This window comes from Fundulus heteroclitus, chromosome 23, assembly GCF_011125445.2.
Source record: "Fundulus heteroclitus isolate FHET01 chromosome 23, MU-UCD_Fhet_4.1, whole genome shotgun sequence".
Lineage (NCBI taxonomy): Eukaryota > Metazoa > Chordata > Actinopteri > Cyprinodontiformes > Fundulidae > Fundulus > Fundulus heteroclitus.
This window is the reverse complement of record NC_046383.1, coordinates 26,680,908-26,825,086: the sequence shown is the minus strand read 5'-3', so window position 1 is coordinate 26,825,086 and position 144,179 is coordinate 26,680,908. Positions and strand designations below refer to the sequence as shown.

At 40.4% G+C, this 144,179-nt stretch overlaps 2 protein-coding genes across 2 annotated transcripts; one reads left to right on the top strand and one right to left on the bottom strand.

Moving 5' to 3' along the window:
- Window positions 1–42,328: 42,328 nt before the first annotated feature.
- On the bottom strand, window positions 42,329–126,289 carry ctnna1 (catenin (cadherin-associated protein), alpha 1). The gene is made up of 18 exons (XM_012867916.3): window positions 126,015–126,289; window positions 121,901–122,016; window positions 121,487–121,682; window positions 112,553–112,719; window positions 110,682–110,801; window positions 109,383–109,652; window positions 104,222–104,425; window positions 84,661–84,741; window positions 84,349–84,501; window positions 78,844–78,936; window positions 77,329–77,485; window positions 76,568–76,768; window positions 74,981–75,132; window positions 69,858–69,968; window positions 67,646–67,827; window positions 60,729–60,834; window positions 44,995–45,129; window positions 42,329–44,046 (listed from the first exon to the last, which is right to left on the bottom strand). Exons 2-18 carry the CDS (start codon window positions 122,003–122,005, stop codon window positions 43,756–43,758), a joined length of 2,724 nt encoding a protein of 907 aa, XP_012723370.1. The 5' UTR covers window positions 122,006–122,016; window positions 126,015–126,289; the 3' UTR covers window positions 42,329–43,755.
- On the top strand, window positions 88,823–92,307 carry lrrtm2 (leucine rich repeat transmembrane neuronal 2). The gene is made up of 2 exons (XM_012868029.3): window positions 88,823–89,593; window positions 90,185–92,307. Exons 1-2 carry the CDS (start codon window positions 89,590–89,592, stop codon window positions 91,819–91,821), a joined length of 1,641 nt encoding a protein of 546 aa, XP_012723483.2. The 5' UTR covers window positions 88,823–89,589; the 3' UTR covers window positions 91,822–92,307.
- Window positions 126,290–144,179: the final 17,890 nt, after the last annotated feature.

The window sequence follows — 144,179 nt, the reverse complement described above, 5'->3', positions numbered from 1 at the left end:
ATAGAGATCTTAATTTGAGTTAAATAGAAAGTGAGTCAGTCCATTTGTGTTGTGACAAACACAAGACTGGAAGCCAAAATATTCATAAAATCATTCGGGTTTTTTTCTCTTCATGTGTGTTTAAGATATCACGTTTCATTAGAAAGGACACAAATCCTGACAACAAAGCCACATACTTAGAAATGGCTTTTGTCAAGAGACGCTGCAGTGAAAGGAAAGATTAAAGTGTAATATCAGCTCCTCTGTGTCATATACACATGCTTTTTTAGGATTGTGACCAAATTAAAAGTCCCCCACAGAGGAAATAACCATGTGGTATTCCACTCCTGCCAGGTGCTTTAAAAAAGGCGCACAGTGGCTGCTGTGACACAGAAATTGTGCAACCTTGCTGAGCAGCCATGTCAGTTCTTCCTTTCTTAATGAGAAGTGGTGCCTGGGTATGAGGAAAAACACATTCCACCATCATATAATGTCTCATTTCCAGAGGAAGCCTGACAACTCCTTGAGTGGGAACACGTCATGACTGACAGCATTTCCACTTGCAGTTTTTTGCAGCATGCTTGCAATTTGACAACCAAATTCATGGGAGGCAACAGCCTTTTTGGCATTTTTATACAGTTGAGAACACAAAGTGGAGAGATTTGGGTTTCCAACTTAGACTTTATCTGTTGTTATGTTTCTGGCTCAGTGTCCATCCTCAGGGGAGCCCCGGCGATCCCCTCCGAGTCTCTCCAGAGACCAGAGGAGAAAAATGTGCAACAGAACGGAAATTTCAACACTTACAGCCCTCCCTGAATTCTACTGAAAGCATCTACAGTACGCTGGGTAAGAGACGCAACCAAGCATAGATAATGAGAGAGCGGCTGACATGGAAAGTGTTATTTAAGCAATATATTCAGCAAATACAAGACCGGAAAATCACACTTATTGTTATTTGCCCTTCTAGAGGAGACTCATTCCACACACAAACACTCACTATATATATATATATATATATATATATATATATATATATATATATATATATATATATATATATATGTGTGTGTGTGTGTGTGTGTGTGTGTGTGTGTGTGTGTGTGTGTGTGTGTTTAATAGAGATCGCTATTATTTGCAGAAAATTGCAACAGGTGTACACGTCACTTGGAGAAATCCACCACTTGGTAAAGAGTATTTTATACATCAATGAGTGTAATGATGACTTGCAACTATTTGCACTACAAAATCTACAATGACACATTGAAAATCTTAATATTGACATTGGAAAAGGTGAGAGAATCATTGTGCGTGGAGACAACATGTAAATATTTAAAGTGTATTTTTTTCTCGGGGCTGCAGAGTTGGTAACACTGCTGTCTTGCAAGAGGGTCCTGGATTTGAACCCTGGTTTCAACCTGGGATTTTTCTGCATGGGGTTTGCAAGTTCTCCCTGTGCATGCATGGGTTCTCTCCAGGTACTCCGGCTCCCTCCCACAGGAAGAAATCTGACTGTTACTCTCAATTTGCCCTTAGGTGTGAGTGTGTGTGTCCATGGCTGTTTGTCCTGTATGACACTGTGTTGCCTGCTCAGGATGTACCCCGCTTCTCGCCTTTATACCACTGGAGATAGGCACCAGCCCCCTTGTGACCCTGCATGGATGAGTGGGTATGAAAAATGGATGGATGGTTGTTTCTGATGGATGGTTGGATGGTAAGAATCTTATTTTAGATATCCTCTGTGTTGGTTCTAGATAGAAAGAATAGGCTACTATAGATGCCTGGAGCAAGAAGTCCGAGAAGCATGAATGGGTAAATAAACACTATTTTTATGGAAACAATCATACAATCTTATATACTAATGAATCTAAATTTCTGAAAGGTTCTTTTTGTACCCCGAATAGGTATATTGTGGAAATCTGCATTACATATATGGTGATAAATTTTTAAAACAGCAGTGGGACTGTAGTTTTAGATATTTGCAATTCCATCTCTGACTGATGGAAATGGTATTTTAACTGTGAGGGATTATAACACCAGCTTTTCAAACAAAGTGATTAAATATGGAGGGTTGTTTTATTAGGTTAGCATATCTAAAATCAGCTGTATTTACAAACAATCAAATTGAAAGGAATCTGTGGTAATATGTTTTAGTATCTGTGAGAAAGAATATTAAATATGTCATTGTGTAGAACATTCATCTGTGCTTTTTTATGACAAACTGTCCCGGATCAGACAAGACACTTCACAAAGAAGAGTCATTATGGCCCACTATGTAGTCTAATATATAAAATGAGAAAAGATTTTGCAGCACTTGCAGGTGGCATCAGAGAAAATTATAACAATAACATCTCTGCCTCGGGTAATTTTATTTCCATTGAAATAAAATTAACAACCCAAAACAAGAAAGGTGAAGAAAGAAAATGCAAATGCAGCAGCTGTCACCTGTCTGTTAGAAACTCCAAGTCATCTAAAATTCACACTTCCTCTATTTTGTTATCACATCTCTCAAAGCTGATCCTAATGGGGGCATCATATTATCCAGAAATATTTCAAAAGCCACAACCTGTCATAACACAGTTACACTTTGTATTTGCACACATTGAGCCAGCTGAAGCCATTTTGGTTCCCACTTTGAGATAAAGATTTGGCCCCCACCTCACTAAATGTTAACTTACAACAGCTATATGTATTAAATGTCTAATTATTTGGAAAAGCTGCTCCAGCATCAGTATGTCCTTTAGAAAACGTGTATACAATTTGATGCAGTCTATGTCCCCTAAATAAACTGTTTATCAACAAATATACATATTTCATTGTGCAGTTTTTTTTTTTCATAAAAGTGTGTAAGATAGTTTTTAATAATAATTTGTATAATTTTAAAAAATTAAAGGGGTCAAAATTGTATTAAAATGAAAATCCGAATTCAATTCAATTCAATTCAATTTTATTTATATAGCGCCAATTCATGAAACATGTCATCTCAAGGCACTTTACAAAGTCAAATTCAATCATATTATACAGATTGGGTCAGATTATACAGAATCAGTGTCAAAACTATAATGATGTAGCTGTAGTCACTTTGAAAGGTTAACAAATTGAATAGTTAAGCCTTTTTATTGGCCAAGTAAGAATATACTTTTAGATCCTGCATGTGTGGTTAAATGAAGAACATAGTTTCTCAAAGCAGCTGTCCATGTAAGATGTAGATTAGATTTACCTTTTGTTGTACAGATGAAGCAGAACATGTAGCTGCAGCAGACATGATTCCAGACGTGTTCCACATAACCAATTAACCAGTTGCAATTAAGGAATCATAAGATTAAAAAGGCTGCATTAAACTTATATAGTTACACTGCAGGAGCGATATCTACAATCCAATAATTAGGCAACATGCAGTTAGGCTTTATTTAATTAAGCTGGCCAAAAATCAATAAATCAGACCCATAACAGAAAACAGGAGCAACATGTATCACATCCAAAGAACACAAATAACTTAAGACGGAGGTAGATGTTCAAGCAACATTTTAGAGCATCTCTGTTCATCACCAGAAAAAAAGACATGGTTCAATAGTTTGATTGGCAAATATTTTCTTGAGAACATTTAAATAGGCCAGTTTGCTGTTACTATAGACAGATAATCTAAAGTACGTGTAAATGGTGCATTTGCATATAAGCCAATTAATTAAGAACAGTGTGTCATGCCGTACACTACAACCTACTGAGCAAACGGTGCAAAGAAGAACTTTTTTTGGATTGCAGAGCATTATCTTAGCAGTCCTTTACAGGTACAAAATATTAGTAACTGTCAAGGTTTGCGATGACAAGGGACCAAAGTGGCAACAGGACATCCGCATGTGCGCTGTGGTTGGATACATTTTAATGAAAAATAATTACAGCCACGAAGGGAGAACATAAATTTGGGGATGACATCAGAAAACCACTCAGTGAGGGAACGGAAAACACAGGCTGAAATACAACGGAGATGAATCAGAAATCAAGTGGGCGCAATTAATGGAAACACAAACAAGTGAAGTTCATTACATTATCCCTCCCTCAAGGTTGGATACCAGACACCCCGGATGACAAAATTATTTTGTTGATGTGACAATAACGAGACGATTACGAGATAAACATGGCTCATTGATGACTAAAAAAATGACAGGACGTGTGAGTTTTTTTTTTTTGACGAGATGAGACTACATGGAAATGTGAATGGGTGGTCTGTCAGATGCTCAAAATGCATAACCTTCCTCCCTGTGGTGCATGGACAGTCAGTCAGTAGCAATACTGCTCCATACTATCCTTGCTTGGTCACACCCACCCTTAGTTTACTAATTCATTGATGGACCATGACGGCTCAGGTTAGATCTACAAATGAGCTTGGTGGTTGTTAATTACGAAAGGACCTATGGGAATACTTCAAACATGATCCAGCCGAAAGAACATTCAAGTGCATTGTAAAGGGAATGCGGGCACAAATTAAATGGGAAACTACCGTAAAACACGAGCAGCACCTGAAGATTCACCACCCTGACATTCTCTCAAAGTTAAGTTACTATAAATCCTGTTAAGATAGAAAATACAAACAATGTTACTCTACAATCAGGCTTGTGATAAATTTCATAGTAGGTTTTCCATAACTCCTGGCACTGATGGTCGGCTAACTCCATGCAAACGGTTGCTTAGTAGAGCTTAAAGTGCTCTATCACACAAATAATATGATGTTTGGGGGGGGATTGGAATTTGAGTCTGGATGAATAGAATGATAAATGGCCATCAAGATCTAGTAGAGCAAGATATAATGAGATTATCTGTAATTTTATGGTGTTGAATATTCTGACTGATGTTTGGAGAAATGTAAATCCTGGTAGAAGAGTACACGTGGTTTAAACCAAATGGTAATATTAAATCTAGATTTGATTACTGGCTGGTTAGTTGTGAAACATCCCAGCTTGTTTCTACTGTATCCATTTTTAAAGCACCATTCTCAGACCATTGCTGAATAACCTTAGCACTAAAACCCTCTACAAGAACATACAATAACAAGACGAACTGGACATTTAATGCAAGTCTTTTGGTTAATGATGACTACTGTTCAAATGTGAGGGAAATTATCTATAGTATTGAAAGGGATCAGACAATAGAAAATTATATAAATAAATGGGAATATATCAAATTTAAAACCAGAGAGTTCCCCATTTATTTTAGCAAAGAACTACAGAGAAAAAGAAAAGAGTATGAAAGTAACATACTGGATGATATTTTCCAATGCTGTAGCTCATCAGAAGAGAATGACCAGGATGAGAACAGGGTAATTCAATTCCAAAATCAACTAGATAAACTTTATTTGGAAAAAGCAAAAGGCACCTTTATAAGATCAAAAGCCAAATGGTTAGAGGAGGGGGGAAAATTCTGCATCTTTTTGTACTCTAGAAAAAAGTAGACAGCAGAAAACTTCTGTATCTTGTCTCCTGACCAATGGAACAGAATGTAAAGATCCGAAAATCATTGGAAAAAGAGATTTATCAGTTTTACTCCACCCTCTACAACCCTAGTTTTAATTTAAATGGTGATGCTTCCACATTGGATCAAATCAAAGAATTTACTCCACAAATTGATAGTTACTTAAAAAATCCATGTGAATCAGACTTCAGGATCGATGAACTACAGTTTGGCAGAATGTCCCTGAATAAAAGCCCAGGAACAGATGGCCTCACAACCAATTTTTACCAACATTTCTGGGCTGATATAAAGGGAAATTCTTTTTTAAAGTCATTCAAGAGTGTCTGGTAAAAGGTGAACTGACAGCAAGTATGAAGCAGTGGCTAATATCTTTAATTCCTAAATCTGGTAAAGATCAAATAACTTTGCTTCACGTTACAATTAAAATATTCTCAGGAGCTATATAGCCGCTAGACTTAAAAAAGGCCTCTCAGCTGTTATTAGCAAATCACAATCCGTTTTTTTAAGGGTCGATCCATTCACAATAATATAAGACTAGTATTAGACTTAGTAGAGAATAGAGAGCTGGTACAAGAAGAGACTTTTTTCTTTTTAGACTTTTATAAAGTATTTGATTCTTTGGAACATGCCATCATGCTGAAAACGCTCTAAAATTTTGGTTTTGGTGAGAAATTTATAAAGGCAGTTGCAATTTTATATAAAGGAATAAATAGCTCAGTTACTTTTCGAAGGGGCACTCGCCGTAGGTTTGAGATTAAAAGAGGCATACGTCAAGGATATGGATGCTCTCTGATATTGTTTATAATGGTTGCAGAAATCTCATTCAGAAGAGTGATATAGAAGATATTTCAGTGCTTAATAAACAAATAGAAATTAGCCAATTAGCTGATGATGCCACACTGTTTTTAAGACATGAAGAACAAATTCCACTAGCTTTCAGGTTTAACATTAAACTTAAGCAAGTGTGAACTATTACCATTACATAATCCAACATTGCAATCCCTATATAATATAAATATTAAGTCAGAGGTCAATTATTTAGGTGTAGATCTCTGCAAAGGTAAGATGTTAAATGAGAATTTTAATTTTGGTAAGAAAATGGAACATCCCTACAGCAATGTGTTTTTGCAATGAAAAACTCAGACGTTTTGTTTCTCTCATTTGACTTAGGTACATAACTAATTGTTGATAATTGTTGTTAAGCTGTAAAGTGGCCACGTCCGGACAGCATTGTAATTTCATTATTAAATGAGAGCTAATACAATTCAAATTAAATCAATGAGTCAAAGCCGCTATCATGTAGGTAACAAAAAATGTCAGAGAGTTAGACAAGACATGACAGCAAAATGCTCACTCACTGTCTGGTTATTGAAAAACCATACATGCCCCAAAAGAGGCTGTTGTGATTTAATTAATAGCCATCAAGTATGAGGAGATTCAAGAAGCGAGATGCCTGGGAGAATGAGTGGGTTGAATCAAAATGCACAATCATCTTCCACTGAGACGGCACTGAAAACAGGACAGAGGAGAGGGAAAAGCAGAGTGGAGTCCATAAAACAGTTTTTCATATAGAGGCATTGCAAACCCTGCAAGGCTGACTGCCTCCACAACGCTGGTACAAGAGGTGTTGCAGAGGGAGTACACTCCGCAGATGACTGCATTATTTATAGATGAAAGAGGATCTTAAACAGAGCGATCAATGCACAGATGAGACCGGGCGACCAGATGACTGCAACCTGGTCTGCAGAATGAGATGTGAGCGCTGCAAGGTGGGCAGGTGTATCCGCTATTTGGACCCTAAAACAAATCTGCTGTTTAATGGCCACTTCTATCACTCTGACTGTAGAGGAGGAAAAAATTTCACTGTTCTCTGCATTTGCCAGAACCACTAAGCGAGCCAGCATGGCCGCTGAGGAGTTACGACCATTTGGGCAGATCCATCAGGGCGGTTTGCTGCCATGTTTCCACATTTGAACACATTCCTGCACACAAGCACCCTCACAAATCTTGCGTTATCACCAAAGTGGGGACGGTGAAATTAGCACTCGGTCTGTGATACGGACCACTCGTGATAGCCACAGAGGTGCATGGAGATCGAAAGTGGGACCTTGGGGAGTGCATTAACCCACGCTGATCTGCCAAATACAGCAGCAATTTCATGCCTGAGTGGATAAAAACATGACCATCTGTTTGAGCCGGTGACAGGTAAAACATCTGAGCCCGAATAAAACCATCAGGTATAAGACAAGCGCTCCCCATTATTTAAGAGCGTCCGAGGTAATTGTCTACCCAATCAGTTAGTTGGGTTTTCAATTTCATCGGTAAGCTAAACCATTTAGGACGGTCACATGGCATTACGTGACAAACAAACGTATTCATACCTTTTCATGTGTTGTCATTGTGCGATTTCACAACGACAAATTCCATTGAATCTTATAGAGATTTTTATGTGATAGGATTACAGAAAGCAGTGCGAGACTGGGTGGAAAATACGTTTTTAAGTGGCATTCAAAAAATATGTCCTATACTATGATACGCCTGAATAAAGTCCTGTAACTTTAGAAGTCATCAACAACATACTGTTTTCTGACAGAAAGTGTTGGACAAGTTTAAAGCGAGGCAGGATTGCAAAATAATCTCTCAAGCTTTAAACATCTCACAGAGCACCTTTCAGTGGCCAGAAATCTGAAAGCCCATTGCACTGCTACAAACCTACCGAGACATGGCAATCCACTTACTCTGACAGGTCAGGTAAGGACAGCACTGGTCAGCGAAGCAGCAGAGAGGCCTGTGGTTACTCCAGAGGAGCTACCGAGATCCATAGCTCAGGTGGGAGAGTCTGTTGAACAGACAACTCATAAAGTAAGAGTTTGTCCTGGCCTTCGTGGAAGACAGGCAAGAAGAGAATTGCTGTTGTAAAACAAAATGCCACAAGAAGTGCATTTTAAAGTTTACGACGACCCGTATTGAGGAAACAGCCAACACTGTACTTGGAAAAAGGTGCTCAGATGAGATGTGAGACGGGAACCGTGAAGCAGAGAACTAGCTCTTCTCATCCCCCTTGAACAAACCATTCCCCGCAGAGAAACATGGTGGTGTCAGCGTCATGCTGTGGGGTTGCTTTTCTTCAGCCAGGATAGCTGAACTGGTTAGAGCTGAAAGAACAACAACCCTAAACATACAGGCAGCCCTACAAAGGAACTGTGTCTATCAAACAGGGATGGAGGACCCGGGACTGGTCTCTAGACCAGCTTTTTTTTTCCGGTCTTGGGTTTAGCCACGTTTGGCCCTTTGATCTTTGCTGCAAATGCACATCACAAGAAAAAAGCAACAAACTGAATGGATATGCCCCCCCCCCCCCCAGATTCATAGCGACCCTGATCCGTACCCAACACTGTGCATACATAAGAGAATCAACATCGCCCGCAAAACCAATCATTAATGCTCCGTTAGACTAATTTACATTGCAGCGTGCACTGATTGCAGCGCAGTCAACTGGATCCTCTCCTACTGCTGTTGTGACACATGGGATACAAATACTGTTGGGGATAACTTTGGCATGACACCTGAGCGCAGGGAGAACTGACTCCCGCCTCTCCAACTCAGAAAGTTGGATTTATCTCACCAGCCCGACATAGATTCATGATGTCTGCTTCTCACGTAGGATTCGTGTTTATGTACATTTGTAAAGCTGAGAAGCGCTGGGAGCACTCAGCTTTGAGGTTGTGTTGTGCTGAGCTCTGTAGATTCAAGCTTATGTGTAAAAAGAAAAAAAAAAGTGAAAAACATGATGAGTTACTCCCCAGGGATCTAAAGAGCAACTCATTGCTGAGCTTGTGTTCATTGGCGGGGGAGGGGAGGGGGGGAGTTTTAATCAATAGATGAAGAAAATGAAGATATAAACTCAGGGGGTTGTTCAAACTTTTCAGCCTTTTCAGCTGGAGCTGCTGTGGTCGGTTTTACAGCTGCTGTTCCGGACACAGCTCGAGCCAGAAGGCTCTGAATCAGCTCTGGGTTTTTACAGGGTAGACTTCTACTGTATCCTAGACAGAGTAGATGCACAAATTACTGAGCGATTTATGCAACCACGCATTCAGACAATAAAAGAACTGGAAAACTCCCCCCTGACCCTCATTACAAATGTTGCAACAGTTTTACAGATATCCTTACTTTATTCTGATGATTATTTAATACTCATAAGTAGTTTTAGTTGAATAATTAATCTGTTTCATTCTGCATTTTGTGCAGTAAATTATAATTTTTTTCTGTTTTTTTTTTATAAAAAAATGAAATAAAGATAGACATTCTCCAATAGATTAAGAGCTGTTATTACATCAAAAAGGTGTTTCTACAAAGTGTTAAATCAAGGGGATTGAATAAAATGCACCCTACATTTAGTACGTGTTATTTTGTAAAATAATTTTAAAATTGTGTGGCTTTATTTTTTCATTCACTTCATAAATGCCTATTTTTTTGTGTTGGTCTAGCACATACAGTCATGTTCAATAAATTAGAATATGAGGGACATTACGTCCGTTTAAAAGTACCTTTTGAAAATAATGGCCGTTAAGCAGATATTAAGCATACTTTTCATCAAGCCAACATTGCTTTTTCTTAAAATGCTTCGTTTCTTTGCATGATGTAAGATTCTGATCTTAAAAAACTGCAAGCAAGTCTAAGTTAACATAGTTTTTGTAGGTGTTTCCTTTGCGTTTTAATGATTTTATCTGTTTTAAATTATATTATTTTATTATTTTTTTATTGTTTTTATCAACTATTGTCCAGCACTGTCCAGCTTGGTTTGAAAAGGTTTCATACATAATAATAAGAAGAATAAACAATAATATTATTATTAATAATAATAATAATAATAATAATAATAATAATAATAATAATAATAATAATAATAATAATAATGATATTACAGATCTAGAAATAAAATGCTAGATTGTATTCATCAGGCAGCTAAAAAGTCAAATAACTTTACGTGATGACTGTGTATGCTAACTTTCCTTATTGTTATCCAGGAGTTTTGGTGATGCTGTACCATCTAAACATGCTGCTGAGCAACAATATTCGCTTTAAGTGAAAGGGAAAAACTCGTGTCTGTGAGAGTAAAGGGCACGTGTCAAGTCGCATTGAAATAATGAGCAGCACGATTGTTTTTCCTCACAGAGAAGCCCTAAACTACATACTTTTAAATGGCACCATTTAAAAACTTTCTCCTCCAATAAAAATGTGTGTAATAACTCGAGGCAACTGTTTCTTTTTTTTTCTTTTTTTTTGTGTTGCATGGAACCACTTCCCTGCAGCCAATACAGTGGGTGTGTTGAATATGAAAGTTTTTAGAAGCAACCTCAAAGGGCTGACAGATTGAATGCTGTGTACAGTGGGCTACAAACACCAAGTTGGCCGAGTCCAATTTGTTGTTCCCTGTTTTTCCTTTTCTTCGTTTTTTTTTTTTTTTTTTTTTTTTGCATGTGAGAGGCTTATCTGAACGTAAGCAGTGTGAACCTCAAGTTGACACTGCAGTGGAAGAGTTTTCAGATCCTTTGATGTGTGATTTCTAGTGAACAAGGGTGAATGTGATGTACATGCCAGAAAAGACACCAATTAAGGAAGGCCCCAGAATCCCAGGGAAGTCACACCATTATTTCTTTTTAAGACCCTCTCAAACTTTGACAAAGGGCATGAATCAAACAAGACCCTCAGGCAAGGGCAAGAAAGAAAAAAAAAAAGCACGTCTGTCTGTGTATTCATGTGTGCTTGTAAACTGTGTGTGTGTGTGTGTGTGTGTGTGTGTGTGTGTGTGTGTGTGTGTGTGTGCTCTGAAACTGGGCAGCAACAAACAAGATAAGACAGCCGGTGAAGCAGGAGAAGGGGGAACTTCCAGAGATCTTTGACAAGAGGAGGCTCCCGAGGCGAACAAGGTGGTACTCTAATCCAGAGGTCATCGCCAACATTTGCTCAAGGACTGGATTTCTTTCCCAGGCCGACAGAGCAGAGAACAAACTGCTATTAGCCGTGTTCCCATAAGACTCCCTGTTTTATTCATTTCAGACTTTATTGTTAGATATAGAAAGGTGTTGGCCCTTTTATTTTCTTTTTAAATGTGGCAAAGATAATTTTTTGTTTTCTTTTACCTTAGAAGATAAGGACCCTGCAAAGATCTTTTTCAGATCTGCTTACAATCTTGGGCCTGTGTCTTCTCAACCAGCAGTACCACTGTGGGGATGGGGGGGGATGGGGGGTGGGGGGGGGGGGGGGGGGTACAGTATGTCAGCACACTCTCCACCAGATCTCTGTCAGAACACGGGTAGGAAAAGATGTCCGTGTCCCCAGAAACTGTAGACTCCGCTGGGCGCATCTCATTATGCCAGTGGTGACCTTAAACCAAGTTAGGTCATCAGAGATCCGCACCCCGAGGAACATATTGCTTTCCGCTCTTTTTCCTGTGTAGTTGCCGTTGCTGAGGCGTGTATGCTCAGGTCATGACCTCCAAAAGTTGATGATCATCTCTTTTGAACCAGGTTGTTGTCTCTGCACCAGCCCTCTAGCTGTTTGACTTCCTCTTGATCCCTGTTCATTCCCCCTCAGTAGGCTGTGCACAGTTTATCATTTCTGTATAATGTAATAATCTGATGCCTGGATGGGATGTTTATTTATTTTTTGTGTGTTTTTTTATAACATATATAGTATGCAGACAGCCAGTTGACAGTCACTCTTGTTTTTCTTTTTCTCTAAAGTGGTTCTACTGTTACAACCAGGTCTTGACTGGTTTTATAAATACAATAAAAAAACTAGTGGTGCCCATCGGCGGTAATTTAGCAAGAGGCGGAGTACACCCACACATGCTCAGAAAGACCAAATGCCAGGAATTTGAACCCAGTATCTGTATTTTTAAGTAAATATTTTGTGTGTGGATAAAATTCAGCATCAAGAAATAGCTGTTGTGTTCAAAATCACTGATCCTACAATCACTGGCATCCCTGACGATTGATAAATGTTAAATAAATGCATAGGAAGCCTTTTTTTTTCTACATAATACTTTTTAATCAGTGTGTCTAGGAACTTTTAATCAGTAATCCGTAACATCCTGTTTCCTTGGGGTATAAAGATGGTGTGACACAGAGACCCATTTCTCTTAGCCGCTCATCAAAATGAGAAAGATAAAAGAGAATGGCTTTGAGAAAAATAACTACTCACCATAACTCGCTAATTTAAAATGCACAACAAATCTCCAAAGCTCCCTATTAGAGAACTACAACAAAGGAGTTACATCGTTCAATCATTTAGTGTAAGACTTCTCATCGTTACCAAAGGAGCCAATAAGTGCAGAGAAGCGTGGCAAATAATGTCAGTAGAGGTTGTGTCCACTAAAGCAGCCCTCAAACTACGTCTGAGATTTATTAAAAGCCGCATCAACATGATTACCTTGAAAGTGACTGTGACTGAAAATAAGCTTTTCAGAGCTTGATTTTTCACAACAGAAACTCATGCTCTGTAAATGAGCTTTATTGTAAAGATGGGTACACTAAAATACAGCATCTGAGCACAAGAAACAAGAGCAAATCAAGCAGAATGTAAATAAAAAGCCAACGATCAGATTGTAAAGATCTGTGTCTGAAGATATTTCATTTGTCAATCTGGCTCGAACACAACTCAACAACTCTCTGCTAGAAGCCTTTACCACAGGAAGTCTGTATAAATGATTGCATTACTGACTTTAATGTGAATTAATTTTTGCCATTTTAGGTAAACTATGAACATAACTAATTCAGTTTTATTCTGTCCGAGCAAAAGCTTAATTACATTCCCTCCTAGATGACTGCTTTTATGACGGCGTGGCTCAATCATCACGGACCGTGCTCCCAGGCTTTTTATCACCTAGCTGTTCCCAGAGTCACAACTGAACTGGGTAGGAGAGCTTTTAAATATGCCGCCCCCTCTGCCTGGCAGAGACAGTTTACCTCCCTGTAATTGTTTTTGAGTAGGTGCCTTGATCTTGTGCTCCCAGATCGGTTAAGAAGACCTATGTGATGTATGACTGTATTTTGTTTTATCTTTTCTTTTATGCTTGGTTGAAATATGTTGCAGGGCACAGGTACAAAAAAAAAAACAGTGATGGAATTAAAAAAAATAACAAGATTATTGTAAGGTTTAAACAATTTTTATTTAAAAATCTTGATAAACCATGAGATTTTCTGCATTCCATAAATATGAGCTCAGCCTTATTGCCTCATTCACTCAGGGGAAAGCAACTATTTTTAACAAAAAAAAATAAATAATAATAATACAGCATAAAATTCGATACTTCTGAAATTGTTTCAATATTGCCCCAATAATATTAAAACACATCCCCAACGGTGCTTTAAATATTGCTCCAGATATCCGAGGGAAGTTATGTCTGTTTCAAATATTATGTTACAGTATATTAAACTTCGGCATACCTTCAAAATGTAAACGGAGGTTCGCCAAGAACATTGAGGAAAGAAGAGCAAATGAAATACACTTGATTTTGCAAATGATCCATAAAGTTTTCTGTCAAAACTCCAATTACAGAAACATATGTAGCTCTGTGCCAAGACAGTGACACATGCAGACAGCTGCATAACAAGGCCTTGTGTTAATGGTAAAAAAAACTCACATCTGAGCCATGTCTGAATAAAAACGTCACTGTATGCATACGCAGCCTGTCTTCTAACTCCATGTGTGTATGTGTGTGTGTGTGAGAAAGTAGAAAACCCATAAGCTGAGAGAGAGAGAGAGCGAGGGAGAGTGTTGCAAGTTGTAGCAGAGCCCAGACCTCATATTGAGTTTTCTCTGGAGGATGTTGTACAGGAACGACAGCAGACACCCTGCATAAGTCACTAATTAAACTTTAATGGCCAACATCTTTATGAATGCAATTTACTTGCTGTATATTGCATGAAGTTAGACGTCGTTCAAGTCAATTTTAATGACCCGACGTCCCTCCCCCCCCCAAAGACCTTGAGTCAGCGAATCACAAAAGAGGCTTTTATAGGTTAGGGTTCAGAGAGAGGTAGCAGGTAGGGATCTATCGCAGGAACATTCTGCTTCACACTTTACTGACCTTCAAACAAATAAACTAAGAAATAATGACATTTTCCTAAAGCGCTCAAACGGAAGAGGTTTAGCAATTGCTAAGTCGCGGTTGCTATGGCACGGAGTGATTAGAGTGCGCGCACGAGGGTGTGACTCAGCACTATCAGTGTACGGATAGGACCCAGTGAATAAACATTAGGAGGATGTGAAATAAAGCATTGTTTATGCAGCTGCTGGCTCCGTGGAGTAGGTGGCCTTTGCCAGCAACTCAATTCTATTCCTGTTCTTCAAGACTGTCCAAGGAAGAAGGAAGCAAAAAGGAGCAGAAACCAGCTTTTATGGCTGCTTATATAAATGCAGATGAGCGGTCCAGAGTCTTTTAAATGTGTGGAGGGGGAAAAAAAAAAAAAAAAAAAAAAGTGAGTAAACCCAGCAGATGAGAGGCAGGGGTTTGTGCTTTCAGCTGTGAGAACGCGGCGCTGCTCTCGGCTCGGAGTCCGTATATTTAGCCGAGATTAAAACCGTGTGATGCAACAGCAACACAAATGGTTGAAAGATGCTCTTTGTGTTTAATGATACTGTAAGCCTCTGCCTGTAATTCTTTGAAAGGAGGACACGATGGTTTCACATGGCGGCGGGTAAAATAAAAAATTTTTTAAAAAAAGGACTCGTTCAGCACTGATTTGGCAAAGCGTTTCCTGAATCTTGCTGCTCTCCTGCCGGACTCGTCCGTATTGGCGTTACAGTCAGGAGACGTGTCATTTATATGAAGACAGACAATCATTTCTTGAGCTACATCCTCTTTAACACACCCTTTTCATTTTTGGATGAATATCCGCTATAACATTACATTTCACTTAATGGTAGGGGAGAATTTATGTCCCCGAGGATTCTTTCCAACTAGGGCTGTGTAATAACCACGCAGTGAAATTGCAGCTCCACACATCCATCATCGTCTGCGCCGCCATGATCCAGTTTAAACACTACTGGGCTTTGGCAGCGGAGCCGCAATAAAAGCAACTTGACATTGTGCACTGTCGCATGATTCCCGGCCAGCAGAACTCGCTCTGTGTGCTCTGCGGCAGCGGCGTAAATCTCACTAAGCAGTTGCAAAGATTTTAAAGTTTTGCTGCCATTTTTTTTTTCTCTCCCCCCTTTCCTCTTGGCTTGTAAACAGCATTAGCAGTGTTGTTTGAGGTGGTTTTGTCCATATCTATAAGGCCTTGGGGGCATCATCAAGAGAAGCACCGAGTACTTTAGCTGAGGCAAATGGAGATCCACTGGTGCATGACCTGATCGATAAGAGAGACACGGACTCTGTGTCAGAGTGTTACTGGGTTTATTTTTTTTATTTATCTATCTAATTCTGCCAGCAGCTACCAGTGTGTCAATCTCCGTTTGCTGCTGGACGGCTAAAAACGAGCACGATTCAGCCAGTTCCAGGTCACACGGGGTGACGCGCTGGACTTCAAAACTATCTGAGCCGTGCAAAAGAAAACTGCTGGAGGCAGTGCGGTGCAAGGGCTCTGATTACATCCTGGTAGAGAAGCAAATGGGACAGTCATGTACAGCGCTGGGAAAAAGTATCTGCGCCTTTACACACACACACACACACACACACACACCTAAACGTTTCTGAAAATCAAACTTTTTATTGATTTATTTTGAGACAAATGTATTCTGATTAGGTTACAAAGGTTTTCAGGTCAGCCTGAATCAATGGGACAATATTAAAGAATTGAGCCCAACAACAATCAAGCCTTTGTGAAAACTTGCAATGACTTTACTCTACTGTAGAGGAATGTTGGCCCACTCTTCACTACAGGATTGTTTAAATACAGCCATAGGATTTTTACGGGATTATGGGCAGGGAGTCAGGTTTTATGTCCAGACTTTGACTAGGCCTCTCCAAAACCTTTTTTCGTGCCATCAGAGATGGACTTGCTGGTGTGCTTCGGATCATTCTCATGCTTCTATTAATTACAGCAATTCGCCGGGTGTTGAAGCAGCAAAGCGGCCCCAGGCCTTTACACCATTATCTCTATATGTGACTGTCAGTATGATATTCTTTTTTGAGACATACTCTGTTAGTTTTATCCCAAATGTTAAGATATGCACATTTGCCCTTTTGTCTCACAAGTCCACAGATTATTTCCCTAAACATGCTGCAAATCATAGCTGTGTTTTTTGGGCAAATACTATGAGATGGGTGTTTGTGTTCCTTTTTGTCAGCGGTGGTTTTTCGCTTTGTAACTTTCCCATGGTTATCATCGTTGCCCAGTCTATTACTTATCTTTGAATGCTTAACAGTGACCTGAACTAAGTGAGGTCTGCAATGTTCTAGATGTTTTTTTGGGAGATCTTTGTGACCTTCTGGACGAGTCATCAGTGGAGGTCATTTTGGTAGGCTGGCCACTCTTCCATAGGTTCATCATTGTTTCACGTTTTCTCCATTTGTAGATAGAGGCTCTCACTAATGGATGCCAGGAATACACTTCCTCATTTGTTTTTCGTTTATTTCAAAAAAAGGCACAAATGTGTTCATTTTTGAGATCTTTTCGTCAGCTTCTGTTCTTTCTAAAAGTCTGAGTGTGACTAGTAGAACTGAGCTCTGCTTTCCAAAAACAATGGTAAATTAATGATTTACCAAGACAGCCAATGACTTTTTTACATAGGGTGGTTTTAATAGGGTTTTTAATTCCTCAGTGAATTAAATAAAAGAAAATTGAATTAATTTGAAAACAGGTAATGGTATTTAAGTTTAAATACGTTATTTTTGGCTTATATTAAAATATATTTTATGAACTGAAATACTTAGGTGTGAGAAAATTGCAGAAACAGAAGAAATCTGAAAATGTTCGTATACTTTTTCATAGCACTTTACTCGGTAAAGTCTAAACAGTTTATTTAACTCCTTTATTTGAAAGGGTTGCTTGTTTCTGTTATCTGCAACAACAACAAAAAAATAAATAAATCCAAATGTAAAAAAAGAAAAGATTAATGGTTCCTATTTAAACTAGGCTTGTTTCCAACGGTATGAAATTAAGATGCAATGTTTGCTTCTGCAGTAGTCTAACCTAACCCTTTATGCTGGATGCTGCACGGCCCATGAAACAAGACACACACAAGAACAGATTAAAGTGTAAGTGATGAGTCCTGCGGGAAATTTAAATTAGCCAATTCTTTTACAATACTGCTGTGATGAGCTGGGACCACCAATCCTCGGGATAGTGAGACATTTTAACAAGCAGCTCTGCTCCAACTTATAAAACGGTGGTTCTCGGTGCTCCACAGCTGCCATGCCAACCAGCCGTACTCAAAGGAATCCATTCGTTTCATTTTTCTGGCAAATACTTACAAATCAACAACCTTCTGGGGATTATTAACATTACAATATGTGTTGTCCATTCTTTTTTTCCCCAATTATTTTTATTTGCAGTACAGAAAAGGTTTGATTTGGACAACAGCTCCGCGTCTTTACAGAGCCTTTCAAAGCATTTGCCTCCTTTAAGTCTTCCTTATTTTGTCACTTTACAACCTGAGACTTGAAAGTAGTTTGTTTGGATTTTATGCGATAGATCAACACAAAGCAGTGCAACCTTAAAAATAAAATTACATGTGGAATTCAGATTTCTTTTTTTTTTTAATTAAACGCTGAAAGATGCAGCGCAGAGAACAGTAAAAAGCCAGCCTGCGCAAAAAACAAACAACTTGAACAGGCAGGATGCATGACAGGGACACGGAAACATGGTGGTGGCCGCATCATGCTGTGTGGATCTTCTTTGTTCAGACGGGAAAGGGCAAAGGGTCAGAATTGAAGAATTCAATTCCCAATAAAGCAATTAAAATGTGTGGATGTAACCTGACAAGGTGACAATATTCCAGAGGTACGAGCACCTTTTACACAGGGACTTCAGGTGCAATGCAACCCATCTTTTTAGAATGACTTCTGGAAAAGTTAAAGATTGAGCTTCAGGTCATTTAAATCCTGACCTTTTTTTTTATTTATTTTTATTTTTGGCTTTCATGAACATTAAGTAGTGCACAAATTCACCTCTCAATCTGGAGCAGCTGTTACTCTGAGCGACACCAGTGTGGTTCAGGTGGCCACTCCGCTGGCCATGGCTGACTGCTACAAAACGTGCCATTTAACGGCCTAAAAGATCATTCGAAACAGATAAAACCAGATGGCATGAAAGTAAATGTGTTCAAAGATTAACTCGACCATTTGTTCGTCTGCACACCCTGTCATGAGGGTGTCCTCAATAAAGCACATGCTCATGCAAATGCTTGCTGCCTGAAATGTTTAGGGTCAAATCGATGCCAGTTTTTTTTTTATCGTGTATTCATAGGCCCACTCAGCATGCTATAAAGTATTTACAGTAAAGTCTTTTGTAAAGCATGCTCCATACTGGAGTTCTTCAACTTAGTTGCACAGCCTGAGGCGAGAGCTGAAGCAGCAGGCCTCTGCAGATGCCACGCGCTCACAGACCTCCATAAACCCAGAGTCCAAATACGACCAAAAACAAAATCACTCCTGCCTCTGGAAGCTGCATGCACTCTTCATTTTGCCCCGCGCCTATTCTGTTGCACTCTGTCTGAGCAGAATCCATAGGGCAACTGAAATTACCCACACGCAGATGTTTCAGTGTTTCCCTGAAGTGTTTAAGGCATGATGTATGCCATTATAAAAGCAGTGTGACGGCAGCTGCGGTGTCAGCACTCTGCTGTGCTGCTGGCTGATTGGAGACTGGGGGCTGATTGAGAGCTGGCAGACCGAGGACATGACAAGATAAAGAATATTAAATTACACACTCCCAACAATAATTACATTTTGAATTAGGCGGCATATTAAGGGATATTGGTTCATTTTAATGATTCTCAAGAGACGACTTCTCTTATTTGACACGGTAATTACAACTTCTCTAAATATTAAATGTTTTACAGGCTTTTTTTGATATCGATGCCTAAAATGAAAAATAATTCAGATTTCCCAAAGGACAGGTGCTGTCAGGGGAAACCTGCAGAACATGCAGGCATGTAAGACAATTACGGCACCTCTGGTATTGTCTACATGCGCAAAAATATATACATATAACATTATAAACAAATTCTTCTTTAAATGTTGCAGCATAGGTTCGAGCTGAAAATGGTGCCCCACTTGTAATACCTAGCGGCACCCCTGCTTTTAATACTTTACACAACCTACCTGTTTTCCGGTAGGAAAGCACTTGTTCTTCTCCTGCACCGTTTCATAAGATCAGAGGATACAGAGAGCATTTATTTAGTTCTAACAATTGAGGTGTCTTTTAAAGCAGCTGAACTCTGCATCCATTTCTTTGTTAATTTTCAGTTTAGTTTAGCGGCGTGCTGAAAACTCAGGACACTTCATTTCTAGAGGTCAGAACTGTAATAAGGTCCGAGGAATCCTGGAATAGAAACAGGCCCACAGCATTACAGATCCTCCCTCATACTTACCAGTCAAGTCAAGTTTATTTGTACACATCTGAAACATGCAGGACACAAGTCAAGTTTCAAGTTTATTTGAATAGCAGATTTCAGCAGCATGTAATTTCAAAGTGCTTTACATAAATACATCAAAAACACATTGAAAGGGTCACCGGTTGTGAGAACTGTAACAAACATTAAATTGTATTAAGTGAAAAAGATTAATAATCATCAAATATATTGGTCAATGGTCCTGTTATTAAGGCCAAATGTAACTCTAAACAGGTGGGTTTTCAGTCTTGATTTAAAGGAACTCTTTTCTGGGAGTTTTTTCCAGATTTGTGGAGCATAGGAACTAAATACTGCTTGTTCATATTTGGTTCTGGGAATGCAAGCTAGACTATATCCAGAAGATGTAGGTATTTCTCAGGGACCCAGAGTGGCAGTCTGTGGGAGTTGAACTCAGAACCTCAAGGACCCAAGCGCAATGCTCTAACCACTAGGCCAGACACCGTGAAGACAGTACTGCAGTAATCAATACGACTAAAGATAAACACATGGATGAGTTTCTCCATATCTCATTGGGACATCAGTCCTTTATTCCTGGAAACGTTATTCAGGTTATAGAAGCCTGACTTTGTGTCTTTATGCATCCTTGAAGGTTCAGGTCTGTACCGGCGGGGCGTACCGGGGGGACATGGTGCTTTTCCACATGCTCCTCCTCCGAAACACAACATTTTGGCTTACAAATTAGAATTTTATCATACGGGTATTACAAACAATTTTAATGTGAAGTCTTGTATTATTTTAACTGCTCAACAATGTACTAAACTCAACATTTATTAAAACAAACAATGTAGTTGATTTCTGTAGGAAATGTATCTGTAGATCCAGAATGTAAAAAGTTTCCTTGGCTCTTTTCAAATAAAGGCATACAAAAAAAATTTGGTGAGTTGTCTGACTTTGTTTTGGGTACTAATTTTTTTATTTTTTTATTTTTTCTGAATGTTTGTGGGCTTCTTTACTGTGAAATAACAACTAAGGCAACAAATGTGCTTCATAAAAGAACAATACTTTGTGGTATGCATAACATTTAAATTGTAAAGAGGCTTTTAATTTGTCTGTACCTAAATAGTTGTCAGATGGTCAAACCAAACTTGTACAATTCTCGAATAGTTATCTTAAGCTGCATACGATAATCCTGAGGGCCACAAAATGGCCCATGGGTGGCAATTCAGACAGCCCTGTTTCAGAGACTCTGATAAATCTAAAAAGTAGCTGATAAACGTTTTTTGTTACATTTAATTTAGATGGATTGTCAGGAGTACTGGTCATTTTGCCGACAGTGATTTAGTTAGAAAATGAATATTATTTCTTAACATGGGATTCAGTGGGGAAAGCCACTGAATAAATGTACTCAAATTAAGGGTTGGATTTTTTTTTCCTGTGTAAGATTATACCTCTGTAATAACAGATTAATTTATCTCTATGCTTTTTATACACCTTCACTAGTCTTGAAAGAAAGTTAACCATGTTTTTACCTCAAATATCCTCCTGGTTGCCATTAAATACTTGTCAGATTGCACAAAGGTCTAAAACCCCCACTTATTTCTGTCGTATTTAAAGTGAAAAGGCCCTTTTCAAAGTTAGATCGTTTAAAGTGGACTCGATTGATCTGTCATAGGATTTTGTGAAGATCTTTAACATACTTTCTTTGGACTTTAGCTGATTTATCCTCTTACTTTCCGACCAGTTCTTGTGCTCGATCTTGACCACTTATTGTGAAGTGTGTCATTAGAAATAAATCAGTTAATCCTCTTCTGTATGGCAGGTTTTCTTAAGAGATCCCCCTGTGGGGCAGAGGCCTTGTTTTTACGTTTAGGTCTTTTTCTTTGTCTTCGTTAGTCTGCGAACGATAATGCTCCAGAACATTCACTTTAAAACAGTTTGTTTGCTCAGTCAACACAACACCGTTTTTTTTCTTAAGATTAAACAACACTTTTTTAACCTGGCTTGTCTAGAGGTCACAATGTAGATGCTCAGCAAGCCTTAAGCGTAATGAACTGTTGAGAACAACACTGGAATTAAGTGAAAAGTCCAAACAATTAAAAGAAAAACTTTAAAATCTCTTCAGATACCTAAAGAAATTGTTTCCTCCTCAACCGTTTACTTGCAAGAAGCTCCTGCTGACATATTCATAGGCATCCATGATCTATGATTATAGATGTTATGATATAGATTATAGACGTGCTCACTCTAACTAGCTGCCACAAATGCATTTGACACATCATTATTAAAAACGGTTATTTTCGTCAGAACAGTCTTATTGCTGTAACAGATATCCATTTGGGAACTTACAAAGGTTTTGTCATTGTCCATATATGGTAGCGTCTTCCTGTCTAAGAGGGCATGACTCAAAAGTTTCCTTGAACATAGAATGCTGTAAAATTACTTATTCGCGTTGTAAAAACAATGCAGAGGCTGATTATTATTTATCTACTTTTCATATTTTATACATGTTTAGTATTCTTCTTAAATGTGTTTATAAGCACTTTAAAGGTGTCTGAACACATCCTAACGAGGCTGAGCGAGTTTGTTACAAATGATTTCATCCTACGCTCTGTTCTGTGGAATATAGCCGGTTTCAAAGAAAAACAGGACTGAATTGTCTGTGCGTTTCTTCACCACAGCTCGACAAGTTCAGTCAACCCATGGACAAATTTAATGCAACTCCCACTCCCCGCTACATGTACGACAGCCATCCACACCACACAAGTTCCAGAAACCTGGAGCAATCAGTGTGAGAATGCAGACGCTCCGGAGGCACTGTTCCAAAACACTGCTTCATTCGTGAGCAGCTCCCAGCCCTGCCTGCATCACCAGATATACGTGCAATCCCTGCGAGTCACTGACCAAGGTTAGCGCCGCAAGAGGTGACAGTTTCACATCCAAACTTCTTGTTAGAGCTGATCTTCCCGGGCGATGTCTCTTTCTAGCAAATAACAGCTTCTCGAGTGTGCATGATGGCTGAAATCAAGCGTGGAGAGGAGCACCAGGTCGTGCTGTGAGGCTGAGCCAAAGTTCATGGCACCATCACCACAGAGAAATAATTTAGCATCACATTTAATTAAATCAGCTCACAGAGCAGCTCGTTACAATGGAAGCTTGATTTACTCAATGTACTTCAGACTCAGTTCAGTTCAGTGGCAGCATTTATGCCTGTTTCCACTCAAGCTTAACTCGGCCCCCCACACCTCACCCCACACCCCCACCCTCAGCAGTGTCACTGCAGGCTTACAAACAATACAGCATACATGACAGCAGCAATATGGGAGCTGACAGCAGAACAAGAGGAGCTCTGGTCTTTGAGATGCATTAGTCTGAATGACCTCTAAAGAGATAGTCTTGCTCGTGCATACATTTTTTTTTTCCTCCCTTGTGAAGGTTAAACCTGCCCTTCATGGAATAATTCATTCTTAATGCACCAGCCGCTTCCTCTGAGATGTGGTTGAATAAGCTTGATGCAACACACAACAAGTGAGGAGCTTTTTGCAACATGAAAGGATTCTTGCTGAGCTAAATATGAGACCTAATGTGCCAAACAAGGCTGTTTTGGACCAAAATAACAGTCTGCATATGTTCTTCTCTCCAGCTTCACAATTTGGATTCAGCAGATAAAAAAAACCCTAGAGCAAGTTTGAAGTTATCTATAAGGCATTGCAAATATTCTTTTCCCAGGATTTTTTTTATTATACAGCTACAAAAATCTATTTATTTTAGTTCAGTGTAATTTCTTTAATTTTTACATTAATTTCAGGGTTCCTAAATTTTTCCTGTCAAAACTCTAGAGCTTCCCAGATTTCAAAGTGCACACCCACAGAAGCAGTCCAGTGTTTGCCCATTTTTAAAGTATTAGCACAAAAAGTCACTGGAAAAAAACAAAAAACTCACACTGTAAGGAACTGGATGGAAGATGGGAATTAACAGGTGGATGGATAAACAGAGGCCTCTATCTTTTCCAGCCAGTGTTCGGACCAAATGACAGCAACGCTGCTGGGTCTGATGATTTGGAGCTCTGCAAGCAGCCAGAAATCGGTAGCCTCGGCATCGTTGACAAGCACAAGGACAACTTTAGACATGCTGTCATGACGAACGATGAAGTTATTGAATTAGAGATAAACACTTATGACCAAAACCTCAATGAAAAATGGGCATACATAGAGAAAGAAATTGGAATGGCTTCCAATTTGGGCAGAATAATGAAACACAAGGCTGATGTTATAAAAAAAAAAAAAACGTATTACAATTATGCTAAACCCAGTACATTTTACAGTACCAGCAAGGGGATATGGTTCATCTAGTGAAAAGATCTGCAGAAATAGGTGCAGACAACAATCTGGACAACGTGCTCATGATTAAGGACCAGTTGTTAATTCTTAATGTCCTTTTAGTGCTGCATCTCATGATGGAAAACTATGTGACCATGGCAATGTTTAGATCCAATACTCGTTTCCAACCATAGATATGAACTTTGGAAGGAAATGGAAGATTTCTTCTTGGAAAGTGATGGTTAAAAAATATTGATCTTAAAATAAATCATCCATACCGGTGTCAAGTGCAGGGATAGTTACTCATTACCGGTGTTTTACCCCTGCCACCGGACAAGATCTGACGATAATAAGAGCATATCCTCACACAGACACCATGGGGGAAAAAATACTATCAAAAATATTTACAGCAACTTCCATGTGCAACAATAAAGGGTAGAAAACTCTCACCCTGCTGTTGAAGCCTGAACAACAGCATCACAAGTTCCTTGCTGTGAGGGGTGGTCTGCGTTGTTTTCTGTCTGGTTGTTTGCACTGCAAAGAGAAAGGGATGTTTTGTTTTACTTGTTTGGTTTTTTGTTTGCTTTGTTTTTTGCATAAACCATCGTCTTAACCAGTGGCATGTATGAATTATTATTTGGTTTCATGTGCATAATTTATGTATCAAAAAATACATTAATATATATTTATAAGCTGTTTATATACCTTGTCATGTCTTTTAGCGTGTTTCTTAATTTTGGCATGGAGGGGCTCAGACAAAGGGCCTCGGGCTCGTCGCAGCCTGGCTGGTTTGTACGTTTTTGTGGTGGTGAGATCAGCAGAAACAGGATCTGGGAATCTGTCTGTTGGCTTGCCTTCAGGTGAAGGCTGAAAAATTAACAGTAGAATAAATAGGTGCCCACATATCATTTAAAAATACATTAGCGACTTAAAATAGTTTCTGCAGACTGCAGAAGTTTTCATGCAGCCATTGAGTTATCCATGGCAAGAATTTACAGTGAAATTATGTATTAGGAGCGCACATTTACACTAGTAAATTACACTAGTGCAAAATCTGAGTCATGTCGACTGATCATATTACCGTATTACTGTTTTGCACTTTGCTTTTGCTCTATTTGTTAGCAAAAGAAAAAGCACTTTTGTGTGTATTTACCATAACAAGACAACGTGACCGACTGTACGTGTGCGCAATGAGTAAATGAGGAGAAGCAATGTTGTCCACTGACGTATATGCAACGTTATAACAATAATACAGCTATAATGAATAAATACAATCGTAAGGATATGTTCATTATTGCCTGTGAAAGGTAAAGGCAGTATATTTGGTCTGTGCCGTGAATCGGCACATGAATGAGAAATCTTCTCTGAATCGCCCCATTTACACTACCCTTTTTTAACCAATCCATGCCGAGTCCGGACCGAGCTTGGATCAGTTAACCGTGCCGAGCTTGGTTCTTACGACCGTTTACACATCTTGCTAGCACGGTTCCTCGCCTCCTAGTGACGATCTACGGTACTACTGCTCTCTAGGAGGATTTCTAGGATGAAGGAGGGACTCAAGCAAATAAAAATGGCGGCGCCCGTAACATTCAGGAAGTTATGTTTGGATATAATTGTGATATTTCGTTGTTTGCAGAGAGTCAGACGAAGAAGGCAACTGTTGGTAAATTTACTTGACAGAGTCGGCTTTTGGGAAGTGGATTGTGTCTGGCACGGTGCAGTTCAGTTTGCGATCCATTTACACTCAATAGTTATCTCAGTAAACGAGCTCGGACCGTTCTCGGTACGGTTAAAAAAGGGTAGTGTAAATTGGGCTTAAGTTACGTCCAATATGGCGGCGACGTTGACGTGGGATTCAGCGCTCAACGAGGTGTCTAAATTTGTATGCCTGTGAAGGAGCCGAGCGTCAGCAATGTCCAGTGGAGGGGCGAAAACAAAGAGGTTAAGTAATCCTAACTCTGTAGACCGGGTTGGTCTTCGACCACACTGAGCTGTCTCTTTACTGCGAGGCATTGCAGGACGGTCTGCTTGCTTTCTGATAGGTCAGTGGTACTGCTGGCAGATGACGCAACAATGCGTATGTCTGCTGATCGTGTCCGGTGCAAAGTTCTTTTGACGCTCAAAAAGGAATAAGAAAACATAATCAGGACGACGTTTGGTGTACATTGTTTTATTTGAAGATGAATATGATTTTTTTTGTTTTCTTTCTATGGTCAAAATACGTGACTAGGCCCCTTTAAGCAATCTTAAAAATATTTGCACAGTTCTAATAACATAATGTTATAGATTAATTGTAACTGCTTTTTGACAAGTATAAAACATATCTTTATTTTTCATTGAAGAATTAAAACATTACAAATTAAAACCGACAAAAATTTTACATTTTGCTGCAGTACAGACGAAGATGCGATAGTTCCCCATCTATCACCTATCAGCTGCTCATGAGGTCGGCTGCATGCCTTTATCCACCTTTTCCATTTTTCTAGACTCCTTTTAGATTGTGGGAGAGGAATAAACTGTATTTCATCCTCTAAATGTTTGGGATAACATCTGTCTGGAAAAAAATGGTTAAATGTTGTAAGTTTGTTCAGTGAAATTCAATGTTTTTGAACAAAATCCCTCTGACTGCAAAGTGTTGGTAACGGAAAATCCCAACAATGTTGTCGGAGGTGAAGGGCCCACAGCTTCACTGCAGGACATTCTGATTCATCAGTTACTGACAATATTCCCAGATTGATTGACAGAAAGAGTCATGTCAATTATAGCTCCAAGCCTGCAGGGTATGCTCCTACCCATTTAACACATCTACAGGCTGAACATTTCCATGTTCCTTGTCAAATAGCCGCAGCTTACAGTATGTGTGACATCTGTGATCAAGACTGGATATTCCACAAATCACCTTCATGTCACCACACTTAGACCCAGGAAACAGGAAACAAGACAGCAGATTAAGGTACACATCATCTTAAAGGTTTTTAGGCCCTGTCTACATTGAATCAGAGATAAAATAAGTAATCGTGGTATTTTTTTTTTTAAAAGGAAAGAAAAGTCCTTTATAAACTGGTCATTTCCGAAAATGTGATCATCCATACAAAAATAATCCCCCATCCTAAATGTAGTAAAATAAAGCATGTCAGTGAAGTACAGCAGCAACAAAGATGTGGTACATTCACCTAAAGCTTGCTGTTAAATTTGGGACGTTTTCAGATATTTGCCTACTAGTTATCTAAATAAAAAAGTTACAAGAAATTAGAATGACTTTTTGTAATTTGGATTTGCACATCTTTGGAAAAGTGTAAACTTTATTAAAAACAAACTTTTTAGGAGCTCCAAAACTTCAGGGTTTTTGGGCCCTTACTAGAGTTTGCTCAGGGTCTTGCCATAACAAAGAGGCCTTAAAAGCAAAAGCAATGTATAATGCTTGTATACATTGTGAAGAACATCACCTCTGCATTGTGCCTCAGCTGATAAAGTGATCTTCTTATGCCCCTAGACACATGGAAGTTTAAATTTTGGATATTTTGTATACGTTTCTTTTATAATTTAACACTTTTTTTCTCAATTTAAATAATAATATTGGCTATTGGTATTAATTTGAGAAGATGATGATTATTGCGTAATGCGCCGCTGACACAACGGACATCAAGAAACTCCATTCACAAGTTTAACAATAATTCACAAGGGGAATTAGCAAAGTGAATTATGAGCTTTAAACCCACTAAATTGACCTTTACCTTGCAGAGCAGGATTTCACATTGTGTTGGTAGAATAAAACCCTAATGAGAAACATGACTTTATGGTTAAAAAAAGGGCTACAATGTTTCTCATTTGTTTTAATCACCACTTACCAGAACTTATCCTGTAGAGATTTACATTGCTCTTCTTGTTCACCTTTCTGGTGTTACCATCTTTTACATTTTGCCTTAGCGACCCACCTGAGAGCTGCGTTAACCACTTGCATTTGTATAAAGATAATTTAGCCTGACACGCAGAAAGCTCTGTGGTTGGGAATGCGGGGGGGAAAAAATCCAAATGAAGCAATGGGACAGCCGGGAAGGGTCCGGTTGTACCGCAGATAAAGCTGGGAACTAGAGAGCGGATTAATATGTGAAAAATGAGTTGCACGCTTGCCTGTGGTACTTAACATGCAGCACCAGGAATGCTCGTCAGCGTCACACGTAAAGCGCTGATTAGTTACTTATATGTTGATATCACACCCTATCATGCCTAATTCTGACTCCATCACAACACCCCTAAACTAATAAATTGGACTTTATGCATATTCCTGGATGAAAGTCACAACTTCCACAGGTAACCATGGTGACAGAGGCAACTGCTCGTCTGGTAAATCATCTCTTTCTGAGGGAGATCACAATGCTGCATTTCCTCCCAGTAATAACAACCCCGCTCCTTTCATCTGCGCTGTGTCTCAGATCGTCTGAAAACTGGCAAGGAGGCAGAAAGGGAAGCCCTGCTGTGAACCCTTTGTTTCTCCATCGGGGCAACACGCTACTACCCCCCCCCCCCCCCCTCTCAACCGCACCCAAGCAAACACAGACTTTTGTGGTGTAACTGGCTCTCGCTCTAATTAGCCACAGATCGCAGAGTGCGTTAGAGAGTCGTCACTAACCTTACCGATAAACAATGCCAGTAAAAAATGAGCAGCTCTTCGATTATTGCCGTTAGAGCCCCTATGTAGAGTGGAGCAGCAGACTACATTAAGTGATTGTAGTGGATTTCTATTGGCTTTCTGCGATGATGAAGACTGAACTAACACGCACGCAGGCAGATAAAACCCTCTGACCTTAAACTGTGAGCCACGAGGACCAAGATCTCTCTCCTAAATCACTGCGTCATCCAGCGCTGAGCCTTTTGTCTCTGCAAAAACAACTCCAGCCATCGTTTCCGTCGTCTTCTCCTCTTTTCAAGGTCCAGAAAGACTTCGGTAAAAGAAACAGTTTTGCTGTTCAAAATGAGAATGTTTTACTAATGAGCTTCAGAACGGCAGAGAGGCAACACGCATAAGCTTGTCAGCACTCTCACGCAAGCAAGAAACAAAACGATGTTAGCATATAGGGGTGTTAAAGTACCTGCCTTCTTACAGGTTTACTTTACTTTTGCTTTTTTTGTCAAGCTTACACGTCTGATGTTGTCAAACAACCTTTAAGATCAGACGGAAACAGGTTTTTTAAATGATGAAGTTATTTATTATGGGAAAAAGCTGTTCATTCCAACCCTGTGAAAATGTAATTTTCACACGAGACCAGGTTGGCTAAAAAGAAAAAAAAAAGGCAATCATCATTTCATCTGATGTTAACATTTGCTTGATGATTTTGAAAAGAAAAAAAAAAGGAAACACAAAATGGAAAATACGTTTTCACACTTCCACTATCAATAAGTCACGAGCGCGTTCCCCCAGTGTATGAATCCAATTATCATTCAGTCCACCTGCTTTGTAGAACCCCTGGATTCCTCCTGGCCCCTCAGACGTGCGTACTGTAACCTGCCTGAGCTGCTTCGTAGCCTGTTAGCACACGGGAAGACATGTAGGACACATTCCCTCAGCCTCCAAATGCAGAGAATCTGTCTGGCTATTTGATTAATGTCGCAGCTAGAAGCAACATCTAATTGCAGGAGCAGGATAAACACTTACTCAGAGAAAGGAAACGGTGCAAATCAGACCACTCCCCAGAGTATTGAGGAAGGAAATTGGTTTAAGGATGAGACGCGGGCTTGCGTACCAATGCTGGGAGCCTGTCAACCTTCTTTCTCTCTCTCTCTCTCTACTCTTCACTCCTGCTGCGGCACCTTTGATTCAACTTTTCACTGGAAATTGGGGAAGTGACACAGATCCCTTTTTTTTTTCCCCCCTTGCTCTTTAGCAACGCTCAACCAGCGAGCACAAAGTCCAATCCTTGGATCCGATGACTTGAGGAGATATAAATCACACTTGAATTGCAGCCCTGAGATGTCAGCCATTAAAATACTGTGCTGTCTCAAGCGGGGAGCCCAGAATGCATATGAAATGATTGGTAGTCGTCCCCGCTGCGCGATACAGCCGGATTACCTTATGCAAAGGTGTTCGACTGTATATTTAATACGGGGCTCTGTTTAAATAGCTGTCAGCATGCGTTTTAAATAAAAGTATCCAGACAAGACAGAGCAGCAGAGCTTACATTTTAAGACACTATATTTGCCCGTTTACAAATAAAGCACATGGTAAAAGAAATCAGTAACTTAATTAGATTTAGGTCCCAACTTTGACTGCACTGTTCTAAAACAGCAATGTGGTTTGATCTAAATGTTTCCCTCGCAGCTCTACTGCAGGGTGCGCCTTTCCCCAAAGGTCTCAGCTCCTGCACCCTCTCCCTGCTCTTCTTTCAGGGTTCGTCTTGTATTTAGCTCCATCCGTCTCCCCATCCACTCTGACCAGCTTCCACCTCCCTGAGTCACCTCCTCAACATGATGCTGTCACCTCCATGCTTTACAGTAGGGGTTGTTTTTCACTTAAAATGGAAAACAAAAATGTGGCTGTGGTCGGACCAGAGCCATTTCTTGCTCATGTTCTGCATGGCTTGCAGCAAGCCGCTAATCTTATTTCTCTTGTCCAACAATGGTTTTATTCAAACCTCTGAGGCATTCACAGGACAGCTGAGCCATACTGAAATGAAAACACAACCTGGTTGACTTTATCGATTAAGGGGATTCTGAAGGCAATTGGTTGCACTGGATTTGAATATGACTATGAATGCATATCTCACTTTCTAGACTTTAATCTGTGAAGGCAAAGATTAAAGGTTGGCATCCCTCTCTCTTTACCTCTCTGGGGCTAGCTTACCAGTGTAGATGGTAATGTGCCCCCCGTACGTTGGTCGGTCTGAGTTCTGGCTGCCGCGGTGAGTTGGTGCCTGCTGGTGTTTTAGGGGCTCTGGGGGAGGATTTCCTCTGCCTGCTGCTTGCTGGTCTTGCTGCCAAGGGTTGTTTCAGGCTCCAGGCCGCCAGATGGACTTGGTCCTGAGATTGGCCTGTGTGGCTGTAGATGGTAGTGTGCCTGTGCTGGGGAGGGGGGCTTGGTACCCTGTACCTCACCCTGTTGCCCTGTTGGCCTGCTTGTCCTGTGCTTCATCGATTAACTATCTCTGCGCAGGGCGTATGGCTGCCCTGTCTACCTGGGGCTGCTGCCGGGTCCACCTGACCTTTGCTGCTCCGGTGAAAAACCCAATCACCAACTGAACCAACACAAACACGCTCAATACTACACATACGTTCACCCCCCACACACAAATAAAAACTGCTAAAGGACACACAAACACAATAAGACACTGTAATCCACAGGTGTCAAACTCAAGGCCCGCGGGCCAAATCCGGCCCGTCAAGGTAAGTTATCCGGCCCTCAAGAGCCAAAAAAAAAAGCATATCATGTCATAAAGTAGAGGCATATATCTTTTCAAAGTGTATAAAGTGGCTAAAACTGTACCTCCTGTAAGTGTAACTCACCCCAATATCAACTTTTTTTGCAGATAAACTGTATAAACTGGGCCTAAGGTTGCTACTTTTATGTTACTGTGCATTTTTTATACTTCTATCTGAACTGGAATGAAATTATGAAATGAAAATTATCGTCTATACACGTGCAACCGGCCCTTTTAATGACTTCATGACGCCAAAGTGGCCCCATATAGAAATGAGTTTGACACCCCTGCTGTAATCCATTGGCCTTTACAGAAAGCAGGGCCGTGCCGCGAGGAAGGATCTGAAAACCACAAATCACTCCACCCAAAAGACAATTAAAGAGCGAGCAAAAAAACATTTTGTTTCTAATTACATCACACAAATTATCCCAGACAGCACACACTGCTCACCACAGCCATTTATTCCCAACACACCGACAGCAGCCCTTCGCTGCTCAACTTGCAGTGTTTTCTCTCTCTGAAGCTTTTTTTTATTGTGAAAGGAGTTTTTAACATAATTACCTTCGCCTGTCCCACTGCTGATTCTATTACTTCCCCTTTTTTTCCCTTTTGCTTTTTGTCATTCCTTAAGAGCTGATTATGGAAGTGAATTAAAAATGAAAAGATTGTGCTCTTTCTAATGCTGCCAACATTTCACTGGATTACATGACGTCGAGCTCCTCTGCGTGTTATGGGAAAATAAATACCCTGAGCTGCACTCACAATATAAGAGATCTAATTTCAGGATGTTCGTTTTATGGATCTGATTCGAGGAGCAATTTTATCCAAAGGTTAAGGTATGAAAGAGGGTTTAGTGGGATCACCAACCAATGTGGCTGATCTTCATAATGAGAATGGCAAAGAATTTCAATGCCATTTCCTTTTTACAAATAAAGCGTGTCTTCACTGTGAATGTCAACCTGGAATCAGCGTATGAGCTTTATTCATTACAAAAATGTGCTCTCACCAGTGCAAGTCTAAAAACAAGAATATTTGTTTCACTCTACAGAGGAGGAACACAGAACATTTGGCTCATTGTCAGCAGAGCTGTATAAAATAAACTAACACACACACAAAAAGTACATTTATCTCAGTAATTCAACTGAAAAAAGTAATATGCTATAGATTTATTACATACAGACTAATATAAATCAAACATATATACATATATATATATATATATATATATATATATATATATATATATATATATATATATATATATATATATGGCTTTTAGCTGACGAAAACCCAACTTTTGATTCTTGAAAATTTTGAATATTGCACCCCAAAAAAAAAAAACTTGTTGGCCTACTAAAAATTATGTCTATATCACCTCAGTGTGCAATAGAGGTGACCCGCTTGTGGGCTGCTAAGGTGTTAAGGATGCCCAGGTTGCTTTCATAGAGGCCTTTAGCTCGTTCTTCATCATTCCTCCTCTTTAAATCACTTTTTAAAACCCTCTGCCTATGAAGCACAGTGTGACCACAGTCATTCTACGGCCTTTTGTCATCTTTGGCAGTGTGGGCAGGTGCCAGGCAGATCCTGCTGGAGACTGAAATCAGCATCTCCAAAAGATTAGTAAGCAGGCGGAAACATGAAGAGCTTGAAATCTGCTGAGAGATGGCGATGCTGAATGTGGACTTGATAAAACAAAGTGGACCGACACCAGCAGATGACACGGCACCCAAAATCACCGACTGTGGAAACCTCCCACTGGACGTCAAGCAACGTGGATTCTACTCTTCTACCAGACTCTGGGACACCACGGATGCTTTAGCTGCAGCCCATGTCCATGTCCTCCAGATTCAGTCCATTGCTTGGCATTTCACCCCAAACTTCTTTGCTTCACCATCCTGTTAAGGTTGAGCTTATCGGACATTATCCCTGTTGCTGGTGCACCTTTTCCAACCACACTTTTTACTTCCACTCGACTTCCCATTCTTCTGCTTGGACACAGCGCTCTGTGAACAGGCCGCTTCTCGAGCAATTACCATTTGAGACTCACCCTCCTTGTCGAGGGTGTCATTGTCTGTCTGGACAACTGTCAAGTCAGCTGTCTTCCTCATGATAGTTTTTTTTTATTTTCTTTTTATTAGGGTTTTGTAGCATTAGATCTTTTTCTTTCAAGAAACTGATTTACAAGTTAACTTTAGCGATGAGCCATCACCATAAAAATTTACAGTAATGCTAGAAATCTGTTACTCTGTGTGTAATGTTTCTTTATAATATGTGAGTGTTTATGTTTCCCCAGCTAATCTGCTTTTGCTGAGTTTTTCCCCTTTCAGCCGCGGACTTTGGCATTAGAGGACATCTGTAACAAATTCCTGTTCAAACGGCTTCCTGCAGATAAAATTGTTATTAATGCGTCTGTTTTTGAATATTGGCGTCCTATAAAGGTTAAACTAATGAATACGGGACAATGTTTGGAAGACCTTGAAACTAGATTAAACACATTCCATACCTCTAAGTTTTGACTTTGCTCTGTAATTATCCTCTAATAACTCGAATGGAAAGCTTCTCTTGTCTGACGGCTTCGCTACAAACGTACAAATGCACTGAATAACAGAGCCTCCCTGTGTGTTCGGAGAGTATCAGATGTCCCAAATAACTGACAGCCTATTCTCTGTGTCCTGCTGCTCTCTCAGATCCTGTGAGAAGCTGCTGACATTTTAGTGAGGGCTACTTTATTTGACGTGATTGCTCTCTGGGATCTGTGCGGTGTGGGTTTAACGGTCCTTTCAGATAGTTGTACCTGCTATTTTTACACTCCGCATAACCGAGCTCAGTCTGAAAACAGCCAAGCGACAGAAGGATGCTGTAGAAACTCAGCTCTCTCCTGTTTACATCAAGAAATAACCCCTTCTGAAGCCCCTGCACTCTGATTATGGATGGCGTAGCTGTGCAGTTCTGAGTTCAGCCCTGTTTTCTCCCGGTTTTAAAAATAACGCGCATCCCTGGGACCTGGGAGAACTTACCCTATTGATTAAACTGTCATACTTAACCACTGTGATTGATAAAACTTCATTCAAACATGTCATACAATGACAGCGTTTTGACTGATGCAGCACAACAAAAATAGAGCAGAGGGGAGGGTGTGGGTGGGGGAGACCAGCAGCTGGGTCTGCGACACGAGGAGCTGCTCGGTATTGTCGGCTCGGTGTCATATTTATATTCAGAAAGCTCGCACAAAGAACACAGCATTGTCTCTCCCTTCGGGCCCTCGGCTGATTCAGGTCCCCCGGTTCAGAGCATCAGAGGGGAATCCATCCTGTTATTATCTGAGTCTCCTGTGGGAGAACCTTATTTACAGAGAAGCGTGGCCCTCGGGGCAGCTGCGGTGGGGGTCATGCTGTCTGCAGACAGTGGGATGAAACAGCAAACGAGGCTTGGATTGAAAGACGTGCCATCTCTTGCGCAAATGTTTCACATCAAATGAAGAACTTTAGCATTATTTGCTATGATATTTATCACCCTGACACAATGCCCTGATAACGTTATTCACTCTTCACAAAAGGATTCCACCAAAAAGCCCTCTGAGGGTTTTATAAATATATTCCAAGGCATGCAGAAGTCTTAATAGCTACATTTATCACCTTGACAGTGTTGCAGAATTGAAAACAGAGCTTTGTCATGTGTGGAGAGCACTGTGAAGTGCTCTACTTGAATCTGAGCCATCATCGTTCCCAGCGCGTATAGAGGGGAGTCCCTTGCATAAAAGGACAGGAAATGCAAGCCGGGTGAAAACAGGGAAAGAAGAAAAGTGAATGTAGAAAAACTAAAAATGTAAAGTAACTAATGTAACTAAATTTCATTTAAACAACACGAGGTACTGGTTGTCTGTTCCACTTCCACAAACGCTTTATATGGAGAAGTGTTTCATATTCGCGCAGCAGGAGAACCCTGGCAGCATAACGTTACAAGCACCTGCCTGAGACTGCGCTGGTTGCATTTTTGCTGCCTAAACAGCCCCGATGGGGCCTTGTCTGTCCTGCACATTATATAGACGTTAAATTAGACTTAGATCTGCGGAGTTTGGAGGCCAAGTCAACTCATTGAACTCATTGTTGTGCTCTTCAGGGTGCATTATCCTGCTGAAATAGGGCACAGCCCGAAGGGAATAGTCTTTCCAAAAGGGTGTGCATGGTCAGCAACAATATGTAGAAATGTGGTGCCTGTCAAAATAACATGCACGTGGATGGCAGGACCAAGGTTTCCTCAGGAAAACACTGCCCAAAGCATCAATCTGGTTTTGTTAACTTGCCTTCATCCCATAATGCATTACGGTGCAACGTGTTCCCCAGCCAAGCAATGCACATAACCCGGGCCATCTACGTGTTGTAAAGAGATTTTTGTTATTTTTTAATGTATTTTACTGTGAAGCACTATGTGACTGCTGCCTGAGAAAGATGCTTTATAAATAAAGTGCAATTACTTGTTAAGGCGCAGTGTTGGAAAAACCTTTATGACCAATTGTTAGTCAAATTAAATCAACATTCTCAACAAATAATTACAAATAATTACAAATGATTACATGCAAACTACAGCCCCAGTTTTTATTTTTAAGTGAAGACTGATTTCAGCTGTATTGCTTTATATCCCTCTCCTCTAACAACCCTTTTGCTTTTATGGTAAGTTACGAAAATATATAAGGTTTTATGCTACTACTTACTTTATACAATTACTGTAGACTTGCTATGTCCTTCAGTCACCACAAAGGGGCGGTAGTGCCAGAACTGCTCTAGTGTAGTTTGGAGGTTTTGTAAGTCTATTAGTAAGATGTCTCTAGTTAACTATGAAATAAGTTGTGTTGAATTGAGAACGCAAAAATGATAAACCAAGGACAGTATCAAGTCAAAGTCTTTTTTATCCTTGGGAGAAATGTGTTGTGAAGTTAGACAGCACAGTCAAAATGGAGGTCAGTGTCACTGTGAAGGCTACTGGCCTAAATGGGGTTGGCCACCCAAAATAAATTGTGCTTAGGACCTTGTACAACCTTGACCAGGCTTCAGCTCTTTTCTTTATTGTCATTTTAGGTTTATTTTTCTTTCCAGACTCAGCTTTCTTAGCCTTGGTTGTGTACACAATCAAGAAATTTGACTTTGGTTACAGTGCTCGAAGCATACAGATATTGAGTATAAATACAGACATTGGGTATAAAAATCTACAAGTGTGTGTTTTTTATTTAGTTTTTCTTAACAAGTAAATACAAAGGGAGATTGTGATATACTTATTTTGTTTTGAAACAGTGTAGCTCAATATTATGGCTGTAAATTGTTCATTGTGTTCATCAGAGTGACGTTGTGGGGGGGTGGGGGGGTGGGGGGACTGTCTTGTAAATAGGGCTCTATAGTGCTGACCTGAAGGTAAGTCTAAACAGTTTGGTGCAGGGTGTGTGGGGTCTGCAGAGATGTTAGCTGCCCTTTTCCTGACCCATAACTGTACAAGTCCTAAATGAAGGGCAGTTCAGCCCTGATGAGTCTCTCTGCAGACCTAATTGTTTGTTGCAGTCTGGACCTGTCCTGTTTTGTGGATGAGCTAACCCACACAGTGATGGACGAAAACACATCAGGCTAAGTAAAGGCAGTTTAGAAGATGACCAGCAGAAAAACAGAAGGGTTACTAGGAACAGAAAGTGATCCACACTAGACATAGATTTTCGTGAGGAAGGTGAGGATATCTAAACACCAGTCACTTAAAGGATTTCATGATCACACACTGTGGTGGTGCATTGGGGACTGGGATGATGATGGTGTGTTTAAAGCAGAGGGGAACCTTACAGCTCCTGCGGCTTGTTGAAGATCTGAGTGAAGATTGGAGCCAATTGGTCAGTGCAGGTTTTTTGGAAGAAGGGGGGAATATCGTCAGGTTCTGGAGCTTTGCCAGTCTTCTGACCTGAGAGACCCTAATTACATCTTTCTCAATGATCTTTGGTGCAGGACAGGTAGGGGGTCAGCTGGGAGAGGGGAGGAGGTTGTAGAGTTGTTGATGTGGGTGCAGATAGTCATTTTGTGTGGAAGAGAGATGTGAATACCTAGTTTTCACACTGACAGAAGCAGCTTTTGAGGTCACCAGCCAGTGAAGGCATCATCACAGCATGTGGGGACAGATTCCTGAGGATTGCCATTGTCTTCAAGGTTCTACAAGCTGTAGCAGGGTTACCACCTTCTGGCTGTAGCTTATTTTAACTGCCTGATCTCCTTTCCCTTTTTTTGCCATTATCTTGCCCGCTTGTGCAGAGCACGGTCCACACTGCTGTAAGCCTCTTCTGTGGTCCAGCGTAACTTCCTCTATGTAGATAAAAACTATTGTTTATTGTGGCTGCATGTACAAAAGTACTTTCCTACAAAAAAAAAAAAAAAAATGTATAATGTCACAGCATCATTAAATGCTTTCAGGTTGGTGGATGAAGCTTTGAAAACACACCAATCCATGCAGTCAAAGCAGGGCTGGAATATCTGCTTTGACTTATCAATCCACTTCTTAACGATCGGCCCAGAGGTTTTTTAGTTTCTGCCTGTAACTTGGAATGAGTTGAAGCTGGAACTGTGTAGCATGCTCTTTTTTTAAAGACTGCAGCAATAAATGGTCTAGATCAGAGGTCTTCAATGAGGGGATCACAACTCCTGGGGGTTTGTGGAGATACTGCAAGGGGGATCATGAGATTAAGTCCGGCCCCCACCCCTTTAGGCTGCTAAAATTCCCAAGAACAATGATGAGAGTATGTGGATTTTTTTTTTGTCCATGTCTGGTATCAGTCAAGCAAGCTGTTTTTCAGCCTCTGATGTGTAGACTTGTTGTGGGATGTAAACATCGGCCAGAACAACGAGTACTCCCTCTGTGATAAAAAGGTTTACAGAAAATAACTCCAGGTGAGGACTGCAACACTTTGACATCAGAACACCAAATTTCATTTAGTTAAAAGCAAATTCTACCCCCCTTGTGGTCCGCTCAAACAGCTGGAAGCCCGGCATCAAGTGTTCACGTTTTGGGATGTGTTTGCCGTGCCACATTTTGGTGAAGCTAAGGGCAGTAGATGTGCAGAAGTCCATGTTTCTTGTACTGAAAAGGAGCAGCTTGTCCGTTTTGTTCACACTTTCCCCGCATTCGGAGCTTGACAAGCGCGCCTGCAAGTTTCCCATGTCTGGTAAATCCCACGAAGAGCTGCTGTGCTTCCAACTATGATCCAAGAAAAACTCTCTATCAATGAAAACCAGAGAAAAACTGCCCAGAGAGGACCACCTGATGCTTAGTGGTTGCTTACTGGTGAAAGGGAATGCACTAAAGCAGCAAATACACAGATCTGGTTCTGATCTTTGGATGATTTTCATTACTCCCTGCATTGTATGAATCAATCTGCATAATATTTACTGCCTCTGATTACAAGACCTCCACAAAGAGCCAAAACCTCCATCTGCTGGGTGAGAGTAAAGGGGTTTCTGCATGTGGAAAAATTAGCATCCTGTGCTGTACAAGTCTCTGATTGTTTACACCAACAAATAATTTAAATAGAAACAAGTTAGTGCAAAAAACACAGTGAAATTGACTTATTTTACACATTTGCTTCACACAGAAGCAAACAGAGAAGGGTCATGAGTGATGTTAGCCACATATTATCATAGTTAACTGTCCCCACTAACAATGATAAAGTCAGACTTTGTTACCCCTAGTCATTTCCATTGCCTATTCATACTTTGATTCAAAACATGCAAAACACAATTGTTGTCCCAGTATCCTGGAGTGCAAGAAAGCAGTAACAAAATCATTGGCTTGATTAGTTTGCTGGAAAAGACAAAAAAGAAATTAAGTGAATGAATATATGTTCCCTGACAATCAGCTGATTGTGACCAGTGTGGACCTGGATGAAGAAAAACAAGCTGCTGTCTCGGGGCAGTGATCAGCACCACATGAGACTGGACAGCTCCACCTGGGGCAAAGTGAGGTATAAAATCAGCCCCCAGTGGACCAGGAGTGGAAGTATCATGTAAAGCAGCTGCAGTCCAGCGCCTTCTGCTTCCACTCATACTGTATGGTCTGAGTCCTCTGTGACACGAGTAACTTGGAAATTTAATAAAGTTTAGTCACTGCTAAAGAATTTTACTTCTTACTGTTTTCGATTTATTTCATGAAAGAAATGCGAGTGAAGCGAGTAGACTTGGGTAGAACAGACCATGATGTTAAATTTTCTACAGGCATTAAATTTCTATCACCTTATTAGGTTGCCTTTGATCCAATTGTTTGTTCTTGTCTGTAATATTTTCTTCATGAATTGCAGCTTGATTGGCCATATGTTACATCAGCACAGGATTCTAAGTTTAAACTTTAAGCCTTTATTCCTCCTTCTTCCAAAAACGGATTCATTCAAACCAGCACAAAGCATACTGTTGTACAGTGCTAATTTAAGTGGGACATATAATTGTTTATATTGACCCTTTAAACATAATATCTATCTAATCTTTCCAGAGAGCTTGTCTGCAATACCTGAACCCAAAGCGACAACACTGTCTAACATTTAAACACATTATGAAAAAAAAAAAACAATATGTACAATAAACCCTAAGATATACAAAAAATTCTGTGATTTCACCAAAAAACTTAATGAATTTTAACATTAACAATTAACCAATGGGAAGATAGATCTTGTATTTATCTAGCTTCCATAGCCTCTACAAGGCAGCTAATCTGACTACAGTTACCCTCTAGGTCTTGGTTTGTCAGATCGGATATACTAATTAGATGGCTTCCTTACAAAAATCATCTTATATGGTTTCATTAGAGTGTTATTTCACATATTGTGTCACTCCAGTCTATCTTTTAATACTTATTTTTGGCTTGTTGTACAGTTTCAATGCCAATGTTTTGGGGCGGCTGTCGCGCGTGTCCAGGCTTTATCTAGATGTTAAGAGGTGGCATGACGTATGTCCCATTTGCCAGGAAAATATTAGAAGACTTCAACATAAAAAAGGTGTTTGCAGGTTTTGTGTGCTCCATAATGAACATGGCTCACTGGGAAACCCATTCAAACAGAACCGTTGTTAGCGTTACTGAGTCACACTGTGATTCTTCTGCTTTGAGGTCAAAAGCTTTAACACAGCTCTCTGCAGTGGCTGTTTATTCCATGCAAAAAATGCAGTGAGTAATGACTCATTTAGCTGCGTGGTCCTGTATTCATGCAGTATGCAGTGTATCCCATTTCAGCTTACGTTACTGTTTTCTAAATTTTATGTCCCATAATATACCCTCAGGGGAGTATTAACTATTACCCAAGATATGAAAGGTTTTAAAAATCATTTATGAGCTCTGGGAAGTTGTATACTCACCCTGCATTTATTTTAGTGCTTAATCCACCTTTGTGTCCCCCCCATGACTATTCATTTCTGAGCATTCCAACCTGCATATATACCACAATGCCTTTTCTGAGTACATGTGCCACATAAAAATTTAAATATAAGAAAAAGTTCAATATCTTTTGTCACACTAAAAAAAACTAGGGTAGATTTATTCAAAAATGGAATGAATTATTTAAAGCCTTTTATTTTGAGGATCAGCCTATAGATAATGAAAATGACAAATTAAGTGCCTCACAAAATTATATTGAATAAGATCAATAAAATAAAAAAACTAAGGTTCCAAACTGCCATCGCAGTATCAGTGTGCAATATTGCTATTGCAAAGTGATACATAGAGCAGTATTTTAAAGAATATATTTCAAGTCAGGAGACCGCACGCTACACATCCACAATATATCTGGCCAGTTCGATGGACTCCAACTTGGATTTTATACAATATAATCTTTGGAGAAAATGAATCCCCAATTTTCATATTGCTGTAACTCCTAAGAATTACTGGAAATATATCACAAGCAGGTTTTGCTGATGGAAACTAAATTTCCGTTTTAAAGTTTAATTAATCTTTTAGTGAAATCCTAATTTCCCTAATGCACCTTTACATTAAGGTTTGTGGTTGTAATGTGACAAACCGTAAAAGTGTGAGGAGTTTGCATACTTAGCGTCTTAGTTTTGAATTCTTGAATGTTGGAAATTTAAACAAGTTGGGATATTTTTTTCACCAGTAAATAAAGCTGAAAAACTTGATGCTAAAAGAAACCCGGAGTCTGAAGAGGTGAAGCCGTCTACTCTGAGCCCCTTCAATTATGCTGCTGCCGCACATCAAGGAGACATTTTGTTCCAAATTTTAGGATGCAGCCGTCTGACTCAGAGCAAAACTTTCTCAGACGAAGCGGCGCAACACTAAACGAGCCGTTTAACGTTGAAAGGGGCGCGTTTTTATGGGAAAATTAACCGCAGCACTAGAGCATCCCAATTACATGTTGAAACGGCATACTGTAGACTGCCCCCAAGTCAGCAACAAAGACTACAGGGAGATATGCATATATAATTCATTGTTATGAAACAGTGCATTGTTAAAAGGGGGAGGAGGGGGGTTACTTTGAAGGGCTTTTAGTTTTCAGATAAAATGCAAAACAATAATAAAATCTAGAAAAATGGCAACACACTGCATGATTTTAGAGCACTGAGGGAGAAGAAAGGGACAAACAGAAGAGATTGCAGTAGACAAAGAATGCAAAGCAGAATGGATTGAAGTTGTTTATTTAAGATATAAATCAGGCACATTAATATAAGAAATGTATGCGCTAATAAGTAAATTCTCAATTATAATAAACAAAATCCACAGCAAAGTAGTTTAATTTCACTCAAGATTCAAACCAAAACAATAGAGCAAAAGATTAGGAAACAATCCACTGACATTTTCTGTTTCTGAGACCACCTTTAAAAAGAAAATCCGTCCAATAACCTTCCACGTCACTCCTGCTAGAGTTCAGATGTTATCAGGAAAGCAAAGGTTTGTCTCCAAGACGAAAGCAGCAGGATCTCAAAAGTGTTGCTGTGGACAAACGTACTGCTCTAAAGCAAAGACCGGCATGACTCTCTGCACCTTACAGCTCCATCCCACTGGGTCCAGTTGGATAAACAAAAATACATTACACATTTTAAAAAGGCATTTCATTTTAAAGCTCTACCATGTGGAAAAAATACAGTTTACCGTTTTATAAAGATTCTGATATAAAATCTTAGTGTTCAAGCTCAAGGACAAGAAATACAAAGTTTAAAGGCAAACTCTAGACTGAAGAGAATATATTGATCCCCTTGAATTAAATGCGTTCAGAATGTGGAGATGCTTGGTCTCACGGTAGCAAATGAAGCTCAGTGGCTTTGGAAAGTACCGACGCACACTCGGCTCAACCTGTAGCCCCTCTGGGCTCTACCAAACGCCCAGGAGTTGGGGGATCTTTAAAAGCGGGACTACAGCGAATGGATGTTTGTTCCTTATGTATCAAAAGTAGCTGTCATGGAATAAAACAGGAAGAGTGGTTGACAAACTTGATTTGAGATGAGAAACTGAATTGAACTACTAAAATGCTAAAGCAGAGACACAAAACGGATAAGTTGGAAGTTATTAGTTGTTTAAAGTGGCTTCAGAACAATATTTTAAGATTCAAAGCGGCGAGCGCATACAGAAACTGCCTGAAGTTGGTTCTTTAAGGACGAAGCAGGACTGAATATCTCACTAATAAAGTTACTTTACTGCTTAAAATAAAAAGGGGAAGCAAATTTTGCATAGTTGATATTTGCAGTCTGCACAAAAAACATAATGAACCCTCCAAATGTTTTACATAAAAAATGTTAGAAAAACAAAATTAGCCCCCCCAAAAAAAACCAAACAAACTTGGAATCACTTTCTGTATCCACTTTTTCCTCTCATATGCATGAAAGGAAATAAGTCCACCCAGCTGGTTTCCCTTCTGACAGTACGCTCTACAGAAGAGCCGGTAATGCTACGAATTAAAGCAAACGTGAGTGGTAGGAATGAGGCAGTGGAGGAGTACAACAGGTCAACCAAAGAAGCTGCACAAACACAGGACAGCTGTGATTCGACTCGATAAAAGGCTCTATCTATCCTAAACTTATGGTTACATAGTCTCCTCCTGGGGGGGGGTTCTAGATGCTATCCATGGCTTTGAACTCGCTCAGAGCCTGCACAGGGTTAACATGCTTCTTGTGGGAGGATCTCTTGACTCGGTTGGTCTGCCCGTCGTCCTGCTTCTCCCTCTTCACCAGCGGCTTCTTCTCGGGAGCTTTCATTCTCCAGGCGACCGCTGGCATGTTGGGGGCCTCTACGTTTTTGTTCTTTTGGTACTTGGTGGAGGCGACGTAGGAGGCCTTGACAGTAGACACCACGGCGTTCATCAGGTTCTTGGCTGCCTGAATGAGGGACATGGCGCTGTCCAACTGAGCAGAGAAGAGAAGGGAGAATCTTGTTAGCCTCAAGTGAATGCAGAAAAACAAAGGATGCCATTTTGATTTTGCACTATTTGAATTCCTGTGAAGTGAAAAGCGAATGGCCATCTCTCTTAATGTCTTCTGCTTTTTGGCAACAACAACAACGAATAAAAAACAAACACGTAAAATTCAGACGTATGCAGCGGGGGATCCCTGTCTGGCGAGGTTCAGAATATTTAAAAAGGTCACACTAATTTAATCTGCTGGCTGGACAGCTCCAGAGACACTAGTGAAGCTCAGATAGTGTTGGAGGGTTAGTCTCGCCTCTGTTCCTTCAAGAAGAAGGGCAAAAATGCTGATATCCTGCTCACTCAGGTACAGTGCTGTAATCATTTTAAACGGTTAAGTGGTTAATTGCTGCTTTAAGGCATGCGAGCGCCAGCTTTGAACGTCGCTAACTTAGAAGGTGGAAAGGTTGGCAAATGTTAGCTCTACACAGGCTGGCACGTTTCAGACATTTATTCAGCTTCCTGATTAATTTCAAACAGGACATTACACATCACTGAAGAAAAAAAAAAAAAAAAAAATCAGGTTTGACCGCCAACAGCCAGCGTTCATCAGGTTTAAATACATGTAATGTATTTCGGAAAGAAAAACAATTAAGAGTTTAGAAATTAAATAGTGCATTCAAATTATTTGTTTTTTTTTTAAATAAATGTAAAAAAAAAAAAAAAAAAAAAAATCTCCATTTACACCACACATAAAGTGTGTGACCATGAAGCTTGAGGAAAATGCTGACTGCAATGTGCTACAGAAAGTTTTCACTCTCTGCTCTTTTTAAACTGGCCAACATCTGTACCAGCATCTGAATTCATCTGATTTCTTTAACCTATTCCCAATATTCTTTCAGCAGTTAACCAAAGAGATGATTGGTTTAAAAGAAGAAGCTGGACTCACCCCAGACACAACCAGCTCTCCTCCCAGGTTCTGAACTTCAGCCTTGACTTTACTGCAGATGTTGAGCTGGTGGCAGTACAAGGCGATGCGCTGCAGGTAGGCCAGCAGGTCCTGCTTACAGGAGGAGTCGGGACACTATGGGAGACAAAAACAACACGAGATGGTTAAATAACGTGTAAAAACATGTCTGCACATCTGAGCTGGTAGTAAAAAAAAAAAATGATTGTCTTTGTTGCTTTTGTCACAGACGCACTAATGTGCATATCTGTGTATTTCTTCATTCATCTCACTCTTTATCAGGATAAGATAGTAGCAGTGTGACAGGTAGACGCCCACACTATGAACACACTCGCAGCCAAAATGACAAACACACGCCCACAACCTGCTGTCTTGTCTTCACAAGGTTACAGTGTGATCACTTAACGCACAATGCAGATTGTGCTGCCGGGCAAATAGCGCTGTCAATCAGCTGCTGTGGGGGGTATTTCACCAAAGTCTTTGTTACAGTAGACAGGAAATTGGATGTTTGTTTGGAGACAGAAATGCAGTTTTGTGAAGGCATGAAGGAAGCTTCTCGTCAAACTGGGGTTCTCTTTACCTCAATGTTTAAATTTGGGGGGGAAATAAGTCTTTAATGAGATTACCATTACTTTAATTCCTTCAGTTTGGAAATGTACAGCAGGAGAAAAGTGTAGGGCTCAACAAAATCTCTTTCACCAAATTGATTTCCATTTATATATTTTTTTTTAAATCAACTCTTTTACAATGTAACAGGGTCTAATATGATTTATACACGATTTCAACAGTTCAAAAGCATGTTTTCATTAAATCAGGACCTTCACCGGTTGTGTGATGAGCTAAATGGCAGTTTTATATTTAATTCAAAGGCAGTCCTTTTATAAAATGAGTATATATCAGTACGCTACCTCCAGTAGCGTGGCTTGTGTCCTATACAGACTCACCAATGACTTTCAGGCATCACAGATGTTCATTATGGTCATTTTTCTTTTGACAGCAGTTTTGTTTCGTCACTAGAGTTCATGCAGATCAGTCTTCTCTGCTCCATCAGAGTTAAAAGGGTCTCAGAAAGCTGATCTATTGTTCTCACGCTTTGCTTCAAAACACACTGGCACATACATGCCTCCTCTCTGAAGTTATGACTGATGTTGATTCATGTTTTCTGGTTCACGCTTAACTGAGTGCAAATAAAACGTAGAAGAAGCCGTCACCACAGCTTCTTAAACATTTTTACTTTCTTAAACATCTTAGTTGTTAAGAACTAGTGTTTCAGCTGCTCTCTGCTCAGACCTTTCCTTCAGGTGAGAAGGGGAATGACGCCTCAGCTGAGCGGCTCCATCTTTCACTGTGAACCTCATTGGAAAAGTTTAAAACCTTACTGTATCAGTGACATTAAATTCCTCAATATGTGCATTTTGTGCATTAAGGAAGTCATTCAGGAAACAAAATAAGGAAAAGTAATTTCGTTTGTTGATTTTTACTTGGTCATATGGAGCCAAAAATCTAAATTTGATGAATTGCACCATCCTAGCCTCATTTGCTGTAAAATGCAGATCTTGATTGGAGGGAAGTATTGGCAGAAAAAAAGCAAAGACCCAGACCTCAATTAAATCTGTGAGTAAGAGGGCCAGCATGGAGGATCAAGCTGCACCAGACAATGATTTTAACACTGCTGGTCTGCTAAACAGCAGTAGCATTATTACAGCATTTGTTTTGGGGTCTTTATTTGGGGAGGGGTTGCACAGGCTTGGATAAGCATTTGTGAATAAAAATGAACGGGCTAAAAAGTTCTGGCAAAATAACTTAGACTCCTTGTAAGTTTAACCCTAAGCTTAAAAAAAAGCCTCTGATTTCAGCTTCAGAGAAGACAAACTGTCAAAAGACCGCTAGGTACACTACAGTCACTAAATTGCAGCCAGGACCCCCCCTCATCAACTTCAAGAAATACATTATCATAAAATCCACTTTAAAGTGGCAGCATGTGAAGAACCCCATAAATGCATCTCATTTAGCACTGGCAATCTCTTTGAATCATTTTATCTCAACGTAATTAGACTTGGGCTCCACCGTTTCCAATCCCTTTCCTGGTTAGCTAAACAAGCCCCCTGCCAGCACAGTAATTAGGCCACAGTACTCTTCTTAGCTGCTCATCAAGTGAAGGATGTAAACACTTTGATGGGGGCCCTGACGCTTTAAATCAGATCAGAATGACCTGAGTCACAAATGGTTTATCAGTAATGATCAACAGACTGACTTTGGTACAGATCACAGCCTGCCAGCTTTTCGCATCATCTACTAAACACACCGCATATTGCAAAAAGATCATGGCTGACAACGCGAGGGAGCAGGCCAAAAGAAAATACTGACTCAAACGCCAGGGTTTCAAGGAACTTGGCTGCCGCACGGGGACATTCTTTAAAAGTATCCAATTCTAACGTGCTGGGAGAAGGTGAACTTAACAGCAGCCCATCTTTTAATTTACTACATTTATTTAAAAAAAAAAACAGAAGCTAAGCTTTTTTTTTTTTTTTTTAAACTAAATTATGGTCAAAAACCAGCATGAGCCTGTAGACAGCATAGGGGCATTTTCTTCCAGGGTTGCCCCATATTCAGCTACATTCATTTTAACACATACCTGCCTAGTCTCTGCTGAAGGGGGGAAAGCAGTGCTGCCCCTCCCCCACATGTTGCTGGACTCTGCCAGTCAGCTGGCTGAAAGAAGGCTACTAAGCAGCTGTTTGAGAATATGCTGGCGGTGAAAAAGATGGACAGGCATGATGTGGAAATGCCGAGTGTCGCTATGATAAAAAGGTATTAGGGTGACAAAACTACAGCTGCAAAGCCAAGAGCTGCAGTTGTGTTAATCAGTCAACTGCAGGCTCTACCAAGCAGATAGCCCAGCTAATTAACCAGCTTATTTCAGGGTGTCATGCCTGTGCTGCTTTATAAAGAGCTGATATATGCAATGAGCGCTTCAAAATATTTAATTTGTGGATATTTATTCTATATTTTTGCTTAAGGGTATGTATAAAAATAAGCGCTGTGGATAGCATTTTAACGGTCCAACATGCTAAATTGCGTTTGCAACCGTGTGAATAATTTCTCCCTTTCACTTTTGAATCAGAGCCATCAGATCGCTTGCAGTTCATTTGTCTAAACCTTCGTGTAGAACACCGAGTACCTTCAGTACGAACACCAGTTTCACAAAATGTGAGAATCTTACGCAGACCTGTTTCCACTCAGGACAGCAGAATATTTACAGTCCTTACAACCACACAAGCAAAGCAACATTAAAGGTTTTTTTAATGCAAAGGGGGAAAAGGGAAACAGGAGGAATCATGTTTTTCGGACACTTCAAACAGACTGACTTGTGACGCATCTAGCCCTGCTGAGCACGTCGGTATTCCTACCGGGGGTCTGGAGTGCTCCGCTGAATCTTGCACTCGCTACCAGATAGAAACCCAAGCATGCATGGACGTATTAACAAATTACCCTGGCCAGCACAAGCCCTCATTCACACACATCTGAAATCAGAGCATTAGAAAACATTATTGATCACTGTACGTGCATAATTATCACCATCATGAGTGCTGAATAATACCTGGGCGAGCTAAGGAGTGAGAGAGACGAAAGACTTTGTCATTTTATCGCAGAAGCCTATGTAAAAGAAGATGATGGGAAACAGAGCTGGAGGGGATGATCATCTTACAGGAAAGGACCAAAACACGGCCACTGAACTGGTGAAAAGGGAAGGGGGTGGGGGTGGGGGGGGAGTTACAAACGGCAAGAAAGAACCAGAGAAAAATCAGGAGAAAAGACAAGGATGAAGAGTCAGCCAGAGGGGAAACAGTGTGGAGGAGTAAATAAGGGAGAAATCCGACTGGGGAGAAAAAGAACAAGAGGATTCAACTAAAGTTGGGAGGGGCATTAAAGTCAGAGTGAGACAGCCAGCGCGCAAAAGTGTGCATGCACAGAGGCACACATGCAAATGCAGAGACCTGCGATGAGGCTGAATGCAGCAGCCATGCTAATGAAGGCTGGGGGAAGTATTCAGACGGCAGAGAGCAGGGCACTGTGAAAGCATCACTTGTGCTCATACTCGGTTCAGCTGCTGGCTTCCCTCAGCACTCAGGAAACTGTGGAGCGCTGCGCCGACTGTCACATGTGAATACTTAAATTGTACCGAGCGGGCAGAAGGAAATTGTTTTTGTGAAGCAAATGGGACGTAGGCTTTTGATCAGTGGGGCGGCGGTCGTTCCAGATCCAGATTAAACGACCTTAACTCAGCTATATTCAAGTAACTAGACTTACTTCAGAAATATGAAACTCTTGGGCATACTGACTCAGCTTATGTGCACGATTTCTGCTGTTTGTTCCACATGCTAAAACACTGCTGTGTCCTTTCAGTCATACCCATAGAAAACACCTAATGACATTAACAACGATCATCATTGTTCAGTCCGAGTCCTACTAAAAAGAGTCCTTTAGGCCTTACGTCGAGTGTGTTTGTGTCCAGTTGTAGAAAGAGATGGGAAAGCAGGAGGTGGAGGAGAGACTTCAGCACATAATTCTTCTCAAGGCAAACTAATAGAAAAGGTGAGTCACCACCTTTAAAAAAAGGAAAAGGAGCCAGCAGTGCAGGCTGAAATGTCAATGATTCCTGTATGGTTGTTGTCCTCTCACTGCTTGCTTTTTAAAACATGAAAAGGTGGATTCAGGCCAATATGTAGCTGAATAACACTTCAGATTTGTCAAATAAATCTGATACATTAATGACTTCATAGTTAAAAGGGCTTCATTTAAATTTATGTTGCCTTTCCCCTACATGCAGAAAACGCTTTAAGCAAAATGTGAAAAAAAACAACCTTAAAATGTTTCATTAACCCAAACGTCCAGACAGTGTGCAGCATGTGGTAGAAAGCCCCATCCCAGCGCTGTGTATAAAGTAACAACCTCTGATGTAAATGATGAACAGGACGGTCAGGTCTCATCAATGGAAATGCCACGCAGTTCCACTGGATTCCATTACACAGGCCTGAGACGCGCAGAGCGCCTGAGCCGCCGCCAACCAGCGCTGACCTTTCTGGACGCATCACCCAAAGGAAATGCCAGTTTGCAATATTTACTGACAAGGCCGCATCCTAATGTGTCACTGCCAGCAACCCGGTGGGGAGGGCCGCGGGTACTGAACCCAAAAAGTGTTTTCCCAGGTCGGCTCATCACCTTTCACGTGCAGCGAGAACATGTGAACTGTTGCTAGGAGATCTAAGTAGGTGAAGCTTTTCCTTTACAGCGTTTAGAGGAAAATAACTTTACCTTGAAGGTAGAGATGAACATTGGATTTTTTTCAAGCATCTCAAAAAACTATCAATAAAATAAATAGCAAAACATCTTTTTCCACCGATTTATTCAGTTTAATTTATCCTCCAATACACGTTGATACAACTCACAAGAAGCTGATCTACACAAGTTTTTACCACCTTAGGAGAGCACCTAAAGTTTTACCAGGTAAAGAAGCACAAGAAATAATAATACCTCCATCAGACAAATTATTTATTATTTAACATCCCTGCTGGTTTGTTATTCGTTTGAAGTGAAAGGAAATAATTATAGCCCCTGCAGCAAAAGGCATTATAGAAATGCTGATGCCCCATTCCTGTTCATCTCAAAATGAATTAGAACAACTCGCACTAGGTTTCTGCCAACAAGTCAAGTTGCAGTTTATGTCCAGGTCTGCCCAGAAATAACACAACCCTTGGCAAAAAATATGTAATCACACCTCTAAGAAAGAATGTTAATTCAGCTGTTCCCCCCCTGGCAAGAGAAAGGTACAGCAAGTTATATTTCAAACCTAAATATTTTGACTTTGTAAAGAAAAAAAAAATGGCGGAGCAGAATTAAACACATTTAATGCCTTTCATATAAAGACGTATTCAGATCAAGGAGATGCAAAACTATAAAACTGCATTGTAATTTGCATTTTTAGAGCATATGACGACACAAGTGTAAATATGCAAATGAGGCCGCAGTTAAGAGTCCTCGTGGATCTCAAAGAGCTGTTGCAGCGTTCTGATTGAAAGAAAACAATCGTGACATGAGAGCTCTCAGCTGAAACTATGGAAAGCATTATGAAAGGCCTCCGAGAAGACGATTTAGCTTCTGTGGTTGTGCAACATTTTGTCTGCACTTTGAAGTATCGGATGGTTGTAAAAGGGAAACAAGCAGGCAGACAATAGCACCCAGCCAGGCATCAAGACCAAGGAGGGCCCAACATGTTTCACGTGTGCTCCTGCTCCAAGACATCAGATTAGTTAGTTTGGGTGCAATTCAACAGAGATGGCTGCCTGCAGACAAGCACATTTGTGGACAGTGTGACAAGGGCCTGATGAGATGCAGTCATTGCTTCATCAGTAAACACACAGGTGCACATTGACATCTTAGGCAACGCTCATCCCATCAATCAAAAGGAGGCTTGACAATGATATTTTTCAGGATGATTAAGTGAACCATCGTGCTGAGGGATGAAAAGTACATTAAAAGAAGAGCAGAACTCAACATAGCCTGAATCTGTCTGAATCCCATTTTGACTGGAGATTTATCGTGCAAACTGAAGGACATTGTCAATAGCGAGAAACCATGCAGCAAAAGCAATTTAACAACAGTTATACCACAAAGTTGGAAACTGATGAATTAAGAATAAAACTTAGTAGCCAAGGTCATGTTCCAGGAAACGCAGTGCCATAAAGCTTTGATATGCAGTAATAAGTACTAATTGGGATTTGTTGCCCTTTTTGTGGTTAAGCTTTCAGATGAAGGACCAACTATTTTATCAATTTTCACACTTATTCGGCTAAAATAATCCAAGCAGGAGACACTTTTTATTTAAAGAAAAAAAAAGGAAAAAAACATCCTAAATGTAGCAATTCCCTATATTTAGTTGAGAGATGTGCATGCCGTGTTTGACAGAAGTGAACATAAGCTGCTTTACAGAAACAGCTGTTCAACATGTTTCACAAAAGGATTAAAATCAATCAGCAGTTTTTTTAAGGCCAAGCGCCAACATTAGTCACTGCGCTGTATAATGGCTTCTTTCTTTTTAAGAGAAAAAAGAAACAGTGGAGCTGATTTCTGGTGCTAAAATGTGACGGGTCTGAAAAAAAAATGCAGAGGTCATAGATGTCCTTATAGCCAGTGGAAATGACAGATTGAAATCAAAGACAAAGTTTGAAAAGATAAGGAAGCAACCCACTGAAGAGGCCATTTTATTTCTCTAGGTAAGAACTATGATTCAAGATACGGCTAAGCAGTGACAGGAGATGATCAATCCCAGCAGTGGCCTGAAGACACTTCCAGATAAATACACAGTTTCATGAAAAATGAAACACTAACTGGAATTTAAAAGCTGTAAAAGTTGAGCCAGTATAAACAGTGTATTGGTAGAATATAGAAGAGAGGAAAGAGCTCTGATGATATTGAAAAGCTAAATACAATTATTTCAATGTATTTTCTGTCTACAGGTGTATCTTAAAAACTATCGAAAAGTTACATTTCAAAAAGTAAAACAGATCAACACCAAGTGATGATTTCATTTTCCAGCATCATTTGGCTCCATCCAGCACTACCAAAAGAACCAGAATCTGCTTTAAAGCACCACGGTATGACTGTTTGATTGGCCAAAGAAGTACCCCGACCAAAACCCCAAAACAGATCTATGGAGCGCTATCGAGAGGAAGACGAGACACCAGAGCCAACAATGCAGGTGATGAAGGCCGCTATTAAAGCAACCTGGGCGACCTTAACAGCTCAGCAGTACCACAGGCTGATAACCTCCATGCCACACTGAAATATTTCATGCCCTACTATTTAATGTCTGCACTGTATAGTTCATCAACATACTTTTAAGCATGCCAACATGTCTGTGCATAAAATGTTTCATATATTTGTTATAAGTAATGCCAAATTTTTTGAGTCCCTGAATTTTGTGTCTTCGTTTGGTATATAACATAATCATCAAAATTAAAACAAATGCATGAAGATAGTCTGTATGATTCTGTAAAATGCACGGTTTCACATGTATATTTGGGAATAAACAAAACATTTTGTAACTTTGTATTTTTCATTTATTAAATAAAAAAGAAAAGGTAAAAAAATAAATCCACCACGAGCCAGAATCAATGGCAACTGTGCTCAGCCTAAGTGTTGCTATAATCATCAAATGCAATCACCAAATGCTTGGTTTTTGGACTGAGCCATTTCTACTGCATTTGCAACTGGCAACATGACTGACAGCCAGGCAGAAAGGGAAACTGGTCTGACTAAAAATCAAGGATTATTAAACCCAAAACAAAATAATTACTCCTCTGCTGTGGTTTAAAACCTTTATCCAAAGGGGAGCAAAACACCTTCCTCTAATTATTCAAAATCAAGAATGATGCAATAACTCACGCCCCCCCCCCTCCCACAATTAAAAATAACTTTGTTTTTACCAAGAATCGACAAGCGGAGAAAAGAAAAGCTGCACTAGATTAGGATAACATGCTGTTAGCCCACGACTGACCCTTGATCTGCTGAGCTGAGAATTTGTGGACTCTCTTGGCGATTTTACTTCTTTGCTGCAGGAGGTAATTTACAAGCTGTCTGCTGCAGAGCGTCTGGGGCCAGACCTGGGATTAGACTGTGACCAGCAACAGAGCCTATGGATCACCATAAATCTCCACTGATTGAATGCAAATTGGAAAAGTACACTGTGTTGTCGTTATACATCGTGAGAATGAGACTCCCACAGCACACACAAAAAGCAGCAAGAGCATGCCGATTCTATGAATATGCGAGCCCCTTCCCACTTGTGCTTCTTTGCGTGTATTAAAGCGTTTATATGAGGGGAAGGCAAACTGACAGAATTTATAGGCGACACACTGGATAACACTTTTGTATTATAAATCTCAATTACACAGCATCATTTGTTTACCAGCCAACTCAGATGAAATCCTCATAAGGTCCCCTGCAGAGTAGGGTCATAAATTCTTAATAAACTGCAGTGCAGACCTTTGTACAGCAATGACCTAAATCCTGCAGCTCATATCTACACTACACTCATTGCTTTAATTTTTAATAAGGCTCCATTACACATATTTAACAGTCTTACAAAAATAAAAATAAAACGCACACTGTACACCCGCACATTTACGATGAACAATATTCTTGGACCGTATCGACATGGACGGGTTAGGGGGGGAAAAAAAACAAACTAAAGGTGATGTGAGATGCAGCTCCATCAGTCTGGGACCATCTGCCAATGTGTTTTATATGAGGAGCAAACCCTCACAGGCCCTGCAGGCCAGAGGCACACAACGCAAGTGATTAATATGCCTAGGTTAATGAGCAGTCCCAGCATTGCATTTGCTCCTCTGACTGTCAGTATGTGTGCATCCCAGCAGTGATTCACTTAGTTACTGCTGCTAGAATATGTCCACCCTCCCCATGTGCCATGCATTGCTGCAAGTGGGCCTGTGGCCTCTCCTGCTTTGTTAGAGGTATGGCCCTAGATATAAACCACCAGCATTAGTAAAAAAAAAAGTGGAAGAAAAAAGGAGAGAAAAAAAATCTGCCACCTGGCAATTATGCTGCTAATTAAAAGGCGAAGCGCTGTTAATGGATTCATCTCTCAAGAGGGTTGTACCTCTCTCCACAAAAATGCACTGCCCCCTTCTTTCTACCTTTCCAGTCTGAAACCTGCTCTTTTCCCTCCACCCCATGACAATCTCCAGGCGTCCTTGTTGACGTGTCGGGGCCAAGAGTCACCTGGTCTGTTGGTGTTTTGGTCTGTGCCAAGATAGAAAGGCTAAGAGGGACAGCTGGATGGGTTCAGAGGCTGAAGGGGTCCTTACACTTGGCTCCGACATCTGTTTCAACAGCCAAAGCTCTTCATTTATTTATACTTTGAGTGCTTCAAACCCAAAAATCTTTTAAAAGGATGTCTGTACACACACACACACACGCCCCAACTGCAGATCTACATAAAAGACAGAAACAAGTTTCTACAAATAGCAGAGGATAAAAGGGTAAATTACTCCTCTAAAGCAGACACATCTATGCATATGTGCCTGCAGAGAGCCAATGCCAGTCAACAGAAGCGTCTCATGCAGACATGCACAGACCAACATACAGACACACACACCTGCACAACTGCCCATCTGTTTTCTTTAGGGGATAACACTGGTTTCATTAAAGCAAATGCGCATCTTCAAAAGCTGCAGCGAGGCATAGAAAAGTGACTTTCCGGGGTAGCGTATTCCCTATTCAGATGATTCAAATGCAATTAGGTCGGCACAGGTAAGACTGTTACTTTGTGATGGACGGGGTTCTCTAATATTAAAGATCTGAGGACACCTTAAATAAAATATCAGATGTGCCGGGTTCTAGGAGGCCGGCAGCTCATTATGTCTGACAATGAGGGAGGGAAGTCGGCTGCAGCGTAAAAGCAGATGGTTCCAGTTAGTGAAGGAATCCGTGAATACTATGCTTGGACACTAACTAGAAAGCAGGAAAGGCTTTACTGAATCTGGAGTGGAAAACCTAACCCTGCATGAAGGAGGTATAGAGGTAATAAGCACTGCTACTTCAAAAGCAAACCTTATCTATTTGGTGTCGGTGAACCTGACAAAAAAAAAGGAGCTTTTCTTTTCTTCAGTCTTTCACATCACAGGGCGGCGTGAGGATGAGATCTTTTGGGTCATTCTTTACATTGTTGCAATTTGTTGTGGTTTGTGGAGATCATTTTGTGCACAGCTCTCCTAAGTTCTCATAAGTACATTTCAATCTGTTTTGCGTTTGGACTTAGAATGGCCCAAATGCAATACTCTGATTTTCCTCTTTTTCGGCCATTAGCTTTTAGATTTGCGCCACGTTTCGGGTCACTGCATGACCCAATTTGATCTTCAGCAGTCAGTCAGAACGCCTCTCATCTTCAGAATACTTTGGCATACGAAGGTGTTCATGGTTGACTGCAGGGAGCCCAATGTCTGTGGTTGTAAAACAAGCCCAAATCACCACTAATCCACCACCATGATCGCCATCTGCAATGAACTTTATGCTGTGCTTGGCTTTCAGTAAACAGGGAGTACAAATATTTCTGCCTTGATATCATCCGTCCAAAGGTTCATTCATTCAGATGACCCTTGGTTATGCTGCCATCTGCTTTTAGCCAGAAGAGAGCTTCAACCCTCCCCAACGGATGTTTTTCAGCGTTTTTCTGTTTACACAGTCGTGGACTTTAACAAGCATGGCCTCTAGAGAGGACAATGAGGCAATTCTTGACAAATGTCTTAAATGTTTGGCAGCTGTGAATAATCTTTCTCGCTGTAGGATGGTGAAGTTCAGGACGTTTGGAAAATGACTTGAACCCTTCTTAGATTGATGGGCTTTAATATCAGCTGCTTTAAGGTCAGTAGTGATGCATGTTGCCCCTGCCTTTGGGTTAACACACAACAGAACGCACTATAGTAGAGAACGGCCAACAGACTGGTTTTTATAGTGGTAGCTACACTGGCTAACGATCTGGTAATCAAGAACATTTGATTGGCAGAACCAGTTTTTTTAACTTTCCCCTCTTAAATCCTGAATAATCCCTGGGAATCTTGCCTCCTCCACAAAGCATTTCGTCTTGGCTGAAAAAAGAAGACAGTGTTGAATTTGTTGTGTTTTTACCACACCTAGATATAAATATTTAAGCACATGACAAAGGCCAGGTGATTTCTATTTTGTCCTGCTATGTAAAACCTTAGAATTGAAGGAAACTGTCCTTTTACCATGGCGGTACCTATTCCACAATAGACAGCCTTTATGGTGCTAGTTTTCGCCAACATGTCATCTGTTGTCATCAAACCAGAGTAAGAGAGCCTGGCAGAGCCAACTGTTATCTGAGCAGAAATCTGTGACATCTGAAGACTGTGTCCTTTCAAAGGAAACAGCATTCTTGAGCAAAAGTGGCTTTAGCAAAAGCCACAGCTGGTGCACCTCTCCGACAGAAGCAAACAATATCCTTTCAACACAGGAGCTCTATGTGACAATAGTGTTTTGTGGAAAATGTCAAAACTGAAGTTTTCCATGTTTTGCAATGAAATCTATGCATCTCTCCCTACAGGACCGTCCAGTGCATGCATTTAATATCAATTCGAGTGACTGAACACATATTTCAAGAACTATGATTTCTAAATTATGGATGTTGAGATGATGATTTAAGAAGATGGACACAAGAACATTGAGACCAAAACTTTTGATCCTGAAAAATTATGTAAAAGTTGTTAAAACCTAAAACAATACTAGCCTGTCCCTGCACTGTAATACAAACTTGATGCTGTTAGTACAGCAGTGAATGTTGAAATTTGGTAAAAAGCAAAAGAAGAAATTCATGTTATTTGGGACACCATCACTATTAATTAAATCGCTTATAAAAACCACCGTTTTAGCAGAAATAACTTGGAAGAATTCATTTTCTTTGACTTCTTCAGTCTTTCACACATGGGAGTGGGGTCTTGGGTCGTTAAGGACTTAATTATCTGGTACCGTTTTGAACAATTCAAACATTCTCTAAAACCCATGATCAGCAGCATCATGTTTAATTTTAGATGGAGGAGGAGCTGGAAATATTGAGGATAACTGGTTTACATGTTAAAACCAGCTATGTGAAAAAGAATGAATAAAAAAAGTAAGAACTTGATTTGTGATCAACGTACCAAAACTAGGCTGATTCCAACATAGATCATACAGAAGTTGCCTTCTTTTACTGGATTCACAAGCCCTGAAGCCAAAACTCTGATGTAGAATCAGCTTTACAACAGAGTTCAGGGCATTTTGGTTGCAGGTCAGATTACCAGTGGTATCTGCCACATGTTAGCAGTAGAGGTTGTACAGTGTTGTGCCACAGATTTAATTAAATCAAAAAAAAAAAGGTTTGAACTGCTAAACTTGCGCTACATTTGAAATGCACAGCAGCCATAATGTATATTGGATTTGGGTATGTTTGGGAGATAGGGCTGGGCAATAAATCGAATAATTTGATTTGACCATCCATACATCCATCCCTATCCTGAAAGGGGAAATTGATTTGGTAAAAACTTGCAATGTTAAATATAGGTCTAGCAAAATATGTTGTGGATATACTCTAAGGTTTATTTTTTTAACCGAGGATTTCTGCTATGTGCAGTTAATTGTGCCGCACCACCACACCTTCAGAATCAATTCAAAAATATGTTTAGAAAAAACCCAATCATATGATATAGCATAGCTACTGTATATTTCTGCACTTATTGTAATAAGAGTTTAAAATTGGTTTTATATATCATGAAATGTTAAAATTTACTTTTGAAAAGTCAGCTTTGGCAGCTCCTGTCTGTCGCTGAGAAGCTGCTAGTGAGTGAAGCTCTGGTCTCTATAGAGAAGGAAAACTAAAGACGACAGTCCAGAGTTTCCTACTTAGCGACTCAAATTTAGGGACTTTTCAGACCCCTTTCTGAGTTTTTGGTCATTTAGCAGCTTGACTTCAAAGCAGCAATCTGTCTATTGTCATGGTATCACAACAACTGCTAGAGCCGTGGGGCCTCCCTATTCCCTCAGCACTGTCTCACAGGCACATGCAGCTGCTGTGTGAGTTTTGTGAAACAGCAAGTTATTACACTATTAATCACAATAGGGACACTCATCTTTGTTCAAGCGGAACCTTATTTATTTTTGCCTTATTTTAAGGTTTGCACTTCAAGCCCAATAGGGAAATTGTCTTTGGTTTGTTAATTTTTGTGTGTCAAATAAAAACAGTTTATTTGAATGATTTCTGGATCAATGTGTGCTTCTGTGCTTTTTTGTCCCTCTTATTGTGTTTCTGCCTTCTCTAACCCTTAGTTGGTCAAAGCAGATGACCGTTCACATGAAGCCTGGAGGTTTCTCCTTCCCTTTAAGCTTCATGCTTGCTCAGTAAGAGGGATTGCTGCAAAGCCATGGACAATGCAGATGACTCTCCCTGTGGCTCTACGCTTTTTCAGGTGGAGTGAATGCTGCTTGTCAAGACTTGATGCAATCTACTGGGTTTCCTTAGATTGCAAACGTTTTGACCAATCTGTATAATCTGATTGAATTTGACTTTGGAAAGTGCCTTAAAATGATGTGCATCATGAATTGGCACTATATAAATAAAATTTAATTGGGAAAAAAAAAATCTATCAAAATTGTAAATCTGATTTAGCATGAAAGAAAATCTGAGATTTTATTTTTTAGCCATATCGCCTAGCCCTACTTGGAGACTTACGACTTCCAGAGTCAGAACATAAACTTCTTGTTGCTTTACTGACTGGAAACTCAAAAAAATTAAATAAAAAATGACTCCGGAGTACAAACTGAAGGCAGCATTAGTCCCAAGGGTTTCTACCTAAAACTGCACGCTTACAAGTATCATTAAATCAGCATTAAGAAAATATTTTGAATTGATTATTGCTTTAAGACAAAAATAATCTAATTGCATTAATAAAGCAGGATGGCCAGAGGAGAATGTCCTCACCACTTTGCCTAAATGTTTTGATCTTAGTCACCAACATCTGTCTCAATTATACCAAAAAAAATGTCAGTCCATCCAACTTGCCAAATGTGTCACTGAAAGCCTGGTATCTCCCAAACACTTCATCCAAGCAGTCGTTTTCAATCGCAACACTGCAACTCAATATACTGTGTGGCTTGGTTTCATTTTGCAACACTGCTTTAATATCTTTAATGGGCTAAAAAACCTCCCAATGAACAAATCTTTTCACTAAAACTTAATTTTGTTAGTATCGGCTTAAATACAGAGCAGTGGTGCTGTTCAGTCTTCAAAGCCCATAAAGAAAAATAACACGTCATATTTTGGGAGCAAGGAGTTTAAGAACCAACAAGCAAGGATTTACCTTACATTAAACCTGCATGAATTACAGCCACAGCTAAAGTATCTTTTCCTGACTAAGTTTTTATTCATGATTTGGTATTCTGCTTCAACCAAATCAACCCCATGCATTATATGGTTGCAATGCTAAGTCGTAGCAGTAAGAGCAAATAGATTAGTTTGATCTTTCATAATGAGATAAAAACCACAAGGTCAGGAAATGGAAGAAACACTAAAGGAAAGTTTTATGCTGCTTACTGTTTGTATTAAAACTGAAGGGGGGGAAAATTAATATGATGGGTAATAATGACTTCTTACTATGCTGCAATTCATTTCAATGAACTGACAAGTTTCTCACACCCTCAGTGAAGGATGGTGATTTAAGAAAACCTTGATTTGCTTTGTCATTTATATGCGATTCATCAAGTTCATCCCAATTCTGTCTCCCTAAAATTAAAAGAAGATTGCAATTCGATTAATGGCGTTGCTCTGCTAATATATATGGATATTATGAAGAATTTAAAGCACATCAAATACTGTTTCAGCACAGACAACTTTAAAAAGGAGAAAGCAATGCAGCTTTTTTGTACAAAAAAAAGTTTGAAAGCTTTAGATACTGCATTATTTCAGAGCATACGTGTTCAGTCAAGTGACGTCTAAAATAAAACAGAATAAGCGACTATACCCAATCCATAAATACCTTTCAGAAATTAAGAGGGTTGAGTAAATGTGACTGCAAGAGTTCACAGGGGATGGCGGCTCAAATGTGCAGCTTACATCACCCCTTTTTGCTTATGGGTTCATTGGGACTTACCAGGTCAGCGACGGTGCGGCCCAGTTTGTCCATTCTCGATCCCGCTTCTGCAATTTTCTTGGCGGCGCTGATGACATCAGATGTATTTTTCAGTGGGCCCTTCCCTCTGAAAATGGAAGATGGAAACATCAGTCAAAGACGATTTCTCTACTGGAGTCAGAGTAACGCAGCAGTAAAATCTCCTTAATGGGGTTGCTTTTTCTTTAAGAGCCTTGTTTTCTGTTTAAAGCAGTAGCGTCATAAACCCCAGGAACGCTGTAGGTACAAGACAGAAATATAAACATCTGAGCACAATGATCATAATAAACAGAAACCAATCATTGGCATCATGACGTTCAGAGACAAACTGTGGGTTAAAAACTCACAAATGTTAATGGACCTGAAACTTTTACACAAGATTGTGTTAAACAGAACAGTAAAGGCGAAGATAACTAAACAAGATTAATTAATTCAAGAGAAAGGTTATTTGTAAATAATATTTAGGATGTGACCCAATACACATCAGTTCTTGACCCCATTGAGAGACGAGGGCCGTCCCAACACAGGTCAATCCAGCTCTGACCTGACCCACTGTAAAAGCTCGTCAGCTATTTGGCTTTTTTTCGGTACCCCTCAAGGGACTCTGGGACACAGTTGGCAAGAGAGACAAATTGGATTCAAAGCTGTTCTCTCCAGGCTAAAAAAAAAAAAAAAAATGAGCCGTCCAACCCAGAACAGATGGAATTTTGTGTTCTGTTCTCTCGCTTCCTCTCTCCTTCCCTCCCATCTACAAACCTTCCTCCTCTTGTTCTCCCCCTCCTGCTCTCATGCTAAACAAGCCAGGGTCCTAGTGGAAAAGGCCATGCGTCAGAGAACATACTGGAAGTCCTCCTGGGACGAGTCAACCCCTGGGGACAGAGCTGAAAGCATTGTGATGCTTTAGAAAGGGGGGGGGGGGACTGCATGCTAACAAAAAGGCAGCTGATGATGAGGTGTGCTCCAAAAAAACATAAGGAAGAGCCACAACTGATTTATATCTGAGCAGTAATATCCCCTTTTTTATTAGATTTATATACAACCAGTGGTCTAAAGGAACCGTCTCCTCCATGCTGGGAAAATAAACGAGTCACAAAAATAAAACAAGACAGAAACGCTACACAGCAAAGATATTTCAGGATGAACTTGTGCGGATAAACAGCAAAGTATTTCCAGGGCTCCAGAATCTTGACTCCTCCAGATGTGTGTAAACCAAGCACTTCAGTGACATGTGGCTGCTAAAGATGTAGCTTGTACCCGAGCCACACACACGCGCACACGTCTCATTCATGAGAGCGGCCATACAGCCACGAGCACTGCTCAACTTGACATGAATTCCTCTCACACACTGCAGATTTGTCAGGAGAGGTCAATTACCCATTACGACATTAACCTTGGTGGAGCTTTACAGCATCTCAAGGTTCAAAGGACAATCATTCGGGCGTAGGCTGAATTCACTGGCTGCCGACCTTCCCTGCGCTATCAGAGATCACAAGAGTCAAGGCATAATGTACAGTTATATTTGCTGGCTGCCAAAAATCGGTGCGCTCCCCAAGACACACGAACAACAAAAGTGTAAAAGCAGAGGTGGTGAATGGAAACACTGGAAATATAATTCTTCTATGCGTTAAACCCTGAACGGCAAGTTTTATTCCTGAGTGGGAGCGTCAGTGAAATAAAGTAACAAAAAGGTGTGTTTGAACTGCAGAAAGCCTTCCCAGGAACCAGAGCAGTCATTCCCTTCCCTCATAAATCCCACTGCAGGAGAAAGTGGGGGCATATATATATATATTTTTTTAAAAAAGACTTCAGTGGCTTGATCCCTTCATAGAACCTGTCTGTGGATATTGATCCATGTTGATGTGTTGTAAATCGTCTAAAGTCTGTGAATAAACGAAACTAAAGCCGAGGCAAGCACTGATCAAGCAGGTAGACATTTAACCCAGGAAGCAGCCCTGGTAGAGGGACGGTACTTTTTGGGTTTACTTTGAACAAAGGGTGACATTTTGTGGTGGTGGTGGGGTTTAAACAGGAGAAAAAAGGTATTTAAACATTGCTTTTGGGATAATTGCCATTACACAGCCCCCACATTTAAAATCTGAGGCCAGAGATTATCAGCGTTCAAATCAGATCCCAACCAAGGCGAGGAAAAAAACAACAACTACTGAACTCATGTCAGTGTTGCCATGACAACATCCTTTTAATCCATAGAGTTTCTTTGTTTTTACTTTATTGCCTTTTAGTTAATTATGCAGTATTCAGCCTGGGAGGTTAGGCTTTGACAAAAACACATACATGTGAAGTATTTACACATCTCACTTTCACTAAAAGGCAGAGACTGTAAAGGGTGACAAATGGGTTGAATAAGAAACATTTTATATTAACTTTTCTTCCCAAAAATGTTGCAGGATTTAAAGGAATATACATCGTAAACCTATTGGTTTGCTTGTCATATGACATTTTATTTAAATTTGACTACATCTAGACCTTTATTGTTGGTAAACCACCTGAAAGCCACAACCTTCTAGTTTTCAATTGAGGTAGAAATAGGTTGAAACGCTGGTAAATAATCACAGGTTCGGGCAGCAGAACAACCGGGAGGTAACCCCGACCAGAACCTTTGTGTGTTTTACTCAAAAAGCAAGAGAACATGACAGACTGGGTCTGCAAAATTTGTTTAGGGTTTGTTACAGCGACAGCTTACCATAAAGTTTAATGTGACTACTATAACTTCTCGAGTGTTATCACTGAGCAGTGGCAGCTGGGGATAAAAATTTTGGAGGGCGGACTAGAGGTGGGGGGTTACAGCACAGCAATAAACTGTGATTAGAAATAAATCCGACCTACAGTCACATGCCTGCTGCTGGATTTTAGGACTGGTCGTCCAGTTTAAATTCCTATCTGATTTTTCCTTCAGCAAAAGCCTTGTAAAATTATTCTGTAAATAAATGAACTGATATTCCTTCGCTGTTGCCATTCTCTCCTGTCTTCTCGTTGTCTGACTCTTCTTTTTGAATTTGTAAGTTAGACATTTGCGCTCATGCAGCTTAGCTGCCCCCTGGCAGTGTGACTTTCAAAAGGTTTGAATTAATCTGACTGGAAGAAGAACAACACAAAACTGCTGACTGGCCACAGACATACAGAGCTGTGCCCGAGGAGAATCTTTAACCAATTAGAGATGATTGTGAAGTCACATGGAATCCAAAAGGTTTCAAAATGTACATTCACACTCGTTTGTCCAGCACCCCATGCCATTAAAAACATATATGACTTGCACAAAGGAATTACCTAAAAAAAATTTAATAAAATGGAAAAGGAATGCTTAAAAATCAAAAGTCAGACATTTTATTAAAGAACAGATGTGATGATTACTTTTTATCTCAACATATTTTTACTCATAGTACATTTTCCCTACTGTGCCTCATATTGACGGGTTGCTATTGAGAGAATGGCAGTTAGTTTTATTGCTAGAGAAAAAAAAACACAGGTTGAATTGTCAAAACTGTAACGTTGCTCCTACGTGCTAGGCTGCATTACATCCTGCTGAAGGAGGAATGAAATTATTGGCTAGGCTCCACAGTGAGAGTGCACTACAGAGGGTTCCTAACATAACAGAAGAAAAATCAAGTTTCAGCAGAAAATGTTCTGGATCGCATGGTCAAAACACAACGCCTAAAGATGTTAAGGTGAGAAAAAGAAAGGCTTTAGAAACAATGTTACATTGGTTAAAAAACAATAGATTGAAGCTGCTATTAATCTTGATAGAGAGATGAGGTCAAAAACTTTTCTCCAATGTATTTGGACGAGATGATGAAAAAAAAAAAAAAAAGCATGAAGGTAGACATGATTAAAAAAAACATGAAGGAAGAAAGTTTGGACAACACTGATGTGTCCAGGGCATTATCTGTGCTGAACTGCTGATTAGATGTCAAAATAATCAGGACTATAGAGGAGGATGAGTCCAATAATGTGAGTGCAGCACTGTGTGTTGAAAGTAATACCTGGTTAAGATGAGACTGTCCAACTTAATTCATCAGAAAATCTGAGTTTTCTTTTTGTTTTGTTATTTTTACTGTAGCCACATTTTATTGTCTAATCAAAAATGTTTTACAGTGTGCAAAATACAAATTTAATCTTAATTTTGGTCATTTATAAATGCATACTGCATCCTAAATGTTAATATTAATGCAAAACAAGAAATCCTAAATCTTGTTTAGGATTTCTTGTTAGTCATTTTCCTGTTTTGAAACCTCAGGCATTGCTTTGTACAGAAGCTTTACAATGAGGGAGAGGCAGTATTCATGCAGTATAAAAATGTCAAAGCAATCAATAGCCTCATACCTGTATCCATCCAACCATTTTGTAGTAAAAGGTTGCAATACTTTTATCCTTAGTCCTTTGAAAGCTTGAGAAGCAAGAAAAACCTGCTGGGTTCTGTGCAACCTTTCGGGTCACCGGCTGTTAACATTTCAAACTGTTCTGCCATGTTTCACTATTTTGCATATTCAGTCAGTGAGACAGGCTCTTTGACCCATTCGGAAGATGAGGATAAAGAGAAGGCATTACGTCATTACCGACGTGACTCACGCCTCAGCAACAAAATGTCCAGAGTGATTCACTCCAATTTCTAAAAGCAAAGTTAGACAAACACATCCAGTGAAAAATGCATTTAAACTACTTCCATGCATTCCTCGTGTGAACTTAGCAGTCATTTCTAGTAAAACACAAAATACATCAAGTGACAATCGGCATCGCAATATTTCTGTGTACAACACTGCAACTGCAAAGGATTGTTTGAATGCTACATTTGGCTGGATACTATATTTCAAGTGTCGTGCCTTTACATTGGCAGACTGTAACTGTCCCCAATGGCCAAACCTGGGGTCTCATTTTTACAGACTGAGATACTGAAGCTTCTTGAGAGTGGTGGGAATATTTTTTAACAGTTAAAAACGAAAATGCACTTTATTATATATTTAAATAATTTCCAGATATAAAATGCTACCAAAAATCCGAATTACAGGGCCTTTTAAAAGTGTTGAGCCGTCAATTAGTAAATCAAAACCAATCGTGTGCATTTTGATCCAATTATAACCCCAGCTGTTGACTGCAGGCCTCAGAGGATTATGTGAGAGAAAATGTGTGACCAAGGGACACAACAGATAGGTCAGGGATATAAAGTGGAAAAGGTTGAAGCAGGGTTATAAAACTATATTCTTTGAACATCTCATTAGACCTGGTTCAAGCCATTAACCAAAAATGAAAGGATTAAAGCAAAGCCCCAAACTCACAAATCATGGCTGCCTACCTAAACTGATGGGCTGGCCAAAAGAGAAGGTGCCAAGAAGCCTATGGTAACTCTGGAGGAGCTACAGAGATTCACTGGAGGGGGAGTCTGTCAACATGACTAGTTTGCACTTAAACAAGAAAGCTGTTGAAAGAAGCTACAAAGGTCTTGTCTGGAAGTTGTCTAAAGCCTTCAAAGAAAACAGTGTTAGTGTTAGAATAAGCACCGCTTTGTCCTGCTCTTTCATATAAAAAAGTTTGTGGTTCCAACGAAGCAAAATGTAAAAAAAGGTTCACCACTTTTATTCTTTAGACTGTAATGTAAAAAAAAAAAAAAAAAAAGCAGAACGGCCCTCTGAGCAGACACACAAATCGGTCAACTCCAAAATAGATAATCAAGCCGTCTGAATATAGACTGTGGTGCAGCACGCATTACAAAACAAAAATGGACCAGTGCAAAAATGACAGAGGCAAAATACACGTGTAAATGGCATCAGTAAACGTTGTGACATGGGCATGTGTGACTCCCACTGACAACTGGTAACTAGTGTGTGCTGACAGTGTGACAGAAGCAGCTGGGTGAATTCTGTATGGCAACGAGACACTGCCAGCTCAAATTCAGCTAAACTCAGCAAAGCTGACTGGTCGGCTTTCTGCACCACAGAGAGTGTGACCCAAACGCATATATATATATGTATATAAAAAAAAATAATAGCTGAAGGGTTTTCTGAGGAAAAAATACTCTGGTTGAGAATAGGTGCCTTACCCTCTGCAGAGTGGGCAACAATGTTCTGCAGTAGACAGAAGGCAGCCATTAAAGGTGTGAAAAACAAAATGGGAGAATAAAAGCAAAGAAAACTTGTTCTTTAATGATGTCTGCAGGTTCCAACACTTAGGAGGTTAATGCCTACAAAGGGCTCACAAAAACTTTTTAGATTAAAGATTGTATCTAAATCCTAAATCTGAAAACTAAGTACTTATCCTATTATTACATTTCCAATTAGTAAGCTCATTTGCTACAATCCACCCAAGGTACTGCCAAGAAACTTTAAAAAATAAATAAAAAAATCTACTTATTGTGAATTTGGCCTTTAGCAGGTCTTCGGAGGAACACTGTCCATTTAATTTTCTTTCCAGTGCACACAGAGTGCAGCTTATTTATGCAACAGGGGACAGGGAGATTTGATGCTCTGCATATTAAGATTAAGGATGAAAAAATAATAAAGAGGAAATCCTAGCTACCCCACTGCTTAAGTCAAATGGAGAGCTCTGCAGCACGAACAGCAGAGTTAAACTCCGTATGGAGCATTGTTCAAGCATGAACAAATGTTGGTTAACGAACGTAGACCTGCTGATGGACCGTATTTGACACAGTCTTAACTTTAATCCCATGATATCTGTCTCATACACAGAGGCATGTCGACTGAATGAAGACAAATACCACAGGAATATTAATATGAGCAAACAAAGATAAGATTACAGCACTGCTAATGTTTGCATATTAAACATATAATGACGCCAGGTAAATAAAGGGACAGAAAGAAAGAAAGTGATCAGAGATATTTTTAAAAACGCACCGTGACATTTCCAGTTCATTTATTATTGTTCCACCTCACCTGGTGAAGTCTGTCATCTCCATCATGATCATGCACATCTGCTTAGCCAGCACGATGATGTCATTGCCGCTGTCATCCCATTTGGATACCTCAGCATCCAGCTTGCTCTTCTCCTCCTGGAAGCTAGCCACCTGCTCTGCAATCTTTGCCTTCTGCTCCTGAGGCAACTGAGCCATGATGGCCTGGAGAAAGGATAAGAGCAGGTTTACTGGGTTGGCGCGCCAGACCCCGACATGGCATCACCATGCGAATAATACATGCGGTGTTTTAGCCCTGAGACACAACAGTGTTGTTGCACAGCAGAGGGAGTAGAGGGCAAAGGGTCATGCTAAAGACTGGGTTTGATTTACGTCTGTACCCCACAAAGTTTATTCTATTTGCTTAGCAGCACTTGACACATCAGGTGAAAATCCGTTTACAGACACATCCATACATCCTGTTGGACCAGGCAGAAAAAAAAAAAAAAAAGGCAGCTTCCAAACAGCTAATCAGACGTTCTCCCAATGATCCTGTCAAGTTACGGTAGGCAGACACCTAAGAGCAGGAAATCAAATATCATAGCAAGAGTTTTTATTCCATTACTCGTAAAAAAAGGCTCCGTCTCTCTGGAACCAAGTGAGCTTGAATAAAGCAGTTTAGGCAGCGCAAAAGATGAAAAGTCCCCTGCAAACAAAACAGGCAGATAATCTTTGATGATCAAAACAAATTGCTCGGAAAGGTACCAATGGATCATTCTGCCCCTGCGGATTTCTAAGATTAAGTTATAACTCTCCGATCTTTAAATTATTAATGCTGCCGGCCTCCAACTGCACAATTTAGGTGGAATTTAAAGTGAATTAAAGTGGACTGCACAACACCCACATACAGCTTGGCAACGTCGGCAAATCTGGAGCACTGGTGTTCGGCATGTTTACAAGACACGAAGGGACACAGGAATAAATAGCAGATCTGTGTTTCAGTGGGCTTTTCAGGGACTTTACAGATTAGACTCTTAACCTAATTATTTCACCTATTAAAATACCAAAAATCAATGGTTCCCTGAAAGACTGGAACCATTAAGACTGACAGTATAAACCCTTTAATTTATGAGCAGCAACAAAAGGACAAATGAGATCCAACTGTGTGGCAGAGCTCCACAAGAGGAGTTTTTACAAATCCTTTGGTCACATTAGCCATCATGGTGCCAAGCCAACTGTGCACTACCCATCCGCAGTAAGTATGGGGGTGGAGTGTTTGAGAGAACAATTGCTCAGACAGACTTAACAGAAGAAGCCTGTCGCAAATGACCAAAAACTAAACCTTTTCATAAACTGATAGTTTTTCAGGTTATACAATAATCCAAGAATTGTCTTCTTCAGTGTTGTCAGATGAACATATTTTATTCCAGTTGGAGGGCATTATTGAACTTAGTAACTGAGGCATGACACAAGCTTGTAGCTCAATATACAAGTAGATTTAAATCCATCTCTGTTCTAATCGTGTCTCGAGGAGACAAAGGAAAGCTTTAATATGGGAAATAAAGGTACACTTTTACAGAATGTATTTTTAACATCTCGAGATGCTTTTAATGCATTATGGGAATAACAATGACTTGTAAAAGTGCTCAAACTCCTTGAACTGGACAGCAGTAATCAGGGAAGCAGCCAAGAAGCTGCATCGATCCACAGCTCGGGCCTTTGGAAAGACGGCCAAATTAAGTCCTTTTTGCAGTTTACCACAAGAAATTGGCGGATGGGGGTCCTGCATGCAAAATGCTGCATGCTGAGAAAACTAACACTCCACACCACCTCAAACTGGTATACATGGCGTTGGCTTTAGGAAAGATATTATAGCTGAAGCTAAAAATAAAAAGGTAATTCCAGAACAAAAACCTTTAGGGTCTGGAACCACAACACTAAACCTATAGCTGGAGTTACAATGGAACCGTTTGGTACTTTGCAAATAATAATGGGTAAAATTTCAGTGCCCAGGATGTAAAAACCTGGCAGAGGCCTCCCCAAAAGACTAAGGGTTGCCACTTTTAGATTACATGTAAAAGTGAGGCACTACTTTGTGTTGATCTGTCCCATAAAACAAAATGTATCACAGTTTCTGGTTGTAATTTGACAAAGAGAAGAAATGTCCAAAAGATGTAAATACTTTAAGGCACTTCATAAACATCTGAAGCAAGTCTCAGGAAGGTTATTAGCACTAGAAGGATTGGTGAACTTACTCGTGCACTTTGGCCGGCGATGAGCTGGTCGTCCTCCGTCTGCACGCTGGTCTTGCTGCGAGAATCAAAATCTTCGGTCTCAAAGTCGGAGTCATCCAGCTCTTCTGGAGTCTTTAATGATATAAAGCAGAACAAGTTAAGGAACAGCACTTTGTAATTAAGAGAAGCACATAAAACAATATTGCCACGCTCTAGCATTGTGACGACTATTAAATAATAAACCTGCTTACTATCTGTGAGAAATGCCTTAGGGCTGCCAGCCTGGGCAGCATCAGATAAATGTCTCCTTCCCTACAGCCCAGAACATATACTGTAAACGCCAAATGAATATGTAAATCAAGTGTAATGTGCTGCCTGTGCATTTTGAGTGGGAAAATGAAGGTAAGGTTCTGGTAAGAAACATATTGGAGCAAACATTTCTGAGGCCCATCTGTTGTTGCTGTTTGAAGGAAAAAAAAAAAAAAAAAAAGTGATTTGTTAAGCACGAACAGCGTTGTGGTGGAATTTTGCTACTTCGTTTCTGATCCTTTGCCTCCTCTGTTGCCATGAATACTAAACAAGCCAGGAGCAACAATTTCTCTGTAAAGAATATTCAAAAGGAATCTGAGCTCAATAGGTTACGCTTAAGGCAAAATATAACATTGACGAACAACGGAAAGTATTTGCTGGAGATGTGGCGAGGGGGGATGATGATGCGGACAGATAAAGGTGCATTATCGCACTTGTGCCTCTATTTGTGCTTATCCAACTGTCTCAGTCCTCCCTACTGTAATGGATTTGGAGCCCTCGTGTCTAAAAATAGCCGAGAGTCTCTGAACAACCTTATAGTCCTTTATGAAATTGTGGAGATGGTCTTGTTCTCAGGGGAATATAAGGGTATAGTTTCAGATACAAAGCAGCGGTGACTCTCAGGCATGTCATTGAGTCCAGACACTGCTGTTCAGCGGGGCACGCATCCCATCCTCCGTGGCCTGTAAAACTGATAAGCTGTGAATGTGGGTGGCTTAGAAATGATAACGCGTGGCGGGTACTCAACAATAACCTGCTGTTAGATTACATTAATAAAGCGCGTTGAAACAGATACTTTGCCAGTTAATTTACACTTAGCATTAGCTTTCTCCTAGTCACACTTAATGGCAGCTTATGTCTTCGCTGCGGCTCTGAAGGGTGAAATGCTCCTATTCATCTTTGAAATTACCTGTGAAGGCAACACAAGACCGGATGCCGCGTAGGAAACAATCATTAAGAAAAGAATGGACGGGATTTGAAATGGCTGTATTATGACAAAGCCAGAAATCAGGCCAGCGCTGCATCGCCGAGTGTCGTTGTCAATATGGATAACTCAGTTCAACAGAATCCCTCGTTGTTTTTTTCTTTTTGTGACATCGTAGGCTCATAGCCTCCGTGAGTTGAACACAGTTTTATTTTAGGACACTGCCAGTAAGATCGCCGTGGGTTGTGATGCACTGCACAAATCATAAGGTAACGACAACGGCTGCCCCCTGTCTCTTGCTGTCAGCAGCTGGCTGACTTCGAGTCGGTTTCATGTCTACAAGGCATATTCTCAGATGTCACCGTAGGTGGGAAGTGGGTTCCAGCTGCCTTTCATATATCCAAGGGACATCCAACAGACTGTCTGTGAACCACTTAGAGGTTAAAGACACATCCATCGTAAAGTAGGGAAAAAAAGGAAAACCAACCACACGCTTGTCTGTTTTGATTTAAGCAAGTGGGGGCTTACAGAGAGTCTGTGTGTTGGTGCAGAGGAGTGGACATGGCCTCTAGAGAAGTTTTAAGCTGATTTGTAGAATTTCATACATCTTTGTACAGCTCAATGTTTTACATGTTAACTTCCCCCTGAATGGCAGTCTAGCTGGTAAAGATCAGCGTTTGTTTGGCATAACATAATCAGACCTAGAATAAAGACTCAGTTTTCAATCTTTTATCCATCTTTAAAGAAAGAATAGGTAGGGATGCAGTGTGAGCAACAATATTACCAAAAAAGACGGTTAGGAATGCATTATTTGTTCGCTATTATATCCCAAAAGGTGAGGATTTCACATTCAGAACGCCAATAATATAATCAGTCTGCTCTTTGGTGTCACACTAAAAGAGAAACACCCAAAACGATAGCACTCAAGATGCTTAAAGTAGAAGGTGTTATAAATACCGTAACCATACAGAATAATGAGGTGAAAAATGAGTTATCACAACCAATATAAATCAACACAGCGTTCAAGTTTAGCATCCTGTGATTTATAAGACTTTGCAGCAGACATTACTAAATTGCTTAGGCTTTAAATGTGAATAAAGGAAGAAGAGAGGGTGAGAAACGAATGGATGAATGATGAAACAGCGGAAAGATGAACAGATGGATGGATAGAGGGAGGAAAAAACAACGGATGTAGTGTAGATGTCTGGTTGACAGGTGGAGGAGAAAAGATGGAGTTAAATGATAGACAGATGGATGAAGACCAAAGAAAAGAGATAGAGAAAATTAGATGGGACAAAACACTGGAGAAAAAAAAAAAAAGAACAGACGGACGGATGGATTGACCGACATAGCTTTTAGAAAATGGGCTAAGAAAACTTTTTTTCTATTCTCACCCAAAGCTTAAAAATGCTTAAAGGGGCAATAAGTGATGTTTCTCCACTGAGTGGAGTTTGAGCACTCGTTTGAGCAGTCTGTAGACCAAAACCAGATGTGCATCAAGCCATTCCTCTCTCTCCAGCACTCGGCACCCTTTTCCCCTTCTCACCCACCGGCTCGTATGAGCCTATTTGCAACGGATAAATACACACCAGAACAGCATCACCTTTCAGAGGAACATGTCTTGTGAAGAAGTAACTCATAACTTTATAATGCTGTTAGCAAGAGAACGTTTTGATCCGATGGCCGTGCTCGCCGCCATGTTGCACCTGGCGGTGGCATTTTATGGACAGGGAAGAGCTAAAGCCCTGAGTGGCAGCTGTTCACGTGCACGTGCCGGCCCAGCTATGTAAACAAGAGATAGGACAACAACACAGAGAGATGGTGTGATGTTTAACCATAGTCCATCTACAAAGATACATTTAGTTCTTCACAAAACTATATTTTGAAATTTTGCTTATTGCTCCTTTAAATCCCATATTGTAGGATCTCTGGTAAGACAGTGTTAGAAATACTACAGGAAACAATGTCGAAACATCAAATCTAGGCTGCAAAGATCACCCCTCAGATCTTTTGGCTCACTCTGAGGTTTTAGATAATGGAGGAAGTTTGATTTGTCTCATCGCTCTGTCCCAAGCTGGCCGTTAATGGCAGAGCCAATCAGTTGGATAAACTATGAGTTAGCAAGGGTTTCCCACTAATCCTCTGTTAGTTTTAACACACATGCACAATCACACACACACTCGCTGATCCTCCATGTAGTGTTTAGCCAAGCCCATAAAGCCAGTGTTAATAGCTTAATCTGGAAGACAAGAGAGGAGCCGGGGCTGATAGGAATGGAGTTCCCATGCGCTGCAGTACAGCAAAGGAATGCTAATTAAAATGTCCATCTTAAATCAGATGCTCATTATAATGCAAATGCAAATACATAATAGGCCTGCTTTCATTTGCCTTTTGTCCATGTCTGAGCAGCATAATTGATGAAAACCAATAAACAGTTTTAGAGCTAAACTGACAGCAAAGAACACGGCGAGTAGACAAATGATGCCAATTGAAAAGATTCAAGTGCTGAGAGCTAAGGAGAGCAAAATGCATCCTACCTGCACAACTTACACTACTTAATCCATAATAAGGTCACATATATTACACAGCTGAATCAGCTATGCAATATAAGTGAACTAAAGCATCGCCTCACCTAGACCCTGGATCTCTCAATCGCTGACCTGAAGCTTAGGAGCGTTCTATCCAGGAAGGCTTTTAATAATCAGGAGCAACGTAGCATTTTAGTGCCGATTTTTAACTTATTTATTCTTTTATCCGTTTTGAATGATTTTATCGTTAGCCGTCTGGTTGGTTTGAGTAAAGGACTATATAAATAGATGAAAATACTCATGGAGGAGATATTAAATGGCAGTCTTAAGTAGTTACACCAGTTACCCTTTAACTATCCATTTCACTTTTTAGAGCAGCATAGAGCTTTGTAGTCAGCTCATTGTCAGTCAGTGATGCTTCAATGGCTCCACTACCATCTGTCTCAGTTATGGTTCTACTCGGGCAAAAGCCATTAACCCACACACATCTAAAGGCTGCTGCTAAACCACATTGCATGCCTGGTCAATTAGGTCGCCTGTTTCGTGAGAAAAGTTCATTTCTGGCTTCTGAAACTGCACAGAAAGTTCCTCTTGCACTGCTAAAAATAGCAAAAGGCATAAACGAGCATGCATCACCACAACTTAATTATGTCTTATGGTAGATATTAGCAATAAGTTGAAGTATTTATACTTCTGGAAGAAGTGGATGTTTATGCTATTGAATGGGCAAAAGCTGAGTGGTCATTAAAAAAAAAAAAGCTATAAAGTAATAAGTATAGGGATTGATCTGTAATTAAGTTGGTTCCTGCAGACCTTTATAAAAAGACACTGAAAGTGGCTGATTAGGGGTAAATATTGACAGGACAAAGGGCTGTCTGTAGATACAGTTGAAATGAATATATAATACTGAGACTAGAGCAGAAATTATATAAAAAAAATATCTACAGGCTGAATAAAATAGGATTTAAATAAAGTAGGAGCACATTTCAGCCATCATTAGCACCAGACAAGAAGAGACGGTTACAGTGGGATAAAAAGGTAGGCATGGACCGTGGATGGATATGTGACGGATCAATGAGATTATCCCATAGCTGCCAATAATGAAATAAAGCTGTGCATCTAGAAATGGCCCAGGTTTTAGTGTCCTTCTTTTCTTTATTTTATCTAAAAGAAAAAACATCTTAGAGCTATTAGAAGTTTGTTTTTCATTACACATTTCCTATTGTAGCCCACAAGGCCAAAACCAAAAGTGCTTTCTACATTTTTTTATTTTGATTAAAAGCAACACAAATGACAATGTAAGCAATCCTCCCATGCAATTGGTGGGCAGACAGAGAATGGGAGGAAAAATTATGGTTTGAAAAAATAAATCTGTAACGTACCCTGATCATGAGGACCGCCTTGCGTATGTCGCGGATGCCATCATAGACCAGACGCGATGCATCAATGAACTCATTCTCATCTACAGGTTGTGAGGAGTTTGCACTCAGGGCCTCCACTGCTGATTCCACTTGTTCTGTGAAGCGTGGCATGACTGAGAGAAGGAGGGAAGAGAAGAAAGTGTCAATGAAAAGTGTTCCCCAATATAACTTTTATTGTTAAAAAAAAAAAGAAAAAGAAAACATGAGCATAAATGAATCATACAAACAGAACAAGGAACATGCAGGGATTCAGAGTACTTCTTAAATTATATTTCATCTTCAATCCAGAACCTGAGAAAACCAGTACCTAAATTATGATGAAAAAGGTCATAAGAGAAATAAAATCTGAAAACCTTAGATGGGTGGCAGTGTTTCCCGCAGGTATTAGCTTATGCGAGGCGGACCGACTCGCGGAGCGGGGGGGGGGGGGGGGGGGTTGCTTGTTGACGACACGTTTTCCGCGGACCGCGGAAATCTTAAGCTTTCTGCCTCTCAACTAGAAATATAGTTATACAATGAAATACTGTGATTAAATCATGTTCTCATCCAAATTTAACACTCGCATCTATGACACTGCAATTGTTATGAGATGAATGACTCTCTAAACAGAGGAAAGAACAACACTTGGTACCAAGAAAGCATTTTAAATTCATGAAACCTAATCCCAGTTGCTTCCAGCTAAATCAATGTAACTTGAACACAAGGCTTTAGTGTGATGAGGATAAAAAAACTGAACACCTTGCATCGTCTTATTTGAAGTCCTCAGAAGAAAATCTGTCAGCATTTTATGGCTGTTAATGGGGGCACCCCGAAGGGGGCCGAGCCATTTCCAAACCTGACAACCGAAGACATTTTCTGTCACATTAGCTCGCTGGTGATGGAGGCTAACAGATACATGCTGGCTGACTAATGATATAACGCACTATTTGGACAAAATGACTTCTATGATCCAACTTGTGTTAAGTTATTCGATTGTCTCTGACAACTTATTAGCAACGTGGTGAGTCACAGGATGGATTACCCAGTGTGGGGAAAGATGAACAGAAAATACAGAAAAATCCACTTTCCACAATTGACTTTTTTAGTCTAAAAGCCAGATCTAGATGTAAACATATTTCATTTTCTAAGAGGCACTCATGTTTACCCGGCAATAATGAATGTCAAAAGGCAAGAAAGTGAAAGATGGATGGATCAACCCCTGCATCAGAACTAAAACCCATCAGAAAGCTAGCAAATAAAAAAATGAAATCAAATACAAAGATCAGATTTGTGTATCGTGCATGTCTCTCTTAAAGGGATACTTTTACCTTTTTCATTAGATTAAACCAATGTATTTTTCCAACATTAATCCCCATTCTCGTTTTAAGAGGCACGATTTTTCAAAAATATGAAAAGCAGCAATCAACCTAAATACCTGTAGAGTTGCCTTTCGACAGCTTGAAAGAAATCTTTGTATTCATTACATTAATGAAATGCATCAAAAAAAAGGCAAGAATACCTAAAATTCTAAGGTTGTTACGTCATTAAAAACGTATTTCATTGGTATACCTGAGTTAGTGAGCAGCTTAGTAGCTTCCAGAACCTTCTCCGTGTAGACGCCGGGTTCATAATTGTCCATTTCAGAGGTGACAACATGGACCACTCTGGCGGCGCGGCCTCGGATGGCCCCAGCTGTGCGATCCAAACCATCAACATCCTTTTCTTGAAGGGCAATGACACACTTATTCACGTCCTCCAGGATGTGGTTCTCTGAGAACATAAAGAGGTGAGAATGGTCCGAATGAATAGAGATAATGATAAAAAAAAGAAGATAAAACAATAAGGATGTAACAGTTTTATTGTGAGTTGTAATAATTGTGAGTTTACATCGAAGCTTACTGAAAAGGGTTAAAGGCAAATTCTTTGGCTGGTTATTAATGGGAAGCCTGTAAAGGGGAAATGTCCAGTGTGTAAATAGCTGGCCGTCCTTGGGTGGAGGTGAGTGAAATCACTCTACTCGATGCTTAATGAGGGACTTTCACAGGGCACGCCTGACAAAACGTTTGTGTGCACCGACAGCACAGGATGTCAATTCCAGATGTAGTTCTAATGATGCTTCAGATTTAGCCTAATAAGACCTGGCTCACTCATCCAGAAAAACACCAAAGATGTTTATCGTCTGAGGTGTTGTTCCCTTTGTAAAATTTTGATTCAAACTGAAATGTATACATATTTAACATGTTTTTGTAACGTTCATTTTGAAAGAGTTGAGAACAGGCTGGTGTGTTTCTAACACTATTGCAAGGGTATGACGGTGATTTATCACTTACCAGACACGGACAGGAAGTCGTCAATCGATGTTATGTCATCAACAGCGTCGGTGAGGACGCGAACCTGCTTTTCCCACTGATCCTTGAACACGTCCATATTGTCTTGGGCCACCTTACTGTTGGGCTTGGCAGCAAGGGCCAGTGCTGCATTAATCACCTGTAATCGCCAAATTACAACCATTAAAGCCCAATTACACCATAGCCCTCAGCCACAACATTAGCATACGCTGATTGCACAAAGCTCCCCCACCCTCCCCGCTCAATGTTCAGATTCTATCAAGAGGCAAATTCATCCCTCAGAGTGATGAGGGGTTTCAAGGACAGCAGATAATAAAACTGTGAGCAGCAGGTTTAGATAGAGGGTGCGTCTGTGGGTTCGAGTGAAGGAAGCGGCTAAGAAAATACTTTAAAAAGTCCAGCGGCGGCAGAGTGAAGAGAGCTTAAACGTCTAACATGAATAAATAATCATGTAGTGATCAGCATGGCTAGGTGTGAAAATAAATGGCCACATTGCAAGAAAATTAGCTTGCATTATGTCAAGGAACGTCTTTTTAAACAACCCATTTGTTGTTTTAACACAAGATAAATTTAGAAAGAGATGCAAGTATTTTTAAAGGACAGAAGCTAATTAAAGGAAGAATCATCTTCTGACAAAAAATCAGAAATCACAACCAGAAATGGGCTAGTTATTCTATTCCTAGGTCCAAATCCATTTGAGTGAAACGCCAGAGAAAGAGCAGCATGAGAAGCTTCCCTCAGCTGTGTGGAGAGGGATTCAGTTCTCTCCCCTCCCCCACTTGTTGCTGACACTGTCAGTCAGCTGGCCAAAATAAGGCTCCTAAACTCGTCCATTTAAAAAAAAAAAAAAAAAAAAAAAAAGACTGGAATTTTTTTTTTGCTAAACAAAGAAGACAGTCATGATGCGACTGTCACAGCTTTTATAAAAAGGTAACGTTTTAAAACAAGTAAGGCAAGCGATGAATGGCATATCTGTAAAACAGCCAAGAGCTCAGCTAATTAACCAATTTATGGAAGCTGGTTAAACTTATTCTACAACGAGCACTAAATTGTGCAAGAACCACTTAAACTACCACCAAATTAAAAAGGGGTTTATTCTAAATGTTTGCTTTCATCCATCTCCTAAAATGCAAATGTATTATTATTATTACTGTAATAACCCATGTTATTTTGGTAGCAGTAAGAACTGTTTTAATTTAAATAAAATATCTCAGATTATCCTAAATTGTTTTACAGGTTTGTCTAAACACCATGATGCCATCATATCTTTTAGAAAGGTGAGAACCTTAGTTCTGACAGTGGAGATAAAAAAAAATTAATGTACCTATCAGATCCATAAAACTGAACACTGAAAAACTAAATCTGTTATTTGTATCACCTTCAAACAAATGCATCTGAAACATCCAGTGCAAGCATCACAAGACAAATGATGTAAGCTGTGAAAGATGAGCACAATCGCTGCACTGGATAAATGATAACTACAAAACACCTCGTTACCTGGGGGCACAGAGTTTCCAGTTGAGAGGCTGCCATGCGGACCAGCTTCACTCCCTCTTCATTGTTGGAAATGGAGCATGCCAGGTTGGCCACCTAAATGGAGAGCACAAATAAATCTATTTTTAAGCAGAAAACAGCCAGTGGCATAAAAACACATTACATAGGAGGGGGTGAAAAAGCAACACAGATACATAATTAAACTAAAAATTTGTATTTTAGCTTGCTTTATTCGTATTGATCAGAAGTAGAGCAGCTCTGCCAAGCAACTAATCCCTGAGGAATACAAGCTCAATGTTGCAGATTAATTCATAAAGCTCCTAAAACGATACAGTCTGATGGCAGAGAGGGCAGCCGCAGAAGGAGAAAAACAAAGGCTACACTGTTGATTGAATAGATAAGCCCTCTATTTTTTCCTACAAACAGTAGTACATTTCACTTAATGCAAATCCAAGTTGTAGCTGATTACTCAAGGATATGGTTATTTCTGAGTGACTAAATAAACAGGCTGCCAGATTGCCATCACCCTCCTGGAGAGGCAAACAGTCCACACTTTAAGGGGGGAAAAAAAGAAACAGCAGCAGAATAAGAACTGGGGAGCAAAGCTGAACAAATGTGGCCTGTACCTGCTCACTTTTATGGATTCGGGGGAAATGTTCACATTCTGACCCATAAACCGAGCTTCCTTTTAATTGCATCTAATGAAACTTGCATTCTCTGAAGGAGAACAACGCATCTATGAATATTTAGATGAATTTAGGTCAGGGAGTTTAAAGATTCCCATTTGTTGGTTGGGATGTGCTGGCAACAATGCAGAAACAGAATGCCTGGGATATGAGGAGCCGTGCCAAAACGGGATTATCCAATGGACAGAAAATGTGCTGAAACATAATCACTTTCAAATGTAGAAAAACAAATCATGACTGCACCAGAGCTGGAATTATTTTCAAGTCATCAATTTCCCTGCTCTCATCGGGGTCACAAAACGTTGACAGCAAAAACAAAAAAAAAACACTTAATCACTTTTGTGAAACGAAAATCAGTTTTTTCCTCCTAATGAAAAATGTTTTGATTATATGCAGCTTTTAAAAAGTGCTGCAAATCCAAATCTCAAAGCAGCAAGAAAATAAAAATATAACTGAAAGGATGAACACTATTCTGACAAGTAGTTACTTTTTAACCAAATCCCCATGAGGATGCTTTTATATTATTTCCTTTTGTGGTAGTTTGCTTGTGGTAAACGCAGCCTTCTGGGGTTAGAGCTTCTCAACAAGTACATCACTTAGAAATGTTGGACTAAACTATATAAAAATCAGACATTTTATGTAGGTTCCTGTTGGCGGCAGAACACCTCGGGGGCAATAGAAGTGGTAAACTGAATCAAATTATAAAATATCTTCAGCGCCTTTAAATGCTTCCCTCACCCCAAAAGTCCTGTGCAGTTTTTCCTGATGAGAAGTGTTTATTCAACTGCACCGAAGTTCTGAAACATTCATAGAAACATACTTCGCATCAACACTGAACGACATGCAGGGACCACAGCGTGAAAGAGAGGTTAGAGGAAAAAAAATTAAAAAGGCGGCGTACAAGACCTGCATTTATACTTTGATGAACTTTTACATAAGCTTTTACTAACAGAGCCGCTGGAAGAGGAGTTATTTCTGCATGAAGAAATGAGACGGGCCGATTCTTCTCTCAGGTCATCCAACACAGTTCCACTTGCAGTGTTTCAGCAAAACGTTTTACGTGCCATGGGGGTGATTACTAAGTCAACGCACTTTATTATTATTTTCAACTCATTTTTAATTATTCAAGTTACAATTGCATCTTTATGAGCCAGCACTGAAGCTAACACTGTACCACAGTTGATGTTTAAACCCTTGTTTTAAATGTGTTCAACGGTATTTTAACTAACTGTACAGGACAGGCGTGGCAAGCTTTGAAAAACATGTTAACTATACAATTTTAAATTCAACTTGAGGATCATGATCAGGAAGCTTTGCCATTAATGCATCCTGATTATGCAGGTTCAATAAGCTGCACTAGCATCATATTATACAAGTTGCATGTCTCCTAACTTGTGATGTAAAAAATGCTTTCAGCGTACGAACAGCAAGCTAAAGGAAATATAAACCACAACCACTGCACGCTTTTTTCAGCTGGCAGAAGTGGAGCAGCACAACAAACAGTTCACTTTCCTTAGTGCTAGATAAAATGTTACAGTCCTTTTTCATCAATTAAAACTTCCATTTCTGAAAATATCTGATTCAAAATGCTTCCATACAAACAAACAAAGAAATAAGGCTTGGGCCAGAACCTTCTTATCAGAAAGTAGAAAAGAAATACACACCCTGTTTTCTCCATTAAAGCATTTGCCAATGGGAGATATACTATCCCATTCCCGTTATGGTTTGTGCCAGCGCTTTGTATCCTCTCATGCGGCAAATTTCTATGACTCTGATGCTCACAGTAAAAAACTAAGTGTATATTTACAAAAGGGTTTCTTTAAAACAAACTAAGCTGCTATGTAACTTAATTGCTTTGATGTGACATCTTGACCGAGATCCAGAAACCTTGGCGCAGGAGAAAATGAATCCATTCCTTTTTTTTCCTTTATTCTCTGAATATAGGTCACTTGTAATGTAGCTGTACAATGTGTGTGAACTAACAGGCCACTTGCCCTTGGGCGGCCTACAGTTGCACTATTCATAAAAACAGAGCCCAGATCTGGTCAGTCCAAACAACGAACAGGGCACTTTGCACTTACACCACATTCTTTCACAGGGTGATAATGAACCTAGCATACTAATTTAAAAATCAAAGAAACTCCTTCTCAGGTTATTTATAATAATCATCGTTACACAGAAGATTGGCAAGAACTTCCGATTAGGACCGGACGATAATTCAATAACAATATACATTGAACGATAGACATGTATTGTTTATCGTGAAAAAAAAAAGTGTCAAAAAGTTCAAAAGAAGAACATTTGTTCTTCCTTTTGCTCTCTAGTCTAGCATATAGGTTAATATTACAGTCGTTAAATCATCCCAACCAATCACAAATGCAGACCTAGGAACGCTCCACCACCAAGCTCCGCCCCCTTCAAAAAGTTCAGAGAGCACATGTTTTTTCTTACTTTTTTTTTTAAACTTGCAGTTATCTAAGGACAGATCATTACACAACAGCATTAAATGACTAGGGCAGCACTTAAAATATGTTTTGATAATTTTATCATTATGCTTTTTTCCCTCTACATCGTCCAGCCGTACTTCCAATACCAACCAATTTTATCAGCCAACTCCAGCGCTTTTAGCATGCTGTGGAATATATTTGATTAAAATGGTTTAAACACAGTCTCTCCCTGTTACAAGCAAGTGTTGCCTGGACAAAATCAATCCCCACCTGGATTTAACTAAGCAAACAGCTCAGAGTCTGATTAGTTGAGCGCTGATGTGATTAGTGGGTTTCTATAATCATCATTTTAACACCTTAATCGATGTCAATTAGTTTGACATTTAATAAAACAACCATGCTAAAAGACACATCATGTGATTCTATATTAAAAAAAAGACATTTTTACAAAATGGCCAATGATTTTTTTTTTTTTTTTTGCACCAAGCAAACATACTAAGAAAATTTAACTACAACCAAATTAAGCAGATATTCCCAAATGCTGAACAATGTTTTCACTTCTAAGGAACAAGAGCCCAAAATTAACATTTAAGCAAAAAGGCTTGTTTTGGTCATGTATTAGTTTGTACTAAAAACCATTAAGACTTACTAAAAATAGCCATAATGCCCACTAAACAAACTGAACATGAAGATTATACCTTAAACACTAAAAGAGCATTTTGATTATAATATGCCTGGATATGCTTAAATTGACTCAAAAGCAACAATATAGTTCATAAACCATGTTCATCTGTTATGATAGAAATCTTGGTTGTAATAACTTAATATAATTAATTTATTTTATTTATCTAACCTTTATCTAACCAGGTAAGAACTTATGAGCAAAATCTCTTTTTTTAAGAGGGACCTGGCTGGTTTAAGTAGTTCTGTAGAAACAACTGTACGTGTGTTATTGTGGTTTTAGGCGACACACATTTATGAAACCGTTTATACCATCGGTTTTGTTCAGCTTTACAAAGATATAAACAGACTGTAGCTGCAATTAGTGACAGCTATAACCGTTATGATAAACTGTAAACCCAGCTGTATGGTAGCAGTTCTGGGCTCACAATAATTTGGTTTGTTCTTCCTTTTGCTCCTTCACTTTGTGAAAAAAAAAAAAAAAAAAAAAAAAAAAACTTTTTCAGAGCTTCTTGAATGTTCTCATGGATACCAGACATCATGCACATAGAAATGCTAACATCCATTGATGACATTCATATTCCCTTAAAAATATTTGTCCATATATTTATCCTCCACCGCGGTACTAGATCTGCACACTGGTATTCCCTTTTTAAGTCTGTTTCAATGTGCCTGCAGAAGTATAATGAGTACGAAAAAGTTCTCCAATGTGAAGCTTGAATGCCAAACATGACACTCAGGCCTTTAGGAGCTCCTTAAGGAGCTACTCCCCAGCGCGGTCCCCTTTTCCCTCCAATGCTTCACTAGGTTCCTCTGGTCAATGAGAACGCTGCCCTGCCCCGACCGAATTCACTGATTTAGCCACTATTTACGGCTGTTCGCTCGTGGGGACGGATTACTTAAACGTTAGCAAGTGTTGCCCTGACAGAAGCATTAGAGAACATATTGATTTAAAATTTAAGGAAATATTTTCAATACCGACCTTGCTCTCATGCACAGCTCATACAGTCTTAACAGAAAGGTCTCTGTGCAATGTTTCGCAAAATATAAACTATGTGTTAATTGTGCTAACGTGTTTAAATATGCTAAGCAGATCCAGCTAATTACAAGTTTGCATGTACTGCCTGTGACCCCGAGCAGGGGTATAAATTAACATATCTATCTAATGTCAAGACATTTTTGGTCTGATGAAGGGAATAATGACCAGCGTCAGGGTCACGTGGTTTTACATCGGCTGCAACAACAGCACTCTTAAGGTAATTATTAGCAGTTAGCATTCATGAATACGGGCATACATTAATAAATCAATTTTACATCCCTTGTATGCTATGTTTTCATGTGGTACCTTTAAGTGTTCAGATCTTTCTGGAAAGAAACTAAATTATCACCTTTTTCACTTTGCTGAATTTAATGTACTTACTGGGGGTACTTTGAGCCGAGAATACCGTAGATTATAGCCGATAACCCTCTGATTGTTATGCATCTTTAGGTTTGCTCAATTAAGGTAAAACAGAATTTGCCCTTTAAATTCACTATATCCGAATAATTTAATGAGGAAACATAACTGGGACGAATAGTTTCCACATCATCCAATAACAACTTTGTTATTCTTTAATTTAGCTGTAAATAAAAATGTCAACATTGATCAAAAACATAGATTGTAATAAAAAAACAAGATGAATATTTGAAATTACCTCAATCAACTTGTTGGCGTGCTCACGGAACACCTGTGCATATTCCTTCACTTCTTTCTCGTTGCCGTTCTTGGCCGCTTCGATCAGGACCAGGAGGGGAACGTTGGTTTCCAGGAAAGAGTCCGAGACGTGGTCCATCACGGCTTTACGCAGCTGCAAAAAATTCATAGTTTTAGGATATTTTTTATTCAATTATGTTAAAGACTACGCTTTGAATCTTTGTTTCATGATCATTTCTTTTGATCTCAACAGAAAGCACAATAGCAAAAGGTTTCAGGAGAGCTGAAGAGACAAAAGCTTGCAACAACACACCTGTCTGCGAAGATCTCTGGTCTTCTTTGTCATCCTGTCAATGGCTGTGTTCAGAGCATCGCTCCGGTCTTTTCTTCCTGCCTGAAACATAAAAGAAGAAAATGTTGAGGATTAGAAAGTAGTGTTAACCAAGGCTTCGTTTAGCAAGGGAGATGTATTAGATACGTGTTAAAAGGCCAAAAGATTTAAGCAGACGGATCCGTCGTGATGCATCTTGTACATCGTGCTCAGAGGCAGAGGTCACCAGGGGTGGCTTCTTTTGTGGGATACACAGCATAAATGGAAAAAAACTTTTTTTTATTTTTTAAAAAAGAATCCTGTGCATGTGGCAAGTTTTGTAACAGTGGTGTTGCTTAGCTTTAGGGAATCTTAGGTTTGACAGAAGATTCATTTGTTAATACTAACGAACTTGATCCGAATAGATCAGCTTAAACTTTATCCTGATGCAGAGCATTTCATGTGATCTACGAAAACTACGGCAGAGACTAATTTGAAATCATAATAGGCTAAAAACAAGTGACTGAATTTGATTTAAAAACAGATGTTAATCAGTGCTATTGAATAATTAATGAGCAGAAAAGCTGTATGAGAGTGACTTTGAACCTTCTGATGTGTCAAACATTCATGAATTAGTTTCTTTTAAAGCTTCAGTGAAATCCCATTTAATGAGTGCAGATGACCGCTATAACAAACCACACGGTTCACAATGGAGACGTTTTCCAACCCTACTCTGTGTAAAGTTAACATTCTTTAGCTTGTGTAATTTACATAGAAATGTCCCTTTATAGTAACATCATGTTAGCCGACAAACTGTAAAGTGCCAGATCGGCGCCATGAGACCACGCCTTTTAGGAAGTTGGTAGAGGAATGTGGTTTGTGTGCAGGAAAACACTAAGAGGCAAACGGCTAAGGAAACATTTCTTCTTTCATTTAACCTGGAGCCACCGGCTGTAATTATTTATTTGTGTATTAATGCAATCAGTCAGATTGTGACTGTTGCAGTGTAATGTGATTACATGTATACATTACACGGTTCAGACTTGCTCCTTGTTGTAATTGGTATGTAAATGTTCTTGCTTCAACAGCTAGCAAGACCGCTGCAGCAAATTGTTAGCGAATGACACCAAAGCGGCCCCTTTCGGACCTTACAGCCAATTAAGAAAAAGCTGTGAATGGTTTAAAAAGGCATTGAAAGATGTGGCTTTAGGGCCTCTGTTTCTGAGCAGAAGCACATTGCAGCAGCGCTTCGGAAAGCCAGGCACCATTACAATCATGGCAGCATTTTTAAAATAATGTGCTCTCCCTGTGAAACATCACGGGTTGAGGCCAGTATTTTCACATCTCATTTTCTGAGATGGGAACAGCAATTCTGGAAAAATGGAAAAACTGAAACTCAACTATGACGAGGAAAATCATGAATCATTAATTCAGATGTGTCCACATTGGTATGCAGATGGTCTATTGCTTGAACATACATGGAAGGCTTTTCTAAAACGCATCTAAAAACCCCAAAAACCTCAGTTTTAAAAGGCATGTGCCGCTCTTCTGATTCTCAAATGGAGTTAATGTTGAATAAAGAGTAACAATTAGACACAGCTGGTTAACTGTGTAAATTATGTACAGTAACATTTAACCATATAGGCAGTAGTCGCGCCACGAAGTGCTGCCCAGCAGTCGGTCCTCACCGCAGCTCCCCACTGAGAGCAAAGAAATGCTCAGTCACATTCTCCAACTCGCTCAAGCATAACCTCAAAATGGAAAACGCTCAAGAAAAAGTTGAGAGATGGAGGGAGACTGAAGAGCTGAGCATGAGATGCGTCCAATTCTGAAAACATCACAAAAAGGCTGCAGAAGAAAAGGCAAACAACTCGTAAAGCTCTAGGCATTTTATCCCCCTTATATTGCTGAAATCAAGTGCAACTAACTCCATGGATGTGGTGGCACTGACCTCCTCTCCTTCCCTGACGGCCTCTGCCCATTGGCTGGGGGTTATGCAGATAGTTGGGAACCAGAGAGAGCCAAAAGCACAAATCCTCTGTGATTTTGTGTTCTCTGGATGCAGTGCTGCAAAGAGGTTTAGCCTGCTTTACATCTACCATTTCAATCCCATTCCAGCCATGCTTATGCTATATTTCATCTCTGCCAGAGGGTCCAAAGATCTTCAGGTGCTTATCATAGAAGCAGTTTCCACTCCATATCTTTTATGATACACAGGTTAGTCACACTCACTTCGACAAACACACTATGCACCAAAAGGATCGTTTTATGAAATGAAAGCGTCAAATGATCAGAGTTGAACACTGGCTTTGAATATTTCATTGACTGAAATTAATACAAAATAAGATTTCAACATTATTTTCTTTGTACAATTTATTTCTTGAACTTTAGTTCAAGAAATCTAAAAGAGAAGTCAGCATATAAATGGAAGGAAAAGGGCACCAATAGGTTTTCCTCGTGTATTCAACTCACATCCTAAGTGGGAAAAGTAGGTTACAACAACACGACCGGCGCCTCAAGTGACCCAGGAAGTCACAGCCAGACCGACGTTTTGTTTTAAGATGCGAAAAGTGATGCAACAAAATTACAAAGTTTGAAAGATCTGATAAGATCTTGCAGAATTTTAAGTTATAAAAACAAAGTATAAATCACCCTTCATTATTTTCGCTACTATACTCTGCAGGCCCTTTCATTTAATAGTAATCAGATTTAAAATCTATTTCAAATGCAGGTTAAATTAAAGCAATGTTTGAAGTCAAATTAATACATGTGTTAAGCTGGTAGGTCTGTGGTAAGTAACTGATTCCTGGGAAATCCTAAGAAGACGAAGAGTAAACCGCAATCTTTAATAACTTCAAACTAAAACCTCCCAGCATTTGTAGCATTTTGCTCAGGTTTAATTCAACTATGTGACCTGGAACATTTGTTCCCCTTTGTTCACCTGTTTGGTTGTTATTCTACCCGTGTTTCTTGTGTCATTTCCTCTGTGGGGTACAAAACTGAGCTGTTAATGTAAATTATATCCACTGGTGCTGAGAGGGTCAGTCCAGCTGCATGAGTGCGGCTATTTTGGTAGCGTAATAAAACTGACGGATGTCTTGTTTGGCTGTGAGAGAAAGAGACGAACACACCCCGTGGAGATGTAGCGCAGGAACCAAACGGGGATTGTGTCACTGCAATTACTAAAACAAATAAAAATCACTCTAGAAGAGGACTTTTAACCATCACCTGTTTTGACAATGCGTACCAAATGAGCAGTGTTTATTGCTAAAAGACGATTTAAATAATACTTTGAAACGTTACTGGTCTAAACACTGAAAGCTGAAGTCCATGCTTCATTTATTTCATTTAATGAACATTCCCATCAGGATTAGCTAATTATATCAACACGTTTCAATTCAAACACTGCAAAACATCAATATTCAACATTAATGAGTTGGTTTAAATGGGTTTGCAGAAAAAGACACCGATTACTCATGTTGCATAATGCAACATAAAACATGAACTCTGTTGGATTTTAAAAACAGAGAAAAAGCTGGAAATGATTAACCAGCAAGCAACCCCTTGTTCAGGGTCAATCTAAAAAGGTTCTGCCTCTCTATTGTAGCCGGTTCCTGGGGTAAATTTCTACCTTTGTCATCTGATTTGGCTTTGGGTCCCTGCAGAGGAACCAGCAGGACTGGAATAATGGTTCTAGGAAACTACCCTGTTTACTGGAAACGGCTCTAACAGAGGAAATTCACCTTGAGACCATTCTGTTTCAAAAAGGTATGAAGATTATAAGTATTAAGATGTTTCCCCATCTTGATCCCAGACTGCTCCTCATAAACACACAACATATAGCAAATAATGAAATGATCAAGACAATAAAAGTGAATGTACCATAAAAGGCAATGCTGCACCTTGTTAGTTGCACTCTTTAAGCCAAGACGTCACCTACTCTTGTTTTTTTTTTTTTTGTTAGTCTGTTGAGGTTACAACGACATATTCGGTGTCTGTAGAACAACAACATAGACAGGCTGAGATTTACAGCTGTGGTTAATTTCAACAGCAAGCTGCGACAACACGTTCCAGGTATCAATATTCTGATGGTGACGAGTCAGTGGGAGGGAAAGGGGAAGCAAGAGGGAGGCGGAGGAAGACTAAGGTGCACAAGAACTGTGTATGAGGCAGAGAGCAAGTGACTGAGCAGCGGAGTGAGAGCCTGTTCGTGTGTGGGAGAGAGAAAAGGGGGGAGAGAGAGAAACAGCGGTGATGATCGACGCCAGGCTGCCACCACTCTGCAGCAGAGAGTGGCTGCAACAAAAAGCACAGAATAACATCCCCGACTCCCCGCTCTGCTTCTTTTTTTTTTTTATCTCCCTGCGTCTCAGCTAGCGGATGAGAGCTCCGCTCACAGCTCTGCAGAGGCTCTGCCGAGACCGAGCCGGCGTCAGACGCAAGATCTCTGGCTGCCATCAACAAGTTAGGCTTGGACGACCATGAAAGAAAAACACTTGATCTTCAATTAAACGTCAGAGAGAGCATCCCCGCAGTGGAAGGAAAACAAAAGGGTTTTTTTTTTTTTTTTTAAAATGGAACAAGAAGAAGAGGGAGTTGCTGACTGGAGTCACTCTGGATCTAACAGATCAACTTGAAAATTATATTTCTAATACGGATTTGCGGGTTTAAGGAGAAAAGATTGACCTCTTCTGTGAGCTTGGATTTTAGGGCACTCTGGTAAAACCACAAGGAATAAACGTCATCTTAGGACATGGAATTTTACATTTTGTTTCAACTGGGTGGGTTCAGAATTGCTTTATTTCAAAAGAAGCCTGTTCCTTTTGTGTATTCTCAAAAGGGCTTTTTCCCTTTGGATTTTTCTTCCATCCCGTTGCTCCAAGAGTCTTTGGAAAAGGACAGTTGAATGCAGCCTCCGATGTACACAAAAGAATGGGTAAGTTAGTCTTTTATATGGCAGGTCTGGTCATGAATAGGAAATACAAGAAAAGAACGAGAGAGATTGAAGACTGAAAGCTCTTCTGCCTCATTTATGTACTGCAACCCCCCCCCCCCCATCCTCCAACTGCTCTTGATCGACATAAGTTATGAAAATGCACGATAAAAATATAATCTGGTGTTCGTAAATACTTCATAATTTCCACAAAATTTCATAAAATAATTCTGAGGATTCAGGGGAAAGGCATTTTCAGGCTCTTCAACAGCAAATTTTCCATTCAGTTATTCCAGCACCAGAAAAAAAAAAAAAAAAGAGCAGGGTACCCTAATTTTAGAAGCGAGGAAACCAATCCCAGGTCACATGTAATTGTTCACTATATGCCTAAAGATATGATGTCCTCATTAAACCTGTGCTTAAAAGGCAACGTGCTTGATTCGGTAAAGTTGCAAATGTATTATGTCTCGCCTGCTAAATGTCCAGGAAAGATGGAGAGAAAATTGGCACCATTTTCTGAATCAATAATAGGTGCTCTGCAGATATTAGCTTTCCCGCCCCAAAGTTCATTTTCTTTTCTTTGAACCGACCCAGGTTTCCATTCAAGGTGGCCATTGGTGGGACCTGCACCAGTGGCTGTGAGTGTGATCAGTATGCTCCTAGCGTGTCTGCTGTCTCCTGCATCATGCACAACCTGCCCTCAAAAATGCCGCTGTGAGGACCTGCAGTTCTACTGCGACACCCAGGAGCTTAAGGCACCACCAGATGGTGTGGACAAGGGCGCCCTGGGGTTGTCGCTACGCCACAACAGCATCACTGAGCTCTCCCCCGATCAGTTCTATGGTTTCAGCCAGCTCACCTGGCTGCATCTAGACCACAACCAAATCACCACGGTACAGGAGGATGCCTTTCAAGGACTCTATAAACTGAAGGACCTCAACCTGAGCTCCAATCGTATCACCAAGTTGCCCAACACAACCTTCATCCACCTCATCAACCTTCAGATCCTGGACCTTTCCTTCAATCAGATGACATCATTGGAACCAGAACTGTTTCATGGACTTAGGAAGCTCCAGATACTTCACCTCCGCTCAAATTTACTTCGCACCACACCAGTACGAGCATTCTGGGACTGCCGCAACCTGGAGTATCTGGGCCTGAGCAGCAACCGTCTACGGAGCCTCGCTCGGAATGGATTTGCTGGGCTCATTAAGCTTAAAGAGCTCCATTTGGAGCACAATCAGCTGACCAAGATCAACTTAGCCCATTTCCCTCGTCTTGTTGCCCTCCAGTTTCTGTATCTGCAGTGGAATAAGATCAACAATGTCACCTGTGGCATGGAGTGGACCTGGACCACGTTGGAGAAGCTGGACCTCACAGGAAATGAGATACGCGTCCTGACACCTGATGTGTTTCAAACGCTGCCCAATTTAAAGGTTTTGTTACTGGATAACAACAAACTGAGCAGCTTGGAGCCCCTAGTCTTGGATATGTGGCAGTCTTTGAGTACGATTGGACTGTCCAGCAACCTTTGGGAATGTACCAAAAGGATTTGCTCTCTGGCCACGTGGCTGAGCGCCTTCAAGGGAAGGTGGGAACACTCCATTCTCTGCTACAGTCCTGAATACGCCCAAGGCGAGGAAATACTGGACGCTGTCTATGGATTCCAGCTTTGCCAGAATTTTTCAGCACCAGTCATTCAGACCATCAGTACGACCACAGATACTACCACGGCTGCTGAGATCACAAGCTCCTTGTTTGGAATTATGCAGCCCACCCCCACACAGGACTATGCAGAAGATTTCGGGAGCTTTACCACACTCACTACGACCACAACCACAACACAAACACCAAGCACTGCTAAAGCAACCACTGCTTTGCTGGAAGAGGCAGCTGTAACAGATGATTTATTAGCGATGGACAACACTGTCATGACTCATAGGGTTATTATTGGAACTATGGCCCTCCTCTTTTCATTCTTTTTCATAATTTTTGTTGTGTATATCTCACGAAAGTGCTGCCCTCCGACCATGCGGAGGATACGCCACTGTTCGGCTATTCAGAACCGCAGACAGATGAGGACCCAGCAGCGACAGCCAATGGCAGACCTAGCCACGCAGGTACCCTATAATGAGTACGAGCCTAGCCATGAGGAAGGGGCTCTCGTCATCATCAATGGCTATGGGCAGTGCAAGTGTCAGCAACTGCCTTACAAAGAGTGCGAAGTATGAACTCCTATTTATTCTTAGACCATAAGGTTTGTTATTTGACCATTTCAGAAGAAACAGGGTTTGCTTCTTTAATTTGTCTCCGGTTTTGTGTAAAAAGCCTAATTTCTACAAGTGACATTTGAAAACATGATCGATATCGAAGGCTACGCAGACAGAGGCTGGACAGTAAAGAAACTATGTGGAGATAGTCACAACTTTATTTTTCTATGAAAGAAAGGTTGTTCATATCAGCCGGAGCAATCATTTTAAATAAGAAAATTGTAAACTGTGAGATTTGTCTCTACATTGTCTATATTTTGCAGCACAGCTTAAAGGGCCAAACAGCCCAACGCTAACAGAGTACCTAAAGTCAAGGGATGTGAATATTCGTTTTTTCCTAAAAAAAAAGGTAAAACATTTGAAACAACATTTCCCAACTGCACCAGAGGCACTAAAAAGGTTTACTAATAATGAATCCTATTGAGAGCAGAAACCCGAAAAGACATTTCATTTACCAAATCAGCTGTATGTCAATTTACCAAACCTATGACTGTAAACCAGATAAGCTGTTCATAAATTTGGATTTCATGAAATCTTTCTGTGAAAATGTAGCTACAACTGTGCACCAATAATCTAAAATGTTCGAATTATTGGAAGCCTTAATTTTCTTGAAGACATGTGCTCAAAAATCCTAATTTGCAGTCGACATCAGGCATTCAATGTTTGCGCTTTTGTCTATCAGGGCCAAGTACTGCAAAATAAATCCTTACCTGTGGTACACGCCCAGATGTGTTCATTTATGCTTAATATCCAATCAACATTCTTTAAAGTGAACAAAAAAAACCCTCTTGGATGTCAACTTCACATATGACAAAAACCACAAAACCTTTAATGTACAATTATTTGTAAATGTATAACATATTTCCTAAAGGCCATACAAACTGTGACCACATTTGTTTGCGCTTCATGTATTTAAGTACAATCTGCTGATTTGCCATAGCAGGATCAATTTATAGATTTTTGTGATATGCGAGTAGCAAGTGAAAGGGCAGTGAACAGAGCAAATGCCAGAACATTTTATGCAGAAAATTAAAACCTCTCCCAGAAGCCCACACTCTTTCGCTTACACGCTAATCAAGACTGACGGGTTCAAGATTGAGCCAATTAAGGCAAGGCAAAAAAGAATTTCATATTCTGTCTCCCACACCAGTGATCCAGCAACATATGGCTCTTCCATCGGTAAAATGTAGTCGTTTTGTCATCGTTTGTGCGAGAACACCCAAAAACACCCGTAAACTTTTTATTTTCTACAATGCCATCAATAAAATTGTCACCGTGCGGTCAGAAAAATGGATTTATAAATACATCGGTTCTTGTGTTTGGACTAACAAGTGTCGAGCTAAACTGTGCTCAATACTCGAGGCAAATGGAGATCCAATGATAGGCAAACAGCCGGCTTTGGTGAGGACACATTTGTATGCAGCAGAGAGAAGATGTGCATTAGCATCAGTCTGAAGCTGCTGCTGAGGCTTCGCACTTCATGTTCGATTCAGGAGTGGGAGCGGGGTGAAAATCAGTGGGATTGAGATGAATTGATGGGATGAAAAGAGGGCACAAATTATTGGATAATAACTTAAGTTTAAAGCAATTTTAAAAATGCAATGAAATAAATTATAATGGCTTGTGCTTTAAACAGACAACACAGCGGCAACAGTCACTACTTTTATAGCTTTTGGTTTCGTATCATTCAGCAATGAGGCAATGCTCTGATGCCACGGCACCTTTCAGGAAGATGTATCTTATGAAGAGAATGAGATCATTTCTCTACTTGGGCAAGTCTGGGTGGAGGCAGAAGGCAACATTTGTGGTTTTCTCCACTAGTTTCATCAAAATGTGACTACAAGCTTTTACATAAAGTGTGTTTTTAAAATTCTCTTGTCAAACAAACACAGACTACGTATATAAACCAAAAAAGTTTTACACTTTCAGTTAAACCCATTTATCCAAAGTAATTCCCCTTCTGATTTTAGGTTTCGTCTCCAGCTTCACACTGCTTTTACTACTGCCCTTCTAACCTTGCATGCTCAAAAATCCAACTTTGAGTAAAAACATTGCGTCCCTATTTTCCAACAAATAGGGAATTAAATGGAATTGAAGGAGTTTTGTCGATCATGACATTCTACTTTTTAAGACTACAGTTGTACCAAGTGACTGAAAATCCACTAAATTTGTAGAATTATGCATCCCTTTGCACTTTGGCTCTTTGTAAACTGTTTTGTTTCCTCTTGTCATCCTCTAGTTCTTCTCTTCCTGCCAAAAAAAAAAAAAAGACGGAAATGGAAAAAATAAAAAAGTTAAATAATCCCTACTCTCATTTCCAAACTCTTTGTGCAAAACTGAATGCTTTTCTCTTCCCATTTTCCTTTTGTATTGTAATATGTACAATTTCATATCTGTATAGTGGATAAGATGTGCCAAACTGAAAAAAAAAACAAACAAAAAAAAAAAACATTGTCCCTTCAAAACATATATTTTTTAAATAAAATGGTTATAATTGTTTGCAAACTGTTTGCAAACTGATGTACGCTGACATCTTGGTTTGGTCCTTTTTTCATGTTAATTCAATGTACACATTTTAGCTTGAATACATATACTTCAACCCTAACACTTGAAAAAACTTGCAACAAGTCAGAAAAGGCCCCAAGAAATTTTCTTTGTACAATAAAAAGTGACTAAATTGATTTAATTTCCCCTAAACTAATGGGAATAATGATTGATTACCGGAGAGTAAAATCAAATACACTGTCATAAAAGCAAAACCTTTCTGGGTTGAACAACGTGGAGAAATTTTTATGATCTTTTGTTCTTAAAATATTGGCGTAATGGAATTACAGATTTCTGGTTGTCACAAGTAACTCATGGGTAAGAAATTAAAAAAAAAACTAAATAAATATATAAAATTCCTCTTGAAAGGTCTCATGTTTACAAATCGTTAGTTTAATTTTTCGTTACTGCATTCTAAAAATTCAGATTTGTCCCAAATCTTTGAAATGTAGCTACATCTATAAAGACCTGCTGCTTTGAGCCTTCAGGCTACGACAGGGTTAAGACTCCCTATAATGAATCAGTATGTGTCAGAGCGAACAATCTCAAGTTATGTTGGTAAGATTTTGCAAACTTATTTCTCACAGAGGTTTTTCATGTACAGGGGAGTTAAATAAAGACAGATTTTTCTTCTCTTTTTCACTAAAGACCACAGCAGATAAACTCAGTTGAATACTTTCATTATTTGAGCTGCTGCTTTGGTGAAATGTTTCCCAAGAGTTTCTAATACCTGGATGCTGATTGATGGCCAACATGAATGTTATTATCCAATTAGGTTTACTCAAATGGGACACATTTAAGCATTGAGGACATATTTAATATACCAAATATTTTTATTTATGTAGATACATTGTGGTATAGGCAAACTACTTATTTTATTTTTTTTTAAATCATTGAAAAGCTGAGACTGTTGTCTTGTACAATAAGCTGAACATAAAACTCAAAGTTTAAGTTCCTTTGAATGCTTTAGGTCACCTTTTTCCATAAAGAAGCTTCAATATTAATTTTTCAACCTGTAAATATTTATGTCCCATTTCTCTACAAAACCCAAATGTTCATACTTATGCTTTATTTCCATTTTGGGTCCATCTATTCCTAAGGAAAAAAATGTTCTAACCACACAACATTCAGCTCTATTAAAACGAAGATTTAACCTCCTGTGTCATGTTTTAGTGGACCTTGCATTGTTTGCCAGATAATTTGTTAAATGAAACAGCAAACAGGCAAAAACCGCTGACTCAAAATCCACCTCAAGGATTTTTGTTTTGTTCCGTTTTACTGTGGAAGATGTGGATGCATTAACATCTGCAACAATTTATTGGATTAATCTGGCTTTATCAAAGAAATAAATCGGGACAGAGATTAAATGCACTGCCTAAAGCAGTGTCTCTGCTAATATGATGTGCATGGTAATAAAGCAGATATTTGGTAAGTAACAAGACGAGTGCTATGTTTTTAATATTACAGTGCAACTGTTTGATGCAGAATCTAATAGAAATCTGTTGGACTAAGAAACTTAAAACAACTATAATTTATGATGTATTTATAACCAAAACTGTTAGAAGATATAAAAAAATATTTCAGTCTTTAGCCCCCCTTTGTTATTTTAAATTCAGGAAACCAGCTGTATATACAGATGAGACAGTTCCAGTACAGAAAATACATAAGTGGCAAAGTATCTTAAAACCCTTTGACCACTTGTGCTACCCTCTACCATCTTCCTCAATAATACATCAAGAGTAAAGGTCTTATGAGTTATCAAATTTGCGTGCCAAAGAGCAATAATATGATTAACAGTTACCTGTTTTATTGATCAGGCTCCGCTTTAGAACAGCCACAGAAACAGTGCATCTGTAAGCATGGTTGCACTGTTTTCACAACCCCCACTAACCAGTAAATGGACATATCAGTATGCAAACACCTTCACAAACCATCTGGTTCCAAATTAAAGAGCTCACTTTTGTTTCCCAAAGTTAGAAGGTCCTTCACTGTCCAGGATCCAATTATTCTTCCCCGTCTATTTGAGCTGTGCTTCAACTAGAGCTCCCAGACATGCAGTTGTTCCCAGGTGAGCTGGAAACAATTCCAGCCAGCAGGTCTTAGTGTGGGTGTAAAACTGTATCTGTGTGTGAAAGCCTTGTGATAAAGAGGTGAGCTGTCTACACCTAGCAAAGCCTTTTTGTCCTGTTTCCTTATATAAAATCCCCGAACAAAAAAAAAAAAATAATAATACAGCCAACGTAATCATTTGACCATCCTAGAGACACAGCAGGAGAAATCCACATAATTTTGAGTTTTAAAGTCTTTGCTTAATAATTCAAAGGGCAAATCAAGTCCTCTTTTGAAAACCAGTCATTTAATATCAAAGGCTTCTTCGACATGAAAGCTTTCTTAAAGGCTGACTTAGAAGTAATAGCATAAGGATCTAAACTCTAGGTACGTGAGTGAGAACTATTTATGCTTATAAGCATAAGTCCTTCACTTGCAACACATTCAACCTGTTTACTTTTATATTGTTAGCTTATGATTCAAGTAAAAAAAAAAAATCCTGACTGAACATAGTTTCATGTTTTTGAGCAACTTTAATAGGACAATTAATAGAAAACTTTAACTTCAAATAGTTTTAGCCAATTTAAAGCTGAACTACTAACAAAACAAGCATCAGATTTTCTCAAATTGATTTCAGCAACATATTTTTAAAAAGCTGAAGAGTGTCAAAAAAAGGTCAAGGCATCTATTTAGTCATGTAAGACTGATTTAAGATGAACTACAAGATAGCAAACATCTATCTGAAGATTTAAGAAACAAATATTTCAGTAAATTACAAAATGTCCTCCTGGCCAAGAGTTACTATCAGTTGTCATTTTAAAAATTCAGCATCCATTAAGATGTGGATCGATATGCGTGTTAATTTAGTTACAGATGAGCAATCATGGGTTTTAAGGCAGAATCAGATGACATTTAACAGATTCCCACTGGATAAGTGGCTTTTGTGTTTCTGATACTCCAACTTTAAAAAGGAAAAAAGAAAGAAAGGCTCAAAACTTCTGAGTGTGTAAAATCGCTGCAGTAAGTTTTCCTTGTACGACTGAGGCCATTTGTTTCCACTCCCCAAACAGTGTTTTTGCTAATAGAATTGGCTGTTAATGGTTCAGCTGTCGTGCACAACAGGAGCTAATGAAAACAAGCCTGCACAATTGGGAAAAGAGGCAATAGTCAAGTTGTCGAAGTGCTGAGTCTCTTATTGTGAGTTCAGTGCATTCTTCTTCCTTACTGCTGAGAATAACGGTTCAACTCATCTACGCCGCGGAAAAGCCGATCCAAAGGCCCAGAATCAACCTACCAGAGATCAAAGGGCCACATCTAAGAAATGTAGCCTGACGAGTGGCGACTGACAGACTAATGTTTTATGGAGGCCGTAAATACACATAAAGCCTTCAGGACACTAAATCTTTTCCCTCTCACACAGTACGGTGTGTAATTTGTTTTAATTATGGATTTAGATCGGATTAAAAATAAATTAATTTACCAGCGATGATGTAGTAGTTTTCATTTCTTTAAGAACATCTTCCTAAAATACTCCCATGCCCTTAAACAATTGATTTATTTTATTTGAGCATTTGTTATAGTGTCAGGTTAGCTGCTCGATAAAGGTGAGACAATGTGTCCATCTGAAGAACAAAATACTAAACAATGGGTTCACAAGACGAAATGTTCGCAATTTTGGGGAGAACCAAGACTTCCCGAATTTCTTGTTTCCGTTTTGGACTAAATGTTCTACACATGTGTTCTGGAGAATGCGTAATCAGCGGACAATAATTCACAAAAAGCTTGCCGAGTCCATATGTTTAGGTTTTTATGATAAATTGAAGTATTTTAGATTTTGAGCCAGAGATGGCAACAAGTATTCTTCCGCTGTTTCGTCTCTCACCCGTCATTCTGTGACCTTTTCTTCGTTCCTAGAGTTTTCAAAATGCTGCAACACAATTTAAAAGTGATGGAGGTTTTGTCAACGCCTCTGTGACGGAGAGTTGTAAACCAGCACGACAAGCAATTTATGAGCAGACATTGCCCCCAATGGGGTAAATAAACTTCAAATCCCTTTTTTATGTCAAATTGAGAGTCTTGATTGTCGACAACAGGGGGTCAAGTTACAACACTTACCTTCAAGTCCAGGGATCATTATCACTTAACATGTAAAAGCTCTAGTAGTTTCTTTTTGACCCAACCAAATCAAGTTTTATTCAAGGGGTTGGTGCCATGGTCAGTGAATTCAAATTATGAATAAGGATTTACTGTTGAAGGGTAAAAATCTTACTTGGCTGGCAATTGCAGATAGAAGATAATTGCTCGGCAAAAGTCAACATAAGATTTGACTTTTCTTTTATCTTAGCAAAAACCATGCTAGCGTGCCTGGCGCAATTGCTAATGGGAGCGGCCTGCAGCTAATGACAGTCTGGGACAAAGCAAAAACTGTTTATCCCTTTCTTCATATTCCTTTGTTTAAAGAACTAAGATTATTGAATTGGTATCCATTTAAAACTGAATTTTACTCGTCTTTACTCTATCCATTCCAAACATTTGACTGTGTTTAAGACTGAAATAAAGTATTTTAAACGACACCGCTTTCATTTCATGGGGGAGTGGAACAGAAATATAGACCATCTTAATTCTGAATATTTTCCATCACCCCCACCTACTGGTCGGTTTGTCTACCCTTCAGAGTTTGGTTGGTTCAAGTTGGTGTGATAAATCTTGTAGCCAATGATGCCTTCACAGGCCTAGTTATCAAGTCTGTTCCTAGAATTTCAATCTGATTTTAGAATTTGAATAATGATTTTTTTTGACTAATCTAAAAACAGATACTCTTCATAAATTACCATACCTCAACAAACAAGTGGTTTGAACTAAAAAAAAAACATTGTGCATTTTAAATGCATTGTAAATAGCAGAAACATGTAATAAAAATGTTTCATGCTGACAACATGGTAATTTAATAATTGAGGTCTATATCTCTGCTTGCCAACAGTAGACGATATCATTAGAACTCCATCTATTTTGATAATTGTTGTGTACTATTTTTTGATTCACTGATTAATAATAATAATCAATCAGCAAAAAGTGCCTTTTTTCCACAGAACCAGAACCAGGTGAAGCTTAAACTCCAGGGGTCCCGGATAGAGCACATTTAAAGGCAACGAAGGACTTTCATCTTAAATGCAAAGTGCATACATTTTCTGTAGGGTCCTAGTTGAATTACAACTCTGAATGGATTGGTCTTTCAGCAAATTACATATTTTCCAGTTAATTCGATTACTAAATTAGTTGACGATTATTTCAATAATCGATAGAGCGTTTCAGCCTATCGAGAGAGAAAGAGAGAGAAAGAGCGAGAGAGAGCGAGAAATTCAACCCAACAACGGTCAGAAGAGGCAACTAGATGGCAACACACTGTAAACCTTAGAAACCCAGACAAAAATTAAATATTTTATGAGTTGTATCTGTGCAGGCAGAGAGAAAATTGGATAGAACTAAATTCTTCCACTCACTTAAGGTGCCCAAGGCAAAAAGTAAGAGTTGGGGGAAGAGCAAGCCATCAGCAGAGAAAAGGACAAACTGGAAGAAGACAGCAAAGAAAGAGCTGGGATTAAGCAAGATGTTCAATGTGTAAAAGAAATGTTAAGGTGTGCCAAGTGCTAATACTGCTTTGAGCTAAACAGCAAAGAGGAGGATGTGGGGTCCCGCTGCAGATGCCAGGTACTTCATTTCATTTTCACGCAGGTGAAAATGCTAATAAACTCACAGGGACTTAAATGTCAGTTGCTGTGAATGTCAGAGCAATGAAGCATTATTTTCCAACATAAGACAAAATCCTGACAGATGCTAGTAACAAGTGATGCTTCAATAACAACAAGTGTCAGAAACTGTTAAACTTAACATGTGCGATGCAAAACCATCATGGCTGTATAGAATAATTGAGGTTTAACGATGAGGCAGAGCAGGGGCAACATTACCCCTCATCCACCTTTCCACTTCACTGGCTGAGGAGACGAGCTACGATGCTGTAAAATTATCATTAACAAGATATCGTTCCTGCTACAGGAATAAAAAGGAAAGATGCTTACCTCGCTCAGATAATTCAACTAAACAATTCATTCAATAGGGACGTCCCAATCCAGATTCTACTTATAAATCAGACTTCCTCTGTAATTCAGTTCCAATTTCTGTGTTCATCAGCTGCCACAGAAAGCCAATTTGCACATGGCTAATTAGGTTTACATTATCAAAACATCACACTTATTAGCAGACACGTCTGCACAAAGATATCTAGAAGTGAGAAACAAACTGAGGGCCAATATCAGATTTCATATCTTGGTCAGTAATTCCATAAGAGAAAAATACAATTTAAGTTACAATAAAATCAGTAATATGGGCAACAGTATTTGTCTCTAAAACAAGGAGCATCAAGTTACATGATGCAAGTTTATTGCAGATGAATTCAAAAAACAAGATCGTGCTGAGGTGATATTGTGGCCAAAGTTCACAAAGTTTTGAGTCCACAATCTTTTAGAGGTATACAAGATTTCAGGCACGAGTTTAGATGGAAGAACTTGCTAATTGTTTGATACCCGTTTGGTTCCCTAGGACCTTCTATGAAGTGTGGATGCTAATTGTGTGTGTACAGCTATTTATGGGCTATTTTTAAAATTGTATGAAGTTAATTTACACGGTTTCCCCCAGTGTATTATACTCACCCCCCCAATCAGGCTAAACGTTGTTTGTTTAATTGAAATGCCCCAATGTTTGAGAGCGACATAAAAGTTCACACCTCGGAGAAGAGTCAAAATATTTTTAAAAGCAACTGAAGTAATGGAGATTATACAAAAAAATAAGTGATTAGGCAACAAATCTAAAAAATAATTGACAGATTAGTCAACTAAAAATAATCGTTAGTTGCAGTCCCACCACAGACATCTCTAAAAGACAACAGGGTCCCCTCGGAGTTCTTCACATACTTTAAGCCAAAAGCCAGAGACAGGCAGACCGTGCCAGAGAGGATGTAGATAGTCATCAAGTAAGCCTCCCATGGAGTTTGGACATGTGTTAGTGAGAAAAGAAACAAAATAGCTTTAAGAGAAATCCATTCACTGTTCTGGAGATAATTTGTAGTCAATGCATGAAGCAATGCCACACACAAAAAAAAAAATATTTCCCTCTTCCGAGGTGCACTGAAAGCAGCATGAATGCCGCTTGAAGTTAAAGTTAAAAGGAAATAAAGATGAGGCAGAATTTCTCTCACTCAGAGCTGGAGAAATTAAATATTTTTCCCCTTGCAAGTCTGAAACCCTTTACTGAATGAGATATTTTCATACACAAAGGACCCCAAAAAAAGAGGCAGAGTTCCAGGAGCGACTTCAAAAATCCAGATGCAACGCCAATAACATTTCTAAATGTGTCGTTTGCTTTCGTCTACTGACAATACGCAGCTTAGATTTGTGTAGGAAGTTTAAAATTCCAAGTTGGGTGTCTAAAAGTAGGGTTATCAAAAATATCGATACATGTATGCTAAAATATTTGGCATTGATACCATGCTAAATTAGTATTGTATCCGGATAAAGCTTCTGAGGAAAAACGTATGGGGGAAAACCCAAACACCTTGACAAGCCTGTGAGCGAACTGTGGTTTAAAGTGGTGGCAACAAAGTCAAGCAGCACAACAAACTTGGCCAAACACCTCAGGGCCCACACCCTGACCTTCATGATGAATTCAGACAGGTTAATAAATCAATGTTACATTCATAATTTAATTCACCACATTAAAACATATTACTGATGTTTGCGCGACCGGTGGACCGCATCATATAAATTTAATTGAAAAATTGAATTAAATTTAAAAAGTTTTTCGTGTTACTAAAACATTTTTTACGGCTTTAATTATTTGTCATTTTTTTATCCCTTTGGTATCGAAAATGGTATGGAGTATTGAATATTTTCCTGGGTATCAATATAGAGCTTGAAACTTTTGTATTGTGACAACTGTAGTTTAACGCCTTTCACACAGTAATTTACTGGGACCACTTTCTTGGGTCGAACAAGAATTGTCTCCTTTCACACATGCAAATTAGTCGAGTAAATTACCCTGTCAGCTCTTTTCACACTTAACCCAGCAACGGTGGAATGGATGTACCCAATATGACCTGAAGGTGGCAGTAATGCAAGGAATATAGCTTTAACTGGTTCAGCCAACCTCTGAAGAAGAATTTTGGCTACAAATTATGCCTGACAAACAGCTGATTAGCCACAACAAACAATGGCTTCAGGACCAGTGGTTCTGAGAGTGGTTGGTAGCTTTATGAAAACTACAGAAGAAATACAATTTCAGTACATTTCTCAGTCACAGCAGCGACTTGCAGACAGAGGAAGAGCTGAAGAAAGACTACGAACGTCTTGTGTAAACACGCAAGACGTTCCTGGGTGCCTCACCCAGGAATCCAACGGTTGTATTCACTCTGGAGCGGTCCCAGTAAATTAGGGAGTATGATACTCTGTCTTGACCCAGTAAATTGCCAGGTCAGTTTTACCCGGTAAATCAGTTCACACAAAACCCTGACCCAGTAAAACCTCTAAAGGTGTAAAAGGGGCCAATATCAACCAGCAACATTGTTTCACTTACCAATTTAAAATTGTTGGTAGGCAAGTTAATACTCTAACTATGCAAACATTTTACGACAGCATTGGTAATTTATTCTGTAATGCTTTCACTGTATTGCACTTTTAAAGCTAAGTGTCAGTAGGTATATTTGAACAAAGTCTTACTGTCCTTCTGATTTAACTAAAGAAACCATCAACAGCATAGAAAGTCTTTCCAAAAATTAGCATTTGAAAATCTACAGTTCTGTCTAGGGTTAAACAGTATGTACACATGTTCATGAAGATGCTGCAATGTTTATTTAATCTGACAAAATTCTTGACAATTGCAGTCAGGTTATCTGACAGATATCTCACCACTATAAGGCACCAGGTCAAGGCTCACGTTCTCTCACTATGATAACCACATGTCACCAGCCATAGATCTCACAGGCTAAATTAGGCTATTAAATGCACATGACAGACAATTATATATTATGCTTCTATTTTCTTCATCTGGCCAAATGAATAGTCGTATCACTGTCATGTCCATTCACCATCACAGTGCTGATAAACGTGTTGCTCTCCGTTTCTAAAGACATGGTGGACGACAGGAGCGCCAGATTCAATGCGGTAGAAAAGTTGTTTTGAAATGAATCACACTTTGTTTGATTGTGTTGGACCTCAAAATAGAGTGGCTTTGATCTGAGGTTCACAATACAAGAAACAATGTTTGTTATGACTGAGTTTCCAAAGACAATAGAAATTGTCAGGATGATCAGAACAATAACTAGACAACAAATAGCATGAAAGTACAACTAAAAATGGAAAGAAAACAGCAAATGGAGTAGAAGTCCTTAGTCTGTGCTTGTTGCCAGTATTACAAGAAAATTGTTGCATTTAAAATTTTAGGAAACAAACATTTTTTTAACAGTTATAATTTACATCTTGGCTCTTTGAACGATTATTTCTTTTTTTACCATTTGAATATTTTCATCATTTTTGCATTTCTATTGAGGCTAAAGTGCAGCCAGTGGGTTTGGTATTGCTGTATAGAGGATACTGTTTATTAGTGTGAAAGCTAACATTGTAATGATATGACATGTGTAATGTGAGGGAAGAGAAAGACTTGACAGTTGTAGCGGCTTGTTAAAAGATCTGGCAGTGATTCAGAAAATAAAGACACTTACATTTCCCATGTACTCAGACAGGAGGTCCTGCAGAGCCTGGCGCACAGAGTTGCATTCAGCCACAATGCGTTCCCTGCGGTCATCACGTGTGCATGAAGAGTCAGCCATGAGAGCAGCTCCACTGATAATGCTCTCAAGGCGCTCCTCCAGCGAAGGACGAAAGCGTTCCTCAGTGAAGCCCACGGGATCCAAAATGATTTTTTTCTGTCAAAAACAAACAAACGGGAGAATGTAAATAAAGAGCAACGAAAGACGATCTTAAATTGCTCGGCCCCAAGTACTATACTTGTCTAAGAACCTTCAAAATCCGGATCATCAACTAATAAGTAAAGAGGTGTGCACATTATATCAAGGAACTAACGTCCCTATGATACAGACTCCTGCCTGCAGCTAATAAAGAAAAAGAAACGCCTCATAAAAACATAAGGAAAACAATAAAGTTGCATGTAATCAAATTTTTTTTCTCCCCACGTAATCCCAGGTTAGTAGTCCTGAACTCATGTGAAGGCATGAAACCTTTGTCATAAACACCAAAAGACTGAGAACAGGTCCCTTCAACATGAAAATTGTATAAAATGCACTACTTTGTAGTACTTGTATTAAAAGGATGTATGTAAAGAACTTAAGAGCTAAGTTTTTATAAAATAACAAATAAAAGGTTGATCCTTTTATAAGATATATCAGTCTAGAGTTGACTGTCTATCCTAACCCCTAAACAGTCAGGAGGATTTTGTTCAAGGACCTCTGCAGCGTAAACAGAGATTAAGTGAGCTGGGTTTTCCTATGGCTGGTGCTGATATTTCATCATTGCAGCCAATGGATGACGTTATCACCTGGAATCAGTTTTCCTTCTATGGGTATCCAACATCTATAAGTGTGTAGGGGTAAATGCACTGGCTGGGGCAGCAGCCATTTCTCCTCCTATGCCTTCAGAAACCAGGTAGTTAACTCCCATAATTGCCGTTGCTTGCTCTGAGACCTTTTGCTGGTTGCATCTCACTGCTCACCAAGCTACAGCTGTATAAAAGGGGCAGCGGTATTAGAGCTGCACCCAGACACTGGAGACCCACTGACTGTTAACACATTTAAGCTGCTATCAATTTAAAAATATAAGGAAAACAGCTGCCTCAGCCAGTAGATATACTGGCCTATCTCTATCTTTGAATACAGTCTATGTGATACAAATTCTGATAGTGCCAAAGATACAACAGGGACACGTCAGAGATGCACCAAGTCTATGGCTGAAGGTCTAAATGACTCGAGTGTCTGGAGTTTTCTGAAGCCATATGTAGGTAATAATAGTGCTTTTCTTCCCCATCAGATAGATAAAATGAATCTTTCTACACTTTTCAATTGCGTAAAAAGTGGATATTTGGCTATGTGGGGAAAAAAATCCTGGTCCTAAAGAAAACTACACCACCATGGTTTGGAAATTAGAGGCGAGCAACCCATGTCACTTGGTAACCTTGCCTGCAAGCTGAATTCTCTCAGTATTTGTACGTTCACACAAACAAGAATCCATCTTGTTCCACTTCCGCCTCAACTATTCGAGAAAGCGATCCAAAAACCAGCCTTTGGTAGGCGGGCACTAGGAGTCCCTTCAGCTCAGAAAGTTCTGCTGAATGTCCCTCCTTTCCCCTGACAGATTCGATGGGAGCAGACCCAGAATTACAATGATTGATAATTAACTAAACCGAGAGTGCTACACATCATCAATCTGCCTTGCCAGGTTAGTCACCTGGGAGGTGTGACAGTAAACAATTTCACTCTAGTAAAATATCCTTGTCACAACTACTTAGGCCTTGAAATGGCCTTCAAGTGCGCAGGTCTTTTAGGTGACTTGGACTTTAATCTCAATCTGACTACTAGTGAATAAACTAGAATTGACACCTTGATCTTCAACATATCAGTAGCTGAATCTGTTTAAATGTCAGTCACGAGCAAATAAAATACAGCTGACTGGCATCAAACAGTGACCATTAACACACACATACTAGAGTTTTCTCTCTCCATCCATGCGAGTATCTCTGCATCTACATAACTAAAAGTCAGATATTAAAGTTATGTTAAATAGTTTTTTGGTCCACTCTAAAATTAAAGTAATCTGCATTTTACGTTTTGTTTAAATATGCATTTTAATGCCATAAAAATTATTATAATATTGTATGGCACAATTATAATATTGTGCCATTTCTGTTAAGGGTTGTAACACCTTCAAAATCATATACCAGCCCACGGCTATTGTTTTAGAGTCAACAGTAGAGATGCTGAAATACATAATCAGAGGTTCATATGAAAATGTAAAAGACCTAAAACTGAATAAATTTCACAAATATGTATCCATTTGCATGATAGAGAGACTCGTATAACCTTGTCTTGCTTCCTTTATTTTAACATGACAAGACGGGTCCAATTAAGTTTGACTTTGCAGGGGCAAGCCTTTAAAGAGCCTACAAGTAGTTATGCTGCTGAGGCATCAGACCTCACTACAGCTTCAAGTTAAAGCCCAAATGTTTCATGACATTTGCGGCAGTGAAACTAAGTCATCGTCCCCCTTGACATATGGACCCTTGTCTTTCTTCAGATGCTCTGTTGCTGCAAAATATTTGAAAGTGTTATAATTGTTGTTTGGTTAGGCAGCTCGTCCTCTGTCACAGGGCCCTCCAGCGCCCTCCGTTCAGTCTCATCTGACCTCCTGCGCTGGCGTGACGTATCACCATGGTAACAGGCGATGGAAGAGACACGGAGGAGAAAACAGAGAGGGAGAGCGAGTGGGGGGGCTGACTCATTTGCTAATTTTGACAAGCACTTGAAAGTGGGCTTTAGAGAGGTGACTTTCTGGGAATTTTTTTTTTTTTTTGGGGGGGGGGGTTGGGTTGATTTTGACAGAGGCTCTCTGCTTTCATCTCCAGTAATAAAGAAGACTTAGAAGAACACTGTGATCCAGACCTAATATTTTTTATTAAGCTGCTATTAGAACAATATGAAATTAAACTTTTTTTAAAAATGTATAAAAAAATATGTCAATTAGGGGTGGAGGGGGGTTGACTTTGTGAAAAAAAACTATAATTTGAACAAAGTTACTCCATCTAGACATTCGGTTGTGCATCTGCCTACCAATTTCTGAAAACTGTCCAGAATTAGATCACGCCTCTGTGGTAGGAGAATTACACCACTTAAGTTCTCCTTCCTCCCACGTTAAATTAGACGCCCAGAGATATCAGCAGGTGACCAAAATAGGGCGGTTTTCAGCTCGAGTGGCTTTGACCAGCGGCCCATCTGTTGGGGGAAAAACTGCATCCGTTTCTCACTGGTGAACGCATCAATACCTAAAGGTTGCCTGGTTGAACGAACAACATCAGCTGTAGTGTGGAAGCTGTTGCTGACTGAAATGTACCAAGTTGACGGTTCTCACTCCCAGTGAATTGTTTAAAATGCAGCATGGAAGCCCCCAAGGGAGAAAAACTGTTAATAAAATAATATTTTCTGTGATTTTCTAAGGATGTCTGCTATCCCGTCAGGCTGTGAGAGTAAAACTTTAGCATCTACCAGGATGGTTGATCAGAGTACAGCAAAGTTGCTCCATTTTCCCTATTGAGCATTTAACCTCTGTCATGGAACATGCTGGATTTAGAAATCTTAGCCATTTGGAAAATTCATTACAGTAAGGATTTTTGAGAAAATACCCACTAGCCAAGCTTATTGTGTGTATTGCTTATACAGAACGCAAAAGCCATCTTAAAATATGAACTCCTAAATCAAGGCACAAAGATATCAGCAAGTAACCAAGATAGGACAATTTACATGTTGAAGAAGCCTCTACAATGTGATTTACGGCAGCATTTAATTTCCCTTTAGGATTAATAAAGTATGAATTGAACGTGTCTGTTTAAGGACATTAGTTAAATCTTTTATCACAAAGAAATCAGAACCATCTAAAATCAGCATCAGCAGCTCAAGGCTTTACAAAAATAGAGCTCTGATAGATGCATTAAATGTAGAGAGGCACTAATGCGTTTCCCTGTTTTAATTTTTTATCTTATTGAATGTAGATAAAATACAAAGTTTTTCACAAAGGGTATTAATGCTGCATCTGTTACACTTTTTATACAAATGTAACAGATGCAAGTTTAAAACTTGTACTTTACTACCGTCTGTGAGAAGGTTTTTTTTTATTGAAAAAAAAAAAAAAGAAGAAATTTAGAGGACAAAAATAAATAAATCAAGTAGACAGCTGTGAATGCACTTCTATCAAAATACCAACACAGAACATTAGATCATGTTGCCTGTCAAATAACTAAATATATGAATAATGTCAGATCAGTTATTTGACTTGAACAAAAGACAATGAAAACAAGTTTCCTTCTGTAAACCCATTTACCTTCTGTAAATAATCATATGCTCTGCATGACAGAGGTGTGAGCCAAAGACAATCCAATCATCTTTGTATTTATCTCTCTAGGCAGCATCAGGTTGATTAGCTCCATTTTAAAGCCATCAGTTACCTTGATGTTTTGTTTCATGTCAATATTATGAGTAGTTGGTCACGTGTTTCATACACTTATTAAATCTGGTTCTGTAATCTTATATCAGGGATGTTTTTGTAAAAAAGGACAGTGTGCATAATTCAGTTCCTACTTTTATCCTAAATAAGCAGGGCAACTCGAGCGAAAAAACAAGGGTTTTATTATTGTTTATGCAAGGGTATGTTATTTAATGATTTGCAAGTATATTTCAGTTTATGTCTCTACATGAAAATAATGGCAGAATAAGTCTCACTGAGTTGAAACGGAACAAAATTACGAAATGACTCAAGAGCAGACTCACTTTACCCCAAAGCCATGTCCCACATTGTCTGCTCATCCTGTCCCAATTTCCACCTCGAGTTCAAGCCCCTTATGGGTTTTGGTCGCTTCATAATTCAGTTAGCTCTTTTGAAATGTCTCAATCCAAAACGTTTATTTTTTTTATATAATAATATATATATATATATATCTATATATATATATATATATATATATTATATATATATATCTATATATTTATATATATATCTTATAATTTTTTAAGCAGGGAAATTAGAAGAATTTTGACGAACAGCAGCAAACACACACTTCACAGGCAAACAGACCGTGACTTGTAAATCACTCATTTGACTTACATCAAAATCGTTGAGGGCAAAAGCGAGCTCTCCAGCGCCTCCTGGCTGGGTCAGGGCTGAGTCTTCAGTGGAAGCGGCCTGGGCGGCGTTGGAGATTCCAGAAACGGCATGCTGCAGCTGCTTGTAGATCAGGTCACGGTTAGCCTTGTAGGCTGCCACGTCAGGATGCTGCAGGCAGGCACAGGATGCCGTGTACAGCATAGGGACATTCCTTTGCAGCACCCCCCGTGCTGCAGCCATTTGGTCCTTGTGATGGACGTCCTTTAGCTCCTAGGAGGGTGAAATGAAAAAGGAGGAAACTGAGGTTAAAGTGAACGCTGGAATACTTACAGGGATGATGTAGTTTCAGTTTAAAATGGGCCTGTCATGCCCTGATGGAGACACTAAGAGTTGTTATAAATGACCCAGATTTATTTCTGTCCCCTGTGGTAATACAACAGTCATAATCAGGCCATTATAAAGTGCCTTTGCAATTTAATGTGTTGCTATTCAGACTGTAGCACTGTATTGAGATTCTACAGTCATAGGAAAAGGAGGCAGATGATTAATATTAAACAAAGGAAGAGCTTGCACGCTGAAAATTAGTTCCTCACCACCCTCAGCTACCAATCACTGCTAGGCTCCATTACTTCTTGTAGTCTCCCCTTGCATTAAAAACTGTCTTTTCTTTTTTTTGTGTGTGATTTTGGTGCATATTCATATACATTTTATAGATACATATACACATTTGTAGAAGAAGATATTAAGAGTTGAAAAATATTTTTTAAATTCCTGAATTAGTTTTTTGAATATATAATCTTTAAAGTAATCTAAAGGAAAAATATATTCATTAGTGTCTTAATTTTTCTGACAATCAAAATCTCCTAAGGTATTCATATTAAAAAGTGATTTAGAGAAGAACATATTGTTCTCCTCTAAATCAGCATTTATGAATAAAGCTTGTAAAATGGTACAAACAGATCCTGGTATAATCTTCCACTTCTAAGCATGATTAAATGTTGCTTGCTTAACATCATGCAACTATAGCATATGTTGGATCATTTAAATAATTTATGTTTATCATGGTGTTGTTGAACAAGTACATAAAAAGTATATTAATTTAGATTAGCCGATTTAACTTTTATTGCTTTTACTAGAACCGGTAATGAGAAGAATAGGACACAGGCTGAATGATAAGCTACTGTTTGTGTTTATTTGAAAATAGCATTTAATATGCTAGTTAATAACCATTAGGCTACACAACAACTAAATTAAACCCTGGCCGGTCTGTTCATTAAACTCTTGGCTGCTTAACGTTACCTGCTGTCTCTTGGCAGCCATCATGTTCAGCTTGTCCACCTCTGGTTTCAGGGCCTTGTACTGGATTCCCAGTTCCTGCTCTGTTCCTGCATTACGCACCTTCAACAGGTTTTCCTCCACCTGAGCCACAATTGAAAAAAAAAAAAATAATGAATTAGTAAGTTACAAACAATAAGGCAGTATATTTAAACTATGCGAGACATTTTACATCTTAAAAAAAAATCTCATTGTCAAAATGCAGATGTTTACAAAGCTGCATTTTAACCCAAATAACGGGCCGTTAAATGGCAAGTTTTAGGAATCACCCTGAAATTTGAAGGTCAGTATGACACCGAAGTCTGAGAGCAACATAGAAAGGTCAGTAAAGCTCCTGAACGTGCATCAGTGAAATAATAAACCTCCTGGTAAGCTAAAGCTAGCTGTCATTACTTGACAAACAGCCCCCCCATCGAGCTGCTCTTCTGCAACGCTCTGCTGCGTGAATGCATTCAGAGAAGCAGCAAAACGACACATCAGTTTTAAAGTAAGATCCAGAGAATCACAGAACACCAGTGGTGTGAAGTATGACATTTCACAGGGAAGTACAGTTTAAATTGTCTATTAGGGTGTCTGATTTCACACCAGGGCTCCACAGCTAGATTTTTAAACACATTTTTCCTTTGTTTTTGAAAAAAGAAATCGGCATCTTCATAGCTCATGGGATTCCAGTCAAAAATGGCAGCAGGAGGCAAGAATGCCACAATCTAAGTGAAGATCCTAGGCGTGGTTAAGCCGTAGAGGGTCAGAGGTTTGGCAGAAGAAAAAAAAAACATTTGACATCTTATTTCCTTTTAGCCATATGTCTTGAACTTGAAGGGGATGAGCAATAGCAAGTGTGCAAGGAGCTTGTATACAAAAATAACATTGTTTTCTGAATATTTCGAAGAAAGAAGAAGAAAAAAAAAACCATTGGAGCACGATTTCTGAAATCTTTCTTGGATCAAGCAAAACTTGGTTTGCCTGTGAACAGGTTCAAACACATTAGAAGTAACAAATTTTAAAGTATCCCTGTTAGCAGAGACAGGACCTTAGAGTGAGGGCAAATAGATTTCACAGCTTTTACACAAACCAACTTTGACTGAAGATTAACTATAGTTTTATCAGACTGACGTTCCAAATAACACTCCATTTCATTTAGAAAACAAGGTTGTTTATTAATTCGTAGAATGAAAGATAAATGTATAACTCTTTATATTTAGTCACTGAGCAGTCCGGGCACAGGCTGCCTTACATGAATGCATTTCTAGTGACTGCCTGACATTACAGTCAGGCAGTCCTGTAGACTGCTCAGGGGTCCTGTTACTGGGCCGATCAGGTAGTGACACCACTGAGCTACATTATACACTGGAGTGTCGATTTTTGAGCGCATTGTACCACAAAAGCACAAATACGGTAATCACCAGATTATAAGGCGCGAGTAAAATTTGAGAAAATTTAAAGATTTTAAGTGCGCTTTGTAGCCCGAAAAAACGGTAGATCTTATTTACACCATCCTAAAATAAATGCTGAAAGCAGTTTATTTTCCTTTTTTACGAACTAGTAAGCCATTTCAGCCACTTCACAAGATTTATTTTGCTTAGTTAGGAGGATAAGGGGTGCAATTACAGCCACCATTTGAGTTAAGTGCTGGAGCACAGCCATATCTAAAACTTTTAGGTGAGTTGATGACAAACTAGGACCAGGATTTAGAAACTACGCTCTAGATTCAGAGTCCTTTCTGGTCAATCCCAGCAATAAAAACACGTGTGCAATTAAATAGTTTATTGGTTAAAACTGGGGAAGTTAACATTTTCTTAAAACCAAAAAAAAGTATGCATTTTAAATAACCTTACCAGTTTAAGTTGCAGGAGGAGTTTATACACATCAGACATGTCTGCCAGAACCAACAGATGTGTGACGGCGGAGAGAAGGGCCCGGGCGGCACGGACCATATTGCCCCTCTTCACGGAAGAGCAGGGGTCTTCTGCAAACTCCCCAGAGGCCTGTCGCATCGATTCACCTGAGTAAATGAGAAGGTAGCAACAAACTGTCTTCACTCCATACTTTCAGGTGGTGGTGTGTGAAATATTATACTGTTAGTCTTGCATTGTGTTATGTGTTTATAGTCTTGAGTACTTATTTTAATTGTAACAAAACAAGTGTATTGTGCATTATAGCTGACGGTGTATGAAACAGCTTTTATTGTCCTCAGTATCAGCGGTATCTACAGGACAAGACATGTTTAAAAATCAGTCACAGTCCATTCTTCACAACATGTTTACTGCGTCAAAAGTCATCATCAGAGATCCAGGAGTGTGCAGGAATAGCAGTAGCCTGACGCATCTTTCCTGCTCAGCTAGGGTCAGCACGTGTCACACAGCGTTCCTACTTCCCAATGGATATGCTCACAGAAAAAAAAAAAAAAAATGGAGGTCAAAACCACAACAATGGCTCACTGTCTGGTTTTTCCAGCATTGTGCGTTGGCTCACATTGGATGGGACTGCACAGTTGACTTGGCACACAAATTGCCTTTGTAGCCTCAAATCATGAACAAGACAGTAAATCTGTCCTTTACTTCAGTGAAAGCGACAAGGCAAACTTATCCTATAAAAGGCCTTAAAACAACAGTGCCGTATTCCAGAGACAAAAGAGACAGATATACATCATGTTTATTTTTCTGTAATGCAGTACAGCTCTAGATGGACTGGAGGAAGCGGGAAGAATAAGCATGAATAATGTTCTTGCACAGGTGGTGTGCTGAAGACATGGGAGAAGTAAAAAAATATATATATTCTGGTTACATTGTGCTTATCCTTTTATCATCTTGAAGAATTCATCATCTGGGACAATACGTGTGCCATATGAATAGAAACACTGCTAATTACTAAAACAATAAGGAAATACATATGGTATTACATTTCTTCCAAGGGTTTAAGTTAAATTCACTACATAATTTAGTTTTAGAATAATCTGATAGATTAACTCAATCAGATAACATTTAGCCTAAATAAAGATTTTGTTAGTAATCCTGTTCAGGAACACTTTATTATACTGGGTAAAATCATCCTTCCATCCTAACAGTAGTTAATACATTATGTAATGAAACCTGCTAGCCTGTAAAAAACTAACAAATTGCTCCTATTCGGTCTGAATGGGAGGGATTTGTTAGCGGTTTGGTTCTGCTCTCACCCCCTCTGTCCCTCATGTTCCAGGGGTATCGCCGTATCTATTGGTTGTCCCAAATGCCATCATTCTGACGCGTTCATGTTTATGAGAAGAGGAAGGCCTCAGTAGAAAGAAATAAGACCAGAGTGGATTTTGTGAGATTTTTTTCACGCGATCCCCCTGAGTAGTGGAAGAGCTGGTAAGGCTGTCTTGCACAGTTAATCAAAAAGGGACTTGGGGAAACATCCGGAAAAAATCGTCAACTCTACCTTTAAGATAAATAAAAAAGGTTCTCACCTTAAATTTGTATTTTCTGGCTCAGTATGAGACTTCAGAGCTTTCCCTAAGTTCCTCTTAATATTGTAGTATTGTTGAAACACTAAGTACTCAGAACAGATCACCTGGTCTTGACATTATTGGGTTACACTAAGACTTTTCTTCTTTAAATAAACCTTCAATTGATAACTAAAATAGTCAAAAGTTAGTCATCATTTGACACATGGAATAATGTCAAATCAATTTCCTGAGCACCATTTTCTTTTTGCTTTGTAGAGCATGTGACTCATGTATTTTCTAAACAACAGTGAGAAACACACATTGAACAAAGTGGTTTATTTTCTAGTTTAGACCTGAATCAGACTCCGGTCTTATTTTTAAAAACGCGACCTCACTTTGAACCAGCACATCCGGACTCGTGCGGCTCGTCCATCATTCTCTGGGTGACACTCGTCAGCATCATGAATGGCAGTCAGCCAGTAGACATAAAAACATGGATGACAGCACTGGAGGCAGTGGGTGGAATAACGGCGAGGCTTTAGGCCTCATCAACGATCTGAGGACTGCTCTGGGGAGGCCAAACCTCAGTGTTTATTTGTGTTTTGAGTTTATTCTTCAAAGTGTAGAAAATTCAAACTAACAACAACCAAACTTTTCCTTAGCGCCGAACAAAAGTCACAGCTAATAAGGATGTTTATGTTATTGCTGATTACCAACAAACAGACCAGAAAAGTACATTACATCAATTACATTTTAAGACAGCCAACTGGCCATATTGAGTAAGCACATTTAGTCAACCTGTGAAATACCCTAAAATAAAAATAGCTGTACTAGATAAACAGCTGAGAACCTGATTTCAAAACTTCCCCTTCTTTATGGTTAGTGGAATTTTTTTTTTACATATTTTAAATGTGTTAATTTAAGTAGCTCCACTACTTCCTGTGCTGCTGTACAGGTTTTGCAGATTACCAAAGCAATCAGAAGCCTGCAGGCCAAAGAACTAACAGGAGTCCCTGAATATGAGAAACTTAGTCATAACTGTACCCACAACATCTGTCATCCATTTTGTCCATATTTATTATTTTCTTGAACAAGTCTTAACATGTTACATCTCAACCAGTCAAGTCACTGTAACGCACTGCTACCAAGGCCAGAGAAGTTACTGCGAGACATTTTTAGAAAACCTCAGAAATGAACTTTAAAAAAAAGTGGAGAAATGCTCCTATTGTAAACTGGATGTTTAAACATTTTATTAACAATTATATTGAAATCTATTTATCTAAGGCCTTACCAAACCATGTTTACATCCAAGCAAATATGTCTGATTAAAACCCATTTACATTTAAATCTAAAATTATAGTCCCACTACATTCAATATCTGATTTTTTTTCCCAATCCAGGGTTATTTTATTTTTAGCTTTGACCTACTGATCCAGATTGTAGCTGATTGCAATCAGTTTGATACTTTAACTAAAAACATGATCTTGGTAAATTAAAAACGTGATTCTTCCAAATCTAGGTTAAAAGCTCAAACGGGAAACTAAACTAAACTCACTAAACATGAATCTTGCTGTGCTCATTTGGTCATCATGACTTCCTGTTTTCTGGTAAAGTCTCACCCTTTCCTGTCCCCTTCCAGTTTAAATGAATCACAGGCCTGTCCTGACATGCCATAGAAAATACAAGATCTGTTATATTCTTTACACTTCCTCCAACGCCATTTTTAAAAACCTCTCTAAAGAGACCAATAGATTTCACAATACATTTTTTTTTAGACTGAACTCACATCACAGGAACAAAAGTCACCAAAGCATCAGCTAAAAGATATGAGCAAACAAGCAGGAGGTTGTGGTTGTGGTCATGCGGCCACTTCTGTTAGAAATCAGCCAATAAGCATCATGGTGTCAACCAGTTTGAGCAGAGGATGCAGCAGGCTGCTGGGTTTCCAGCTGAGGATGCAAATAGGGGCTGTAGCCCAGGTAAGGTGCTGCATTGTTCCAACAACCTCCATCATCGTGCCCAGTGCCATTGTTGTCCTGTGGAAACCTACAGCACCGAAATACATTTCTATCACGGTTTAGCTCAGACGTCCTCTTCTGCAACATGTGACATACACATAAAAGCAAAAAGCCCTCTCATTTTATATCTATCCAGCTATTGTTGCTTTGGCTTCTCTGACCCTCTGCATTAGTGCTTTTATGGCTGCCTCACAGTCACTTTTTCCCTGGTTTAGTTTGCAATATTTCAATCTTTTCTATTTCCAACAGCCGTTTTGTCATCTTTTAATGGATTTGGATTTTGAAATACATTTTTAGGTTCTGTCATTAATAGAGTCACAATACTAAAATGTTTAACTTTATGATAAGAAAACTACTAAATGCCATTTTCAATAATTATTTCTGGTTAAGAGCAAAAATATGATTAAATACAATATGAAAACTTAACTTACACTTCTTTATGGCAAAACCAATAGGTAGGGGACAATTCAGCCCTTGTTTAGAGAAATACATAATTTACTTCCTTGTTTGACAAGATAACATTGTGTAAAAGTCCTTTATGGAAGTACCTTGTACCTTGAATTCAGTTATGTAACCATTTTATTTTAAATGTTTCTCTTTAGTGTGCCAGTGTCTGCTTCCATTTGCCTGTCAACTTGTTGATATAATGACATTTTACTACAGAAGGACAAATAAAGAATCAGTCTATACTAAATTAAAATGCTTTAAAATAAACATGAATCTGATGTATACAAAACATTTTCCCAGTGTACACAGGGATCTGGTCCATCCAAATGTATTTAGCAGCAGCCCGGACAATTTCTGTCTTTCTGGTCATTTTGCATTATGTTTTATTTAGTGAAAAACGACAGCAGCATGGTAGATTGCTATGGGTTGTTACTATTTTCAGCTCCAATCATCATCTTCAGTCTGGCTCCACCATAATCGATATCATCATTGTCCACATTACCCTCCCATGTTTTTAAACAGAGTAAGTTAATGGAGGAGGTGCACTAGTTGGTTTCATTGGTTCATTGTTTATTAGCCGACTGAACCGTCAGCTGATCAACATTTTCCTGCATTAATTTGCACCACTGAACGAGGCGGAAGCTCATCTCGACCAGGGAGCTCAGATTGACAGAACCTTGTTATCGGGCAGCTAATATTTTTAACAGTTAGCATTAGCTTATGTCGTCCTGGAGGTCCAGGAACTTTACTCACCTTTTTTATGTTGTCAAACATAGCATTAGTTTGTACCATGAGTTTAGCATGTGGTATCGTTCAGCATTTTGTTTTTTCTTGTCCACATATGATTTTCTGGCTAAAGTTGCAGCAAATCAAAGATGCCCTGTTTCTCCTTTTTTTTCTACAGCTGTTTGTTAAAAAATTTGCATGTAAGACATTCGGTATAAAACTAATTCAGAGATGGCTTTTTATAATGTCCGTCCGTCCGTTGTCTTCCGCTTATCCGGGGTCGGGTCGCGGGGGTAGCAGCTTCAGTAGGGAGGCCCAGACGTCCCTCTCCCCAGCCACTTGGGCCAGCTCCTCAGGAGGAATCCCAAGGCGTTCCCAGGCCAGCCGGGAGACATAGTCCCTCCAGCGTGTCCTGGGTCTTCCCCTGGGCCTCCTCCCGGTGGGACGTGCCTGGAACACCTCACCAGGGAGGCGTCCAGGAGGCATCCTGACCAGATGCCCGAGCCACCTCAACTGGCTCCTCTCGACGTGGAGGAGCAGCGGCTCTACTCTGAGTCCTCCCCGGATGACTGAGCTCCTCACCCTATCTCTAAGGGAGAGCCCAGACACACTACGGAGAAAACTCATTTCAGCCGCTTGTATCCGGGATCTCGTTCTTTCGGTCACGACCCAAAGCTCGTGACCATAGATGAGGGTAGGAACGTAGATCGACCGGTAAATCGAGAGCTTCGAGAGCTTTTTATAATGACTTTATGAAAATGCCTGTGCACAGTCTCAGTTATCCAGGTCATCGCAACAGCAAGCGTTGGGTATAGAAACGTTTTCAGAAAGAACCGAGTGAAAGTCCGGTTGCCTCTGATTTAAGCCCATTTGCTGACTTTATGAAAAGAAAAACAGATAACTATTGTATTTCGGCAATTAAGTCTAAAAATATTGAGATATCCTTTTTGGTCCCCATCGCCCAGCCCTATTCTCTATTAGACTAAAACCTTAACTAAAAAAAAAAAGGCACACACAAAAAAAGTCACATTACTGGGAGTGTTTGTGCCATCGTGAACCCACTGACTGGCTTATAGCCGTCCATATATTTGAAAATTTTGTTTTATCCTTAAACAGTTTTACTGCCAAACTGTGTCTCTCTTATACTCATCCACAGATTCAGACCTCAGTATAAGGTACAAATCAATCACATCCAGCTAATTATTAGCAGAAAAAGCCTGACAACTACGACATTGCATATAGCTTAAAACTCATGGATAAACTGTTTTATCAAACTAAAACATGCACATAAGTGGATCAGGTAACTGTATTTGCAAAGATATTCCTAAAGTGGATTTCAAACAAAACCTCATCGAGTCACCCACTTTACTCTTGACACCTCAAACTCCAAAAGGTTTGTTCAAACGAATGGCAACGCAGGCCACCAAAGCAGAGTCAGCCCCCTTAGGCTGTTATCCCCCCCCCCCACCGCAAAGAAAATCAATAAGGCCATTTTCAGAAGGTAGATAGTGATCAGTGCTTCTTTAATAAACTTCCATCTATCCAACACTCATCCGCAGCCCACGGTGTGCATGATGAAATGATTAAAATGTAAGTCACACAATAAGCCTCTCAAACAGAAGGACAGCAAAGAGACAGGTGGGAAGGGCAGGAGGGAGAGAGCAAGGACACGCGTGGGGAGAAACAGCTGAGTAAAGAAAATCTTCCACCGTAATAGATGTGTGCTTAATTTGCGTACATCCCTAGCTTTACTCAAATGTAATATGAACGTTAAGGTTGTGAAAAATGTCCAACACTTGACACTGGTTGAGCAAAAAGCACTCGTTCAGACAGCTAATACACAATTATATTAACAGTCATCCAATCTTCTATCAACAATATCAGCTATAAACCCACTTTAGACGGCTGGTGGGCGACAAATGGGTAGAAAAATGCCTCCCAAATCCAAGGTGGTGCTACCCTAGTCAATGGCCGTATTATCAGTCTAAACACGCTCCAGTGAGCAGCGTGGCATCGCTGACAGCCAGGCCTAGGCACCAGCAAACAACAGGCGGTGAATTCCAGCCCAGTGACAGCTCGCCCAAACTACACTAACATTCCCGGGCACAGAGTGCTGCTCATGCTTTCCAGCGACAGGTCTTCCACCGCCCGACAACACAGAGCAGAACTTGAGCAGAGGATATCTGGGAAAGGAAAGACAGCGTGACACCAATGTCACGTCACTGGGTGATAACAGCCCACCCTCGAGTTAAAGCTCCCGGGGTTCAAAAGGCTCAAATGCTCAGTCAGAAACACAAATGAGGCTTGCCTGCGCGCTTCCAAGATGATGGAATACAGTATCACAAGAAAAATCTTTATTTCGCAGCCTGGTTAGCTGATGGTTGACTTCTGTCTGGAGACGTGAAATTAAATTGGAAGTAGTAGCTGTGTGGGTGGACTCCTGCCCACACAGGAGGATACAAACATTTAAATAAATCTACAGTCAGAGGCAGCTGGAAACCACGTTCCTTTATGCTGCTTTATCATTTCATGCCCCGCACTACACTGATCTCTGTGGCAACAGCTAAAAGAGGCCTTCTAATTAAAAAAGCACAAACAGCGGTGGGTAGTATGTGTGCTAGTTCTTCCTCAATCCAACAAAGAAAAAGACTTTTAAAACTGATAGGCAGGCACAACTTTGCCATTATAGAAATCCACCTCCAGATGGCAAAGGTTTCCAAGTATGAGGATTAACAACTTTTGACACTGATCATCAACACAGTTTGTTACAATTAACAAACTGGGAAGTAAAAAGAACAATCCGGGACTTTTTAACTCCTATAAAAAAAAAAAAAAAAAAAAAAAAAAAAAAAAAAAAAAAGGAAAATCAAACACTTCAGCGTCTCAGACTCTAGGTGAGAAATGGGTCAAATAGCGCTAAGTAATATGCCAGAAAACATTGTTGGTGTTGATAAAAATGTGTTAGGATTACAAAATAAAACATTTAGTGTTGCCAACACCAGATCAAAGTACCTATCAATCCATTTTTTAATAATCAGCAAATAGTTTCTAACCAAACTAAATGCTCCTTTACTATTATAGATACACTGCCAACGATCATGTCTTCTACACCCTCAGCGAGCTCTGAAGCTGCTCTCCAAGCTAAACTCAGCTACTCTGGAGGACGACAAAACACGGATCATTAAACTGTATTGCATAAAAACAATAGACCTAGTTACTGAAGCCATTTCACATTAAAATGGGACCCCATTTAAATGTTATGAGCCAAATACCAACAAGTCCCAACATCAGCGTGAACATGCCAGCCTTGAACCAAGACGGTGACCAACTGCTCCAGATGAAGACATCTTTAGCAGGTTCATGGTGTTGGTCTATTGATGGCTGTAGCTGCACAGTTGAGCCTAATAAAATCAGGGATAAAATTCCTGGAACACTATTGAAAATTTATAAGGCCAATCTGTGACATAACCCATTGAAAATCTAGCATTTTTGTTAAAAACATACTAAATCTAAATGTTCATCTTTCCCCATACAGACAATAAAATAAGTTAAGAGTTTTATTTTGTTTTCATAAAGCATTAGGAACTATGTTTGCTTTAATGAAGTCTTTATGGGTCATTTGCAAACCTAATAAAAACTTTTTTACCATGGCCAAAACATTATTTCAAGCTCTCCTACCAGGCTTAGTGTTGCTTATTTTACTGGTAAATGTGTTTTTTATTCCACCGGTAAAAGTGATACCAAAGATGTTATACAGTAGGGGCAGTTAAAATAATCGATGTGTAAAAAAGGTGAGAAAAGCTCCTGTATCTGTGACTGTTTAGTAGTAAACCTTCCAGACAACATAAGCTAATGCTAGCTGTTATTAGCTTGACGGACCCAGACAGCCCGATGACCGGATACTATCGGTCCTTTGAGCTGCATCACCCAACGCCCAGCAGGGATTCCTCCCCGATCTGCCCAACAACCCCCGTTCATTACTACAACTACCACCAGGGTTGGCCAGTTTTCTGGGGGAAACCCTGGAAAGTGATATATACACAACTTATGATTAATTTATCTTCTATCAAATCTAGAGAGGCCCTGTGAACAGTCTACAAACCACACAATGTGCTATGCGTCTTTTAAGTGTGTCTATTTCTTTGTAAACGTACCTTGCTTGCGGACATCCTCCACTGCAGCAGTGAGTTCATCCTTAAGGAATTGGCTTTCCTTTGCAATCTTTTCTCCCTTTTCCAGGAAGTTCTGGGTAGCGGACTCGACTGACGCAGCCAAAACATGAGCCTTCTTAGAGCGTCCCTTCTTCTTGCCAGACGGCCCTTTATTGCTGGAGTTGACCAAAGTGGTGACCTGTGCAGGAACACCAACCATTTAAAACAAATACATATCACATATCTATTTGACAGTCTATTTTTTCTAATGTAATGCTGCATTTGTTTTATCCAACAAACCATTTTAATTTTCTGATGCCATTTATTATTAAGAAAGAAGCTTATCCACTCAACATAGTTCTACGATTCACAATCTAGTTCCATAAACTTTAAATACATAAAGCGTGTGTCCACTACCTGGGTAACGAGGGGCTCCAGGAGCCTCTCCACTGCCAGAGTACGGATCTCCAGGCTCTTTGGGTCCCATTTGAAGTTGATGTTGGGCGTGTTGATGGTTGTCATCGTGCCGGGTTCTACAGGGTTTAAAATAAAGGAAAACAACAGGTACCATGTTACAAAAAATTAATAAATAAGGTTCTGGTATCCAAAAAACAAACAAAAAAAAAAAAAGAATTTCACTTCCTGAAAAGATATTTTAAGCCAATGTCAGAGAACATCAATGTTGTATATAAAATAGCTCTTCATTTGAGATATTTATCAAAATACTATCAGCAAAATCAGAAGAAAACAAACCAAACATTTTACTTTTGATCTTCAGAAGGCAACTTCCTTCTCCCCCTGTGACTCCTAACTCATGAGGCTGACTAAGTGCGCTAAAGAGCAGAGTTTTGTCTGACGTCAACTCTGTATTGTAAAGCCAGTCCTGATGAAATGTTAGATTTGCTTTCCACTGTCAAGCCGTATCAACCTCCCGCTGTAACAGTAACAGAAGCATTTAATCTTAGTTTGAAAGGCTGAGGGTTTTTTTTTTCTTCCCCCCCTCTTTCCCACGTCGCCCAACACAGAAAGGTTGCATAAGTAATCTTCAACGGCTGGCAGCAAGAATGCAAACACAGATACAGGAAGATTACATGAGAAAAGCGACCAGACATTAAATCACACCGATGCTAGCAGGGGTGCCGAGTAAAATACAGTTTATGTGAATACTCATCTACCTGCTGTCGACCCATTGATTATTGAGGATCTCAAGAGCATATTCTGAGCTTGGTGTACAAGGTAAGCACATACAAGTGAAAATGGTATGATAAATGTGTAATTTTCATAGCATGTGGATTAGACACGTACTTGATATTGCTCATGCTAATTTAACCAAAGATAAAACTGTCAAGTTATTGTCTGGCTGCAAAAACAAGTCAAGAATAAAAGTTGTACGAGATAAGCAACCATGGAGTCTGCAACTGCATGGTTGTTTACCCCCCCCCCCCCTCAACAGTATATGTTTAATAAACAAGCATTACAAGGAAAGCATTTGTTTCTGTCAAGCAGAGACCGTGCTTTTCAGTAATCGGGATGGTTTTTAAATGCTGACATAATCGGTTCTTTTAGGCCTTTCAAAAGCCAATCTGACCTGGGGAAAAAAAAGACCATTGTGTGTCAGAGAACTCAGATGTGTGCCTAGCTGTTAGAAATAAAAAGTCTTAGACAGCGGCTTCTTATTGTGAAAAATCTTTTCAGATTTTCAGAATGCTCTCAAAGAGTTTATCTGAAAGTGCTCAAAATATCAAAAGGTCCTTTTTAGTGTCAACGCTGTCAAAAGGATGCACACAATTACACTGCGGCCCAATTAATTTTATTTTTTTTCTGTTCAGACACCCACTGCAACTCTATTGACTAACTATCAAACATGGGGCAAGCAAGGACAATCAGCTACCCCCGCAGGCTGAGAGGGTGAAACTAAAACGTCGTCATCTGTAATGTGGGAACAATGTCATGACCGGCGCGTAGCCTACATTGTCAACAAAGGGCCCAGCAGTACAATAAAGTATTTGGGGGGACGACAATATTTTATATTCTCCCTGCAAATAGATGCTATAATTTCCCAATGTTATTTAAACAACCAGCTATGCTTGTGAATGCATCAATTCCTGATCAGCTGATCTCTCCTTAAAACCAACAGCTCCAGAAAAAGAGCTGAGCACAGCTTTTAGAGCGAAATGTATTATGATCACTGGGTGATACTGACCAACAGTGTTAAAGAACTGAGACGGAAATAACGGTTATGGATTCAGTGGTAAACAATCAGCCCTAAGCACACGCTGCACATCGACCTACTTAGATTCTGCGACCATTTCAAAAAGGCCCACATGAAGATACAGTCACATTTTACTATTCGACGTTTTATTATCGAAGAGCTATGTTTGTACGGTTTTTAATTCTACTAAACAAAAAACAAGTCTCCTGTGTTTTAAACGCAGCGGACAGAACATTTTGAATGGATACGGTTCCCCAATAAGTCTGCCCCTAACTCCAGAGGAAAGCGGATTTTTCTTCTTGTCCAAAAAGACTACGGTGACTGTTAAAAGAACTTTTGGCTTTCTTTTATTTACCAGGGTTTTAGTATTTTTTATTTTAATGTATGCTCCCCTCTCGTCGTATTAGATTGGGTGGCTATGGTTTTCGTCCCTTTGTAAATCTCAATTGTGCACTTGAGCTACTTCCATCTCCTTTCCAAATTTTTTTTTTTTTTTTTTTTTTATACTGCAAATGGCAAATAAATTGAATGTGAATCTGGGGCAGTGTTGGCTCTTCAGTACTAGAATCAAAGTTCTATGGAGGAGGAAACGAAGAAACGATGCTTGGTGAGCACTAGCAGCATTTAAGCATCAGAATCACTGCTTAAAAAATTCCCAGAGACGACTTCTTTTTTTTTTTGTTAGGAGCTGGAGACCAACAAATTGTTATGATCACCATGTTGAACAGGTTCAGATTAAAACTGCCATATTTAAAGACAAACGGGGTGAAATGAGTGTTTTACATGAACGGTCTTTTATCTAACCGTTTATGTTGACATCACCTGTCACAGTAAGTACATTTAAGTAGGTGGCTGAGCTGCTCTTACAGCTAATATGTCCCACTAAATGCCACTTCGGGCTTGGTTCTTAAGGAAACCAGCCATCTTAGCATTAACGAATCCTGCTCCAAACAATGAGTCAACTCTCATGTGTTGTGCCGCTGGAACCTATCAGTAACAATAATTATCTCAGCAATACTGAAATTAATATGATTTGCTGTCTCTCTGTGAGCTGTACAAAAAAAATAAAAAAATACTAAATAAAGCAGAAAGAGGCACAGCGATGCTATGATCTTCACAGAGGTGATGGCACAGCTCCATACCAGCTTTATGACTGTAGAAATGTCAGACCAGTTATTTTATAGAACCAAACGGAACAGGCTGGAGTACCAGCCCTATTTAAGCATTGGACCCACCTTGAGAGGGAGTTTAATATGCATTAAACGTTATGTGAATGCAGCCTGAGAGACTTCATTTTCTGAGCTGTAATACAAAATCGTAACCAAAATTTGAATGTCAGTCGGTCATAAGCGCAATACTGTACCCCTTGTTACGTTTAAATCCCTAATGTTCTTTTTAAGATGATAAACGCTGTAACCAAATGTTAAAAAAAAACACTTTTGAAGTGGTCTTTGCATCATAACAAGTAGGAAATAAAAGCACCGATTCAAGCTTGTGTACGCCGGATCTCCAAAATGCACAACCTCACCAAAAAAAGAAAACTACATTTTGAAAAAAAAAAAAAAAAAAACATGGGCGTGTTTGATTCCAAAGAAAAACATGAGGGCTTCAAAATCTGTTTACAGGATCCACTTGGGTGTGGCATTTCACCTCTAAAAAAAACATAAACTCTTCAAAAGTGAAACTAAAAACACCGCAACAAATTCACGTTATATATTGAGAAACAAAAGAGTTTCCAAAATACACTAGACGCCAGTAAGAAGGTGTTACTGTGGGTCAGCTCGGTGGCTAGCGTTGGCTGCTGCTGCTGCTTTAAGCTCCTCAGGTTACACCTGTTGTCCCGAGCAACTGGAAGTAGTATTGTTTTGTTGTACCCGGTTAAATATAGGCAACTTTACAGTATGAAAGTAACACGGGTATTACAGTAAAGACAAATGGGGAAGTAAAAAAAAAATCTCGGCAAACACTTCTTCATTTGTGCCAACTTGGCTAGACGTACAGACGCTACTACCTGCTAACATCACCTCAGCCTTCCAAACACCGACTACTGCTAATGCTAGCCGACTGACAAACATGTTAGCCGTTTTTTCCTCTAGCCTTACTGCTCAGTTAGGAAAAAATAAATATCTAGGTTATAAAAAGGTGTCAGGCAGAAATGATTGTACTTAAGAATAGTTCGAATATCCACGGTGAAATAAACAGGAGACGACGCGCCGTGAAGTGTGGGATAACAGTCAGCTAGATGAACTGGAGTTTGAAAAGTTCAAAATGGAGGAATGGGAAGTATGGAATTCTTCCCCGTTAAAAGTTTCCCCTCACCTTCAAGGCTCCGTTTAGTTGCGCTCGCCTGCCGACAAGTTAGATCCTTCCTCTCGACTGAGCGGGTCAAAATGTTGACAAACCTTTGGAAAAAGTTAGGAGTGGGGGGTTTCGGTTAAGACCGTTTCGATGAGACAGAGGCTATATTGCTCAACAATGGAGGAGACGAGGAGGGGGGAGGCCGGGGCGGTGACCGAGTTCCTGAACTTCCTGGCAGCGCGAGGCAGGACGACCACACGCCACAGCAAGCCCGTGGAACGCAGAGCTGTTCTGGGCGTGGTGGTCCTCACCGTGCACATGACCATATATGGCTTAATTAGTGCTGACATAAAACCGAGGGAGGACTGGCTCAAGCAGTTGACCTGTTTACAGAGGAGACCGATTTTTTTTTTAAAAAAAACTTTTAGTTAAACTAACTAAATAAAAGAGAACACGGGATGTTTTTTATTTGTTTGTTTGTTTGGGTGTTTGTTGTTTTGTTTGTTGGTGTTTTTGTAGGAGCTCTAACTGTTCATAGAATTTCATGAAACGCTATCAGATTGTGGACGAAGTGAAATCCTTTCACAGGAAATCCGTTCCCTAAAAGACAAAAAAAAGAAAAGAAATGAGGCTGGAATGGTTTACTCTCTGTTGAAATATGCCTCTCACTCTCTGGTACAATCAAATCTGGTGGTACTGGGGCCGTTATTTTTTATTTATTTTTTCACAAAAAAAAAATAATAATAAATAAATAATAATCTGAACGTTCTTTTGAAAAAGGAATCTGAACTAACCATATTTGATTTAGAACTAGAACGCAACAGCAGCTAGAAAGGCGACAGCTCAATGACCTTTGCTTCGTCAGAAAATTCTGCAAATAGAAGCGCAGAAGTCAGTCAACTTCCCAAATGAACTAAAGTGGACGGTAGCGAATAGCAACAAGTGGACAGAGCCGGACCATTAAGCAGATTAAGCGATTGCTTAGGGCCCCGCGGCCACTAGGGGGCCCCGATATTGACGCGCAGTAAATTGACTTAATGTTACTCCACAAAAAAACATAGTTTACGTTAATTGTGTGTAATTAGGTTCGAACAGCTGCTACTGAAACACACATTTGGGTGTACCAGTCGTGCACATTGCCTGGGAACATGGCATCAGCTGAGAAATTGTTTTTCAAAGCTAAAGCTGATTAAAATATACCTGCTGTCCTCCATTTGCTGAATGGACTGGTCATTGTCGGTATGAGGGTGGAAGCAACATTTCATATGACATTATAGATGATTTTGGCTCCAACAATGCAAGGAGATCCAAAATTTCATGATCATTTCTTAAAAGGAACCGCCATTTTACAAGTGATTTTGCTACAGTGAAGTTATTATTACGTTTTAATCTATATTTTTTAATATTGTTATCTTGTTTAGGATTGTCTGATTATTTTTCTTTCTCCAAAATGTTTTATACTTAGAATTAGAACAATTATTATTATTATTATTATTATTATTTTATTTCATTTTTTATTGTTTTACAGAAAATGTATTTGTGCAGTCTGCACCTTGTTCATCTTGTTGAGATTTCAATGGGTGTCCCACTTGTTACAGGATAAAAAGATATTTCAAAAACATTTGTTCACTGTGTGCAGAAATGTTTTGACTAGAAACCAGCTCTCTAACACAGCAAAGTTAACCTTGCTTGGCCTTAGAGTTTTACCAAGAGTATATTTCAATCGTGTGTTTGTTTGTTGTCTGCTTTTAAGTCAGTCAGTTCAGGGGTTAGATGTTTCAAACAACAGCCTCCAGAGGTTAGATCTGGTTGCGGTGCAGCACTGGGTGCACATGTTGAAAGGAAACGCTGCAGTCTGTCACATTTTATTGGATTACTTTACTGAAACGTCCCAATATCCCACATCAGTGATCAAAAATGTCACTAATGGAACAAAGAATGCCTAATAAAATAACATGTTTTTACAACTACAAGGTCAAGAGAACCCATGAAAGTCATGATCTGCAAGCAGGAGATGCACATTTATCTTGGTGTCCCAGCACTGACTGATAGTATTGAGACATGATAAACATATTCAAGAGTCAAATAGTTTTGGTTTGAGCTTAATGAAGTGTGACAGACATAAATAGATTATCTGGAGAGGCCAGAGGCCACTCTCTCAACCTCCCTTTCCCCATTTAAACACGTACACTGCTCTCACTCAGACACACTAATGTAAACCCCTGCTTTACTGTCTTTAAGGAAACTTTCCATTGACAAACTCCACTTTTCCCCCACCATCTCTTTTAACATTTCCACTTAACCCTCAATTTAATCCATCATCCTTATAAGCAGTGTGCTTCCGCTGGTACCTTTTCAGTCATTTTTATGTCTATGCTGTTTGTCTTGTTACCTGTAGTGCTGACAAATTATGTCATGATTGACTTAAAAAAAAGAAATAATAGAATTAAATTAAAATAATCCTTACCAAACTTTATCTCTACAGAGTGATTTTTACCAATGTTATCATTTCCACTAGGCATTGGCCAAGTACTGTTCTCAAGGTATATAAGGACTAAAAAGGTAATTATTTCAAAAGCTATAAGAATATTGTTGTCATACTGTGTCCTTTTAATGCAATGCCAGACGAATTGCCAAAAGGTCTTGAACTTTTTGAGGATGTTGCATGGAGCATAGACTAGCACAGCACTGCTTATCTTGCACATGTTGCTGTACACGGCTGGTCAGCTGCCTTCAGTAAATTCAGCAGTTTCACAGTATTTGGAGTTGCAAAGAAAATGGGACAGTAATGATGTGTCATTAACATAACTCTGTTAAACAGCAGTTTACCAACTTCAAGTTGCCTGTCTGTTATATAGCCTTGTGGTGAGATAGCCCAACTTATTCACAGTGTTAGAGATTGTGAGATTGCAGAGACTGGACTGCAAAGATAGTTGCCATGGAAATTACAGATAAACGGACTCTGGAGGCACAGAGTCTGACATACTTATGTTGGAAAGAATGACTGTTTAGGGGAAGGTGTGTCAGAGAAGACACGTCTGCATTGTGGCGTGATCTTCTCCACCAATGTGATGAACAGAACACTGATATCGTGCTGTGCACGCCCCTGAATGGGTGTACACAATGGGTCCTATTTAATGTCTGTGTGAGAGAACGAACGAGGAGCTCTGGCACCTGTTGCGTTGGGTTGTTGTGAGAGTCCAGTACTGAAGCTGTAAACATCCCTCTGCCTTTTAGATGAAATATGGTAAAATATAGTTACGGTTTGAAGAGTCTTTTTATTACTACAGAAATCTACAATAGAAACACCACATTATCTGATAAAATAACCTCGGGTGACAGGTCTATTATTTAACAACAGTTAACAACAACAGTTTGAACAGTGTCTTGCAAAGATATCTACGTCTCTTGAACTTTTTTAGATGTCATTAAAACCACAAACTATTGTGTATTTTGTTGGAATTTAGTAGACCAGCCCAAAATAGACAACATAGAGGGAAACTTTTGCATATATGTAGGGCCTCAGCCATGAGGAATATAGATATCAGAGTGTAATTTAATATCCATGGGAAATATAAGACGGTAGGAGCCTTTTCCTTAGGGCTGCCCTCACAGCAGGATGCCTACTGAGTTCGTACAAAAATTTACTCCAGGTTCAAATCAACCTCTTTTCTAGCTGTCTGCAATGGCAACAGCATTAAAGAGACATCAAACCTCTTCAAAGTGGGACCAAAGCTAAGTACAGTGGGTTTTCTGCTCAATCAGACATCTGAGCATAGAAACCAGCCTCCACAGAAATCAGTTTTTGTGATCTTTCTCAGCTGTTGCAAAGCTGATCTGAGAATGCATGAAGGCGTTTCATGTGGCTGGAGCGAGCCAAACCATGCTTCTGCAAGCCATGCAGAGATCCCCACAAGCACCTAGCGAGCACTGCTGATCCGGCACACTGCAGCCTTCATAAGCCTATAGAACCCCTTCAAATGCAGTCGCACAGGAGACCCGGCATAGCTTACCCAGAGTGCATGGATCTCAAAACAAGAGCCCTTCTCCTGCTCTCAGCCCAAGCTGAGAGTGCTAGCTAGCTGCTCCTGAAACAACTGGATGCCCCAGTAACTAGAACATGGCAAAATAAATAGAAGAGAAGTTTGGCAGGGAGAAAAGGGAAAGTTAGTTTGGGATGAAACAATTTGGGATTGTTTACTTATATTGTGTTTTCATTGAGTTTTTAAGTTTTAGCTGAAGCTAACAGGCCAAGCTACCTGCTAGCAATCTTCTGCAACAAAGCTATGCTTATGTGTTTTGGGTTATTTTAAGGTTTTAACAAACTTTAGTTCCATGACGGTTTTCAAACACTGATGGGACATTAATGTTTGTGTTTTCTGGTCTGCTCATTATATGCAATATGACTGAAAAGTCCAGTTTAAGCTGCCCTCCAACCAGACAAGTTAAACATAACTATGGTTTGTTTGACCATAACGCTTGTTTTTGCTTTGCTTTGCGATCGTACGATAGTCCCACGAGCATTTCTTTAACGTTAAAGCTATAGTTGGTAATCCTGTTCAAAAATGCTTTTTGTTATACTGAGTAAAATGATCCTTCCATCATGACAATAGTCAATACATTATGTATTCAGAAAAAGGAAGTTAAGAAGTTAGATCTCTGTGAAAGCTGCAGGCCTGTAAAAACTCTGACCAATCCTGTCATTCGGTCCGGATGAAAAGAACCAATCAGATGCCTTCATGTCTTATCCTGCCTATGCCCCCCTCTGTCCCTCGAGTTCCGGGGATGTCGCCTTATCTATTTGTTGTCCCACATGCTAATCATTCTGACACACTCACATAACTCCAATATGTGCGTACTTTCCTTGTTAGTTTCCACTTGCTGGCTGCTCACCTCTAGTGTTTATGTATCTGGTTAGCCTCGGTGTTAGCCTTTCATTGTTAATGCCGCTGCTCTCACAGTATACTTTGAAAATGGCTGAGTCGCAAGAAGCAAACCATGTACAAGTTTATAAGAAGAGGAAGGCCTCAATACAAAGAAATAATGCTTTTTTTATCAAACATTTTGAAAACCGTGTCTTACTTACCTTCCTTTTCACAATTGTGCAATACTCCAAGCTGCACATAAATTCCAAATAAATTATATTGAAGTTTGTAGTTTTATTGTGACTGAGTCTGACAGTACCTTTCTAAATCCCTAAATCTCATTAGGAATTCAGTGACACAGACTCTACAGTTGCATGAAATGGGAAAGGAAGTGTGGTGAGAAGTATAGTAGTGCAGACAAGGCAGATGTGTCAAAAATGGGTCAAATAACGAGAAACACTCCAATCATCAGCAATCATCAGCAATCCAAAGCAGTGGACACAGATATTATGGCAGCCAACAATGGGGCTTTGTCCTGCAGACCAGCGCTAACGACACAGCTATTTGTTGGCCTGAGTGGGCGTTAATTAGGAAGCTCCACGTCTGGAACATGAAATTCAGTCCCAAAGAAAACGAGCTTACAAATGTACTTACGAAGCTCTTAATGAAGGCCCCAGAATATAGTTATCGTCCTCAAAGCTGCTCCTGAATGGTTGCTCTCTTTGTGCAATAATAATTTGCAGAATAACTGCTTGCTCCACAAAACTTAGGCCACGAAAAAAAAAAAACACAAGGGTCATACATTAAAATGGCATGTTAAGTACTGGGAGATGGAGAACCATCATCCAAACTGTTTAGTGAGCAGGATTTATTTCTGTAAAGAACAGAGGAGACTGTTTTACACACAGAGCAACTGAGATTTGTTTATCCAATTAATACTCTGGAGAGAAGACGGATTAGGTGCCGTGTAATTGTGTGCTTGAATGATGAATGTTTGCCCAAGTAACAGCTTGCTGGGAGGACAAGTTTGGGAGTCCTTGAACTTCATCTTTTTTGTACCTGTTGGGCCCGACAAATGATAAGAGCACAGCATGCTATAAATAATTCCCTCTCATTATGAGGAGGTGCACATGTTTGTCACACGCTGAATGCATAATCGAGCACATGCAAATATTTGAGTATGTGTGGCACAAGAAAAATTGAAAATAGAAATATGGGTTGTCTTTGAGTCTGTTTGTTTGAATTTACGTATTTGATTTAAATGTGCAAGAATTACTTTTATGATGTCAGTGGAAATCTGAAGCTATAGATTAGCCTTACGTTTCTTTTCAGGGTGAACAGCATCTTATCTAATGGTACTCCTGGAACTGCTGCATGCTGATAAAGGGGAAAAAAAAGTCACGATTAGCCACAGTTGAGCATCTTTCAAAATTGTGTTGTCATGTATTGTTTCTACAGATGGGAGTAACTGTGTGTTGTGGTTTCCTGTCAAAGCGGTTACTCATACCTTGACATTGACTGGATTGGAAGCTGCATCAGTGCAGGAAGATTTCGTTCCCTGACATAAGGAACACAGCGACTTTCAGTCTGCCCACATCCACCTGACTCATCCTGACAGCTGTCCATGGAGCTGCGTGATGTCGTCTCAGGCTTTCCCCTGCCTCAGAAGGACCTCGCAGCCTCACGACCAGGAAATGAGTCTGTTGAGTTATACAGGCATCACTCTTCCTTCCACAGCATCATCCATGTAGGGGGAGACCAAAGGTAACAGCCTTGTGACACTAATAACAGTCTGCGATGGTGGCTATTTACGTTGACTTCCCTTCGGGGGTGAAGGAAAACCTATATTATCACAGTGAACAAAACACTTGGGAGGACTTCTCAAACTTGTTTATGGTGCCTTGAAGAAGCATATAACCTTTCCACATCTTGTCACATTAAAACTGCTAACCATAATAATTTTCATTGAGATTTTATGAGATTTCTTTTTATAAGCTTCGCACATCCGCAGACAGTCATTTTTGCCTGTTCTTTTTAACAAAATGGCTCAGGCACAGTCGGGTCAAATAGGACTTTTCTGTGAATGCAATTTTTTTGTTTTGCCACAGATTCTTAATTGAGTTTCGATCTGGACTTTGACAGGGTCATTCAAACACATGAATGTGCTTTAAACAAAACTATCTAGGATTGTTGCACTGCTAAAAAGTAAACCTCTACCCAAATCTTTCGTATTTTCCTGCCACAAACGGGTTTTCTTCCAGGGTTGACATGTATTTAGCTCCATCTTGCCGTCAACATTGATCACCTTCTCCGTCCCTGCTGAAGAACATCATCTGCACTGTACAATCCTGCCAACACAGTGTTTCAGCTTGACATGCTGTTTTTATTTTCTTTCATGTTTAGCAAAAACATAAGCAAAAAAGATCAGTAATGGTTTTGTCTGAGTAGAGATCCTTCTTTCAAATGATTGTTGCATCCCCGACATGCTTGGAGCAAGCTGCAGACTAAACTTCCTATGGCCTTTTTTCAATCATGGCTTATCGTGTATGTACAACGTTCCACCTGAGCTGGAACAGATCTTTGCAGGTTCTCCAGAGCCACCAAGGTCCTCTTTGCTGTGTCTCCGGTAAATGTTCTCCTTTTATGACCTGTCAGTTGACGTTTATCTTTCAACAGTAAACAGGCTTATATCGGAGGCGACTGGACTGTATGAGCAACCAGAATTGACAAAGACTCCTGGACAGGTGTTGAAACATTTTCAGAAAAACTGAGCGAAAGTCCAGTTGCCTGCGATCTAAGCCTGTTTACTGTTGCAATGACCCGGATATCTGAGAATTAGCACAGGATATATCTTGCACCCTACTCTTCATCTTCAGATGGTGGACTGAACAGTGTCTGTGGGGTCGCCAGTTTTATTGCATACCCAAACCCTGCTTTAAATGGCTCCAGAACAGAATCCCCTACCTGTCTGGTGTGTTGCTTTGTCTTCATGATGCTGTGTATTCACTAATGTTCACTTACTATACAAACCTTAGAGGCCATCACAGAAAAACTGTGTTTAGACTGAAATCCACAGTGTGGTTTGTTAGTGGTATCAGAGTAGGTCACAGAATGCAAATCCTCACCAGACTTTTCAGACTTTTATTTGCAAGAAATTTTGAAACCATTCACCATTTTCCTTTCACTTCACAGTAGTGTTGTACTTTTTGTTGGTCTATCACACAATATCTTAATAAAAGGAAGTTTGTGAGTTAAATGTGACAAAATGTGAAAAAGTTCAAGAATTAACTAAACTTTTGCAGGGCATCGTACAGCGAGGTCTGGTGATGGTCATGTGATGATGTCGGAGTTGCTCCTCGCCTTCTCGATGGACAAGTCAGAAGGTCACAAATGATATCAACCCATTGCTGATAGTCCTGCAGGCTCCACGGGCTTGATCCGGTGATAAAGCTCGTCTTTGCAGAACTTCTTGTTGGCTTCAGAACAAAAATCAATTCAATAATGCTTTTATCTGTGGCTGGACAACTAATGTGCCTAGAATAGTGAATGATTTGATTATATCAGATGGGGTTCTTATCAAGTTGAGGTTAGTTGCATGAAGTTTCAATGTAGTCTAGAGGTCACAGATTAGTTGTTGGCCTGCAAAAAACCCTCCCTGAAGAAACCACACAGATTTTCCTGGAAACAAACAAACACTGTGTCCACTTTCTCTGTCTCACCTTTCCTTCTTCTTTACAATTTCACCTCCATTTTCCCTCTTTCCCCGAGGAGACAAATGTGTTATTTTCTTTCTTTTTTCCACCCCTGCCGTCTGACTGAAATGCAATTAGCTGCAGACCACCAACCAAAAAAAAAAAAAAAAAAAAAGAAAGAAGGAAGGAAAAAAAGAAAACACTTGTCATTCACAATACAGGGCACTATTCTAGAAACCTTGTTTTTTTTTTCTTTTCCTTCCAAAATTGTCTTGGGAGCCTCTGCCCTAATTCCCAGCTTTCCAAGTGGGATTAAAGCTAAGAGGAAGGTGAAGACCGTGGAGGCAGGCATACAATAAAACATAATGCATTTAAAAGCTGTACTGAGTCACAGTATCAGGAATCCTCTAAAGTGGCTGAATCCAACATATCGTTTGGTTATCTAACATAACCCCAGTTCTTAGAATAATATGAGCGAGGTGTCTCGCTATGGGATGCAGCCTCCTGCAGCCCTGATAGAAGCATTTATCTCAATCTGCCAATCCTGATTGGCCGGTGAAAGTGCTCGTCTTACGCCACGCCCAGTAGCCCCGACTACTAAAGCGTGCGCAGATCACGTCACTTCAATTCAACAAGCAAACCTCTTCTCACCGCCCAGCAAGAAGGGTTGTCTGGCGAGACACCTCGCTCATATTATTCTAAGAACTGGGGTTATGTTAGATAACCAAACGTTCTTTTTCATAATATTCACTCGGTGTCTCGCTATGGGATATGGTAGCTCCCGTATTGCCAGACAGCTTATCGAACAAGAACCGGCCGTATGGGGAAGGTCCATAAGTTCCGTTATGACTTCAGGACCGCACTGGCCACGCACGGTCTGGACACGTCAAGCATGTAGAACCGCACAAAAGTCAGAGGCGAGGACCAACTCGCTGCCGAACAAATGTCCTGAACGGACACTCCCCTGAATAAAGCCCAGGACGCGGCCATCCCGCGGGTAGAGTGTGCACGTAAACCCGCCGGGGGCTGCAGACCCCTGCTTTCATACGCCAAAGCTATAGCCTCTACCACCCAGTGGGCGAGGCGCTGCTTTGTGATCGGCTGTCCCTTACGGGGCTCCGCCCAGGAGACAAAGAGCTGATCACTCCTCCTGATGTTCTGTGTCCTGTCCATATAAGAGCGTACGGCCCGAACAGGGCACAACATGTGCGCTCGCTGTTCACCGGGGGAAGCGGAGAACGCCGCCAGCTCGATCGGTGAACAAGAACCAACTACTTTAGGAACAAAAGCTGGGTTGGGTTTCAGAACCATACGCGTGTACCCCGGGTCGAACCGAGTACATGCGGGGTTCACAGAGAGCGCATGAATGTCGCTGACTCGTTTCGCAGAGGCCAGAGCCAGTAACAGCACTGTCTTAAGAGACAGATGTTTAAGACTGGTCCCCAACAATGGCTCAAAAGGGGGCCCTTTGAGCCCTTCCAGAACCACCATCAAATCCCACGGGGGCAGCAAAGGTTTGGAGACAGGGAGAAGCCTGCGCGCGCCCTTCATAAACCGGCACACCAAAGGGTGTTGGCTCGCCGTTTTGTCCCCAAATCCTATATGGCACGCCGCTATAGCAGCCAGATAGACCTTAACCGTGGAAAAGGCTTTTCCTTTATCAATCAGTTCCTGTAAAAACGACAGAATCGCTGGTACAGAACACTGAAAAGGAACGTAGTCCCGTTCAAGACACCACCGCTCAAACAGTCCCCACTTGGAGCCATATAGAGTCCTGGTGGAGGGAGCCCTGGCATTTTGTATAGTATTAACTACACTCTGAGGGAGCCCAGCAGTGGTCAAATTGAGCCACTCACGGGCCAGGCCCACAGCTGCAGTCGCTCCGGGTGCGGGTGGAACACTGTCCCCGCCCCCTGCGAGAGCAAGTCCCTGCGCAGCGGCAGCTGCCAAGGCTGGGCGCACAGCATCTGGAATATCTCCGCCAGCCAGTGTTGTGCTGGCCAGTGTGGAGCTATCAGGATCAGCTTGTGATTGGATGCCCTCACTCTGGCGAGAGTAGGGGGTATCAGGGCCAGCGGGGGGAACGCGTAGAGCAGCTCGTGCGGCCAAGCGTGCGCTAGTGCGTCTACGCCCAGGGGAGCATTCAGGGTCCTCAGAGAGAAGAACAGCTCGCATCGAGCGTTTTCCCTGGACGCGAACAGATCTATCTGGGCGCGGCCATAGCGCGCCCATATCTGCTCCACGACTTGCGGGTGCAGCGTCCATTCTCCGTACATTGGCGCGCCCCTGGACAGCAGGTCCGCACCTGTGTTTAAATCTCCCGGGACGTGCGTCGCCCTCAGGGAGAGAAAGTGGGCACTGCTCCAGAGGATCAGTTCGCGTGCCCGATCGTGCAACATACGAGAGCGCAAGCCTCCCTGGCGGTTGATATACGCCACTGTTGTCGTGTTGTCTGTCCTCACCAGGACATGGTGACCTGAGAGGAATGGGAGGAAGTGTCTCAGGGAAAGAAACACAGCTGAAAGTTCGAGGAAGTTTATGTGCAGGCGCTGGAGAGCTTGGCTCCAGCGACCCCTCACAGACCTGCCCTCGTGAATGCCGCCCCAGCCGTATAGGCTGGCATCCGTGGTCACAACCTTCCTGGACGAGACGGTGCCCATGGGCACCCCTTGGGTCAGGAAGGACGGGGCTCGCCAACAGCGCAGAGCTGTTACACAGTCCGCTGTGACCGTTATCCGCCGTGCGCCATGACGCACGGGGTCCATTCGGAGCGAAGCGACCCAGCGCTGAAAGTCCCGCATGTGAAGACGGCCGAGGCGAATCACGAGGATGGCTGAGGCCATCAGACCCAGCAACCGAAGGCACAGTCTGAACTGGACGGATCTGTGCCGACGGAAGTGTGCAAGGCAAGCTCTGAAAGTCGTCACCCTCTCCTCTGATAGGCGAGCTGTGAATGGCACAGAGCGCAGGGATAACCCCAGAAAGCATATCTCCTGCGTCGGAGATAGGTGGCTCTTTTCCATATTTATCACAAAACCCAAATCCATCAGGTGTGCTGTGACAATATGTGTGTGAACCCTGGCTTCCTGTTCTGACTGCGCTAACAGGAGCCAGTCGTCCAAATACGTGGCCAGACGTATCCCACGGCGTCTGAGCGGGGCTACCGCGGCCTCTGTGCACCGTATGAAAACCCTCGGGCTGAGAGACAGGCCGAATGGTAGAACACGGTATTCGTAACACACCCCTTGAAAGGCAAATCGGAGATATTGTCTGTGAGGGGGGTAAATGGGAATGTGGAAATACGCATCTTTCAGATCCACGGACGAAAACCAGTCGTTCGGTCTTACTAGACGCAGCAGTGCTGCATGTGTCAGCATCCTGAACTTGTATTTCCGCAGGAATTTGTTCAGGGCTCTCAGGTCCAGAATAGGGCGGATTCCCCTCCCCCCCCGTTTGGGGACGAGGAAGTATCTGGAGTAAAACCCTGACAGACTCTGTTCGGGAGATACGACAGAAACCGCTCGTTTGTCTATCAGAGAGAGGATCTCCTCCTGTAAGACTCGAGCTGATTCTCCCTGTGCATGTGAGTGTACTACGCCGGAGAAACGGGGAGGGACAGTGGCGAATTGAAGCCTGTATCCCCGGGAAATTGTGCGTAATACCCACAGTGGGGCCGCTGCTGCTTTCCAGCTTTCCCATTTGAGAGAAAGAGCAGAAGCATACTGCGGCTTTTGCTCCGCGCCCCCCTGTGGTAGAGCCGGGAAATGATCCTCGGGTACCACCGCAGGTGTGACGGGGCGCTCTGCTCTGCTCCGCGGGGACGGCGACGCCCATCCCGGTAGCAGGGCTGCAGGGGGCTGAATGGCCACCCTGCTTATGGAGAGAGCATTGTTTGTTTTGGCTCTTTTTATTATCTGCACCCTCGGCTCGTGGCCTGGATGTGACAGATTTATTGTTTTTATTTTCACACCGTTCAACCTTCGAACGTGTGTGTATGTGTGTGCTTGTGGACATTCTGCTCGGGGCGCAACAGCGCAACTCTCCGAGGCGATGTCCCTCTCCTCGCGGACCGGCTCTGGAACGGGCAGCGGTGGCACGGGGCGCGCACGAACAAGCCAAAACGGTGGGCCTGCGCAACGGGGAACTGCAGGCTGCACCAACTGAAGAACGGGCGGCTGTCAGGCCGCTCTCTTTTTCTTCATCGCCCGGGGGACCGAGGTCGCGGCGGCTGTGGGCAGCGGCGGCGCAGCGGTCGGGGAGGCGGATTTCCCATGCCAGCCGGCTCCGCGCTCCTTCCTCATCGGGAGGGGCTGGCCAGGTGGTGGTGGCCGTCTCGGTATTTTAAAACGCGGCGGCTGGGAGGCAGCTTGCCCAAAGGTTTTGCGCTGCACCGGAGGTGAAGGCGCTGGGGCTTTCCGAGGGAGACAAAGCTTGAGGGCCTCGTTGTCCTTCTTTTTTGCCTCGCATCTCTGCTGCATTGTGGCCAATGCGGAGCCGAAGATGCCTTCAGGGACGATTGGCATATCCAGGATGTCATCCCGCTCCCTGTCGGTCAGGTTAGCGAGACTGAGCCATCTCGCTCGCTCCTGGACGACGAGGGTTGCCATCACTTTTCCCGTGGCCTGGACCGAGACACGTTGGATGCGGAGAGACAAATCGGCGATGACCGCCATTTCCTCCCACGCATCCGGGTCTTGCTCCTCAGCGGACGCGCCAAACAACTCCGCTTGGTAGGCGGTGAGGATGGAGAGGGCGTTGAGGGCTCTGGCCGAGAGGGCAGCTGCTTTGTACACCCTTTCGGTCAGCGCAGACTGAAAACGATCGGGCTTAGCTGGCAGCGTCGGGCGCCTGGTGGAAGCCGCGGACAGCTGGCTCGCGCTGCCTGGGCAGAGATGCGCAGCTACCGGGACTTCCACCGGAGGCATGGAGAAGAAGCCATGGGCGTCCATCGCCTCGCAATCGAGGGATGCCGCGCCCGCAATGGGGCTCCTGTTGCTGTACGGGCAGCTAGTCCATGTTTTGGAGAGCTCAGTCAGCAACTCGGGGAAGACAGGAAGAAGCTGCTTCATCGCGTTTCGCGCCAAGGGAAGCCGTTTGCCTTCATAGCGGGACCGGGTGGGCTCCGCTATTGCAATCGGCCAGGGGATCTCCAGTTTCTCTGCCGCGCGTTTGCACACGTCGAGCAGGTCCACATGGAGGGAGGGAGCTGGTGAGCTCGCTCCCCTGTCTTCCCTGGTGGAAGGGCTCGGCAGCTTCGGCTTTTCAGTCTGGACTGGCGCCATGAAGATGTCATCCTCTTCCTCGTCCTCTGATATGAGGAACGAGGCGTCGTCATCCTCCTCCATGGGGCTAACATCCAGCACGTCTTCCTCGGGAAACGGGGGAGCACGGAGCTGCTCGCACTGGGCACTCCAGTCGTAGCCAGTCTCCGGGGCTTCCCCAGCCATGTCCTCGTCCTCCTCCGCGGCTGCCTCGTGGGCGGCGGTGGGGAGGAATGGGTCACGGTCCGAGATGCTAACCTGGCGGGCTAGTCTTCGTCTGAGGCTCTTGACTGTGAACACTTTGCAGTGCCCACAGGACCCGGGAACTTCGAGGGCTGACCTGGCGTGGTCGACCCCCAGACAGGTACTGCACACCGGGTGGGTGTCCTTCCCCGAAATTTTGTTCCCGCAACCACAAAGACGGTAGTCTCCTCTGGTGTGAGGGTTTTTCACGGTTGCCATTTTCCGACGAGCTGGAGTGCTGGTAGGGAAAGGGATCGTGGCTAGCTGGTGTGCTAGCGTGGTGGGGTCGAGAAATTCGCTGGTGTGCCAAATGCTCGACCGACTCGAGCGTCCGCGGAGGGGAGCCGAGAGGGATTCCGCCGTGGAGTGAACGGAAAAAAAGAGAAAACGATACCGGTCCGGTCTGGAGTGAGCGGACAGGGCAGAAATCGAAGCACAGTGCTAGCGTCCGGCGACGGAAGCTAGCAAGGTCCGTCTATGGGCAGTTAAGCTAGCAAAAGGCTCCGACGTGAGATAAGCTCTGAGGTGAGAAGAGGTTTTGAATTGAAGTGACGTGATCTGCGCACGCTTTAGTAGTCGGGGCTACTGGGCGTGGCGTAAGACGAGCACTTTCACCGGCCAATCAGGATTGGCAGATTGAGATAAATGCTTCTATCAGGGCTGCAGGAGGCTGCATCCCATAGCGAGACACCGAGTGAATATTATGAAAAAGAACTGTAAGCTTCAGTGTGTTGCACGCTTTTGACTTGCATAAACAGATGTGGTCCAAGCGTTTCTAGTACAAAGATGAAAGATGATATTGTTTTTATAAACAATGAATGCAAAGGGAATCTCAATAGGCATGGGCTTTTTGCATTTTCTTGTTTTATTTAAAGCAGATATACATAGAGTGTGCTTGGATGTAAAGAAAATAGAGAAAAATCAAATCTTGAGCTTGTTTTGTTCATTGAAATTCAAGAGGGTAATCTGGCCTCTTTTATTTGAAACTGTTATGAAAAGGGAGGAAAATGGAAGGCATAGATGGAGTTAGACTGGTACCCAAAAATACTGCCAAAGCCAGCGGGTATGGTGAATTCTACATTTCTGCCTAAAGTACAAGAAAGTGTTATCTAAACAAACAAACAAACAAAACAAAAAACAGTCGTAGCAGACATCCGTATGTAAAGAAAATAATAAATGGCACTTGCATGGCATTGCGGTGGATGATGCCATCATGTTTCTACTATCCCAACCTCTGGCCCATCTGGAGAATCCTGGGAGCACCGTGACAAGGACAAGCTGGAGCGGTCAGGAGTGGACCACCATCCCAGTGGATGCTAGATTACCTCACTGGTGGACTGCAGTATGGGAGGACACAGGGGTGTGTCTCTGATAGCCTGGTCGGCTGTACGGGGACACTGCAGGGAACTGTGCCGGCACCGTTTCTGTTCACCCTCTACACCGCAGACTTCTCCATCAGCTCACCAGGTTTCCACCTTCATAGGTTCTCTGATGACTCTGCCACAGTCAGTCTCATCGTGGAGGAGGACGAGCCAGAGTACAGACAGTGGATAGAGGGCTTTGTGTACTGGTGCCAGCAGAACCATCTCAGGGTAAATGCAAGGGGGGAAATGGAGCTGGTGGTGGACTTTCGCAGACACAGACCCACCACTGACATGTGAACATCTAGGGAACTGATGTTGAGATAGTGGACTCTGATAAGTTCCTTAATGTTCTCCTGAACAGTAAACTGCACTGGAGTCACAACACGGCGTTCTCTACAGGAACAGATAGGACAGACTCTACCTGCTGAGGACTGCACGGGGTACTCCTGAAGACCTTCTTTGACTCTGTGGTGACATCAGCTATCTTCTATAGTGTGGTTTGTTGGAGCACCAGCTGAACTGTAGCTGAGAGGATGCAGCGGGATAACCTCATTAGGAGGGCCAGCTCTGTCCTGGGATGCCCCCTGGACCCAGTGCAGGTGGTGGAAGATAAAAGGACTCTTTTATCACATCACTGATGGACAATGTCTCAATTCAATTCAATTCAATTTTATTTATATAGCGCCAAATTATGAAACATGTCATCTCAAGGCACTTTACAAAATCAAGTTCAATCATATTATACAGATTGGGTCAGATTATACAGATTGGTCAAAAAATTTCCTATATAAGGAAACCAGTTGATTGCTTCAAAGTCCCGACAAGCAGCATTCACTCCTGGAGAAGCGTAGAGCCACAGGGAGAGTCGTCTGCATTGTACATGGCTTTGCTGCAATCCCTCATACTGAGCAAGCATGAAGCGACAGTGGGAAGAAAAACTCCCCATTAACGGGAAGAAAAACCTCCGGCAGAACCGGGCTCAGTATGAACGGTCATCTGCCTCGACCGACTGGTGTTACGGAAGACAGAGCAGAGACACAACAAGAGAGACAAAAAAGCACAGAAGCACACATTGATCTAGTAATCTGTTCTACATTAGATGGTAGTAGCGGGTGAGCCGTCTTCTCTGGATGATGTCACAGTTAACAGAACGCCAGACCAGGTGTACCTACTATGAAGAAAAAGAGAGAGAACAAAAAGTTAAAAGCTGAAATGACGACAGTCATTTCAATGTAATACAATGCAAAACTGACATGCATGGAGCTGTTGCAGAGCTGGAGAGCTCTTTTAGTGACAGACTGCTGCACCACAGATGTTTAACGGAGCGCTTCCGTAGGTCCTTTATCCCAGTTGTGGCTAGACTTTATCATCTCAAGTGTTGACAACATGCTGCTAGTTGCACGTCTTCTGATGCGATCATGAATCGTGATTTCAGTGGACATCATTAGAGAACAAGGCTTCCAAGGCTTGGTGTTTGCAACGTTCAAACTGTAGAGGAGTGATGAGAAGCAAAGAAGTTTTTAATCAATCATTTGAAAATCCAACAGCCTTAGTATTAGAAAAAGGTAAGAATGTTGAAAAAATAAAACTGGCTAAAAACACTGAATTGGGTCATGGGGTCCCCAGAGGCTTACAAGAATGTGTGCCTCTGGGTTACAGTTAGTATTGGTGTCTGTCAGACATGCAAATTACAGTAGATTAGTATTATTATTAAAGGGACTGGACACAATGCACCTCTCACTTTTCTGACTTTTAATTGTAAGAAAAAAGGGATATGAAATTGTTGATGAGCTATTGTGTAGTTTATCATTATCATGAAAAAACAAACATGAATTTACGGAACAGTATTGTTGTTAATTTTGCTTTTTCTTTTTTTTTTTTACCACTGTTTGTTCCACGAAAGCATTATTCATTATCAATATATTTAAAATAATATTAAATGCAGTTGTCGTGTGCTGTTTAAGAATAAAATCAAACTTTTTAACAGTAACTAGCGACCTCAAGTAACTTACTTTATAATAGTAACTTTTTCTAAGAGCTTTATTTGTGTTGGTGGGTCTTTGTGACACTCAGTCACAGACACGTAATGTATTTTCAAAAAATGTCCGTGAGGAACTTTAATCACCATTTTTTAAATTATTGCATCAAATACCACAAAATCTGATAACATTTTAAGTCCATATTGCACATCCTTAAACTTTGAATTTGTTTGTCCATCCTTCGATCCTCCATCAGGAGGAGACCCATTTGAAATGCAACTGAAGAACGACCCCAAGCTCCCCGAGAATGGTGGAGCCGCTGATCACTCTATCAATAATGCCAGCCAAGTCTAGCCCCCCTATAGAGGAAGCTTATTTTAGCCCCTTGCATCCACTATCTTGTTTTCAGTCATGATCCATACCTCAAAGCAATAGGAGGGAGCTGACAGCCAAGAAAATCGGGAGCTTCGGATTTTAGCTCCGCTCTGTCTTGATTACAGACCAGAGCAGCATTTGCAATCTGTCCATCCATGTTCTGCTCCATCCAGCCAACTACCTGATCTCCTCCACTGGAGGTAGAGACAATCTCCCAGTCCCTCGGCCCCATGGGAAACGTCTACCTTTTGTGGTCATCTACCAAATAAAATCCCAATAAATTAAATTGAAGTTTGTGGTTGTAAAAGGTGACCTAGTTCAATGGCTGCAAATACCGCGTTACCAATTTATAAGGACGATGTCTTCGAACAGAAAAATAATAACCCAGGATTCCTGTGGCGAATTGG

Bases quoted from the DNA above. Each gene is read 5' to 3' on its own strand.
- ctnna1 (XM_012867916.3), bottom strand. From the start codon at position 122,005: ATGACAACCATCAACACGCCCAACATCAACTTCAAATGGGACCCAAAG. The intron at 77,486-78,843 runs GTAACGAGGTGT...TGGCGATTACAG, and splicing joins TGGAAACTCTGTGCCCCCAG to GTGATTAATGCAGCACTGGC. The intron at 45,130-60,728 runs GTAAGTCCCAAT...TGTCTCCCATAG, and splicing joins GCCGCACCGTCGCTGACCTG to TGTCCCGACTCCTCCTGTAA.